At 43.4% G+C, this 144,179-nt stretch overlaps 1 protein-coding gene across 1 annotated transcript; it reads right to left on the bottom strand.

Annotated features, from left to right (window-relative positions):
• Window positions 1-28,806: 28,806 nt before the first annotated feature.
• BLM (BLM RecQ like helicase) lies at window positions 28,807-116,086 on the bottom strand. The gene is made up of 22 exons (XM_043922061.1): window positions 115,964-116,086; window positions 91,542-91,643; window positions 89,607-90,307; window positions 87,680-87,842; window positions 84,924-85,045; window positions 81,509-81,641; window positions 79,881-80,584; window positions 77,747-77,938; window positions 76,196-76,314; window positions 75,114-75,227; window positions 71,793-71,891; window positions 71,428-71,576; window positions 62,279-62,385; window positions 60,607-60,767; window positions 52,798-52,993; window positions 49,468-49,658; window positions 44,977-45,124; window positions 38,841-39,040; window positions 38,194-38,386; window positions 35,214-35,336; window positions 32,987-33,188; window positions 28,807-29,127 (listed from the first exon to the last, which is right to left on the bottom strand). The coding sequence occupies exons 2-22, from the start codon at window positions 91,637-91,639 to the stop codon at window positions 28,950-28,952; spliced, it is 4,293 nt and encodes a 1,430-aa protein (XP_043777996.1). The 5' UTR covers window positions 91,640-91,643; window positions 115,964-116,086; the 3' UTR covers window positions 28,807-28,949.
• Between the last annotated feature and the right edge of the window lie 28,093 nt (window positions 116,087-144,179).

Below are 144,179 nucleotides of genomic sequence, written 5' to 3' on the forward strand. Positions count from 1 at the left end.
TTTCAAACTTTTCCACAGCAGCAAGATTTGGATTTGCTTTTATCATCATCAGAATAGCGACAACAAAGTCCACTATCTTTAAACAAAGGTACACAAAGCCTAAGGGTTTGGGCTCCAGCTGTGCACATTGGGCCGACTTCCTTGACCCGCGCCCCAGGGTGGTGACCCCCAGGCTGGGGTGGGGCCAGGTCCAGTCCCCAGGAATGGTAAGATCTGGCCCTCGGGATGCGGGGGCGGGGGTGGGGTGGGGGGAGGCCGGAGGGGACACAGCCTCCTCCCCAGACCTCTCCATTCCCCCACCCCCCCACCCCCGTCCCGTCCTGAAGGCAGCGTGTGTCCTGCCAATCCTGGCCCACTGGCAGCAGGGCTGTGGCTTTGGCACACGCCCACCAGGGGCCTGCTGACTCCCTGCCTGCCGGGAACTAGGCCAGCGGACGGACGTGGTGACAGGCAGCAGTGACGTTTCCCCCCACTTCCTTTTACCTGCCCTGCTGCGTCTGCTGCTGAGTCAGGGTCCCTTTGGGGACCGATGGTGGGATGTGGCGTGACACAGTAGGATGTGGTGGGAGGCTCTGGGTGGGCCCCCGAGGGCCAGGCGGGCTTCAGAGAAAAGCCAGGAGCTCCGAGGGAAATCAGAGAGCTTGAGCCAAGCAGCTCTGTGTCCCCACCTGTGTGCGCCTCCTGGTCCTGTGGTGGGTTCTCTGCAGAGTCTCTTGGCCCCTGCCGCTCTGGTCTCACAGGGCTTTATCTGCAGTCTCTCAGCCCTCAGGGGACCCCAACATCTGTGCCTTGACCTGAGCACTTACCTATGTGCCTCTTGGCAGCCTACAAGGTGGAAGTGAGTGGTGGCCAGTGCCCCGCGCTGGGTGACCCGCCTGCATTCCCCAGCCGCCCTTCTTCCTTGACTTTGCAATAGAGACCAGAGGAGCTTCTGAGTTTTTCAAAGGGGAATGTTTCTGGCACAGGATGGGGAACAATTCTTCATGTAAAATGCTCCATGCAATGCAGATGTGCAATCACCGTGGACACCCGAAATGTCCCCCCATGTCTCCAAACGTCCCTTCAGGCTGAAAACCACTGAGCTGATGCTCCATCCATCACCCTCACTCAGGTAGGGAGGGGCTTACGTGGCTCCATTCTGGACAACGAGATCAAGGGCAGGTCTTCAGGGCAAAGGGATTTTTAAAAAATTGAGGTATAGTTGATTTACAGGGCTTCTCATGTGATGCTAGTGATAAAGAATCTGCCTGCCAGTGCATGAGATGCAAGACTCTCAGGTTTGATCCCTGGGTCAGGAAGATCCCCTGGAGGAGGAAATGGCAACCCTCTCCAGTATTCTTGCCTGGAGAATTCCATGGGGAGAGGAGCCCGGTAGGCTACAGTCTATGGGGTTAGAAAGAGTTGGACACGACTGAGCACACCTCACATTCCACAGAGTTGATTTACAATATTGTGTTAGCTTCAGGTGTATGCAAAGTGATTCAATTATATATACATATTTTTTTCAGATTCTTTCTTTATGGCCATGCTGTGCTACGTGTGGGATCTTAGCTCCTTGACTAGGGACTTAGTTCCTTGACTAGTTCCTTGACTGTGCCCCCTGCATTGGAGTGTAGAGTCTTAATCACTAATGTGCATGCATGCCCAGTCGTATCCAACTGTTGGTGACCCTATGGACAGTAGCCCACCAGGCTCTTCTTTCCATGGGATTCTCCAGGCAAGAATACTGGAGGGGGTTGCCATTTCCTCTTCCAGGGGATCTTCCTGACCCAGGAATCGAACCCAAGTCTCCAGTGTCTCCTGTTTTGGCAGGCGGATTCTTTACCACTGTGCCACCCAGGAAGCCCCTTAACCACCGGACCACCAGGAAATCCCTCAAAGTCTTTTCTATTGTAGGTTATTACAAGATAGTGAATATAGTTCCCCGTGCTATACAGTACATCCTTGCTGTTTATTTATTTTATATATAGTGGTGTGTATCTGGTAATCCCATGTCCTAATTTATCCCTCCTCCCCCCTGAGACTTTCTAAGGGACAGAAACCTTCTGTCTGAGCTCCCCAAACAACAACCACCACCACACATCTAGGTTTTCCCAGATGAGAGAAACGGAGCCCCCATTTTGCCAAAAGCACTGAACATTGGGGTCCTCAGTTATTTACTGTCAAACGCATTTCCAACTGCTGCAGACGGAGAAGCAGAGGCAGAGTTCGGGTCACTCACCCACGTTCTCTCCCCTGGTGAGGAGTGGAGGCAGGATTTACATCCACACATTCTGGGTCCAGCAGCCCCACCTTATCCACCGAGCTGGCTGACTCTGAGCCCCGCAGACATGCCGCTCAGTTTCACAGACCGGTGCCTGAGTGTTTTTCTTTCCCTGAGGAGAGAATCCATTCCATTCATCAGATTCTCAAAGGGTCCATGATGTGAATAAGAGATCTCTTCCTTGTGTTTGCTTATTTTACAGGTTATAAAGGTAAACTCCATAAAGGGGAATGGCTTGCCATGTTGGCAATCAAGCTGAGAAGGTAACTGCGTTTCATGACTTAAAAAAAAATGTACAACATGAGAGGTGTGAGTTAAGTTTTATTTGGGGCAAAATGAGGACTGTAGCCCAGGATTTAGCACCTCAGAGAGCTCTGAGAGACTACTGTGAAGAGGCAGGAGGGAAAGGTCAGTACAGATGTGATTTTGGTGAAGGGAGACCATATACAATCAAGCACATATTTTCCCACTAGGTTTCTGCTAGTCTTGAGAAACCTTCACTAGTCACGAGGAACAGTCATCACCGTTAAGGATTTCAGTGATCTTCTAGATATGAGCAGATACAAGAACTGGGCTCATAAAATTGACTCCTGAAAATGTCTATCTGAAGACCTGTTCGGCTAGTCCCCCACCCCCACCCCTGCTGACCTCAGAGTGCCTCGTTTCTGCTCTCCATCCTGAACTCCTTTCAGGCAGTGTTGAAGGTCAGCAGCTGCAGCAGCATGTGGTTTAATCCTTGTAGAAGTAGAAAGTGCCTGGGGCAAGTGCCGCCTTGTAGCTGACAGCTTTACCTGCAATTCTGTGCCTTTTCTGTTGCCCCTCTCCCCACCCTCCTCCCAACCTTTACGCCCCGCCTCACAGAGGCCAGGAGGCCAGGACCTGTGCAGTAGCCTCCACGTTGGCCTCCCTGCCTCTTGTCTCCACTCTGCTCATGGCCTAAGGGGGTCCCATTCAAGATCTGCTGTGACTCTCAGCTCTAAATGCTCATAATTTCCTCTACCTACTATCAAAAATGGCCACAGAAATATTTCTGGTCCCACATGGTCTTCTAAAACCTTGCTGCTCCCTCCCAGGAGGTGGAGTCCATTTCTCCTCTCCTTGAGCTACAGACCTTTGTAGATACTTTGATGAAGAAAACAGCAGAAGCAATGTGATGTGGCCTCCAAGGTGAGGTCATAAAAAGTGGTAAATCTTCTGCCTCTCTCTCTCTTTTTATTTCAGTGTTTATTCATTCATTTGTTTGGCTGTGCCAGGTCTTGGCGGCAGCACTCAAGATCCTTGATCTTCATTGTGGCATGTAGGATCTTTTTTTAGTTATGGCACAGGAACCCTGGTGGCTCAGTGGTGCAGAATCTGCCTGCCAATGCAGGAGATGAGGGTTCCATCCCTGAGTCAGGAAGATCCCCTGGAGGAGGAAATGGCAACCCACTCCAGTATTCTTGCCTGGAGAATTCCATGGACAGAGGAGCCTGGAGGGCTGCAGTCCTCGGGGTTACATACAGTTGAACATGACTGAAGCGATTTAGCATGCACATCCTTGTAGAATGAGTGAGACAAATTTGTGTGCAAATTCTCCCCAGTGGGTGAGGCCCAGCCTGTGTCTCACTTCTCCTTCAGGGTCAATTCCTTCAGGTAGCCTCTCTCTATCTCTCCTCCCAAAGGCTTTGGTTTTGGTCCCACTTCTGATGTCTCACCTTGCACACGTCCTGTTTGCTGTGTCTAACTGATCATTCGCTTCTATTTTACTTCTTTTATTTTAATTGCCAGGCCAGGGAATTCCTGGCAATCCAGAAATTAGGACTCTGCACTCTCACTATGGAGGACCTGGTTTCAGTCTTTGGTCCGGGAACTAAGATTTCACAAACTGCATGGTGTGGCAAAATGAATTAATAAATAAATAAAAGTAAAAATAAAAATTATTAAAAAAAAATTATTGCCCGGGGCCATTTCTACTGTATGACTGTCTCCTCCTTTGATGATGTTCCCAGTTTCCCTCCCGGGACACTCAGATGAGAGCTTACTGTAGAGTCTGTACTCTGGGGAGGAAGGGCTAGGTCATGGATATGCTTGCCCTCAATCTGGCGAGATGCCACATCATGCAAGTGTCAAGTGGCCTTATCTGTTCTACCAGCCATGGGGTCTGCTTTGGGTAGCACCAGCTTTTTTTTTATTTTAATTTTTGCCAGTTTGAAGGCAATATCTCATTGTTGTTTTAATCCACATTTCTCTGATACTGGCAAGGTAGCACCTCTTTTCTTATATGATTATTGTGCTTCTCTGGTTGCTCAGATGGTAAAGAATCTGCCTGCAGTGCAGATTGACCTGGATTCCCTCCCTGGGTCAGGAAGATTCCCTGGAGGAGGGAATGGCACCCACTTCAGTATTCTTGCCTGGAGAATTCCATGGACAGAGGAGCCTGGCTGACTATGGTCTGTGGGGTCACAAAGAGTCAGACACAACTGAATGACTAACACTTATTGGCCATACAGGTTTCTTTTCCTAGGAGGTATTTGTTGACAACTTCTGCTGAATTTTCTGTTAGGTTGGTTGTCTTCTTGATTTGCAGAAGTCCTTTATATATTCGGGAAACAAATCTGCTGGTCGTGTAGGTTGCAAATATCTCCTCCCAGATTGTGGCATATCTTTTAATCTTGTTTATGATATTTTTTGTTGAACTGAAGATTTGAATGTTAATGTCATCAGACTCATTATATTTTCCTTCACAGCTGATGGATGCTTTTTTGCACCTAAGATGTTCTTCCCTGTCAAGAAGCACAGGGAGGCTTTTTCTGAGTTGCTGGTTGTGTCTTATTTCTTGGCGTGGGTGTGGGGTACAAAGCCAGGTTCACTATGTGAAATTTTATGGAGCGGCACAATTATAATGTGCACTTTCAAAATGCATATTGTAATTAACAAAAGGTTTGTTTAAAAAAGAAATCTTTCCTTACCCTTAGGTCATAAAAATATTCTCCTAGATTTTCTCCTAAATGTGTTAAACATTTTGTTTTTCACATGTAAGCCTGGAATCCACCTGGAGTTGTGTGTGTGGTGTTAGTTGGGGATCTAATTTTACTTTTTCCATATGGATCACCACTTGTCCCAACACCATTTATAAAAGAGTCTGTCTTTTCCCCTCTGGCTGGTGATGTCTCCTTGTCATATAGCAAGTTCTCATTTATGCACAATACAGCCTCTGGGCCCTTCTTCTGTTCATTTCATCTCTTTATAGCCCGATGCCAAAGCTGGTGTCCTTAATTTACTTTAAAAGGTTATGCAGTAGGACCCCTCAGAAGGTTTGAGGACAGAAAATGGTGGAGTCAGAACGATGCTGTGTTGAGGTCACTCTGAGGAGTGGAGAATGGATTTTAGGCCAAGGCCAAGGGGTCAGGAGTCCAGTTGGTGGCTGCTGCAGTGTCCAAGCCAGAGGAGAGCAGTATGGCTAAGGAATGGACTGATATTGGATCTGTGATGGACATAAAGAGGACGGGATTTGCCGACAGGTAAGAAGAATTGGGGATCCAAGACGACTCCTTGTTTTTTGGCCACAGTGGCTGGTGATGTCATTGGCCGAGATGGGGAGGTCTGAGGTGCAGCTGAGAGGTGGGTCCTTAGAAAGTCCTTGATAATTGACTGAATGAATGAATGAGTGGGGGCAGGTAGGAGGTGTGAGCTGGCAGGGCCACCCCACCTGCTACAGCCTTCCCATCGGATTCCTTGGGGAGGATGAAGCACCACCCTCTTTGTTTTTCACATGCTTTGGCTACCAAGACCCTGAGGCTGGGAAAATATTGAGGGCAGGAGAAGAAGGGGAGGTCACAGGATGAGATGGCTGGATGGCATCACGGCCTCAATGGACTTGAGTCTGAGCAAACTTCAGGAGACAGTGAAGGACAGGGAAGCCTGGCATGCTGTAGTCCATGGTATTGCAACGATTTGGACACGACTGAGTGACTGAACAAGTGTTTTAAGTACGTGCGTCATTCCCCGCAAGCAGGACTCTCATTGCTGGGGTGAGGGGCGGGGGGAGGTCATCTTCCTCCCCACCCCCATCCTGGCTCAGCGCAGGCCTCTTCGATTCTTGGTCCCAGGATACTGGCTTCCAGACTCATTGGAGAACAGAGGCACCCGGTGAAGGACCGAGCTGCTTCTGAGGCTGGAGGACCAACTTTGTTACTCACCTCCCTCCTCAGTTAAGGAAGTGGCCTGGATGAGTCTTCATGTAATTTTGGGGGGTGTGGGGGTGGGGAGTTTGTGCTATTATTTGCCAGAATGGAGGAGAAGCTTACAGCCTGGGAGGCCCTTGTGTGGGTGGGGCCTCAGACCAGGGCCATTTTTTTTTGCTCTATTTACAGCCTGCTATTGATTCATCAACACTGGCTGTTGTGAAAATACCTTTAGTCCATAAAACGTGGAAAATTGCATCTGAGCACTCATGCTGAGTCATTTCTCTGAGCATGTATTCAGCCAGGACAGCTTTCTTGAGGCCAGGCCCAGGGTGGGGCCTCTGTGTGGGTCTGTGTTTATAATTTTTTCTTTAAATTTTTTTAATTTATTTCTTAAAAAATTACTTATTTATTTGGCTGGGCCAGGTCTTAGTTGCGGCTTGCGGGATCTTTTATGTTTTGACATGTGGATATAGTTCCCAGACCAGGGATCGAACCCAGGCCCCCTGCATTGGGCACATGGAGTCTTAGCCTGTGGACCACCAGGAAAGTCCCTGGGTCTATATTTAGCCTGTGGGCAGCCTCCGGTGGTCCCGTCAGCCAGCTCAAGCTGCAGCACACAGGCTTCACTCATTCATTGAGTCGAGAATGATTTTAAACCCTTTGTGTGTATTGAGAGTGAAGCTGTGTCACCAAGATGGGGAAGAGCATGGAGGGACCCCTGGGGGTTCTCAAGTCTCCAGATAACTTCAGGGGTGTGTCAAGGGGTGCGGGCAGGATGAGGAAGAGAAAGTGAAGGGAGCATCTCAGTTGGGGGTGGGGAGGAAGCCTAGGCTTAGCCTGGGTCCTGTGGAGCCCTTGGCCTGAGCACTGTCCACTCCACCACAACCCTGGCCAGGGGTGACCTAGACACTGGGGCCTGGTATGACTCTTGGCTGGTACGGAAGGAGGAAGGAAGGCAGGAGAGGAGAAACCAGTCTTTCTTAAGCAACTGCTTCATGCCAAGTCCTTGTCTAAGCTTGTTCTTAAGGTCTCGTGCCTGGTCCAGGAGCGCTGGTGGCTTGCGGGCTGCAAGGTCCTGGGCCAGGGACTTCACCCCTCAAGTCTTTTACCTCATCTGCCTCATCTTTCTCATCTGACCTCAGGCTTGTTGCGAGGCTCAAGTGAGGCGATGCAAAGGCATAATCAATAAATGGCCCTTTGTGGTTTTATAAATAATAATGACACAGTTCACATTTATTGGGTACACCCTGTCCAGGATCCATGCTAAGTATTTTCCTTGCAGTAAAATCATTTAACTCACCCCGCTGATGCAACTTTAAGGTGAGTTTAGTCCCATTGTACAGATGAAAACATCAAAGTATAGAGACATTAACTTGTCCAAGGTCACAGGAACACTAATGGTGGAGCCAGAATTCTAACCCAGGTGATAATGACTTATATCTTACTCAATACATTAAGCCAGTTGAATTAAATTGGTGTTTCTCAGTGTGAATTCTCCAGAACCCTCACCTTTGCCCCATCTAAAAAATTTGCTTCACTATCTGATAAGCATGAAAAATGCTGGAACATTGCATTCTCCGGCACTCTGATATATCAAAGGCGCTCAGACATGTGACAAAAAAGGAAAAAGCAAAGAATGTGTTTACGTGCAATCCAGCATTTCGAAGCTTGTTCGCTCTTGGAGTCTTACTTCTGAGATGCCCTTACTAAGATCAAGCTGGAGACTTACACATTTTCATGAGGCACTGCTGACTTTCACCTGCTGCATCAGGAGTCTTTTACTTTCTTAAAGGGGTGGGGGGCATCCTGTGGACCACCTGGTTTTTGTTGTTGTTTAGTTGCTCAGTTGTGTCTGACTCTTTTGCCACCCTCATGGACTGTGGCCTGCCAGATTCCTCCATCCATGGGATTTCCCAGGCAAGAATACTGACGTGGGTTGCCATTTCCTCCTCCAGGGGATCTTCCTGACTCAGGGATCAAACCCGGGTCTCCCACATTGGCAAGTGGATTCTTTACCACTGAGCCAGCCACCAGGGAAGCCCACCCTGATTTTAGGACCCTGTCTTTTTGCTTTGTTCTCTCATTCATTTTACTTATTCATTCAACAAATGTATCTCGAATTCTCATAGGCACATTGAGAGGAGGAGAAGATGTACCTTCTCTCTTGAGAGTCTCATGGTCTGACGGAGGAGATGTGTGACCAGAAGTCTCAGGGATGGGGCTTCCCTGGTGGCTCAGTAGTAGAGTCCTCCTGCCAATGCAAGAGATACGGGGTCCCATCCCTGGTCCAGGAAGATCCCGCATGCCTTGGAGCAACTAAGCCTGTGGGCCACAACTAGTGAGCCTGTGTTCAGGGCCCGGGAACCACAGCTACTGAGCCCACGTGCCCTAGAGCCCATACTCTGCAACAAGAGATTCTACTGCAGAAGTCCCCACCACCACCCTGGGTCTCCTGCATTGCAGGCAGATTCTGTACCGTCTGACCCACCAGGGAAGCCATGGGGGCAGCTGCTGCTGCTGCTGCTAAGTCACTTCAGTCGTGTCCGACTCTGTGTGACCCCATTGACGGCAGCCCACCAGGCTGCTCAGTCCCTGGGATTCTCCAGGCAAGAACACTGGAGTGGGTTGCCATTTCCTTCTCCAGTGAATGCATGCATGCTAAGTCGCTTCAGTCGTGACCGACTCTGTGGGGCAGCTAGAATAAAACAAAAACATTGTTGTTATTTTGTCACTAAGTTGTGTCCAACTCTTTTGTGACCCCATGGACTGTAGCCTGCCAGGCTCCTCTGTCCATGGAATTCTCCAGGCAAGAACACTGGAATGGATTGCCATTTCCTTCTCCGGCAAATCTTCCCAACCCAGGGATTGAATCCAGTCTCCTGCATTGCAGTGGATTCTTTACCACTGAGCCACCAGGGAAGCCCAGAACAAAAAACATGCTAATGATCAATTGACAGGCATCGATGTGCATAGAAACTGAATATTGCTTGGCTCCATGTCACCTCCCGATTGGCGCGTCTACAGAGGAGCTGAATATATGACTGTTCTCTGGTGAGATCCATAGCACCTGAACGCTGCCATTCCTCAACGACAGTCAGGGAGCAGACAATAGGCACAGCTAATTTGTTTAATGAGCTCGCCCTGCACACAGACACAGGCACAACTCACCAAGAACAGAGGTGAGCGGGGACACCTGAAGCCTGTGTCTGAAACGAGGCTTGTTAGAATCGCTAATCCTAGGCACCAGAGCCCTTAAGATAATTAGCTAAAAAACAATTCCTGAAATGAGCCAAAGAAGATGAGAGAAACTGGACTTTCTATCTAGGAATGTCATGTAATGTATGCACCATTTGAAGGAAGCTGGCCTGGGCTCTTTCAGCCTCGCCCCACACGGCCTCGGGCTCCAGGAAAGGATTTCTTCATTTCTCTTCCTCCTCCCTCTTGTTCATTTGTTGATAGTAGCTCTGGCCTGAGAGCTGATGGAGCCCCGTTTCTTGTCCTCCCTGGGGCTGGGCCATACTTGGGTGCCCTCGGCCAGACACGACTTTGCCCCACTCCCCGTCAGCGTGGGACTGGGAGGGTTTCCCGTGGGCCAGAGCACTGGGCCTATATGGTGTACCCAGGCTCTGTGCTGGGTGCCCATGACCTAGACCCATTCACTATGCAGAAGGGTCAGGGCTCTGGGCACAGGCTCGCCTCCATCAAATATTCCTGCAACACCCAGGGACACTGTGTAGGCGTCTGAGGAGCCAGAATTGGCAAAGGGCAAGGAAACGGCAGCACAGCCTCAGTACCTGCCCAGACTGGCATCTGAGCTCTCTGGAGGGACTCCAGGAACGCAGGAGCTGGGGCGACGGCGGGACCCTCTTCCCTGGGACCAGGTGCTCACTGTGCCTTCCTTGGGCCCCTCAGGACTCCTGCAGGGGCGGGGTCCCTAAGGTCCCCTTCCTCCCTGGCAGGCAACCCAGCAGGAACATGCCCCTGATCCCCAAGCTTGGCTTCCTCATCTGATTTGCATAACAATCTGCCCAGACCAGCTCTGTCCATTGTGCACCCAGGGCCAGAGCCCAGCACTGCCCTTTGGCCAAGAAACCCCAACCAGCCAAACATACAAATCTCTGGTGTAAGGACAGGCTATCGGTGGTTCCTGGGCAGTCTTTCTGGGGAGCTGCCTCCTGGGGACTGGCTGGCTCTGGAGTAAGCTTGGGTCAGTCCCAAGTGAGGGGCCCTCCTGGAAACTGCGTCCTCCTGGCGAGAGGCCCACCATCCCATCTGTGGGGCCGGAGGGAGCCCTGGGAGAATCTGTCACACACACACACACACACACACACACACACACAGGCAGACACACACAGAGGCACGGAGAAGGATGTCATCACAGCACTGCCTGTCTTAGCAAGACTAGAAATAACCTCCTCCGTGTCCAAGAGTGGGGGAGGGGATCAGGGATTCTGGGCTTTCCTGGCGACTCAGTGGTAAAGAATCCCCTGGCCAACGCAGGAGATGTAAGTTCGACTCCTGTCAGGAAGATGCCCTGGAGAAGGAAATGGCAACCCACTCCAGTATTTTTGCAGGAAAATTCCATAGACAGAGGAGCCTGGTGGGCTACAAACAGTCCATGGGTTCGCAAAGAGTGGAACATGATGGAGCTCGCAAGCACACGTTTCTGTGGAGTACTGCAAGCCCAGAAAAGGAATGAGGGTCTCCAGAGTGTGCTCACAAGGGGAGAGGGTAGCTTCTCTGTGCCCATCGCCTCAGTGCCCTCAGCCGCTCAGTCCTGCCCAACCCTTTGTGATCCATGGACTATAGCCCGCTAGGCTCCTCTGTCCATGAGATTCTCCAGGCAAGAATACTGGAGTGTGTTGCCATTTCCTCCTCCAGGGGATCTTCCCGACTCAGGGATAGAACCTGCATCTCTTGCATCTCCTGCATTGGCAGGTGGATTCTTTACCACTGAACCACCTGGGGAACCCCCCATTTCCTCAGAGGCTGCCATAAACCCTGTAGCTGGGCTCCCATGTCCCTCAGAGATCCCCCCTCCCCCTGCAGCCTCACTCAGGGTTCCCTGTGTCACATGACCCTGTCTCAGCCCAGCACTGGGACTGGGGCAGAAGAGTGAGACAGAAGAGCTCAGAGCCGGGTAGGCCTGCCAAGCTCAGCTGAGTGACCTAGGGCAACCCAGACCCTGCTCTTTGCCTCAGTCTCCCTACCTGTAGAATGGGGGCAATTTCCCCAGCTCACAGGTGAGATGAGCACTTGGTTCACAGAGGAGGCGTCCAATAGGGGTGAATGTGACTTAAGTTTTGCTCACTGGGAACTATGGGGGTGGAGACCAGAGCCTGGGTGGGATCGGGAAGGTTGGGGAGCTGTGGGCGGGGGTGGGGCAGGGGCTCAGACGGTGGCTTTGCCTGTCACATGCTCTGCGTGCGTGTCAGGGGTGCTGAGCCCAGCTCCTTGGGCCGCCCCCACAGCAGACAAGGGAAAGAGTTCACGCCACTGTTTCCTGATGGAGGGGGGAGGAGGCACATCAGGCGACACAGGCTGACAGCCCCAGCTCTCCTCCCTACCCCCCACCTGCTCCAAGATTCACCCAGCACTGCTGGAGCAGGGAGACCTCAATTCACCCACGGGCGCTGGGGGCTTGTCCCAGAGCCACGTTTGCTCAACGAGCTCGCTACATGAATAGAGACAACGGTTTTAGGGAACTTCTGGGGGAGCTGGTGGACATAGTGTGGGGTGATCATTCCCAGGGCACTGAGCGGGGCTGAGCTGGAAAAGATGGGGGTCTGAGAATGAAGTTCCCACCGGGCCTGCAGGCGGGAGCGTCCAGCCCTGCCCGTGATCTTCCGTGAGCCTGACGGCGTCCAACCCCTGGACCTGCAGACTGTCAGTGGGCTTTGAAGGGATTCTCTGTCCCCTCGAGAAAGTTAGACTTTTTTTCCCAATTAAACCTTTCCGACTTGATGATTTATTTCCCCCTTTCACTTTCCCCTCCTCCTTTAAGTGCGTATCTCATTGCTATTCTTGCAACAGACCTTAACATAAAACAATACGAATTATCTTCTTTATTCCCTTCAAGGGCCCCATGAGGAAGCCTTGACAGTGTCCTTGTTTTTCAGGTGAGGAAACAGTCATTGAGGACAAGGGACCTCGCTGAGGTCACCCCGGTGGTAACAGGCCAAGGCCCAGTCTCACCCACATGCCTTCCTGCCTCCCGGACACCAGGCCCAGCTGGCACTGGGCTGTCCCAGGGGGCGCTCAGCCCACAGCCAGAGGTCAGGGGCCTGACCTGAGGGGTTGGGAGGTATGTCAGGGAGGCTTCCAGAGGAAAGGGTCTGCGGATCTAGGGGCAAGGGAAGGAGGCAGGAAGAGGGTTCTGGTGGCGGAAAATACTGTGTGCAAAGGCAGGGTGGTGTGGGGAGGGTGGACTTAGGTTGGGGTGGCTAGCATGAGTGGAAGAACGGAGAAGGGTGGGGTCAGGGCTCTGCTCAAGAGGTGGAAATGGGGAACTTCCTTGGTGGTCCAGTGACTAAGAATCCACCTTCCAGGCTTCCCTGGTGGCTCAGTGGTAGAGAGTCTGCCTGCCAGTGAAGAGGACACAGGTTCGATCCCTGGTCCAGGAAGATCCCACATGCCTCGGAGCAACTAAGCCCCTTCACTACAGCTACTGAGCCTGTGTTCTAGAGCCCAGGAGCCGCAACTACTGAAGCCACCCTAGAGCCTGAGCTCCACAAGAGAAACCACTGCAGTGAGAAATCCATGCACCGCACTGCAAGTAACCCCCACTCCCTGCAACTAGAGAAAAGCCTGTGCAGCAACAAAGACCCAGCACAACCAAAAATAAATAAATAAAATTAAGAGAAAAAAAAGAAGAATCCCCTTTCCAATACAGGGACATGGATTTGATTCCTGGTCGGGGAACTAAGATCCTGCATGCCTCAAAGTGTGGCCAAAAATTAAAAAAAAAAGAGGTGGGATAGGAGGTGAGGGCAGGGGAATCAGATGGGGCTCAGGCGTCCCCAGGGCTGAGGGAGAACCCTGACCGGGCTTCCCAGACACTTGGCAAGACTGGGCTGGGCCCCCAGCTGCCTGGATCAGGTGCCTGCTAGAGTGGGTGTCTGTCTCACAGGCTTAGGATCCCAGGGCGGGGAGGGAACCTCTGGCTGAGGGGCTCAGGAGACAAGCTCAGAGGGTCTTTCAGCTGAGGGGGTCTGAAGACCTCGGGACCACCTCCCCTCTTCAGTTCTTCCCAGGATTCAGGTTCCCCGGGTCAGGATCTGCAGAGACTCTGGGTCCTCAGGCTGACTTTCTAAAAACCTTATTTATACTAAGGTGTTAATGACTCATATTGCCCACAAGGTAGTGGTTCTCAACTCTGACTGTTCAGAAAAGTCATCTGAGGTGTGTGTGAAGGTAATGACTGTTGTTTTTATAAGAATGATACATGCTCGTTCTCAGATAAAACAAGCAAGTTAGAAAAGTACAAAGAAGGAAGCCATAAATCCCCTCGCTAGAACGCCAACTTCCTGAGCGCAGGAGCTTTATCTCTTCTGTTCTGCACTGTGTTCCCAGATCCTAGAACTTTCTGGCACAGAGTAGACGCTTAATACAGCCAATTATCCGCTGCTAACATTTGATGAACGTCAACTGTACACAGAGAGCTTGGGGGAGATAATGAGATACAGGTAGAAAGGTAAATCGGTGGTTGTCATTTAGTGGCTAAGTCGAGTCTGACTCTTTGTGACCCCATAAACTGTAACCCATCAGGGTTCTCTGTCCATGGGATTCTCCAGACAAGAATATTAGAGTGGGTTGCCATTTACTCCTTCAGGGATCGAACCTTATGTTTCTTGCATTGCAGGCAGATTCTTCACCACTGAGCCACCTGGGAAGCCGAAATAATTTTAAAACATGGGATTATATCACACCTGCTCTATTTTAAACAAAAAGTATTTAATTTTTATTGAGTTTAATAGAAAGAAAATGAAAAAATTGCTGAATCTTAAATAAACTTTTATTTTCCACAGAGATATTCGTTCATAATGAATTTATGAAACATTAAGAAAAAAATCATGAAACCCATTAAGAGATTGGAGACTTGGGGAAAAAGAATAAAAGAATAAACCCTTCACTTTGGGCAGGCTCAATATTTCTTGGGATCACTTCCTGTGTACATCCTCCTTTCCCACTCCCCACTGCTCCTGATTTTGATGTTAATATTTTCACTTTGTCAAGGTTTATAACACTTATACTCTGTTCTGCATCTATAATTCTCCTAGTGTTTCAGCTTGCTTCTGTACTTAAATAGATTTCATTCTTTCTTTTGAGCACATCGTGTCCCTGAATTTTGCGTTTGGAGTCATCTCTCGGTTGAATCAGTAAAACCTGTGAAAGACTTTGAATTTGGACCAACAAAAACAACAAAAGCATCGTGGGTGTCCTGTATCTAGAAATGCAAATTGGTTTTGTCCAGTGGAATGCGATTGACTGCTGTCTGTGGCCATTGAACAGTTCTTGCTCGTACATGTAAATTCATTTCAGTATTTATCTGCCTATATGTGTGTGTGTGTTGTTCCAATTTTCCTTTGGACTAGTTGGAAAATATTACTTGTTCCTTCATTACTTAAGGAGTTTAATAAAAATTTTGACATGTGTTCATTTTATATTGTCTGAGAGTCATGATTTTACCTTTTTAAAAAATATATTTATTTATTTGGCCGTGTCTGGTCTTAGTTGTGGCGCATTGACTCTAGTTGTGGTGTGGGGGCTCGGTTGGCACCTGGGATCTCAGTTCCCCGACCAGGGATCAAACCAGCGTGCCCTGCATTGCAAGGCAGATTCTTAACCACTGGACCACAAGGGAAATCCTTGATTTTATCTTTGGAAAAAACGGACACTTTTTCTGGGTGGGGGATATCGCTCTGCATGGCTGATAGGATCTTAGTTCCCGCCAGGGACTTCCCCAAAATGAACACTTCTAACAGTTAGCTGGATTCATGACTATGGTTTGGTTTTGTTTTAAAAAAAAAAAAAGGCTCAGGGATGCTATTTCCATGGTGTCTATGAACCCAAACAACCCCAGCGGGTGTAACATTCTTGGTTTCCCCTCTCCATACCACTGTGAACACTCAGCTCTCTTGTCTTCTGGTCTTGAACGTTGCTGTGGAAGAATCTGAGTTTGTCAACCAAAAAAAAAAAAAACACACGGGAGAGTCTGTGTTCCCTCACTCTGCTGTCTAAAGCCTGAACTCTTCTCCTAGGCAGTCTCTTTAAAAGCAATTTAAAAAAAATATTTATTTTTATTTTATTCTTTACCATCTGAGCCACCAGGGAAACTTCAGATGGAAAAGAATCCGCCTTCAATGCAGGAGACCTGGGTTTGATCCCTGGGTCGGGAAGATCCCCTGGAGAAGGGAATGGCAACCCACTCCAGTACTCTTGCCTGGGAAATCCCAAGGACAGAGGAGCCTGGAGGGCTACAGTCCATGGGGTTGCAAAGTGTTGGACATGACTGAGCGACTAACACCATTATTTTATTTATTTATTTTTCTGGCTGCCTCGGGTCTTAGTTTCATCATGCAGAATCTAGTTCCCTGACCAGGGATGGGTCCCCTGTGTTGGGAGCAAGGAGTCTTAGCCAACGGACCACAAGGGAGATCCCTAGGCAGCCTCTTGAAAATGCAAATCTCCAGGTCCTGCTCACCCAGAGGCCCACAGCCTCAGATTCTGTGAGTCTGGGTGGGACTCTCCCTCTCCACTCCGAGTGAAATGGGTGGACAGGCCAAGGTTGAGGACTGCTGAGTCATCTACCAGGGTCATTTGCGTTTTTGTCAAGTTAAAAGAATGTGGCTCTGATTATGTAAAATCACATATCTACAAACATTTCACAGTTTTGGAATGTCCTAACAGATGGGGCATATTGGATCATTCGTTCCAATGATGAGGCCACTGAGGCCCAGAGAGGGGAAGTGACTTGCCCAAGGTCACCCAGCGTGTCAGCAAGAGGTTTGCAGGACTGAACAGACAGGTTTGAGGACATGGAAGTGCCAGTCCCAGCTGTGGGGCCTCGGGATCAGGGTAGCCCACCTCCGAGGGCAGGAAGGTCTCTGCCTGTAGCAAGAGCAGCTTCTGTCCCACCTCAGGGCCTAGGAGAGAGGATACGGGTGTGGCCCTTCCCTGGGGGCATCGCTGGGGAGGGTGGCCAGGCCAGGAGGCACACCCCCAGTCCAGGAAGAGTGACCCCACTTCCCCTCCTGTCTGCCTCAACCCATCACCCACTGCCCTAAAGCCATGCTCTCCGCCTGAGCCCCAAATCTGGTCAGGACCATGGGCCGGGGGCAGGTTGAGCTGTCCTGGTGAGAAGGCAGCCTCAGAAGAGGTGGGGAACCTGGGATGAGGGCTGGAGAGAGGTTGGTCAGGCCTTTCCGGGAGGGATGCCTGCTTGCCCAGGGAAGGGGCTGCTGGCGCGGTTGGGCCATGACCAGGCAACACAGCTTGACCATCCATCAAGAGGATGGGCCCGGGACCTGCCTGGCAGCCCAGTGGTTAAGACTATGTGCTTCTACTGGAGAGGGCACAGGTTTAATTTCTGGTCAGGGAAGGCTCCTGCCTGCTGAGTGGCTTGGCCAGAAAAAAAAAAAAAAAGGATGGGCCAGGACCCTCAGGCAGTTAGGTCAGCCACGCTGGGTGTCCTGGGTGTTAGCCCCCGGCCTGTCTCCTCCTGGCTAGCTGTAGAGCCAGGAAGCCCATGCACATGCTGATGTGGTCAAGGCTGCTACAGCAGCAGCTGAGTGTGCATCCCGAGTCGGCACCTCCTCCCCGGGCGCCCTGTGTCTGATGGAGTCACGGTGGTCCTGCCACGGGGTTGCTCCCTGGACTTCCCAGAGTGCAGCAAGCACCATGCAAGCCCCGGCCTCCCTTGTGATTCACACGCTCCATGGGACATTCGCATGCTCCCTGGGACTCTGGCCAGCCTGATGACATTGGGCAGCCTGGGGAGAATCTGGACCCAACCCTGCCTGGTTTGAAGGCTCTGCTGCCTGCCTCAGGAACAAGAAGGACCCTCTCCCAGGTGGCGGGGAGGGCAGATTCCTGTAAAGGTGCTGGATGCACGGGCTCAAGGCAACAGAGCTCCTGAGCTCAGAACAGATCCATTCCACAGGGAAACAGGAAATGCTTCACTGGAGTATTTTTTGCAAGGAGTTGAAAAGGAATCTCGCCATTCACCATAATGAAGCTGCAACTGAATTTCTCTCTGTGATGTCTCTGCTGTTTCCTTGCTCAACACGTCTCCCATCCTGTCCTCTCCCACTCCCACCTGACCTGGGGTCCCCTCTACTGTTCAGCCTCAGCCCTCTGTTTGCACAGCTCTTACCACAACTGGCGGGGGGCTGACAGCGGCCCCCACGGGTGCCCCGGGGAGTGTATGAATCACGAGGGTGGCCGGGGCTTGCATGGTGCTCACCACGCTCTGGGAAGTACAGGGAAGTGACCCCGAGGCAGGACCACCGTGACTCCATCAGACACAGGGCGCCCGGGGAGGAGGTGCCGACTCGGGATGCACACTCAGCTGCTGCTGCAGCAGCCTTGACCACATCAGTGTGTGCATGGGCTCCCTGGCTCTACTGCAAGCCCAGGGGGAGACAGGCCAGGTGTCTATCAGCGTCCCCCAAGTCCCATCTTTCAGATGAGGGAGTGAGGCTCAGAGAAGCTGAGGGCTCATGTGGCTGAGACACCCCAGAGACTGTGTGCACCCCGCTCTGCAACTCCTTGGGTGGTTTTAGTCGGACTGCACCACAGACTCCGAGCACCTCTCCACGCCCGACCCTCCCAGCTGTCCCAGCCACCCTGCCTACCATTCGCTGGGTTTGTGACAGGGCAGCTCCACTTCCTCTTCTCCAAGGCTTCCTCTCCTCCTGGACATCACAGGCAGCTGGTCATTATGCCCAGTTGTCATCAGACATCTTTGCCCGGGGTTTACACTTCCTAATTTGCGCTCATTTTTAATTTTTTGGCTGAGCCACAGCACGCTGTGTGCCAGTGGCTAGTGACTAAGCCCCTGAGCCCCAGTGTTCTCCTCTGTAAAATAGGAGTATCCTATATAATAGCAGTATCTTAGGGCTTCGGAGGTGACTCAGTGGTAAAGAATCTGCCTGCCAAGCAGGAGACACAGGTTCAGTCTCTGGGTCAGAAAGATCCCCTGGAGAAGGAAATGGCAATCCACTCCAATATTCTTGCATGAAGAATTCCATGGACAGTGGAGCCTGGCGGGCTGCAGTCCATGGAGTCACAAAGAGTTGGATGTGACTTAGCGACTAAACTACAACAGCGCGTTGGATCTTAGTTCTCCGACCAGGGATCAAACCTACGACCCCTGCATTGGAAGTGCGGAATCTTAAGCACCGAACCACCAGGAAAGTCCCTCTCTCATCATTTTATAGTGGTGAGTCCTCTCCTCACTTTGAAGAAGGCTTGGTTCTCAGGGAAGCAGATGCAGAGCTGAGCTGCTCCCATATTCTTCCTGGGTCTTGGTTTCAGGGACTCCCTATGTGTTCCTTGGAGGGGCTATACTGTCCAGGGAGCATGCTGAGGACTTCTTCAGCCTGAGGCAGGGTCTCTTGACCTTCCAGGTGTGCTGGCCTCTCTGACCATCTGATGAAGGCCTTGGCCCCTCTCCCAGAAATCTGCACAGACATACAGAAATAGTACATACACTTTAGGGGTTTATACACCCCCTGCCATCCATCCCTGGATCTTCCAAGGGCTCCTAGAGTCTGCATGGAGACCTGTTATGTTAGGAGGCACTGTCTACCAATCTCCAGAACCCAGAACCTGGCTGCTTATGATGGTTAGAGGACTGGATGCGTCCACACCTGAAGGAGGCTTCTTTTTTTGAGAGAGCAATTTCAAAAAAAGAACAGGTTGAGGGGGGCATTCCTGGTGGTCTGGTGGGTAAGAATCCACCCGCCAGTGCAGGGGACACGGGCTGGATCTCTGGTCCGGGCAGATCCCACATGCCTCGGAGTGACAAAGCCAGTGCACCCCACTGCTTAGCCTGAGCCCTACGGCCCCAGATCCACAACAAGAGACACCACTTCAATGAGAAGCCTGAACTCTGCAACAAAGACCCAGCACAGCCAAGAAAAAAAAAAGAATCTGGTTGAGAACGGCTGAGCCCACTGCTGCTGCTGCTGCGAAGTCACTTTAGTCGTGTCCGACTCTGTGCGACCCCATAGACGGCAGCCCACCAGGCTCCTCAGTCCCTGGGATTCTCCAGGCAAGAGCACTGGAGTGGGTTGCCATTTCCTTCTCCAATGCATGAAAGTGAAAAGTGAAAGGGAAGTCGCTCAGTTGTGTCTGACTGTTAGCGACCCCATGGACTGCAGCCCACCAGGCTCCTCCATCCATGGGATTTTCCAGGCAAGAGGACTGGAGTGAGTGAGAGCTAAGTCCGGCGTGTTCACCAGTCAACTTCTGCACAGATATGTGCAACAGGAAGTACAAACATCGGTGGGCCCGTGCCCCAGTGACGATAGTTCATGCTCAGTGAGCGCCAGGCACGGCACTACCTGCTGACCACGCGTTATCTCATTAAACACTCATCAGAGTAAATCTCACAGGGGTCATGTTCTTATGATCACTCTGAGGCACAGAGAAGTAAAGGAATTGACTCAAGGTCACACAGTAAATTGTTTCAGTTGGCCTCTGACCTCAAGCACTCTTGACTCCAGAACCGTCTGATGGTCCTCGTGCGTTTATGAAAGTGAAAGTGTTAGACCCTCAGTCGTGTCTGACTCTTTGTGACCCCCATGGGCTGTAGCCCGCCAGGCTCCTCTGTCCACGGGATTTCCCAGGTACAAATACTGGAGTGGGTTGTCAATTCCCTTCTCCAGGGGATCTCTGACCCAGGGGTTGAACCCAGGTCTCCCAGATTGCAGGCAGATTCTTTACTGTCTGAGCCAGACTTCATAGCGGGTGGTGAAACACAGCCAGTGGGGTGGAGGGCTGGGGGCGGGGGGACTGGCCCTATCCTCTCCTGAGACGTGGCTTTGGATGTTGTGGGGTCAAGGCAAGGAGAGCAGGCTCTAAGTGGATGCTGAAATGGTAGTGTTCTGGAAAGCCTCTGTAGCACATTGGCGCCCCCAGCCCTGTATCATGAAGTAGTGTTTGCCTGGCTTGGCAGGGAGAGAGAACTCCACTTCCCCCCACAAATTTGGGTGGTGATGTGACCCCATTTGACCTCACAGGCTGGCAAAGCCTGCGGAACATCAGCCTACACTCCTTTCTACTGCTTTTAAGTTTCCCTTTACCTCCAGTGCTCTCTGCAAAGTGCCTGTGGGAAACCACGTTCCTGTCACTGCCTTCTTGGTGAAGGCAGACTTGGGTGCTGGAGGAGCTTTTTCATGATGCCAGACCACTTCCTGCAAATGGCTTTCCCACCCATGCATTCCTAAACACCCTCCAGAGGCTTCCGGCCCACCCGACAGGCTCAGCTGACATTGTGGGGGAAATCAAGGCTGAAAGAGGTTGCCTTGGGCTTCCCTGGTGGTACTGTGGATAAGAGTCCGCTTGCCAGTGTAGAAGACACAGGTTCGACCCCTGGTCCGGGAAGATGCCACATGGCGCAGAGCGACTAAGCCTACAACTACTGAGCTTGTGCACCTGAAGCCTGTGCTTTGAAACGTGAGAAACCCGTGCACCGCGACCAGAGAGCAGCCCCCTGCCCCCCTGCTCACCACAACTAGAGAAAGCTCAGGGGCAGCAGTGAAGACCCGGCACAGCCTAAATAAATAAATAAGAAAGGGGTTGCCTTGCCCACGGCCCAAAGCTACATTCCCAGGCAGCCGAAGTTTGTATTCACCCTGAGGGCGAACCCCCGGAGCTCTTCCCTCTGCCCGAGGCCAGCGGTTCTCAAAACGTGGGCCCCAGGGAGACTGATGGCCTCAGCATCACCAGGGAGCTTGTTAGAAATGCAGACCCTTTGGCCTCAGCCCAGATCTTCTGAATCAGAAACTGTTTACCCCGCCCTCCAGGGATGCTGAAGCTTTGAGAACCGCTGCCCTGGGCTTCCACCTTCTCCTCTGGGATGAAGCTCTGCACAAGTATCGATGATTGAAGGTTGAATTCCAAGCCCTCCCTGCATCGTGGTCGTCCCCAAAGCCTTCCCCACAAGACAGTGAAAACTCCACATGCAGAGGCTCGAACGGGGAGCTAGAAGCAGACGCGGTGGTTGTACTAATCTTAGCAAGCAGTGCATGGTGCACCTCTGAATCAATAAAAGGGAAATCAGCTAGTTTTCTGAGAACAAGCAAGACACTGAGAGCCAGAAACAACAACGCACGCACACAAAAGGAAGTTAAGTGAAATACCAAGGCAGAGAAAGTTGAGAAAAGTTGAAAGCGTTAGTTGTTCAGTCGTGTCTGACTCTGCGATTCCATGGACCATAGCCTGCCAGGCTCCTCTGTCCGTGGAATTCTCCAGGAAAGGATAGTGGAGTGGGTTACCATGCCCTCCTCCAGGGGATCTTCCCAACCCAGGGATCAAACCCAGATCTCCCGCATTGCAGGTGGATTCTTTACTGTCTGAGCCACCAGAGAAGCCACTGAGGCCAACTGGAAGGCAACTTTCACTTGGTGAAGCCAACGAAAGTGGTGAGGGGGGAGCGTCCCCACAGGCCTGGCGGTGCCAAGTGGGCAGCAGATTCTAAGATCCAGCAGGCCCCGGGCCCTGTCCCCAGACTTCTATCTCATCCCCCCACGGGGAGGGCAGCCTGGGCAGGTGCCTTCGTACTGGCCCTTTCGCCCACTCACCCATGAATATTATCTGGCGCCTGCTGTGTGCCAGGTCTTCTCAGCCGGACCCTGGTCTGGGGCAAAGCACAGCCTTTGGCTAAGGACTATGGGGGGAGTGGCAGGACTTGTAGGGTGGGGGTCCTTTTAGGCCATCCAGGGCCCCCTTGTCCTTGCCCCTGGGCAGCACCCTCTCCTTGAGCCAGAGTCCCACTGTGCTCCCGGTTGTCACCTAGTCAGGAGATCCAGCCCAGGGCACTTGTCTCCCTGAAGCGAGGAGGGTGGCCAGGTGGGGAAGTGTTGCTTTCTGTTCAGGAATGGGCAGGGTGGCCCCACTGGCGATGGCCAGACCCTGGGCTCCCCAGCCTGGAGGCCACAGGGCCACTCCAGCCTCAGCACCCTACCCAAGTTAAAGTTCACTGACATCTGCTGGCTTTGCTTGGTCCTGGCTGGTGCCGGCCCTGGGCAGGGGGGGTGCTCATTCCTGGCCCCATGGCCTGTTGCTAGTCCACCGGAGGTTCCGACCCCACCGCCCCCAGCCCTCCTGAGCAAAACTGAACCCCAGAGTGACTGAACCCCAAAGTGTCCCTTGCTTTCTTCTGATGATAAAAATGACACAGGGCTTCCCTGGTGGCGCTCAGTGGTAAAGAATCCGTCATGCCAAGGCAGGAGACACAATTCAATCTCTGGTGCCAGAAGAACCCGCAGTCTGTGGAGCAACTAAGCGCGTGCACCACGACTTCTGAGCCTGTGCTCTCGAGCCCAGGAGCTGAGCCCATGTGCTGCAGCTAGTAAAGCCCATGCGCCTAGAGCCTGTGCTCTGCAACAGCAGACGACCCAGCTTGAGAAGCCCCCGAAAGCAGAGAGTAGCCCCTGCTCGCTACAACTAGAGAAGAGCCTGTGCAGCAACAAAGACCCAGCCCAGCCATAAATAAATAAATAAGGAAGTCTCAAAATTAAAAAAAAAAAATGATACAGAGCTTTTTTGTAAAAAGTCAGGCAATTCAGAGAAGTAAAAATCATCTCAATCCCACCAACTGTTAATATTTTGGTGAGCAGCCCTTTATCTAAACACACACACAGATAAAGTGACAAAATCTTTACTAGCCATGTTGTTCTATAGCTTGCTTTTAAAAAAAGTAACAAAAACAAAACGAGCTGTCATTTAAGATGTCAACGCCAAGCAGGCTATGCCTTACGACCTGGCCCTTCCTGCAGACCATGAGGGACCCGGGGTCCCGGGCTGGGCAGTGGGGGCAGGGACTTACAGCAAAGCAACAGGACCCTGTTTGGCTCCTCAGACACGTGCTGTGGATGATTTTCTAGGTCAATCAGCAGAGCATTCATTACGTGTTCTTAAATATAAAAAATAAATTAGCACAGAGCTGGCTTTGTTGGTGGGGTGCTCTTTGAGGATCACTCGCCAAGCTCGGAGGAGGCCTCGTGGGCTGCACAGACCACCACCATGTGCACACCCATGCACACCCCATACGTCGCAGGAGATGGTGGACCAGGGGCTCCCAAACTGACCCCTCGGGTAGCAAAGCCTCTTCCTGACTGGGAAGGGCAGCGTCTGTTGGCGTCCCTCTGTGGGAGTGCCATCTCTCTGGGATGTCAGCCCCTTTCCCCACCCCGTGTCCCTTCCTGTCAGTGGCATCTGGCTTCTCCTGCCACCTGTTACCCCGAGAACTGCTGCTTCTCTTCCTGGACAAGCACGAGCCTCCTGCCTCTCTGCTGGCGTCTGGCCTCACCCGCCTCAATCCTTTCCCGGCCCTGTGATCAGAGTCATTTTTCAAACACAAACTGGATCGTGTCTCTCTGGCTTCAGAGCCTCCCCCGGGGACAGGTCCCCACTCCTCGGCCAGGACCATCGCGGCTGGCTCGTCGCCTCCCTCCCTTGGTTGGCTGTCCGTCACCCCAGGGCGGTCCCCTCTCGGGCCAGGCTCCAGCGCACCTCCAGCCTTTACCTCTGCGGCTCCCTGGGGTCTCCTCCTCCTGTTCTGAATTCCTACTCATTCTCCAAGGCTCGAACTTCACTTCCTGAGCCCTCCAGGCTGGACTAGGTCTCCCCTGGGGCTCCCGTAGCACCCCGATCGCCCAGTGCTGCTTCTCCTCTCCTTCCCCAGGGGCGAGTGATCATGGCTTCCCTCTCTGATTGTGAAATTGCTGAAAGCCACGGCCACACCGGGGTCTCTGGTTTCAGACTGGCAAACATTTGCGGGACCTTTGACCAGAGGACACCATCAACACCTCGGACGGCAGGGCCGGCTGTTAACAATTCCCGTGCAGATGAGAAGCTGAGGCTCAGGAAGGCCAGGGGGCTTGCAAAGGGCATTCAGCGCGTGTGAAACGAGCAGGGCCGAGGGGCTGGGAGCCGGGACTGGCGGTGACGAGTGGATGGTGGTCCCCCACCCCCACCCCCCCGCCGTGGTCCCCCGTGGCAGAGCGCCTGCAGCTGCAGATGGCGGGCCCGTGGGGCTGGCAAGGGCGGCCTGCTCTTGACTGTAACTGTCAAACCACGGCCGCCACAGACGTTCACACTTCCGTCTTGAGGTTGACAGGGTTCCCTGTCCCTCGGGTCACAAGATGCTCGGGGCCCTTGCTGGGGAAGGGTGCTGAGTGTGAGCGGGACTCCAGCCACAGGGCTCATTTCGCAGACATGCCTCCTTCCAGGCCAGGGTTCCAGACCTCTCCTGAGAGCAGCGAAGACCACCAGGTTCCAATGCCCAGTCGCCTGCCCAGAGGTGTGTGGCTCATTCCTGCCCCTCAGAGGGGTCCTGCGTGCTCTGCTCCCGCTCGGAGCTGGGCCGGGGACCCCAACCTCTGTGGGGGCTTGAGGGTCCTGCCAGCGGCCGAGTCCCTGGGGCCGGGAGAGGCCGTGTGTGGGGGACCCAGGGGGACAGACGGAGGCCCGCTGCGGGGGCTCCCATATCCGGAGTAGGCTGAGGGCCCACCTGTCACTGGCGGTCACCACAGCCTCTGTGGGATGGGGCACCCACGCAGCTGAGCTGTGATGACACCAAAACCCCATCACCCACACCTCTGAGCAGCAAGGACGAGCCTCAGACCCTCCTCCCTGCTTGGGAAACACCTTCCTCCTCGAGGGTCTGCGGACTCAAGATCCAGCTTCTGTCCAGCCTCTCATCCTGTCCTCTGTCCTCTGCCCAGAACAGAGTCCCCGTGGCCCACTCCAGCCTTGATGGGATTTTGTTCCCTCCGTCCTTTCTCTCTTGCCGACAGGGAACATAGGTCTGGCTGAGGAAAGCTGTTCTGGGGGTGGAGAGGACAGGAGAATAAGTGCTTTTTGAAAAACAGGAGCTTTCTAAAGGCCAAGGGTGCTGGTTCCAGCAGCTCTGGTGATGCCTGGCACAGCTGTAGAAACAGCCCTTGATGACCAGCCAGTGGGGGCTGGGTTCACGGCCTGGGGAACCTAGCAGGGGCCGGTTGAGACTGGGGACCCCGAGAGTGTCCCACCAGCCTGCTTCTCCAAGTCCTGTCTGTGCAGCTAAGCGGGGGACACGACTGCTGTCCTGAGGGAAAAGTGATGCCTCCTGGGGTCTCCGCTGAGGGCTCAGGTTAATGGCCCCCTGCTCAGAGGCCTCCACCAGGGTGGGAGCCCCATAGTTCACTGAGATTCACCCCACCATCAACCCAGATTGCTGCTCAGAGGAGAGCCGGGTTGGGGACCCAGCAAGCCTCTCGGCACAGGGTGGGCCCTAGGGGCTCCGAGCAGCTCCAGGCTGTAGGAAGAGAGGGGAGCAGAGCAAGGGGGCCTGGATCACAGCCTCTGCTTCCTCTTCTGGAGGAAAACCACAGTTCAGCTGTGCTGGCTGATAAGCTCTGCTGCTTCTGTGCCTCGAGCCTGCCCCAAGGTTCTGAAGTTTTGAGTGTTAGGGTGGTCCCTGCGGCTTTGGGAGGGAAAACGGGCTGGGAGAGGAGGCAGGATTGTCCAGGGAAAGAGCACAGACCTGGATTCCTTATAATTTAGCATAGAAACTAGAGCACTTTCAAGAATTGAAAGGGAGTTGTCTTAATTATTACACCAGGGCAGCAGATACCAATTGGGACTCCTCAGGGCAAGCCGAGACGTATGCTACCCTACTTACTAGCATTTCTGAGCTGTGTGCCTTTGGGCAATTACATAACCTCTCTGAATTCCAATTTCTGCATAAAAAAGGCTGATCCTGTGTGCCTGCCTCCCAGGGCTGGTGTAGGGAATGTTGTTGTTCAGTCGCTCAGTCCTGTCCAACTCTTTGCGGCCCCATGAGCTGCAGCACACCAGGCTTCCCTGTCCTTCACCGTCTCCTGGAGTTTGCTCAAACTCATGTCCATTGGGTTGGTGATGCTTCCAACCATCTCGTCCCCTGTTGTCCGCTTTTCCTCTTGCCCTCGCTCTTTCTCAGCATCAGGCTCTTTTCCAAGGAATTGGCCTTTCACCTCAGGTGGCCAAAGTGTCAGAGCCGAGGGATTAAAGGAGACCATTAAATTGTGTGAAAATGCCTGAACAGCCCTCAGCATAGACTGGGCTCTCCACATTTGTTCTCTTTCAGTGAGGAAGAGGGCTCCTGTCCTTGGAGGGAAGCAAGGACCTGTCAGCTCTCTGGAGGGAGTGCTCCTGGGGAGGGGCCAGGGAAGGTATGCACACAGCGGGGCAGTCAGATTCCAGTCTGTCCTGAGCCTTCCCGCAGGGTGATGGTGAGGCCCCAGCACTGGCCCCCACCCTCAGGCCCACCTGTACCTGGGGAGGGTGGGCCGGGGAAGGGTCCGAGGCTGCAACTCCTTTGTGGACTTGTCCGCTCCCCTCCTCCCAGGTGGTGGGAGGACCTCATGGAGGACCCCTCCCAGCACCTGGCCTGAAGCAGCTTTGCTTTCTGCCAGAGGTCCCAGTTTTGGTTCAGAGAAAGCCTGTGTGCTTCTGTTCTGAGGTTGCCCTGTATGAACACAGCTGTTTTCTGGGAGGTCCAGGAAGAATTTAAGGAGGCTGCCTGCATCTCCTGTGGCTGCTCCTGGGGACTGAGAAATTGACCAGAACCTGTGCCAACCCAGCATTTTGAACGAGGTGGCGAGGTGGGTGTGACCTGCCTCTGCCCCTCGACCCCAGGCTAGCCTGAGGTCCCCAGGCCCCAGGTTCCTGCAGGGAGTTCCTCCTCTGAGCATGGTGACAGGTGTGGGTGGTGCTGCCTTGCTCAAAGCCTCTGCACTGACCCTGGCACCCCCAGGCAACCACCTTCCCCTGTTCCCTCCCCCCACTGCCCTGGGAGCCCCTGAAGGCAGAGTGGGCACTGCGGAGGGGACAATTAGCTCAGAGTTCGGACAGAGGTGCCCAGTAGAGGACTGAATGAGTGAGTGAAGTCAGCTGGGAAGCAGCCCAGTGTGTGGCACACTCCGCGTGGAGGCCGCCCCCTCATCCCCTCTCTGTCCCCGAAGCCAGAGCTGCTGCAGGTGGAAGGTGCCACCACTGCCAGATGCCCACGTGCACAGCCAGCTCTCCATGGAGCTGCTTTGTTCTCCGCTTCCTCCTCTCACCCCGAGGAGGCTCTTCTGGCCAACTGAGTCGGGACTTGCCCAAAAAGTGGTTTCTGAAAAAGGTCAGCTCCTGGAGGCATCTGGAGCTAACAGGGCATGGCCCTCAGCAGACTTCTGCCTCCCAGTCTCCTCCATTAACTGAAGGCCCAAGGCCTTAGTGGCAGGGGGTAGGCATGCAGCTCTGAGGGTGACCCCTCAGGTGGGTGCAGGGTTGGCCTCAGCATCGTCTCCAGGCCAAGGCCACAGACTCCCAGCCAACTCCTTCTTCAACAAGTTTGGCCCAGGGAAGGGCTCCCCAGCTATCCTCTTGACAGAGGTCAAGAAGTGAGGTACCCAACAGGTGTCACCAAAGTTACATGATAGCTGAGAAAAGATTTCTCCAAAAATAAGGGGCTGGAACTGAGAAAAGAGGTGTCAAAATCCCACTGTAAGACTTTCTGGCTGATCAGCCAGTTCAGGGAGGGTCCTGACAAGTAAGGCTTCTTTGATGCTAAAGGAAGATACCAGTATTAATACATGTTTTCACAGAGAACTTCTGACCCTTCTCTTGCAGACCCCAGGTTTATCATCTAGGGCTGACAATTTCATAGGCAAACGAAAGGCAACTTATTGTTCTAATTGATATTTTAAACAAGAGTGATTGAGCATTTTTCACATATTTGTGGGCTGTTTGCATTTCCTCTTCCGAGAACAGCTTATTCACATCCTTTCTCATTTTTCTACTAGCTCGTCTTTTTTTTTCTTAATGATTTACAGGTACTCTTTATATATTATGGATATGAACCCTGTGTCATGCATTTTCTTCCCTTTTTTCTCTGTCATTTATATTTTAATGTTGCTTATGTTGTCTTCTACAAAAAGTTTTACAGTTTCATGCTGTCCCGTTTGAATCTTTCCCTCTGGCTTCTGTGTTTCATGTCGTGCTTAAGATTTCTCTCACTGAGATGATTCAGCTGCTGGGACAGACATTCTGAGAAACAATGGCCACAGTATTTGCAGCGGCAGCAAACTGTGCATGTGTTTCAAAAAAAAATAAGAAAATGTTTATTTTAAAAACCAGAACTGTCACCCCGAGCATTTATTTAAATATTAATAGATATGGGTAAAAATTTACAAATGGTATAACGAAACTAACAGCTTTATATTCACAGATGGTCAGATGCTGACAAACAAGAAATGAGATCTATGTACATTGAGATTTGGTTGTTATGAAAATGCATATGAAGGCTTCAGAAACGATCTATTTATAGGCTTTGGTGGAGCCATAATGCCCAATTTCCTACTGACTCCTGATGCTGCTTGAGAACCATGCAAAGTGGAACTGGGTCCGATTACGTTGGAGGGTTTAGTTTTAGAAGGCATCCTTCGGCATGTGCTGGACCCCCTAAAACGTGACAAAGAAAAGAAAATTAAAATGTCAAATAAAACCAAAAGTGAACAGTCATTTTTCTCCTAACCTGCATTATTGTGGTTTAATTGCTCAGTCGTGTCCCAGCTCTTTGCAACCCTATGGACTGTAGCCCACCGGGCTCCTCTGTCCATGGGATTCTCCAGGGAAGAATACTGGAGTGGGATGCTATTTCCTTCTCCAGGGGATCTTCCCGACCCAGGGATCGAACCCGTTTCTCCTGCTTGTCAGGCAGGTTCTTCACCACTGAGCCCTCGGGGAAGCCCTTTAACCTGCATGCACTTTATAATCCAAACTTTTCCTTGGTATGACATGTCTCTGCATTTTTGGCCTATGATGGCCCTGGGGTGAGGTAAGTTTCCTTTACAATTCAAGGAATAAAGGACTGCTGCCCTTTACACAAACCTGTCCTAGACGTATCTTCCTAACATGTCAAGGACTCTCTGACTTGAGCCCAACCCCAGGTGCCTTCTCTCTCCTCTCCCTTCTTTCCACCCATCCCCCCAGACATCTGAGCTGAGACTCACATTCCCCACCTACTCCAACCACACAGAAAAGTGGCAGCACCTCGTCTTAAGGCCCCAGTGCCTGGACAACGGGTGTGGTGGAATCACTGCACTCCCACAGCCCGCCAGTCTTGGGCAGGCTGCAGACACGGTTCCCGGGCGGGAGGAGCTTGGGGCTGCCGTGTCTTCATCGGACCCTGCTGCCAGCGGCTCGCTCGCTTGTCTACACTCCAAGGTCCGTCTGCTCTCAGCTCACACTCGCTGCCTTTAAAACAGATTGGGGAGCCCCTGCCACAGTCTACTACAGAGGCCTTCCAGCTCCTCACTTCCCCCACTGATCTGAAGATAACAGCTTTCCTCTCCCCACCGAATAAACTGTTAAAAAAAAAAAAAAAAATCACAGGGCCAGTGTGTTTACAAGGCTAACAGCAGGCAGCATTTGCCATAGAAGCCTGTCCCTAAACCAGTATTTCCCGTCGCTTTGCAGCCAGGCTGAATTCCTGCCCCGTGTTAATTCCTGGTCATCAGGGCACCCAAGTGGCCTCAGAGGGCCTGGTATCAGGGCCATCAGTGTGCTGATGATATTTCAGTGGGGCTGAGTGAAAAGTGGTTTTTCAACATTTTAAAACTCTTGCTCGAGGGCAGTTTTACTGCAAAACTGGTAAAGATCTGCTAAAACTAGCAGAGAAGCAGCCTTACATCTCCCTATGCTGATTTCCTGCTGAGAAATTAAGCCCCGAGAGAAAACCTGCTGTTGATATTGATTTACAGAATGAATCTGCCAACAGCAGCCTCCATTTTCACCAGAGCCATCCATTTCACTCCCACTCAGGGCCCAGAACACAACCAGTTCATTGTGTGTTGTTCAGAAGATGTGAAACTCTGAGGGCAGGGTGGGGAGGTGAGGGCACTGGCAGGGAGCCACGCTGATCCCGTGGCCGCTCGGGGCCCCAGCCAGGTGAGCGGCCCGGACACGTGGGGAGCCACCACCTTGCAGAGGGGGTCAGTGGAAATGTGGAGAACTGGGCACGGAGACAGCGAGGCTGCTACGGGGTAAAGCAGTATGACACAACTGGCTGCTTTTCGCCAGCAGGGACTAAAAAGAATCCTGCCGTAAACACACAGGCTAATTAAAAACCAGCATCGAAACTGTGCTGGCTTTGGGACAAGTGTGAGTTTCTCTGTGCTGCTGTGTTCAGTCACTAAGGCGTATTTGCGACACCCCACAGGTTGTAGCCCACCAGGCTTCTCTGTCCATGGGATTCTCCAGGCTAGAATACTGAACTGAGCTGCCATTCCCTTCTCCAGGGGATCTTCCCGACCCAGGGATCCAACCTGCGTTTCCTGCACTGGAGGCCGGTTCTTTACTACTGAGCCACCAGGGAAGGCCCTTACTAGCTTAGGTTCCAGGCCACAGGGCAAAGTGCTTCCCTCTGAAAAACAACAGTTGCGGCAACACTAAGGGAGACAGCGGTCTGCTTTGTTCTAAAGGGCAGCAGGAGGAGGTCATGATGGAATCTCCGTGGACCATGTGCAGCAGCCAAAGTGCTCCGGGCAGGCCTGGGTGAGCCAGTGTCCGGCCCCATCGGTGAGATGGGGACCAGGCCAGGGCTGCACACGCCTTCCCCAGGGGAGGCTTCAGGAAGCCCCAGTGTCCTCAGCGTAAGTCCCAGGAAGTGGGACAGAGGCCTTGTAAGGTCTTCTACTCTGTGTGATCGCCTGAGGAAACGAGTCTTTCCTCAAATGGGGAAATAAGTGAAGAAATTAAGAAAACGTCCCCACAGAAGGGCATTGGTGGGTCACTTGCACATCAAAACCCACAGAAATTATTTAGCCATAAAAATGAATGAAATCCTGCTAGTTGCGACAATACGTGTGGACCTCAAGGACGTGAGGCTAAATGAAATAAATCAAATACTCTATGATCTCTCTCATGGATGGAACCTAAATACATATGAATATTTAAACCAAGTTCATAGATGCAGAGAACAGACTGGTGTGGTGGTTTCAAGAGGCATGGATGGGGTGGGGTGTAGGATAAATGGGTGAAGTTTAAAGTTTAAATAGAATTAAAATAGATAAATAAAACCCACAAAGTTAAACTAATATTTACTAATGTCTTTAATTTCTGTCCCCCAACAGAAGGATTAGCACATACAAGATGTTTGTTTGTCGACTTAAGGAGAAAAGGACAGCTTGCTAACACTGCTTTCTTTTCTCTTCCCCACTCAATTTTTGGTCTTTATTAACCCGGAAGGAAAAGAGGTAGAAAAACTGCAAGAGGAAAACACGATAGCCTGCACAAGTTTACTGAGTTCCCTTTTCCGATGTTTCTGTTAACACCGACGGGATGGTCGCCAGCCCACCAGACCTGACCTAGAAGGTGACGGCAGAAGACAGGAAAGAGCAGGGCAATGATGAAGAAATACAAATGCTGTTCAGATCGTCACCCCGGACCTGAAGGCGAGGCTTTGTTCCGCCTTGGTGAGCAGGGAGCACCCCAACGCTGGGGCGTCCCAGCCTGGGGGCCAGGCAGACATGGGGACAGGGAGATGGCAGGGCTGGACTGACCTCTGGGGGGGTTCCAGTCGTCACCTCTTCTCTGCTGCCCTGCTAAGCTCGTGAGGCTGGCCTCCTGGCTGTTACTGAATGACAGGGGTTGTGCGGGGCCTCCAGGTGGACGCCCTGCAGATGCTACAGCAATAAAAGCGGTGTAGCAAGTACTGGCGGGATCATAAGAGTCATGAGGAAACAAAACCCTTTTGTTTATTCAGCTAGTGTGTGACTTATGGGCTTCCCTGGTGGCTCAGTGGTAAAGAATCTGCCTGCCAAGCAGGAGATGTGGGTCAGAAAGATCCCCTGGAAAAGGAAATGGCAACCCACCTCCAGTATTCTTGCCTGGAGAATTCCATGGACAGAGGAGCCTGGTGGGCTACAGCCCATCGTGATGCAAAGAGTCGGACATGACTTAGCAGCTAAACAACGACAATATGGTTTACAGTATTTTAGGTGGAAAAGTTTCTTCAGTGCAAGTGTCAAAAAAAACACCTTTTTTTCCCCCCTTGAAGGTAAGGTCAAAATTGGAGAAGCTTTTTTACAAGCTAGAAAACTTCAGTGATAGTCAACCTAGGAGCAGATATTATAAAAATCTGAAACAAAAAAAAATTTTTGTTTTGAATGAAAGCTTAATCCTGACTCCACGAGTTGGACCAGGCAACACTGAACAATGGCTTATTTTAATGAATACCTCAAGGCAAAGCAGGGAAGCCCTGCTCCCTTCTATCCTTCTCCCTTCCACCTGACACTGCAGACAAGGTGGTAGAACTTACCCTTTCGTCCTGGAACCACTGAAACCACTTCTTCTCCTCTTGGCTCTTTGGGAGGCTGGCATCCTTTTCCTCTTTCTTTCGTTTCTGGTTTTGTTTGCAAAGTAGTGAGAAGATATGGGTGCTTCCTCATCCGACTCCTCAGGGGTGTTTTTTCCAGTGCCTCTGCTGCTGGAAGGGCTTCTCCGTGGGGAGGAGTCCTCAGCTACAAACGGACAATGCAGACATGTATTGGTGATGCCATGCTGATGACAGTCTGCGTGCAGACACACAGTACAGGGCGCAGTGCAGCTGAGGCCCTGTGCTTTCCTGGAGCATCCCGCCACTTGGGTTCAACCATCCCACAAGAACCGTGCTCTTCTTTTATTTCACAAAGCCCCAAAGTCGTCAATGGCAATTCAGTTTTAAAGAATGGGGGTTGGAATTCATTAAGAAAATGTGTGATGCTCTCTAACTTAACTAGAGACATCAGGTTTATTAGCTCACTCTCTGCAGCCTAAGTCCCTGCTATTGTTTGTGCCATTAATCCCGTTAAGCTCTCTGAAAAGTAAAAGTGCTAACTAAAAGACAATTTATTAGTTTACACATGCTGAAAAAGACAAGCCCAATGTAAGGAAAACATGACTATCTTCGCACCTCATCTTTAGAGTGATAATTACTTAGTAGTGAGTGTCAGAAAATTCTAGACTGTATTTTACTTTTCTTTGCATAATAGCTGTGAACAGTTCACATATTATGCAGGAAATGGGCCTGTACAAAGCACAAATTTGCAAAGAAGATGGTAATTTCCATAGGTATTTGCAACCCAAAGAATTCCCAGAGCCTGAAATCTCCCCACCAACAGTGATCGCGATCGGGTCTTCATTTTCTGAAGGTACTTCCTGGCTGGCCTGGTTTACCCTCAGGCTACCCTGCCTCACTGAATGGTAGGAAGGGCATAGTAGGAAGGGTGAAGAGCGTAGTCATTCCAGCTGTGGGACTTCAGGAAAATGAAAAGCCTTGCCCATTTCCACCTCCAAAATGGGCGTGGGGAAGTCCCTGGTGGTCCAGTGGTTACCACTCTGCCCTTTCACTGCCCATGGGTCTGGGTTCAGTCCCTAGTTAGGGAACTAAGATTCCATAAGCTGCATGGCATGGTCAAAAATAAAACAGGTGTATAAGGAAGGATTGAATGACACAAAATGGGCAAAGCTCTTGGCTCAGCATCTCTCCCTCAGTAGGTGGGAGTGGTCATCACTGGTGATTTCTGCAGAGCTGCCCTGTCTGATGTGGGTAAAATACCCTTCCAAACAAGATGCTACACTAACCAAGCGTTAAGTTCCCACCAAGAGTTCAATGTGTCTGGAGTAAGTCTTTTATAGAATAATTACCGTACAGAAGAATCAACGAGAACCTGACTCTTCTGCATCGTGCCAAGGGATAAAAATGACTGTGGAGACAGAACGCGGCTCGCTCATGTCTCACCCCACTACCATTTCCCTCAGCCCTGGGAAGGACCGGAGTCACGGTTCACTTGGCTCGTATGCATCACAATACCCTGGAGGCAGGCACCCGACTCCTGCACCTGACCTATCGCCCACAACACAGTCTTTGTTCTCGATTTTCCCTGCATCCACGCTTCCTATGGCTTGTAGTGAGAAGTTCAAGTGATGAGCTCCGTAATTAGAGGTGCTACACGACAGGCCTCACGCAGCCTCTGGGAACGTCCATTAAGGATGCACTCGCTCGGGCAGCCCTTCTGCGCTAGAGACAGTTGGAGGCTCAGGCGTTCCAGTTACATGTTCATTTTCCAAAACATTTCAACTTAATCTTTAGACATGCTTGTCGGATAACAAGTTCCTTCCTCAGATAAGGAAAGTGAAACATGGAACGGATACTCGTGGCCTACCAAGGATCAGAGGCAGACGCTGACCAACCCGCAACTGGCACCCGGGGTCTCCAGGGTCCTCAGGCGCTTGCTCTAACAGATCAACAAATGCTGGGCCCGCAGGCCTTCCATTGGGTCCTATCACAGGTCTGCTAACTGGACCCCCAGGGACCTAAGCACCGTGCTCTCTATGAAGTGCCTGGCACCCCACTGGGGTCTGCTCGGAGCACTTGGATGTCAGTGTGAGGAGGTGTAGGAAGCACTGACACAACCCAGAAACCACACAACTCTAATCCAGTGAGAGGCATTGCTTAACATTAAAAGAGGCTTTTGGAAAAACACATATTTGGCTGTATACCGAACCTGGCAATGTCCACTCAGAGTATTTCTGTAATATTGGAATCACTTCAGCACCATATTTTTCCAGTTTGTCTTCGGTAACACCATCAATTTGAAGCAAAACCTCAGGATCAGAAGATAAAGATTCTGTACATGGACATAAAATTAGAAATTTAAATTACCACCCAGAGAAAACCCACTGGATTTATACTCATTCACCCATTCAGCGCCTGTGTGTTAAGTGCCAACTGACTGCAGAGCGCTGGGTACACGGGCCAATTTTCTAAAAAGGCAGCTAGTGCCAATGGAGGCAGCAGACAGGCCCAGAGGGCAGGAGCCCACCATCGCATTCCAGCAGCAAAGGTGCTGGTCAGGGCAGAGAACGGGAGGGGGTCTAGGACGTTGAGGGGAGCAGAGTGGAGGCGGGTATCTGGTCTTTGCTCTCACCCACTGTTTGCATTACAAAGATGAGTCTAGTTGCAATTATGGGGATCCTTTGTTTGCAGAGAAGGTCCACATTTGTGCTTCCTTCCACTTCAGACTTCTCCCCTGCACTCCTGACTTGCATCCCCTGCTCAGGAAGGCCTCAAATGAATTTTCACTTCCCCCTCAACCCAAACCTGTCCTTCCTCCAGCCTTTCTGCACATGGGCGAGGCAAGTAGGCTGTTAAGAGTCCTCTGAGCACAGAAGGCACATGAGTCTTACAGCTAGACATGTTTGTCGTTGTAAATACCACTCTGGCTGCTGTATGCAAAATGGATTGTAAGGGAAAGAGGAGAAACTGGAGCCTCAAGGAAGCTGCTGCAGGTGCAAGTGAGAATGCTTCGAACTAGATGGAGAGAAGAAGCAGATTCGGACATGTTTTGGAGGCTAGGTCTGTAGGATTTATTGATGCGCTGGCTATTGGGAGCAAGTGAGTAATCCCCACATATTGGAGTTGAGCAAAGGGTGGATTTCAAATCCGTGATTCTCACATCATTTCTACATTTGGAGGAAAAAGAACAGACCTGTGGGACAGACCAGGGGGTTAGTAGAAGAGAAAGGGAGGCAAGGAGAAATGCCGATCCCTGCAGGTTCCCTGGTGGTTCAGTGGTTAAGACTCTGTGTTTCTACTGCAGAAGGTGAGTGTTTGATCCCTGGTCAGGGAACTAAGGTCCTATATGCCTCGGGGTGTGGCAAAAAAAAAAAAAAAATAAAGAAATGCAAATCCCTGACAGAGTTTCTACTTTATCTGAAGAACTGCTGGAGCTTTAAAGAGTACTTAGAAGATTAAAATGAGTATCATGTTTACATATGGAGTTAAGGAGTCCAGTTAAGAAACTTCACTGAGAACCTAGGAACAAAGTACAGTATTTTATTGATTCAAAGATACTTTTTTTTTTTTTTTTTGCATTTTGGCATTCCTGAGGTCAAGCTGCTTCTTACCAGTGCAGATGGCCAGATGGCAGCTGTCCAGCAGCTGTCACCGCCTACGCACGTGAGAACATAGTCACAGCATCAGTCAACAGCACCACTGCAGTGCTGGTTCCTCACATGTTGAGTTTAACTGCACACGAAATGTCTTCAAAAAGACTAGACTGGGATGAGCACTGAGAAAATAATGTGGGGACTTCCCTGGTGATCCAGGGGTTAAGAATCCGCCTTCCCAGGCAGGGGACACGGGTTTGATCCCCGGTCAGGGAACTAAGATCCCATATGCTGCGGGGTTGAGCCACAACAAAGACCCCGTGCAGCCAAAAAAAAAAAAAAAATTAAAAAAAGAAAACGACTGTGAATGTAAAAAAGCTCAGACATGGAGTAATGGGGAATAAATGTGGCATTAACAAAGCAAATGATTTGTTCTGGAGGAGATGACAATTTTGTAGTTTCTTGTAGGCAACAACCAAATGCTTTACATGACTTGTGTTGCTAAGAGATGTGTGCCCGTCTGTGGACAACTTTCTGGTATAATTAAGAAAATACCACCATCACACTGGAAGGGGTGATGGGGATTTTGATAACATTTGGGGGATATAGTGGAACATGCTAAAAAGGCTGTATCACTAACATCCCTGATGACATGAGGGAAAAACAATGACATGGACAGCTGAGTCAAAAAAAAGATTCAGAAGAGTCAGGCTTTGAATGTGAATTTTTACAAGTACTTAAATCAACCTACTTTGACTTACGCATTTTCCCACAGAGGCACAGTTATGTATGTTAAAAATCTAAATAAAGTAGAATACAACTCTTTCAATAAAAGTACTGTGTCACAGTTTAATTAGCAGAATTTTTTTCTTTCTCAATAGTCCATAAAATAACAACGTGGCATCTTAGAGTTGATGAGATACTATAATGACGTAGGGTGGCCAGAGTGGGAATGGGAGAGAGGGAAGGTGGTGACTATGGGTTTTTATAAAGGATGAGCATGGAAGGAAATGTACACTCATTGTCAGTCAACTACTGGCTAACTTATTTTCCAGGGACTTTACTAAGAGAATTCTGGGTGGAGCTATCTGAAGCCATGGGGATAATTCAGGTCAGCAAGTATTTATCACAAAATACTTAAGATACAGCCATGTGCTAGGTCTGGATTCGGAGAAGCATGAAACAAAATCTCTTTTCATAAGGAACTTATGTTTTAGGAATGTGAAGCTAAGGTCCTTATGAAAACAGAACAAAACTGTGTGCACAATTTGTTAAACATAAGGCAGGCAAGTAATGCACACAAAGTCAGTAAGAGACACCTGGTATCAGCAATTACAATTATCCATATCTTAACATGCAGCATTAAACCAAAGTAGAAGATTAAAATTATATTAATACCATATGTCTGAAGAACAAAGTACTGTGTTTATCTTCAAGAATATATTTTATTTCAAAGAATGAGTTTAAATTGTTTGAGCTTTCCATTCAGACATGGAAAAGACTGAGATATATTTATGCTCTTGATGAGTTCTTTATCAAGATTAACTTTTGGCCCATTCATTTATGCTGTGCAACAGGAGACGCACACATACCAACCTGCAAGCTTCTTGAGAGTGACGGTATTAAAAATATTGAAGTAGTGGACGCCAAAAACTTTCCCCAGAGATTTGCAGACTTCTGTAAGTTCTCCAAGACATTTCTTAACCACCTCTTCCCTCTGAGACACCTTTGCTACTAACGCTTTTTGTTTTTTCACACTGCTGGAATTTTCCGTTTCCATGAAGTCTACCTTCGTGAGAGAAACACAGAGCACAGTGGGTGTGTGCACGCTTGTGGCCGAACAGAGGCTTCACTTAATGCTCAGGTGCATTTCTTGGGGGTGGGTATTTCTGTTACGTCTGGTAGATAGTAAGTCTCTTGGGAACAGGGGCTGTCCATTCTCCATCTTTGCATTTCCAGTGAGAGCACAGAAAAGCTTTTTAATAAATGTTTATTTAATGAATATATGATGATCTAATGATCGGATAGCCCATATGATTCATTTTGACAGGTATGACATTACTTAGGCTCAAGTTTAAGATCTCTTTCTAAACCAAGAAGAACAGAATATGTTCATATAGGGCGGTACATATAAGTTCAATGTCCATCAGCTCATCAGTTTAGGAAAAGACACTTTAACTCACAGTGAAATATTTCTATCTACTCTTTGGGAGATAATAAAACCAACATTTAAAAAATCATACCTTTAAATGCCCATTTAGTATGGTTTGTGCTTTACTTCCGAGCATCACATAGGCAATTGGCTGATCGTTGGCATTGATGTACAAGTCTTCATCCAAAATCCTGTCAAGTATCAGTTTTTTAAAAAGTCTTTCGGCGTTGTGTCTTGAATAAGTAGATCCTTTTCCAAATATTCCTGACTGAATTTTTGCACTCTTACTCCCTGGCAAGAAGGTACAAGAAGTTACATTAGTAAATATAGGTATATCATAACTGAGGGCTTCCCTGGTGGCTCAGATGGAAAAGAATCTGCCTGCAAGGCAGGAGACCCGAGTTCGATCCCTGGGTTGGGAAGATCCCCTACAGAAGGCAACGGCAACCGACTCCAGTATTCTTGCCTGGAAAATTCCATGGACAGAGGAGCCTGGCGGGCTACAGTCCATGGGGTCCCAAAGAGACAGACATGATTGAGCGACATTCCCTTTCACCATAACTGTAACAAAAGAAGCTAAAAAAAGTCATTTATGGGGACTTCCCTGGTGGTCCAGTGGTTAAGAAGCTGCCTTCCAGTGCAGGGGACATGGGTTCAATCCCTGCTTGGGGAACTAAGATCCCACACGGCATGGGGCAACGAAGCCCATGAGCCACAATGAAGAGCCTGCATGCCACAACTAAGACCCAACACAGTCAAATATATATATATATATATATATTTAAAAGTCATTTATGGACAGGTCTGGATAAAGGGATAGATAACTCTTCTTCAGGAAAACCTATGGCACAAACAGACACTCATTTCCATAAAGTAAGAATATTTGAGTAGAATTTTAAAATAATTTCATGTACTTCTCTTTATGTAACAGGCATTGACCAAACACAGCAACAAAATTAAGTTGGTCATTTTAGGATGTTGCATGTACAGCTTATAAAATTATATGACAGCAAACAAATCAAAGACAAAGTTTATGTCAACTTTAATAGCTTCATATCACCATTGCTATATTAGGATAACTATGCATTGTTGATCTAGTTCCAAAAAATTTTTTTGACAATCAACTTATAAGTATTATCTCTGGTCCTGTGATGAAAGTGCTACTCCTTTATAATCAAAGTATTTAAGTCTACACATTCTGTCATCCTTAGAGATGAAACCTATATTAACTCCAAACCAAGAGCATAGCATTCCACGAGGACACGTACTTCCCGCCTCCCCCAGGGGGCTGACTGAGAGCTCTATACCAGGCTGGATACTTGGTTTCACATCCCAGCTGCTATAATGACAAGTGTCTTTTTTTTTTTTTAAATCATAAGCACAGTTATTTTTTCTTTAATAACAATCTACTTAAGAAGCTTGGAGAAGGAAATGGCAACCCACTCCAGTACTCTTGCCTGGAAAATCTATGGACAGAGGAGTCTGATGGGCCACAGTTCCATGGGATCACAAGAGTCAGACACGACTTAGCAACTAAACCACCACCAGTTAAGAAGGCTGGTGACATTGATTATAATTGGAATTAATAGCTATACTTTGTAAGGCTTTAGCTCTATTTTAAGAGCTTCAAATAATTATATTACTGTAAATTTCAGATGGCTTCTGGTCACAAATGTTGAATGATCCAAGTTTTACTTCTTCAAGTGATCTGGACATAAAGGACTACTGCTCTGGTAAAGGACTGGGTGACGTGGACCCAGTACTAGTGCTGAGGGTAACTAAGAAAGCTGGATGAAACATAAACAATTTTCTTAAAAACATACAAGAGCTGATGAGAAACTGAAGCATGTGTCAGAAAAATGTCTGACTTAGCAATCTTTCTAGGAACCTACATGAAAGGTACAAACAGAGATGCAGGTGAAGGTGCATTTAAAAGGCTATTTATCACAGCATTACGTACACTAGAAAAACACTGCGTTGGCCAAAAAATTCACTTGGGGTTTTCTGTAAGATGTTATGGAAAGCCCCTAACAGACTTTTTCACCAACACAATATGTCCTAAAATAAAACTATTTAAATATATTTCATCAATATGATAAAATAAAAACTAAAAGCTACTTCAGGAGAGTAAAAAAATTTAAAAATGCTTATATTGTTAAATAAAAATGATAGAAACTATACATTCAATATGATAAATATCAGTTTTCTACATGTAATAACGTAGAATGATTATGTATCATTCTGATAATAAACTGTTTAATCTACAACCCTTTATGCTCCCAAACTAGAAGGCAAGAATCCAGAAAGGGGGTCCAGCATTAAAAGCTGCTTTGTCCTGAGAAATGTGTGGATCCAGAAGAAACAGCTTAGAAACTGAGCAAACCATCTCCCTTCTCCAGTGGAGGCTATTTATTTTAATTGCTTTATAGATTTTAAATTAAAAGTAATACATGTACATAGGAAAAAATACAGTACAGGAGGGTTTGTAATTAAAAGCAACATTCCTATATTCTACCCTTCCCCTCTCTAGTCTCACTCTTTTCCAAGTCAATCACTTTTTTAAAAATTCAATTTTTAATTTTTTTTGGCCGTGCCATGCAACATGTAGGATCTTAGTTCTCCAATTCCTGGTTGAACCCCTGCCCCCTGCAATGGAAGCATGGAGTCTTAACCACTGGACTCCCAGGGAAATCCCAAGGCAATCACTTTTTATTTATTTTTTTTTGCAATCACTTTTTAAATGGCTTGTTTTCAGCTCTTCTGGTGGTTACCACTCATGGAACCCACACTTATGCTGTCATTCTAAGCCATCCGTACATTCCTCTTTTATTTTTATCTGTTTATTGGTTTTGCTTGGTCTTCACTGCGGTTCGAAGGCGTTCTCCAGTTGCGGCGAGCCGGAGCTCCTCTTTGTTGCAGTGCGTGGCCTTCTCATTGTGGTGACTTCTCTTGTGGAGCACAGGCTCTAGGGTTGAACCTACGCCCTAACAGGCCCGAACAGGCTCTAGCGAACATGGGATCAGTAGTTGCAGCTTGAGGGCTCTAAAGCACAGGTTTAGTTGTGGCGCTTCAGCTTAGCTGCTTCACAGCATTGTGGAATCTACTTGGATCAGGGATCAAACTCATGTCCCCTGCATTGCCATGGCAGGCAGATTCTTACCCACTGTACCACCAGGGAAGTCCTTATTTTTATTTATTGTACTTTCATTCTTACATCACCAGGATTAACAACTATATCCTGTCCTGTTCTCTAACCACTGTTTAAGTCTATACCTTGACTCTGCCACTTATCAGCAGTGTTTAGATTAGGACAAGCTTCCTTTCCCACTTAGAACTCCCGACTCTTGTGCAACTAAGGAGCATGTTCACCGTACCCAGACAGATTATTTTGTACATTTTATCAATTACGCAAAGTGCAGCCACTTCCTTCATTTTCTAGTTGACCTCCACTCTCTTGTATAATCTTTCTCCCGGAGTTTCCAAGTGCCTTTCTTGTTTTGTTGTTGAGAAGTAACATTTGTGGCCTTTTCTATCATCAAAACCAAAAAAAAAAATCATTTCTTGTTCTTTCTCTATATTGCTTGGGGCTTATTTTTCCGACTTTCTGTTAACAATTTGTACAGACTGCTTCAGGATGCTCCCCTGGAGAAGCGCATGGCAACTCACTCCAGTATTCTTGCCTGGAGAATCCCATGGACAGAGGAGCCTGGCGGGCTACAGTCCACAGGGTTACAAAGAGTTGGACACAACTGACTGAGCACGCATGTAAAGACTGCTTACTGTGACTCTGGGATTTCTTCTCCCTGGACCCATGGGTCTGTTCCTGTTTATGGTATACATCACATCATCTTCTTTGCCTGCGAGTCTCCAGGGTTGCTGGCATTAATCTGATGTCCTTTTGGTTTTGGTTGTTTTTTTCTTTCCGAAGCTTTTGGGAGTATCTCTGAAGAGGTTCGGAATATGCCACAATGGCATCAAAACTATTCTGAGCAGATGGCATCTGAGTTCCTGAAATCTATCTGCCAAAAAGCAGACACTCCCCAAAGAACTCAACTGTCTTAAATCCTCCCCCTCCCCTGCCTGCCCCGGAGCAACCAGAGAAGACTGACTCTCATCATCAGAGATGAGAACTTTCCATACAACACCCAGACATTGCTGCAAAAATGACCCCATTCCCCACCTCCCCATCTGTCTCCTAAGGGCCCGTTTACCTCTCCCCATCATGTGTTTCCTCCTAACCCTTCCTGCCTCTCCTTCCCCTATTAAAATGGTAGCTATGTCTGATTCTAACGGCTCCTTTGAGTCACATTTTCCATGAACTCCTATTACATATCTGATTAAATCTGTTCTTTCTCTTGCTAATCTGCCTCCCTAACTATAACAGAACGGAGAAAAGGCTTTTCCTCCCTCACATCTCTTTACTCTTGGTATTCTTAAATCTCATCTTATAAAGCATTTATTTGGCATTAAGCAGGCTTTTCTTTTTTTTTTTTTTTAATTTAAATTTTGGCACACCACACAGCTTGCAGGACCTCAGTTCCCTGACCAGGGATTGAACCCAGACCATGGAAGTGAAAGTGCCGAATCCTAACCACCAGGGAACTCCCCCAGTGGGCATTTTAATTAAGGCTTTTTTCCTTTTCTGAGAAATTTCCTTTTACTGTTGGTTTGATTATTTCCTATTTCAAAATTTTGTCAGATTTTACATTTCCTAAGAATTGATCTGTATTTTCTCTCTCACATTTTCCATATATTTTTGCTGAGGTCTTGAGAAAATTTTCTTGATGTTGTCTTCCAGCCTTTCTACTAAATTTACTTTGTCAATCATTTAAAAATTTTAACAGCTCTTTCTCTCTTTGTTTCTTTTCCATACTCAGTCATGTCCGACTCTGTGACTCCACGGACTGCAAACCACCAGGCTCCTCTGTCCATGGAATTCTCCAGGCAAGAATACGGGGGTGGGTTGCCATGCCCTCCTCCAGGGGATCTTCCCAACCCAGGGATCGAACCCAGGTCTCCCGCATTGCAGGTGGGTTCTTTACCATCCAAGACACCATAATATTCTATTATTATTTGTCTTTGTGAAGATACTAATGAGGAGTTCTCCTTCTTGTCTCCCCAGAAGTACTGCCTATTTTCTAAATTATCTCTATCACCAGGATCAAATATGTTACTTCTTTGGCCTTTCTCTTTTTTCTTTGTGGCATGCAAACTCTTACTTAGGGCATGTGGGCTCTAGTTCCCTGACCAGGGATCGAACCCGGATTCCCTGCACTGGGAGCACGGAGTCTTAGCCACTGGACCACCAAGGAAGTCTCTGGTCTTTACTTGATTATCTATTTATATTTACTCTCCAGGGACCAGATTAAACTTTTTAAGTGGATTTCTTATTATTTTGTATCTACATCTATTTCCCCCCAAATTCCTCCTTTAAAATGGGATGTCCAGTTTGCTTTAGGGTAAATGTGCTGGGTGGCCCCCAACTTGGCTGTCTTTCTGCTCCTCAAGCAGTTTGTTTATCTTTGTTCTAGAATGAGTTGCAGGCTGGTATTCCATGCAGTTCTTCTGTGAGCAGACTTTCTTCCAACTGTCCCCTCCTATTTGGAGTTCCCTTGCTTTCACTTCTACCCCTAGACCTCTAAGACCCCAGGTTTGGGGCCTGGTGACAATGGCATTCCGCCTGGTTGACAGTCCCTTGGCTATAACTTTCTTCTATATTTATTTGCTCTGTGATATATTGAATTTAATTCCATTTATCAATATGCTTCCATTCATTTTGTAAAAGATTTTTAAAACTTCTAATCTGATGATGGTCTCTTTCTGGTTCTCTATGCTGCTATGGATTGAATCCTCCTTCTATTTCCTTGCTACTATTTTAAAAGGGCCTCAAGGAAGAAAAAAGAAGACAGATAGTTAATGCTCAAGCTGCCGTCCCAAACTAGAAGCCCAGTGAAGTTATACTCCACTCACTCAGATGAAACTGCATGAACTTCCTTATTTTCTTTTTCATTTGTGAAAACTCATTTTAGTGACTTATGTAAATTATATAAAAATACTGCTAAAATGCATAAAATGGCTTTTCTTTCACTACTCTAAAAGGTTTTTATTCTAAAGCCCTTAAATTCTTGAAGAAAACAGACAACAGAGGTGTTTCTATGTAGCTGTAATGATTTCTTTAATGTTCACTTTTAATTGATGTAATTCAAACGATAAAACAGCTGACTTACCCAAGAAAATGTCGACCAGCATGTTCATAGTAAACCTCCCAGAAGGACCAATATGCTTTATATTTCTTATTCCCTGAGATGAACTGTGTTCTTGAACAAATCTTACAATATTTTTCACATCATCAGTCACATCTTTTGTCTTAAAATCCTATGAATAAAAAGAGATTACCTTTTAATATTTATTTATTATCTTTTACTGTTATCTTTATAATTAAGATAACAATACCTAGACTGCTAGGGTTTAATACTAACTGAAACAGTCCCACAACATGCAATTTCCATACTAAAACCAAGGCCAAAAACTAAGGACGTTGCGAATGTTCCTTCTTTTCTAAGTTTTTATATTAATCTTGTGTCTAGAACAACGAGCAGTCTACTATATCTATTTCGTTAGTTTCACAGAGAGTTACCAGAGAGCAGTCTGTGGGTAGAAATATTCTTTTTTTCCAAAATCCTTCATACTTTCTCTGTCACTTACTGTATGATGACCTCTGGAACGAAAAACATTGTCTAACCATGCAAATGTATGAGTTCTGATGTCCTTTGGGTCTTTGGTGCCACAGTAAATCCTTTTTGTTATTTCCAGTCAGTTCCCCTTCTCACAGCCCTCAGTTGTCTACAAACTCTGCCAACCATTGTTTCTTCTTTGCTCTTTGAATTTTATTTATTTTTAGTTTCTTTTTTGGCTCTGCTGTGTCTTCTCCAGATGCGCTTGGTGAGGAGGTGGCTCCTCTCCACTGCAGTGTGCTGGCTTCTCACTGCACTGGCTCCTCTTGTCGCAGAGCATGGGCTCTAGGTGCGGGGGCTTCGGCAGTTGCAGCACAAGGGCTCAGTGGTTGTGGAGCATGGGCTTAGCTGATCTGCAGCATGTGGGATCTTCTTGGACCAGGGACTGAACTCGAGTCTCCTGCACTGGCAGGTGAACTCATCCATTGGACCACCAGGGAAGTCCCTCTGCCTTCCTCCTGAAGTCCCCATTACTATGTGATGTTTTACTATCATCACATCACAGCAATGCTGAGCACCCACAGTTCTCAGAAGTGGCATTGTGCTTCTGTGCCTCTGTATATGTAGCCCCTCTACCTGCTAATCCTTGCTCAACCCCCGCAGTCCTGAAGACAGGTGGGTTTTTCATCCTACACTAAGACCTGGTAGTGATTCTGAGGCTCTCTCTGGCACTGTCACGAGAGAGTGCCCCCATCGCTCTCTCCAACCTGACCCCTGCCTTAATTCTTGGTGACTTAGTGCACAGAAATGATTCTCCCTCATCTTGGCCTTGGGCAACGTGATCTCCTGTGCTCTGGTGATCCCATCCTCCACAAATGTCAGCCACTCCAGCCACTCACTCTAATGGTCACATCCACTACCTTAGTCTTACTAATACCAGCAACCCTCTGTTCTCTGACCATCACCTCCTACCTTTCAAACTCAGGCCAGCTAGTATGCTGACTACAACAATCCACTGGGACTGCCTAGCCATTGATCCACACCCTCAGATGTTCTCTAAGGACTAAGGTATTCAGTTGATATCCCAGAGCCAATCTCTCTCCTTTGTTTAATTATAACACCACCTTTCACGCAACACCTTCAACTCCCTTGCCCTTACGTCTCCTAGTTTGACAAAGACATTACATCCCATTCTCCACCTCTTCATGCCTGTATCTTTGTAGCTACACCTGGCTGGAGAAACACACAGACAACTGTGCTGTTTTCACTTTTGATTTCATGGCATCACCGACTCGATGGACATGAGTTTGAGCAAGCTCCGGGAGTTGGTGATGGACAGGGAAGCCAGGTGTGCTGCAGTCCATGGGGTCGCAAAGAGTCGGACACGACTACTGAACTGAACTGACTTACACTTTCAACACAGGGCCACAGACATCAAGTGCTCCCTTTGGTGATCATGACACGTGTGTGGTCTATCCTTCCTCCATTCTCTTAGAATAGAAGTCAGCAAGTTATGGCCTTTGTGCTATACACCTGCTTTTGTAAATCAAATTTTATCAAAAAGGACCATGGGAAATTGATGTATTTATTATGTTTTACATCCCCCTTTGGGCTAAAACGGCAGAGTTGAGTAGTTGGGACAGAGACTGCCCACGAAGCCTGGAACGTTTACTCTCTGGCCCTTTAAGATAAGTCTGTGGACCCGTCTGATTTCACACTCTTTGTTTCCTGCATTCACCTTGTTTCCTACTTTGCTGAGAAAACTGAATCGATGGGAAGAAAGCTTTCACAAACTCCCTCTACTACATCTGTCTCCAGTGCCTCTCCCACATTTTCTCTTCTTCCTTCCTGTTATTACAGGTGAACTATCCAGGCTCCTGTCTGAGCCCATCTTGGTACCCTAGACAAGCTCCCAGCCCCCCTCGCCAACCCAGGGACCCTGCTTCAGCACACCTTCCTGTCCTCACACATCAGTTTCCATCCTCTGTAGGTACGTTCCTTTCAGCACACAACTACAGCACTTCTGTCTTTTCCTGACTCCAGCTCCCCTGGCAGCTACTGTTTCTCTGTTCATCCCTGAAACAAAACTTGAAGGAATTTTCCATAAGCACACTGCCTCCAGCTTTGCCCCTCTCCACTGAAACTGGTCACGTACAGGTCCCGTATTTCTGGGGGCTATGTTCATGGGGACGGCTTGGTCCTTATGATACGGGGCTTGGCAGCAGTGCGTGACCTGGTAGCAGTCCCTTTTCCCTGAAGCTCTTCCACACTTAGTTGCCTTGCTCTTCTTCCTACCTCACTTGCTCTCTTTCCTGGTCTCCTTTCCTAATTCTTCCTCTTCTCCTCAGGCTCCTGAAGTACCAAGGCTCAGTCTTGAATTTTCTTCTCTTCCATGCAAATGGAAACCACTGAAGATTTCATCTGCTTTCATGACTTTCAATTCAACCCCCAGGCCAACCACTCCCAGTTACAGTATCACCAGTTTCTTTTCAGAATTCCTCAATCTAAGATAAGAGTATCTAACTCACTGTGCCCCAGGCCAAACTCCTGATCTTCCCTGCCAGTAGGTCTCCTCTGCTGAGGGTTGCTCCACTTGGCCAATCTCTCTGCCCTCCAGATAATGTTCTGGCTGGTTGTTACCTTTCCCCTGACTAACTCTTAACCCCCGACAGGCCTGTGAGTTCCCTTGCTATCTCTCAAACATACAGGCACATCCCCACCTCAGGGTCTTTCGTCTTGGCTTCTGCCAAGAATACCCATATTTGAGAGCTGCTCAGCTAAACTCCCTTCAAGTTTTTGCTGAGGTCTCATCTGTAATAGAACTTCCTAGGGCCACTGCCTCCTAAATCCCATTTATCATTCCTGACTCTTTACGCTGCTGTACTTTTCACCAAGGCTCTTCCCTCTTCAAAAGACTCTGATGCTGGGAAAGATGGAGGGCAGGAGGAGAAGGGGGCAACAGAGGATGAGATGGTTGGATGGCACCATCAACTCAATGGACATGAGTTTGAGCAAACTGCAGGAGATGAAGGACAGGGAAGCTTGGCATGCTGCAGTTCATGGGGTCTCAAAGAGTCAGACACGACTGAGCAACTGAACAGCAACAATTTCCCTCTTCACATGTACTTATAACGTATATTGTCTTTATTCAGCCTTCCTCTGCTTGAAAGTGAGCTCCCCAAGAGTAGGGATCTTCATATGCTGTTCGGTGACATATCCCAAACTCCTAGAACAGTGTCTATCACAGAGCAGGCACTCAACAAATATTTGTTGAAGGAGTGAACAGATTAGTCACATCTACATAGTGGGTGGAGATGGCCAGGAATCCAGAGAGACAGAGTAAACTGCCCTCTGCTCGGCTAGGGCTGCCTATCTGTAACTGGATTTATAACACGGCATCACAACGATATGAATACAAACATGTCTGTCTCTCCTGTCTGTGAATCCCTAGCACCTTGCACAGACATTTCAAGTAATATATAAAACAAGAAAATGCTCCATAAACTGTGAAGTAGAGAAGACAAGGAATGAATTTAACTACCTCCCCAGGGTATTTTTAGGAGAGATGATAGCAAACTTCATCTCGAAGCAATTGCCATTATTCTTTATAGTTTTTTAAAACCAATTTACACAGTAATCTAATTGACCTGAATTCAAACACATAAGTATACTAGTTATAACCCTTTTGAGAATGGGATGTTTAAATGTAATTACAATCGAATGGAAGTTATTCTAGCTGCCCATATTGGATCTTTTTGGAAATTTATAGATTAATGACATTTCTAAAATATTCTATAATCACTGAAACAGGTACAGTATATACTTTTTAAACAGGCTTCGAATTCTAAGGGTATGTCACAGAATTATTATCAAAATGTTTCTATTTCAATTAACATGGGGAGGAAGCCACTGTTCCCTTGTTAAACTCCTTAGGGCTGACCTTATTGCAACCTAACTTGTATCTAACTTTTCTAAATTAAGAGAAGAAAAAAAAAATCTTGGTAATTTCCTTATTATAAAGAATTTAAAACTTGCTTATTTTACCTTTGTTTTACAGCAGTTATCACATGAAACATCTGGGTATTTCTTACAAAAATGAGAATTAAATTCATTTTCACCAAAGTAAGCCAAAAGCTGTATTCTCCTACATTCTGTTATATTTTCACAGTAATGTACCATGCTATACAAATTATTGAAGTGGGTCTCTCGTGTATGACGATTTCCATCTTTTTCCACTAAAAGAGATGAAGAACATAGTAAAACATACTTATTAAAGTAGAAAAATTGAATATACCACAGACATATTTAAAATAGGTTCCTATAATTCTAAATATTTATATTATAAATAACTGAATGTTTATGTTCATCTCCAAGATTCATCTCAAGAGAAGACTCTTAAACGTTCCTTGGACAGCAAGATCAAACCAGTCAGTCCTAAAGGAAATCAACCCTGAATATTCATTGGAAAGACTGATGCTAAAGCGAAGCTCCAATACTTTGGCCACCGGATGTGAAGAAGTGATTCACTGGAAAACACCCTGATGCTGGGCAAGACTGAAGGCAGGAGAAGGGGACGACAGAGGATGAGATGGCTGGATGGCATCACTGACTCACTGGACATGAATTTGAGCAAACTCTGGGAGATGGTGATGGACAGGGAACCCGGGCATGCTGCAGTCCATGGGGTTGCAAAGAGTCAAACATGCCTGAGGGAATGAACAACCACCACCAAGAATTTAGTTTTACAGGAATAAACACAGGTTGTCAGGAGTAGCTGAAAACATTCTGCAACTCTTCATTATTCCCAACGATAACTATCTGAACTATATCTACTACATTTATCAAGACAGGTATGAACTAAACCTAGCATCCAGAGTGAGCCAAGACTGGGGCCGTGGCATTGGGCCGTGCATCTTCTGGAGTATTTGGGATCAAAGTGGTGAAGCCACTGGTTCTGAAACCGTGTGTGAAGGACCTCCTGGGCCAGGGTGGGTGCTGCAACGAATGCACAGGGCTGCTGGTTGGTACTTTAAATTTAAGGGAAACACAGCAACACCTAACATCTGTTGAACTCCACATACACAACCAGTTTGGGGTAGTTCACAATGAACTTGTTGTTTAGTCACTAAGTCGTGTCCAACTCTTGTGACCCTACAGACTGTAGTGCGTCAGGCTCCTCTGTCCATGGATTTCCCAGGCAAGAATACTGGAGTGGGTTGCCAGTGCCTTCTCCAGAGGATCTTTCCGACCCAGAGATTGAACCTGCCTCTCCTACGTTGGTACGTGGGTTCTTTACCACTAAGCCACCAGGGAAGCTCTCACGATGTGCTACGTTCCTTCTAATGACATTGTTACTGTTTTTTATTTAAATTAAATTTTTTTTGTTTTCCTGGCCATGCCAGGCAGCATGTGGGATCTTCGTTCCCTGACCAGGGATTGAGCTCTCACTTCCTGCATTGGAAGCGTAGAGTCTTAACTACTGGACCACCAAGGAAGTCCCTCTAAATAACACTGTGAAACTGAAGTTCTGGCAGTTGCTATCATGAACACAATTACCTCCAAAAAAATCAACCTGAAACAGGAAATGAGGGTGGTAGCATCCATTCTGATTCTAAGGTTTGAGAACAACATGTACATAGTTTTCATTCATAAGCAACTGTGGTTTGTTAAAAAGGATATAAAAAAATTTTTCTGCTTTATGAGTATTATTTTTTTCAGATGGCCTCTAAGTATTTAGGGTTTAAATACTTACTAAATTATTTGGACCTAACTTAATATAGGTTCTTTTCAAAAACACACTAAAGTTTAAAAGTTTCATTTTTTCACTGAGAATGATCTTGGTATAGTGCAAGGGAGGTGAATCTTGGATTCAGATGAACCTGGATTCCACCACGGCTCTGCCACTTATCTAGCTCTGTATTTCGAGGAAACTCTTCTGTAAAATGAGGAGAGTAAGAGTAGTGTCTTTTAGGGGTCTTGTGAACATTCAGTGATGTACGTAAAGCATTCAAGACAGTGGTATACAGTAAGTAAATGCTAAGGAAACATTATCATCACTATGACTACCCTCCCTACTACCGCTGCTGCTGCTGTTGGAAGCAAGTTACAAAACCTTTCTGAAGTTCACTTTTCTCTTGGGACTAACTCTATCTCTGAAGTCGGTGGTTGGGAATTCCCTGGCAGTCCAATGGTTAGGACCCTGCCCTTGCTACTGGTTATGAGCAAAACAGGTCAACACTATTTGGCACAGAGCTTGGTAAGCATCATTTCACACACTCAGTTTTCTTTGCCAGAGTTCCTTCAAAAGTAGTCTCAAAACAGCCAAGTTTACTTATTTATCTATTAAAAGGGGACTGGTTCAATAAACAAGGCGTATGATTCTATAGTATTCTATATAGTCAAGCTATGTGTACTAGTTGGAGTCATAGTTACACCCTAGTGTTGACTAGAAAAAAATCTGGTCAATATACATATATATTTTAAAAAAGCACATTTATATAATAACTATAAATAGAGTGGGCTTCCCTGGTGGTTCAGAAGGTAAGGCGTCTGCCTGCAATACGGGAAACCCGGGTTCGATTCCTGAGTTGGGAAGATCCCCCGGAGAAGGAAACGGCAACCCACTCCAGTACCCTTGCCTGGAAAATCCCATGGACAGAGGAGCCTGGTAGGCTACAGTCCATAGGGTCACAGAGTCAGAGATGACTGAGCGACTTCACTTTCTTTCACTATAAGTAGAGTATAACCTTTAAATCACTATGTTGTACATCTGAATAACTCAACAATACTTCGGGTGGGGGTGGGGGGGGGGAAACACGCATAATATAATAGCATTTACACTGTGAAATACGTGCATTTGGGAACGTAAATATCAAACATAAGTCACTGCCTAAAACGTAAAGCAATTACACCCCAATTTTAAAAAAATTATTAAAAATAAAAAGATACTGTTTAACTCCAGTGGGGGAGTCAAGAGATGGGATATGAGAGGGCTCTATAGGGGGTTTATTTCCTAACCTGGATGGGGGTACATGATAGCTCATTAGTTTTTCCATTTTACCTTTCTGCATGTCTGAAATAAACGTTATATACAAGGATCCAGACAGAAAATGGGCCCGGAATGATACAAAGGAAATTAGTAACTGGAGTTATTTCTTAGGATTGGACTGTATACAAGGCCTGGTTTGGAAATTTTCATCTTCAACAAGTTGAACAACATCTTTATCATAAAGATGACCTAAAATAAAACTTCCATATCTACGTAAGTGCCTCTATTTTAAGGATCACTGGACCAAAAGCACCATGACTGCAGGGGTGGACGACAGTCATGGGACTGAGTGGGACAGCACAGGTCCCCCAGGGAGCTCAGCTTACTCAGGATAAGCCTCTTCAGCCGGGTCACGTCGTGGTAGGTGTAGAAGAGTATGCAGTGAGAGATCTCCCCGTCTCTTCCGGCTCGGCCAGACTCTTGGTAGTAACCCTCCACAGACTTCGGGAGGGAGGCGTGGATCACAAAGCGCACATCCGGTTTGTCAATGCCCATTCCAAAGGCAATTGTCGCACAGATTACCTGATGTAAAAGCAAAAGCCAGTGAGGCTCTTAATGCATCTGAAGGAACATTTTAATAACAGATGCTTTGAAAAGCTTCATCCTCTATTTTACTTAATTTTTTAAAAAGTAATTTTATTATTCATTTTTGGCTGCCCTGGGTCTTCATGGCTGGGCTTGGGCTTTTTCTAGTTGCCGCTCTTGGGCTCTAGAATGCGGGCTCAGTAGTTGCGCACGGGCTTAGCTGCCCCACAGAATCTTCCCAGACCAGGGATCAAACCCATGTCCCTCAGACTGGCAGGTGGATCCTTAAACACTGGACCACCAGGGAAGTATTCCTCTCTTTTACTTTGAAATGTACTCTATACAAGATTCTAATAACTTGGTTTCATTACTGAGCGTGACTAATTAGAGATTTTCGTGCTGTTAATTTGCAACCCTGTTCAGGCCCAAGAAGGCAGGGAGAAACTTGGTGTGGCAGGCCCTTGCTTGCATGACTAAGTGTTGCCACCACGGGAGCCAAGGTCCTCCCGATGTGTTGCCACTTTTGCACTCATTTTTTTGATGTGGATGTGCAAGGGTGGTGCTCACACGGCCATGATATCCATAATGCCCTGATAACCGTGTTGCTCTGAAGCTCTGGGTGTTCCCAGGGCTGTTGCTGTCGGGGTCACTGCTGCTAGTTTTTCCAATGGCTCAGGAACAGTGGTGTTCTCACCTGCTCCAGGGCTTACTAACCGTTTTTCCAGCTGATCACACACCGGTTCCTTTTATTCATCAGCTGGTTTCAGAATCAAAATTTGTGAATTTTTTTATTGAAACTCAGATGAACAAAAAGCATGAGAGCTGTTTATACTAGAAAAGAAAAAAAGACTAGAGACTGTGGATCTTGGCCTATGCAAGTTACTCAGTGGAAGCAAAGTGGCACTTAAATTTCAGGAGCCTGATAAATCAGTTTTTAGTAAAAAATCATCTTCAAGCCTATCTGTTTCAGTGGCAAATTGAGGACTTATAACCTAGCGGAAGACACTGTACCTCCAGGCAACATTACCTTACACAAATAAAGCTGCAAGTCTTTTTTTAGGACCTAGAAAGATGAATTGCTGCTTCAAGAAGAGTATTTCAAAAAACAACTGGACGATGTGGCAGCCAGGCTGAGGCTAATGACATGATTTCAGTCACTGTTGGTACCAGACCCAGGAACTGCACAGCACGGAGCACATGGATGGCAGATAGAGCGCTCATCCACACTGGGAACACCGATGGCCTGTACTTTAGGTCATCCATCCAATGAAATTTACGGCACTGTGATCAAAGGAGAATCTCCCTGGAAAGGGAAGGTCTACCGCAGCCTCAAGAGGTGGGAGAGCAGGTGGAGAGGCTGTGGAGCGAGCTGTGCCAGCCCACAGGTCTCCAGGAAGCCTGGGTGCACCTCCCAGGGTCTGCTGAGCACAGCCCCTCCAGGGAGCCCGCAGGCTCATGAGGTGGCAATGACACCAACTCCTCCTGAGCCTCTCTACTTCCCCTAACTGGGAACACTGGCTTTGCTGAACTGATAATTCCTTCTTTATATCTGTGTGGCTTTCAAAGTTTCAGGGAACCATCATTTCTTCGTGAAGAAAACCAACCAAGTTTTATTCTATCCCACAAATCTAATAAGATCAAGGCTGCCCAGTTGGTTATTACACCTTGACTGTGAGGATTAGCTGCTCTGAGGCAGAAACAATTAGATTAAAAAAACTGAATTAATTGATCAAAGTGTTTTATACATAAAAATATGTATATTGTAGAATATACTATATATAAATGGGCTTCCCAGGTAGTGCAGTAGTAAAGAATCCACCTGCAATGCTGGAGATGCAGGTTCGATCCCTAGGTTGGGAAGATCCCCTGGAGTAGGAAATGACAAGCCCCTTCAGTATTCTTGGCTAGAAAATTCCATGGACAGAGAAGCCTGGCAGGCTACAGTCCATGGGGTCACAAAGACTTGGAAATGACTGAGCAATTGAGCACGTACATATATATAAAGAATTAAAGAAGTTAGACAAATTGACTTGCTTCTTTTTTCTTATCAGTTTTCTATCCGATTTTTTTATGGTTCAGATTACACACTTGAATCACATTTTTTCCTGCATTCATCTATCGTTAACATTCCAACATTTTCATACCATTAAAAAATTCTTCATAATCCATTTTTAATGGCAGGAATGTACTGTAATATAACCAATCATGGTCTCAGAACATTTATTATTAAAAATAACACTAAAGTAACTTCCACACCTGTTTCAGATTTGAGTACAGTCCATCATACTGTTTTCCAGGAAGGATCTCAGGACTACTATAGGAAACTGCCTCTCACAACACTGTTCCCGCCAGTTAATAAAAGTTTGCAGATACGGAAGGTAAAAATCTCTGTTTTAAATGTTAATTTGATTACTAGTAAAGTTGCACTTAAAATAAATTTGTATTTAGCCCTCTGTAGTTTCTTCCTTTCCAATAGTCTCCTGACAGCCTCAGGTAATTGACTATTTGAGACTCATGCTTCTCTTATCACATTTTTACAAGGTCTTCATTATGTTTTATTTTTGAAGATATAATTCCCAGTTTGCTGTTGCCTTTTGGTTTTGTTTATAGATACAGAACTGTTTAGTTGTTTAGGTTTTCAATCATTAAGAGCAGTTACTTCCTGTAGGGTTTGTTTTTAAGTTTAGGTTCTCTTCCACATTTAAAAATATCAGTACTTGTATTTGCCTGTAATTTTTTTTTTTGCCATGTGGTATGTGGAATCTTTGTTCTTGGACTAGGGATTGAACCCATGCTCCCTGCTTTGGAAGCGTGGAGTCTCAACATGAACAGCAAGGGGTCCCTACCTGTAATTAATTTTGATATGAGGACTCAGAATAATTCTCCCCATCAGGTAACCAGTGCCACAAGTTGAATAAACTTCCCTTCCCAATTGTGCTGTGACCCTAGTCGTGTCTGACTCTTTGTGACCCCATGGATTATAGCCCACCAGGCCTCTGTCCATGGAATTCTCCAGGTGAGAATCCTGGAGTGAGTTGCCATTTCCTTCTCCAGGGGCTTCCCAATTAATTTTAAATTTTAATTAATGTATTTATTGTTGGCTGTCTTTAGCTGTGGAGTGGAGAGCTACTCTCTAGTTGCGGTGCACAGGCTTCTCATTGTGGTGACTTCTCTTGTTGCAAAGCATGGGCTCTAGGGCACGCAGGCTTCAGTAGCTGCAGCACATGAGCTCAGTAGCTGTGATGCACTGGCTAAGTTGCTCTGCGGCATGTGCAGTCTTCCCAGACCACCCATGTCTTCTGCACTGGCAGGCGGATTCTTTACCACTGAGCCAACAGGGAAGCTCCCCAATTAATTTTAAATACCTTCCTTATCATATACGGTTTTTACATATTTCTAGTCTATTTTTGGATTTCTGTTTCATTGATCTATAACGTATTGCAAAGGTAGTGTTCATGCGTTATCATTTTCTTGCCAAATTCTTTTGGTTATTTTCACTTGAATGTTCATCCAGGCAAACTTTCAAAAAAGTTCATCAAAGGAAATAAAAACAGTGCAATTTTGATTAGTTAAATATTAATTTGGAAAGAATGTCATCTATAGTTATGTCAGTGAAGAAAAACCAGTGTTTTCTGAACTTCTAAATATCTGAAAAAGCCGTTTTATTGTTTTCAACATATATAACAATAAGCTGAGCATGAAACCCCTCAGTCCCAGCCTTCTAGACACAGTATGTTTCTGTTTTTTTAATTTACTGACACTGCCTCAGGCAAGTCTGTTTCTCATTCTTTATAGAGTAACCTATTTTTTTTATCTTAACGAATACAATTTCTTCAGTTCAGTTCAGTTGCTCAGTTGTGGCAAACTCTTTGTGACCCCATGAACCACAGCACGCTAGGCCTCCCTGTCCATCACCAATTCCCGGAGTTCACCGAAACTGATGTCCTTTGAGTCGGTGATGCCATCCAACCATCTCATCCTGTCGTCCCCTTTTCCTCCTGCCCTTAATCTTTCCCAGCATCAGGTCTTTTCAAATGAGTCAGCTCTTCGCATCAGGTGGCCAAAGTATTGGAGTTTCCACTTCAACATCAGTTCTTCCAATGAACACCCAGGACTGATCTCCTTTAGGATGGACTGGTTGGATCTCCTTGCAGTCCTAGGGACTCTCAAGAGTCTTCTCCAACACCACAGTTCAAAAGCATCAATTCTTCAGCACTCAGCTTTCTTTATAGTCCAACTCTCACATCCATACTTTTATAATCTGAAAAGCATATATCATTTTCTTCCAGTAATGATGTAAATGGAGAAGGAAATGGCAACCCACTCCAGTACTCTTGCCTAGAGAATCCCATGGACAAAGGAGCCTGGTGGGCTACAGTCCATGGGGTCGCAAAGAGTCGGACACGACTGAGCGACTAACATACACACACACACACACATCCGTACATTACTGGAAAAACCATAGCCTTGACTAGACGGACCTTTGTTGACAAAGTAATGTCTCTGCTTTTTAATATGCTATCTAGGTTGGTCATAACTTTCCTCCAAGGAGTAAGCGTCTTTTAATTTCATGGCGGCAATCACCATCTGCAGCGATTTTGGAGCCTCAGAAAATAAAGTCAGCCACTGTTTCCACTGTTTCCCCATCTATTTGTCATGAAGTGACAGGACCGGATGCCATGATCTTAGTGTTCTGAATGTTGAGCTTTAAGCCAACTTTTTCACTCTCCTCTTTCACTTTCCTCAGGAGGTTCTTTAGTTCTTCACTTTCTGCCATAAGGCTGGTGTCATCTGCATATCTGAAGTTATTTATATTTCTCCCGGCAATCTTGATTCCAGCTTGGGCTTCTTCCAGCCCAGGGTTTCTCATGATGTACTCTGCATATAAGTTAAATAAGCAGGGTGACAATATACAGCCTTGATGTACTCCTTTTCCTATTTGGAACCAGTCTGTTGTTCCATGTCCAGTTCTAACTGCTGCTTCCTGACCTGCATAACAGGTTTCTCAAGAGGCAGATCAGGTGGTCTGGTATTCCCATCTCTTTCAGAATTTTCCACAGTTTACTGTGATCCACACAGTCAAAGGCTTTGGCATAGTCAATAAAGCAGAAGTAGATGTTTTTCTGGAACTCTCTTGCTTTTTCGATGATCCAGTGAACGTTGGCAATTTGATCTCTGGTTCCTCTGCCTTTTCTAAAACCAGCTTGAACATCTGGAAGTTTACGGTTCACGTAATGCTGAAGCCTGGCTTGGAGAATTTTGAGCATTACTTTGCTAGCGTGTGAGATGAGTGCAATTTTGTGGTAGTTTGAGCATTCTTTAGCATTGCCTTTCTTTGGGATCGGAATGAAAACTGACCTTTTCCAGTCCTGTGGCCACTGCTGAGTTTTCCAAATTTGTTGATATATTGAGTGCAAGACTTTAACAGCATCATCTTTTAGGATTTGAAATAGCTCAACTGGAATTCCATCACCTCCACTAGCTTTGTTCGTAGTGATGTTTCCTAAGGCCCACAATTTCTTACAACTTTGTAAATCAAACAAATATTCTGAACTATGTGTACATCTAAGTTTTTCCCCAGTGATTCTGAGATGACTCTTAGTTTCTTATATATTTATTATGTATTTATTTATAATACATTTGACTATTCTATCAATCTCAACTCTCCAATTTCATTCTTGGGTATACTTATTATTTTTAGGCTGAACATTACTCCCTGTTGCTAAACATTTTTCTGTTTGGCAAAAAAACCCCACATTTTTTTGTTTTATATTCCTTCAATTTTCATGTTTTTTTTCCTCTTTACACTCTCAAATTATTCACTACATCATTGATTCAAATGTCTGCACTGAATTGAACCATGTGTGTCTTGACATATCATTCTATTTGTTTTGTTTTTTCTTGCATTTTGTTTGCATATATTGAATTTTAATTTTTCCCTTCATGTGAGCCTTTTCATATCATCTTCTTATGGCAAACTGTTCCTAGTTCATACAAGTCTTCTTAAATCTTCCTAAGGATATTAAGTTGATATCCTCTAAGACTTCTTTTTATTTTCCCTCAGAAAATAATTTCGAAAGTTATTTTCTTTCTGAATCTTCAGGGTAATGATTTCTTTTCTTATGAACTGAAAATTTCATGGGCTCCAAAAAAAAAGTTTAGTCATTCTCAGATTCATCCTTGTGTCTAGAGGGATCTATCCAAGTGACAGTATGGGATGCCTAGAGTGTTCTCAGCTTCTTTCTTGATCCACTTGGGTGACAAATCTGTCAGAAGTAGATGCTCAGCATCACTAGTTATTAGGGGATGCAAATAAAATCACAATGAGATACCACTTTACATCCACCAGGATGGATATAGTAAAAAAAAGGAAAATAATTAGTGTTGGTGAGGTGGAGGCATTGGAACCTCATACATTGCTAGAATGTATAACTTTATAACTGCTTTGGAAGACAGACAGTTTCTTAAAGAGTTAAACAATGAATTTCCATATGAGTAAGCAATTCTACTTCTAGGTATTTATTTATTTATAAATAAATTAATTATTTACTTTCGGCTGTGCTAGGCCTGTTGCTGTGCTCGGGTGTTCTCTAGTTGTGGCGAGCAGGGGCTCGCCTTCGATGCGGTGCTTGGGCTACTCACTGTGGTTGTAGGGCCCAGGTTTAGGCTCGAGGGCTTCAGGAGATGCAGTTTGAGGGCCCTAGAGCACAGGCTCAGTAGTTGTGGTGCCTGGGCTTAGCTGCTCCGAGGCATGTGTACTCTTCCCAGACCAGGGATGGAACCCATGTCCCCTGACTGGCAGGTGGACTGTTATCCATTGTACCATCAGGGAAGTCCCTCCACTCCTAGGTATTTACCCAACAGAACTGAACATATGTTTACACAAAAACTTGCACAGAAGCATTATTCACAAGAGTTACACAGTGGATACAACCCAGATGTCTTCCAACTGATGAATAGATAACAAATGCAGTACCTCATACAATGGAATATTATCTAGACACAAAAAGGAGTCAAGTACTGATACATACTACAATGTGGCTAAATCTCGAAAACATGCTAAGTAAGACAAATCTATCACAGAAGAATGCATACTGTATGATTCCATTTGTATGAAATGTCCCGGATAGGAAACTCTATAGAGACAGATTAATAGTAGTTAATAGATTAGTGAACTGGGGGTTGGGGGTGTGGGGAGTGATGGCTAGTGGATATGCGGTTTCTTTCTGGGATGATGGAATGTTCTGGAATTAGACAGTGGTAATGGTTGCACAACTTTGTGAATATACTAAAAACCACTGACTTGTAAACTTTGGGAGGGAGAATTTTATGGTATGTGAATTACATCCCAGTAAAATTTTTTTTTAATTTAAGAAAGAAAAAGCAACTTTAGATGTCTCAAAGATCTCCTTTTAATTCCGCCTTATTTTGATGCTTACGACCCTTAAGGACGAAGGAACCTGGCAGACTACAGTTCCATGGGGTCGCAAAGAGTCGGACATGACTGAGCAACTTCACTTTCACTTTCACCTTTAAGGTAAAAACAATTTTCCATCCAAGGTGGCTTATATACTGTAAAATATTGTTTCCTTTATGTTAAGAGATGTTACCTGGCAGCCATCCTGATTAATCCACTTGTGCTGTACTTCATCTCTGGCGGAGTCACTGAGGCCGGCGTGATAAGCCAGGGCAGCAAGGCCATCCTTCTGTAATGTTTCAGCCATTGTGTCACATTCTCGCCTGGAGAGGCAGTAAATTATCCCTGAGTCATCTGCCAAGAAACCAAAACAGTCTTGTGAAATGAGGACATGTAACATAAACAACGAGGTAACTTACACGATGTTCTTAGAATTGTCTGAACTGTAAATAGACCTTCAGTTTTCTGACAGCAGAGGAGAATCATACAGGTAGAATAAATCAAGCAAGGAATAACATGTGCTGCAAAAGACAAGATTTGACTTGCAATCCTGTTCCTCCAAATGGACCTGAGGCAGCCTGGCTCTGTTTCTCACTGGCTATACAATAGGAAGGCACTCCTACACAGACTTTGTAGAAAGCATATGGTAATATGTATCAAGAGCCTTAGAAATTCTCCTTCCTTTTGACTCAGTTTCCTTCTGGGAAACAAATCGAAGAAATAAAGTGACCCAAGGACTTATTTAAGAAGTTTTGTTTACAATTTTTGGCGGCATTGTGCAGCAAGCAGGATCTTAGTTCCCCAACCAGGGATTGAACCTGGCCCCCTGCAGGTGGAAGTGCAGACTCTTAACCACTGGACCACCAGGGAAGGCTCTATAGTTTTTAAGATTAAAAAAAAATTTTAAGGGCCAACATAGGACATAATTAAGAAAGAAAGAAAATTACAAGCAACCATTCAGTGTTTTCTAAGTTTTTAAAAAAGACATGAGAACATGTTTAAGATTTAAGAGGTAAAGGGTAGCAAACATTGTATATACAGTAGGCTAATGGAGAGAAAAACACACAAACATTATCGGAAGGAAATAAGCTACAATGGTAAGAGTACCTTAACTTGTCCCATGGTAAGGTTTGTCTTTTGATTCTTTCTTTCCTTCCTTTCTAAATTCTCTTCACTATATTTATTGCCATTTGTATGCACGTTATTTTTAAAAATCAGAAAATAAAAGGCAGTAAAGAAAAAGACACCTCTCTGTGGAAGAGCCAAAGATACAGATACACACACAAGGCTATTTATATTAGCTCCCTGGGTGGTGGGGGGTGGGGGGTGGGATGGAAAAGGAAATTACTTTTTCCTTGACCTATCTCTGTATTATTTGATTTACTGAAACAAATGTGTATACTAATTTTAAAAAATAAAATAGAGATGTTTAACAACAACAACAAAAAATGCTCCATGGAAAAGTAGCTAAGAGGTTACATGGAAAACTACCATGAATTTTGGAATCTCATTTTAGTTAACACGACTCAAAGGCAGACACACTTGGGAGAAGGCACTAGAAGAGAGCTGCATAATCCACACACTGATAGTAGTCAGAAGCAAAGACTGGAACCACGAATAATACAGGTGTGTAGGAGGGGGTATTCAATATGCTTTTTATTAGGGGTTATTGCTAGCAAGCCAAATGAGATTTTCTAATTTTCAGAACTGAGAGAGCTGCAATATTTTGCGCTATAAACAGTAAGTTAGTGCTACCATGATGAGAAAAGAAATGCTTAATATGAGATTTTATATATTCAACTGTGGTACTAAAAAGACATTTATTTATCACTTCTAGACATAGTTCATCACAAGGCTGTACTCACATGGGTGATGCTTTCTGATCCATTCTAAGCAATCAAATGCCACCTTTTTAGGTTTTTTGGGTAACACGTAGTATTTTAGATTGTGTCTGTTGAAGCTCATGCTAAACCTAAAAGAAGTCAGAAACATAAAATTTCACTATTATGAGAAAATATAGGTTTAGACACCTTCAAAAACTGAACGCTGATTGGGCTTCCCTGGTGGCTCAGTGGTAAAGAATCTACCTGCAAATGCAGGAAACACAGGTTTGATCCCTGGTCCAGAAGATTCCACATGCTTCAGAGAGACCAAGCCTGTGCGTCACAGCTACTGAGCCTATGCTCCAGGGCCTGGAAGCCGCAACTACTGATGCTCAAGCGCCCTAGAGCCCATGCTCCACGAGAAGCCACCGAAATGAGAAGCCTGTATACCACAACTAGAGAGTTGCCCCCACTCCCCAAAACTAGAGAAAAGTTCTCACAGCAACAAAGACCCAGCACAGCCAAAATAAGTAAATGAACAAAATTATAAAAAAAATTAAGCACTGGTTTTCTACAATGCAAACCTAATCATCAAGTTGTCTTAAAGTGAATATAACTACTGGCAACTTACATAATAAAACATAGCTGGAAATTAGGTTAAAGATTAAGAATGGTGATAAGGACGGTGTGTCTATGGTTCTCCATGACAATCAGAAGATGGCAAAAGAAAAAAATATGCAGAAAAGACAGGAGCCCAGTTTCCAAAAATAAGGTAGATTAAAAGCAGAGATGGTTAAAACATTATTTAAAAGATGAAGAAATTCATAGAGAAACAAGACATAACTTTAGGCTACCAATATCCCCCAATTCTAACTGCACAGAAGAGTGGGGGCTTCCCAGGTGGTGCTAGTGGCAGAGAACCTGCCTGCCAGTGAAGGGGATGCCAAGGGACGTGGGTTTGAGCCCTGGGTCAGGAAGATCTCCTGGAGGAGGGCATGGCAACCCACTTCAGTATTCCTGCCTGGAGAACCCCATGGACAGAAGAGCCTGGTAGGCTACAGTCCATGGGGTGGCAGAGTCAGACACAACTGAAGCGACTAGGCACATACCAAGAGTGGAGAGCTGGCTGCAAGGCCCCAGGAGGTGACGTCTGCAGACCCTGATCACTGCCCTTGGCTCTGTGCTCAGAGGGGACATGACTGACTCTGAGACGGACATGCCCTTCATCCTCTGGCTTTCGCTCTTGGTCCCCCACATCCCCTATCTGCTTTGTGAGCTCTACCTTTCCATTATCTCCTTTCTTGTGCTTTAGTCTCTTCTGTGAACTCTTCCCTTTTATCTCTGTGTGTGTACCTGGACCTTCCAATCCTGAAAACAACAAAAGCTTCGCTTGACCCTTGGTACGTTCCACTGCAGCTGGCGTCCCACTTTGTTCTCTCCCTCCAAAGGCAGGTTTCTCAGAATCCTCTTGTTCGCCCAACCAACTGGCTTTTGGCATTACCATTCTACCAAAATTGCTTTATCAGAACTTTGAGAAACTGAAGAAGGATGATGGAATTGTTATAGGGTCCTTAGCCCTGGGGAGACCCTGAATCTGCACCAGGTTCCAACATGGCCCCTGGAAGGAGAGAAAAAATGAACTAAGGCATTATGGTTAGAGAATGAACACATCTCAGTGCCTGGGTGGATGGAAGGGAACGAAGATCGTGAACTGCAATAACCTGTGGTAAGGAGGTGGTCTATACACAGTGGGTAGGGATCAGAGGAAGGAAAGATGGGGACTAAAACCACTGCCTTTCTGTCTTTCTAAGTTCAAGCTAGATGGGCCCAGGTTTGGTTGCCATTGACATCAAGATAAACACTTAATTTTAGGACTAAAGAATGCTTCACATGTGAGGCAGGCATGTTCCTGAGGGGACCGCTATGCAGATAAGGTGGCCACGCAGCAGGCGGCAGAAATCAACTGCGTCTGGTACCTGCCCTGGTCTTCTGTCAGATCTCTTTCTCTTACCTTTCCTGGTCACTCTCTGCTGTTTGCTAGCCTTACCAAAACCTCTATCAGCTCTCACACCCATGGGGTTTCTCCCCACTTATAGGAGAATCAGCTCCCAAAACGCTTGGCTCTTTCCTTCTTCCCCTGTATTATCCTTTTCAGGGACTGCACTCTCACTGCTTTAAACAGCATGCAAATATCATACCTGTGAGCTCCAACTCCACTCCCACCTTAGACCTCTTTTCAGAGTTCTAAACCACAGTTCAACTTCTTCCAAATCAGTGGTATAAAATTTGGGGTACATATACCCCTAGGAGTTCACAAAGACTTTTTTTTTTTTTTTAAGTTGAGTAACAAGTGAAAGTGAAGTCGCTCAGTTGTGTCCAACTCTTTGGGCCAACCCCATGAACTGTAGCCTACCAGGCTCCTCTGTCCATGGGATTTTCCAGGCAGTAGTACTGGAGTGGATTGCCATTTCTTTCTCCACACAAAGACTTTCTAAAGGTACATGAGCGAAGATAATCTTACAGGAATCAATTTCCAGATTCTGTTTTCACATGTATGAATTTTCCCCTAAAAGATGGATCTGAGGGACCCCCCTGGTGGTCCAGTGGTTAAGAATTTGCCTTCCAATGCAGGGGACATGGGTTCAATCCCTGGTGGGGGAACTAAGATCCCACATGCTGTGGGGCAACTAAGCCCTTGAGCTACAGCTACTGAGCCCCAGCACACCACAACAAAAGATCCTGCATGATACAACGAAGACCGACACAGTCAAATATATAAACAAATATTAAAGACAAACAAGAAAAGATGGATCTGAGAATGCTGATAATCAGGACTTTCTGCTCATTGTTGTTGAGTTGCTAAGTTGTGTCTGACTCTTTTTGCGAATCCATGGACTGTAGCCCACCAGGCTCCTCTGTCCATGGGATTCTCCAGGCAAGAATACTGGAGTGGGTTACCATTTCCTTGTCCAGGGAACCTTCCCGACCCAGGGATGAACCCAAATCTCCTGCAAGGCAGGCAGAGTCTTTACTGCTGAGCGACTAGGGAAGCCCTTTCTGCTCGATACTCCTGCCCCATTTTTTCCCTTTTACAACTGTCTCTCACTTTTGAAAAACAAACTTTACTTTTCACCCATTCTAAACTTTACCATGTGCATTGTTCCAGATGTAAAAACCTCCAAACAAAATGACTGAAATGTAGTATGGGTGTAGGTGCAACTTTCTCTAATCCAAGTACCAGAGACCCCAGGTAGGGCTTCCTGTCTCTCAGTGCTTTACACATTTCTATTAAGAGTAAAGTACAACATCAGGAAAAAAGTATTCTGGCTTTTATTGGGATGACCTGGTTTCAGATATACTGACAGGAAGGTGGCGGGAGAGAAGTTGATGCTCACTTTATGAAACTGGCTTCTTTCATTCCTATTGTCATGAAATACATTATGCACAACGTCTCGTGAGATGACTGCTTAACAATACTGTGAAACCACCCCTCTTAAGACATCATGTATATGTACAAACACTAAGAGATCTTTTAGTGCTTGAGATGGCAGAAGACTGTGGCAGACTGCAGCAAGACGGTAGATGAGAGACTTGATACACCCATAGACTATTTTGATTGTTCTCAATTCATTATTTATAATCACTGCCACAGCAAAGGAAATGGCAGTCCTGATAAAATTTAGGCATAAAAAGAATCGCCCAGGAATACAAATGATGTAGATAATTTAAAAACTTGATATGATTTGGGCTTAAGCTGGGAATGGTACATGAGTCTCCCTACCAATAGGAATGCTGAAATGATTATACACAAGAATGGCCTTACTGATTTCCCCTACATTTTACACTACACTTTAATTTCAGAACAGTGTTTTATGCATTAAACAAAAAAGTTTTGGGTCAAAAAAGGGGAGACAAAAGCACATTCTGGTGGAATCAGAATCCACTATATCACTGGTGGGAATGAAAAATGGTGCAGCCACTTTGGAAAGCTCTCAAAAGGTTAAAAATAGTTACAATATGACCCAATAATTCCACTCCTGGGGATATACCCAAGAGAAATTAAAACACAGGTACACACAAAAACATGTATAGGAAGATTACTATGCCTATGTTCAAACCCATGTTGCTCAAGGGTCCACTGTATTCACACAATTTGTTATATGAAAAAGTTAAATCTCTTAAAGAGTTTATTACATATAACAAATCTTACTTGGCTTGTTGGAAATGAGATGTTTGGAATTAACAGATATTCTAATTAGAGTTCACATCAATTGCTATAAGTGGATAAATAAATGTGAAATGCCTATTCAACAAAGATTGTTAAGCCATAAAAAGGAATGAAGGGATTTCAGGTGGTTTACTGACTAAAACTCCATGCTCCCAATGCAGAGGGCCTGGGCTTGATCCCTGGTTGGGGAACTAGATCCAGTATACTGCAACTAAGAGCCAGCACAGTTAAATAAATAATTTTTTTTAAAGGAATGAAATTCTGATATATGTTACAACATAGATGAACCCTGAAAACATGTTAAGTGAAAGAAGCAGGGCAGAAACAGGAAGGAGAGAATGGGTAGTGACACTGAGCACTAGGTTTCTTTCTGGGGTGATAAAAATGTTCTAAACTTAGATTTGGGGGATGGGTGCTCAACCTGTGAAAGTACAACCAACCAGAAATTCTAGCCTTAAAATGGGTGAATTTGGTGGTGTGTCAAATGTGTCTCAACGTTTTTTTAAAAAAGCTTTGGATCCCAAAATATCTTCCACCGAGGGAATACTGGTGTTGACACTGAAATGGTAAATATTATTAGGTAAAGGGTGTCAAGCTCTAGTCATTCTAAGTGATGTTAGGAAATGGAATCAATTTGTGCTCAGCTCTTGCTTTTGGAACTGAGGCACCGTCATGGGCATGTGTACTAAGTAGTTTATGTGACTTGAAAAACAAAGTCAGAATTTTTTTTTTTTTAATGTAAGAAAATAAGTTTAATTTGGCCAATTGTTTTGGCAATGAAAACTGGCTTTGCCAATTAGGTTTCATGCTAGTCATGTCTCGTTGCTTGAAAGAGCTAATTGGCAGTCGTAAAGTTCTGACAAAACTATTATTTAAAAGCATATCACAGAATAAAAACATATGTCAAAAATATACTAGAAAAGATGTACTGAAGCTTATAGTATTTTGGTTTCCCCAACTCCTGGATAAATGAATCATTTGAATGAAAAGAGTAACAAGGATATCTAACAGCCATTAGAAAAGTTTGGTAAAGCATATTTTTAAAGGTGTATTTCCCAGAAAAAGTAAAGTGAATAACTAATGATCTGACTTATTTTGCCAGTCAGATGGTTCCGAATTCTTTCCTTTTCACAAAATTTGGAGGACTTAACTGAGATATCAGCTGAGAGATCATTACAAATAATTTTTGATGACATATCATTATATAATTTTGGCATATATATCAGAAGGAATTCAAATAACTGAGCATTAATGCTAGAATAAAATGCTTTCCATTCCTATCTACATGCTTATATGAGCAACATTTCTCAATGCTATAAAATATACCTCTAAAAATAAGAAATATGAACTGACTTGATTGATCCATAGATAAATGTACTGAGAAAAAGTCCTAGCTCATTAAGTTACACATTCCCCATCAAAATTTATCCCTAAGAATTATTTTCAAAAATGTATTTAAAGCTGTTCTGATCAGTCATGTACCACTAATGTTATATATAATTCTTTTGTTCAGTTAGGAAGAAAATTTTAGAGTGGAAAAAAAATTTTTACTATAGGAAATTTAAAAAAACCAATTAATTTATATATGTTTTTCTTTCAGGTAAATATGACAGAGTAAGCAATAAGACTTCATGCATAAAAATACATTACCTTAGGGTAAAATTCTATGGGGAAATTGAAAGAGAAACAGTATTCTTTGTTATACTAACTACATAAATGTCTATCTCTTATTTTTCTTTCTCAGTTCATATTATAAGGCCCTGAAGAAAAGGAATAAAGCCCATCAATTTTATTTCCCTCCTCATATTTCCCAAAGACGAAGAATGTTATCATAGACTGGCAGTAGGAGAGAAGAGCAGCGACCGTGGCTTCAACCCTAGGGGCACCTGTCTTCACCAGGGCCATGGCACCACAGCAGTGGGGAAATTTAATTCAAACAAGGGGTCTATGGGCAGAAAAGAAGATCCGAAAAAAAAAAAGTAACAGAAAGTGTTGGTTAAAATCTTTTACTTTCAACCAGGGATTTAAATTCTCCCAAATATAGAAGCACCAAATATATTAAAAGGAGTCAACAGACCTTCCCAAATTTTCATATTTTACCCACATTTACCAAAATTCTTCCATATGTTTCATTTATTCATTCTTACTGAGTGCCGAGTATACACAGGGCATCACACGCTAGACTCAGGGAATGTGCAATCCATGACTTTTCTAAGAAGATCTCTCCCACACATCCTTGGGAGAACATATTACAGGTGTCTGCCTCTGAGCCTATATATGCAATGCTTACTCAAAAAAGACAGATTCGATACTTCCAAAAAGCTATTCAAAAGGTGAATTGAATTTGCATCACTTCTCTTAATTATGGGCATTTGGCAATTAATATTACTGATTTAAAAGAACAGTAGATTGCATCTGGTATCTATTGATGGAAAAATGCTAAAAACACTGCCTATTTTTTAAAAAGGATTTTCAGATGAATGGATAAGGAAGCTGTGGTACATATACACCATGGAATATTACTCAGCTGTTAAAAAGAATTCATTTGAACCAGTCCTAATGAGATGGATGAAACTGGAGCCCCTTATACAGAGTGAAGTAAGCCAGAAAGATAAAGAACATTACAGCATACTAACACATATATATGGAATTTAGAAAGATGGTAACGATTACCCTATATGCAAAACAGAAAAAGAGACACAGAAATACAGAACAGACTTTTGAACTCTGTGGGAGAAGGTGAGGGTGGGATATTTCAGAAGAACAGCATGTATACTATCTATGGTGAAACAGATCACCAGCCCAGGTGGGATGCATGAGACAAGTGCTCGGGCCTGGTGCACTGGGAAGACCCAGAGGAATCGGGTGGAGAGGGAGGTGGGAGGGGGGATCGGGATGGGGAATACGTGTAAATCTATGGCTGATTCATATCAATGTATGACAAAACCCACTGGGGAAAAAAAAAAAATGTGATGACTAAAAATCAAATTATCATTAAAAAAAAAATAAATAAAATAAAAAGGATTTTATAAACCAGTGGAAGACTCACAGAAGCAAATTTCTAGCATGTGGGTTCTTCACTAGAACCTAAACTTATAAGACATCTTAAATATAAAATGTTGTAATATAAATATAAAATGTTGTAATATAAATATAAAATGTAAAATAATTTCTTCAATTATGGAAGAAATGATCTTTTTTCTCCCAAATTTTATAAACACTCCTCTGCAAGTGAAACTAAAATATTGCACTCCAGTTTTTGTGATTACCTGCACAAAATCCTGAAGACTCTAAAATTCTTGGGCTTATGAATGCCAGTTTAATCTGCAAAAGGTCTCTGAAGCTATCTTAACCTCAAATCCCTTCACACTAGGGCTTTCCTCTTGGCTCAGATGGTGAAGAATCTGCCTGCTATGCAGGAGACCTAGGTTCGATCCTTGGGTTGGGAAGATCCCCTGGAGAAGGGAATGCTACCCACTCCAGTATTCTTGCCTGGAGAATTTCAAGGACAGAGAAGCCTGGCCGGCTACAGTCCATGGAATTGCAAGGAATCGGACACGACTGAGTGACTAATACCACCATCACATCTGTCCCCACATACGGCACTTAAAGAGTTCTTCTCATAATCCACCACAATGCTGCTGTTGTCTTTACTGATCATAATATTTATAGAGCCAGCTTATTTTCTTTATTTCCAAGTGAGCCAAGCTTTAAAAATTCACCCCAATACATTAGCAGCCATTATTCCCTCAGATATTCCTCAATCTCAAAGCACCCACTAATAAATCAGAAGGAAAAAATATTTTAACCTTCGTAGACAACAGTTGTTTAAGTAAATGTTTGCTGAGTAAATTGAACCTGTCAGGGAATGTACTTGTCTTTACAAAGTCATACAGAGGTACAAAACAACTCAGTGCAACCTATACTGGGGATATTTTCTTATAGAAGTTTTTGTTATTGAATAGTTATGGATTTGGTGGCAAGAAGAAGCACTTCGCTGTTGAGATGAAAACAAAGTAAAAACAAAGCTGCTGCATATACTTTCTGGGCTATTTTCAACATCCTGGATAGAGCTGGGACTTCAGAGGCAAATGACAGAGCAGTAGCGTCTGTCCCTTTCATCACATACACTCTACGACAGCAGTCCCCACCCAACTTCTCTGGCACCAGGGACTGGTTTCTTGGAAGACGATTTTTCCACAGGAGCTGGGAGGTGGGGGATGGTTTCAGGATTCAAGTGCATTACATTTATTATGCTGCTGCTGATCTGACAGGGGGTGGAGCCCAGAAGGTAAAGGGAACGATGGGGAGTGGCTGTAAATACAGATGAAGCTTTGCTTGTTTGCCCACGGTTCACCTCCTGCTATGCAGCCTGTTAGTTCCTAACAGGCCACAGCCCAGTAGCAGTCTGCGGTCCCGGGCTGGGGTCCCCTGTTTTAGGATACACAGGAGCCAAAATAGGATAAATAAAAGCTAATTTATTACTGAGACCATCCTAAGGTTTAACAGGTATGGCATGCACTTTATCCCTACTTCCAAAATTGGTACTGGGGTAAGTTTTAATTTCAGTGATTGAATAAAAGCCCCAGGGTCTTGGTTCCCAAAGTCTGATGCACATTGGAATCACCTGGGAATTTAAAAAAATTTTTTAAAATACAACAACAGTACATACTGGCTCCCAGCTCCTCAAATCCTGACGTAATTGACATCGGAGATGGAAATACACCCTGGAGATGGAAACGGCTGCCCACTCCAGTATTCTTGCCTGAGGAGTCCCATGGACAGAGGAGCTTGGCAGGCTACAATCCACAGGGTCGCAAAGAGTTGGAGACGACTAAAGTGACTTACTACGCACGTACCCTGGGCACTGGGATTTTTGAAGGCTCTACAAATGATCCTATTGTGCAACAATTGGGGAACCACGGCCCCCAGGTTTTAAAATGAATAACTTTTGACAACTTACACTTGAGGCCTGAGAATCTTCAGCTGAGTGAGTATGTCCTTCTGTACCCGGGGGTTGGCTGTGGCAGTGAGAGCCATCATTGGAACAGAAGGGAACTTCTGGCGAAGAATATTCATTCTTTTGTAATCTGGACGAAAATCGTGTCCCCACTAGTTGGGAAAAAAAAAAAACACTACTGCTTTTTAGACTACTCGGATCTTCTTTATATAAAGCATACACTTAATACACATATTAAGAATCACATTATTCTTCAGTGAAATAGCAGAATAACTCAATCAATGTTTTTTCCTCTCGGCACTCAAGATCTAGATACTGTCGGTGGTATGTATTTACTGGTATGTCAAGACGCAGAGAACTGTGCTTACCTGACTCACACAGTGCGCTTCATCAATGACGAAACGTGCCAAGAGCCTCCTCTCATATAGATTCTCCAGAGTAGAGATCAGCCTGTTGCTCGCACAGACCTAGACGGGAAGTATGTTAGTCAGACATCTGAAACCATTTAAACACTTCACCGTAAGGATCTGGTTGTCTTTAAGTTCCACTGTGACTTAAGTTGCATTAAAACCACATAAAATGGTTCTGATTTCAATCTACGAACTGAATTAGTAAAAGTAATAGAAAATAGCAGATGAGACACTCTAGAATGTTCACCCACATTTAGCAAACAGTTATGTATTAGGTCAGTGCTTCTAAAACAATTTTTCTGCCTCAGTGTATCTGGGAGCCACACACGTTTACACTGGTGACAGGGTTACAGACATGTGTTACATGTGTGCATGTTGTTTGGGGGAATCATATACACACATATGTACAATATATACACACATGCGTGCATGCTCAGTAGAGTCCAACTTGTGACCCCATGGACTGTAGACCACCAGGCTCCTCTGTCCATGGGATTTTCCAGGCAAGAATACTAGAGTGGGTTGCCATTTCCTCCTCCAGGAGATCTTCGAGACCCAGGGATTGAAACTACGTCTCATGTCTCCTGCACTGGCAGGAGGATTCTTTACCACTGTGCTACCTGGGAAGCCTATATATACATGGCTTGTACATACAAGCCTGTATGTATGTGTATTTCATAGCTCTGTCCATAACTGGGCCTAGAAACAATGACATCCCAGTAGCAGTGACCATATCTGGCACCCACGTCTTGACAGACATGTTGGAAGGACACAGAAGCCAGTGTGATGGAGTTTTTCCACTGGCCAAACCTAGGACAATTAAAACATCAAAACACACAATGGTAACTGATTATAACCCACTGATTAACTTAAGAATTCATAATTTCATATTGCTATAAATAAATATGTGGGTAAAATGGAAAGCTTGTCCTTACAGGAGAATACCAATTAAATTAGAAGAATCATCACTTGGCACCCACTACAATAACAACTGGTGGGGACAGTAAAACTCAAGTCAAAGTTTCATGAGACATAGGATATTTACAGTTTCAGAATATTCCACAATAAGAGATCTACAATTACAAAATAATTACATTTATTCTTGTAATGAATAATTAACAACAAAAAAAGTAATTTTACAGTGGAGAAATCTGGCAGACACCATATTATCCAAGTGATCAAAGTTAACAAAATACCAATAATAGAATGAATTGACAAATGCCTCCTGATAGGCTGCACTGAGAATGTATCACCACTTCTGTGATATTCCCCCAAAATGAACAATGCAAATCTAATCAAGAGGAAATATAAAATCAAATTGTGTGACAGTCCACAAAACAACTGGCTTTCACTCAGCTGTCAAGATAATGAAAGACAGAAATTGTTTAAAGAGACATGAAGAAAATGGATAATCTAGGATTCTCTTTTGCTATAAAGGATATTATTGGGATAACTAGTGAAATTAGAATAAAGTTTCATAAAGTAGCAGTATTGTAGCAATTAATATTTTCCAATATTGTTAATTGTACTGAGAATTCCTTGTTTTTAGGACACGCAATGAAGTATTTAGGGTTGAAAGGATATCATGTCTGCAACTTACTCTGAAATGTTTAAGGGAAAAACTGAGAAAGAATGATAGAGCAGTTACAATAAAATGTTACCATGTGGGTTTCTCAATGAAAGTTAGAGGAATTCTTACACTAAATGCATCAGAAATTATGTCAAAAATTTAAAAACATACGTATTTTAGTGGGCTTTAATGAGATAACAGAAAAAATATACTGGTCCCTGCTCCCAGTTCCTGGAACAGGGTTCCTGAAACCCTTGTAAATTCTTACGTGGTTAGAGCACTGGGGTTCCCCTGATGGTTCAGTGGTAAAGAATCCGTCTACAATTCAGGAGACAAGGGTTCGATTCCTGGGTCAGGAAGATCCCCTGGAGGAAATGACAACCCACTCCAGTACTCTTGCCTGGGAAAATGCCATGGACAGAGGAGCCTGGCAGGCTACAGTCCGCGGGGTCACAGAGAGTTGGACACGACTTAGCGACTAAACAAGAGCACTGGGAGCACCTTTGGTCCAACTCAGGCAACTCTGGTTGGGCTCCTGGGTGGGAACTGGTCACTAGAAAGACTACGCCAGGATAAAAAGCTTAGGATTTTGAGTCCTTCTCCCATCCTTCAGAGAAGGGAGTCAGTGTAGAAATGGAGACTATAATTGATCATGCCTATGTGAGGAAGCCTCCACAAAATTCCAAAAGTATGGGCGTCAGAGAAGTTCTAGGTTGGCAAACACATCCACGTGCTTGGGGGCTGACAGACCGCAACTCCACAGGGACAGAAGCTCCTGTGCTCAGGACCCGCCTCGTATACCTCTTCATCTGGCTGTTTATCTGAAGGTCTTCACCACAGCCTTCACTAAACTGGTGAATGTAGGTAAGTGTCTCCCTGAGTTCTGTGAGCTGCTCTTGCAAGTCACTGAATTCAAGCAGGAGGAGGTCACAGCAACCTGATTTGCAGCCAAGTCAGAAGGAAGTTGTGGGTAACCTGTGGCTTGCCACCTTGAGCAGGGTGGTAATCTCGAGGGACTGAGCCCTTAACCTGTGGGGTCTGACATTATCTCTGGGTAGGTAGTGTCAAATTTGAGTTAAACTGTAGGACCCCTAGCTGGTGTCACAGAGGACCACTTGATGGAAGCAAAGACCTCCATACCTTTGATGACTAGCGTGTAATATTCTATGTGAGAAGTAATGGAGAGAAACACAGGAGGGAAAGACTCAGTATTTCCTTTCTCGGTAAGGAGAACTTGTTTGTTTTTTTAAAATAGCTGTAATATCATATTTTATTTTATTTATTTATTTTTTTGTACATCTGTGTCTCTTTTTCTGTTTTGCATATAGGGTTATCGTTACCATCTTTTTAAATCCCATATATATGTGTTAGTATACTGTATTGGTCTTTATCTTTCTGGCTTACTTCACTCTGTAAAATGGGCTCCAGTTTCATCCATCTCATTAGAACTGATTCAAATGAATTCTTTTTAATGGCTGAGTAATATTCCATTGTGTATATGTACCATAGCTTCCTTATCCATTCATCTGCTGATGGGCATCTAGGTTGCTTCCATGTCCTGGCTATTATAAACAGTGCTGTGATGAACATTGGGGTGCACGTGTCTCTTTCAGATCTAGTTTCCTCGGTGTGTATGCCCAGGAGTGGGATTGCTGGGTCATATGGCAGTTGGTAATATCATATTTTAAAATAATGATAGAAATACAAACCTTCTCTGGAGTAACATACAGAAGTTTTATAATTGGGTCTTTTTTTGATAACTGGAGGTAAATACTTGTAGCTTCTGAGTCCGTCTTATCACCCGTCAGATATGTAGCTGGGATCTAAGCATAAAAGTAGTAAACAATTTAAATTTTACACATTAATCTGACTCAAGCTTACATTTATCTTTAGGTTTTATAAATAGTTAATAGGTCATATCAAACCTGTCAAAGGAAAGAGAATCTCAACATAATAATCAGTACGTATTTTTAAAAAATCCTTGTTAACCATAAGTCAAATGGTCTTCTCACTGTTTATTTCCTTTTCTTTTTCCCTGTTTCTTTACTTTTTTAACTTTTCAGATTTGTAAGGAAGATAAATATGAACTCAGCATCTAGGAGATTCCAATTCTAATGTATGGCCATATTTTTTTTTCAGGTAAATGCATCTTTTGGGTTTTAATGGACAACGACACTGAAAGGACCACAACTCTCATGAATGGCTGAACAATGGCTACCATCTCTGTAGGGAGACATCTTTGGGAAGAAAAATCAAACCAGTGGTCTTGTTGAGGGGTGATGGTTCATAACCAACCCCAAGAAGAGTTCTGTTTGATCACAGTATGTAGGATTTAATAGACTGCACTCATAAACTTTTCTTAACCTCAGCCAGGAGGAAAAAGGACATATGTGTGTGGGCATGCACATGTGTGTGCATTTTAAGATATTAAGGGAGGAAAAAAAAAAAAAGATATTAAGGGAGTGAGAACTAAGCCAATCTGACAGTGGTGTAAAAAAAAAAAATCCTTCCATATTAGAAAAAACAAATTTACATCAGCAATACAGGTTAAAGGTTCTTATTAAAAAGCATTCTTCCAGAGTAAAACCAGATTGAACTCTAGAAAGTCATCTGTACCAGAATTTCCAAAGACTTGTACTTAAATGTAACAACCTAATATAACTGCTGTGCTTTAGTCTTACAGTTCATGAACTATTTAATAAAAAAGGTTACCCAGAGTACTAAAATATAACTGTTTTTAAGTTATGCTATTCTTAGTATTTTTATTATAACTGGTAGTGTTTTAACTTACATCCAAGGAAGTCAGCTTTTGGACTTGATCCACTATAAGTGATCTCAAGGGAGAAATGACAATAGTGACCCCAGGAGAAACACAGGCAGGGAGCTGGTAACACAGGCTTTTACCACCTCCTATAGAGAATGACCAGAAAAAAATCCATCAAGTTCTATGTGGAGAGCATGAAGGCAAGATGTACAATGCAAATGACATATAAAGTTTAAAGTAATGAACTAATAGGACACCAAGTGATACTCTCCATGGTGCCAAAATATGCCATATTTGAATGAGCCAAAGTATGTGGGCAACTTAAATGCATAAAAATTATCTTTAGGACAATCTTACATAGGTACACATGATAGCAAAAGCAAGAATCAGGGCAGGAAACTTAAATGCATCAGAAATACTTTAAAAGTCTACTTGAGAAGGACGCCCTGAAAAATGCCCCCTTGAAACCCTAGAGGGTCTTGGAAAGCCTTGAATGAAAACTGCTGGATGAGGAGGGTGAGAATTCTACCACTGAGTTGCCAATGCCTCAGACTGCTGGACGAGACAAATGCCAGGGCCCTCCCTCTCCAGTTTTAGTTTTGCAGTGCCAAACTGGAGTCAAAACAGAAGACACAGACTGAACAACAAGTTAATAAAGTATGGAAAGCTGCTGACTAAACAAACCAACACCATCTAAAATGTAAGGTCAGTTTGAGAAAATTCAGATGCCCAGTCAATGCTATTTAATGACGATGGCGACAACTGATTGCTGGAGGTCACAACAAAGGCGAGTAAGAGGCAGAGGGAAGACTAGACGTAAGTAATGAAACCCTAACTTCCCACATTGCTGCTTGCTTTCTTTTCTTTAATTGAAGCATAGGTGATTTACAATGTTCCCCTGCTTCTTATCCTAATGGCTGATTTAATATTCTTACTTGTATGACTGTAAATCACTCAACAGCTGTTATACACTTTAACAGCACAATGAAGTCTTGGATCTCTTCAAAACTGAAGACAAGAAAGAACTATGTTCCAGGCTTTTCACTTAATCCTCATGACGCTCTGTGAAGTGGGTGCTTTGGTATTATTCCCACTGCACAAACGAGGAGCCTGGGTTTGGGGGTGAAGTGCCTTGCTCATGGCCACACTGTTAATAAGTGGCAGAGCTGTGCTTTGAGCTCAGGGCATTACTCCAGAGCCAATGATTTCAACCACCAGGCCACACGAGGTTGTGCCAAATAAACTGCCAGAAGTGGCTGTGGTCTCTGACAGTAATTTTTTTGTTCCTGTTCCAGGCTAATTTAGACTAGAAAAAAAGAAAAATTCCCAAAGGAAAATCCTCGATCAATTCAACACAATGAGCTTTGAGGTGAGGATCTTAAAGGGCAATAAATGTTATCATGTCAACAACCAGAACAGAGGATATGAAGTAATATACTTTCCCAACTGTGGTATGGGAAGGTTAGAGACCCCTAAATGATAGAACTATGGTGTAGGTGTTCTTTTTATTTCTATTAAAGGGCTTTCATTTAACATCTGCCAATGGATTCCTGCCAATTCATATCTAAAAATACATACCAGTGGGCATTAAAATAAAACAGTCTTCGCCAAGCAGTGCAGCATTGATCGCCTCTAGCTGATTAGTTCTAAAATTATGCAGGCCAAATTTCTTATGAAAAATCTTCATCATTTCTTTTGTATGAGGAAAATTAAGACTTTGGAAACGCTCGTGTTTCGGATTTCTGGATGCTACGTTCTGCTCCGTCTTGTCTAAGAAAATAATCAATGTTAAGAGAAATCAGGGCGTTATGGTAACCAATAAGCTTTAGCATTTTAACCCATTGCCCTGCAGAGTCACTGGAGTACAGTTTGCTATAGCACACCCTTCTTTACCTGTTTATCAGGGTTTCCTTGCTGCCCAGTGTCAAGGCCACCAGAGACTTCCTAAGGGCCAAGTTCAAATCTTTCCTTGATTTTTTTTTTTACAGCACCTACCCCTCCTATATATTCTCTCCTCCTTCTCTTTTGAATTTCAAGACAATCATGGGGGGACTTCCCTGGTGTTCCAGTGGCTAAGACCCTGTGCGCCCAATGCAGGGGGTCGGGGTTCTATCCCTGATCAGGGAACTAGATCCCACATGCCTCAACTAAGAGTTTGCATGTGGCACTAAGATCCAGAACAGTCAAATACATACATACATATTAAAAAAAAAAAAAAAAAAAGACAGTCCTGGGTTTTCTACTCACTTTAACTTCCTTTTCCTGGCTCCATTTCCTCCACCTGTCCCTGAAATTTGGGAGTCTCTGACACTTGGGACTGGGCTCAGTAGACATTCTTTTTTGGAATTTTCCTAGTCCTTTGACCTTAAACATCGCTGATGTGCACAGAATGCCCAGATCTCTTTCTCAAGCCTAGACTGACGCCCTCCTAAGTCCCAGGGCTGCACGCACCTCCAACTGTCTGCAAGATACTTCCGCCTGAATGACTTCCCAACACTTGAAGCTCAGCAAGCCTTAAAATAGCCCTCCTCAGCTCTGCTCCAAATGTGCCTCTGCCTCCTGACTTTTCTTTCTGTTCACGGTGTCACGGCTTTCTCAGTCACCGGGTCTGAAAGCTCAGAGTAATCCTAGCTCCCCATGAATCTCCCTCCGTCATGTCACTCGCCTCTGCCCCCTCTTCTGCCCCCTCGCGGTCGCAACTCTGGGCGGCTGCCCACAGTGTGAGAGGTGCTCACTCCAGCTCTAGTAGTTCCTCTCACCCCAGCCCTCAACCGTCTCAAAGATAACTGCGAATACCAAGCATGACACAGAAATAAATCCATTAATGGTTATTTTAAAGGTCAACAGCATAGCTGCAAGAACAACCTCTGTGGGATTAAGTCATCAATGGCAAAAATAGGGAGGACTGCACTTTACAAAACCTTACACATATAAACTTAAAAAAAAAACCCACCTTTTGATAACTTTGTAAGGTTAATGTAAGGTTTTAAAATTAATTTTGGCTTCTCTCTGCAACCTTTACAATGGCTAATTTCACTATTCCAAAAAGTTCTCTCACTAAACTGTGAGCTCCAAGCAGGCAGGAACTCTTCATTATCCATCTATCACTAGGACCTGAGCATAACACATGGCACATGGGTGGCCACTCAGGAAATATTTGCTGAGTGAATTAAAATGATCCTAGACCAAAAAAAATAATTTGACTGACTTGAGAAATTTCTGACTTCTTAGGTTTCTTAGGTTGCCGTAAATTTTAGTATTTTGACATAAAACCTGTTCTACTGCTTTATAAACATCATTTCTTATCAATCCAGGATTCTAAAAATACACACAATGACATTTTTAACATATAAATTCAGCTTTGCTTTTTATCCATCCCCCAAATTGTTAAAAACTTGGCCCTCATGAGCTTTATTGTTTTAGGGACTAAAAAATGTTAATTTAAAGGCAAAGCACATTTGTAATGACTTTTAGAGCTTTACTACAATAGGTTATAATTACACATTTTATAAAACTACAGCTGGTACCCAGACAAAAGAGCAACTTGCTCCTGAAATTGTGATTTGTAATTCATATTATCAGCAGAAATTTGCATAGAAACAATGTCATTCTCAGGCAATGATGATTTGCTATGGTTTCTCTTGTACAATTCCTATTTTGGACAGTTTTGTTGTCAGAGAAAATATAAGCATTTCATTTATTGTAAACTTACCAGGGTAATTCAGAATTGACTCTGAGAAGTTTTTATTTTGAGTGGTAGATGCCCCTGGAAGGCAGTCTGTCTTGGCGGAAGAGGGTCTTTCTGACACTGATTTAACTGGTCGACCTTCCTTAATGGGTGGGTAGGCAGCTGTGGAAGATTTGTTGGCTGCTAAATTTTGCATCAGATTTTCCCAGTCATCATCATCATCGTCAAAGTCATCTATGTCAAAATTGTCAATCTCGCAAGCAGCCTGGAGCTCTCTTTCCAAGTCATTTATGGAGGTGGTATATTTATTCTGATCTTTCACAGCCGTGCTTGTGAGAACATTTCCTGGGAAATCAAGGCTTTCATTTCTTTTCTCTGCCCTCGGTGTTTCAGCCCAGTTGCTACTTACAAAGGACTTCTGTAAATGGGAACTGAATAGCGGTCTTTCAAAGGGACTCTTCGTGGTGGCTGAGACTCCCGTCTTTCCTAGGGGAGGAGTCAGTAAACGTTCCCGGGTGGACATGGAATTTGAGGGGAGGTGTGAAAGAGTGAACTCCTTCACAGCATTCCCTGCAGGACAGGAATCACCCTTCGGAAACGCGTAAGGTAAGGAAACAGAGGCAGAGTCCTCCACAGGGCTCTCCAGGGGATCAGGCCTACATCCCCACAAGGAGTGAAGAACACTGGCATCACTGGGATCAAAATCTGCTTCAGCTAGGAGTTTCCTTCTGAAGAGAGAACACAGGATGCCAAATTAACGATGAGTAGTTGGCAATGGTGTGGGCTTTCCTGATAGCTCAGTGATAAAGAATCTGCCTGCCAATGCAGGAGATACAAGTGCGATCCCTGGGTGGGGAAGATCCCCTGGAGGAGGAAATGGTAATCTCCTCCAGTATTCTTGCCTGGAGAATCCCATGGACAGAGGAGCCTGGTGGGCTACAGTCCATAGGGTTGCAAAGATTCAGACATTACTTAGCAACTAAACAACAAGCTGGCAATGGTAGGGTACACACAAGTTTATATTTAGTTTTCATGCCAAACTGGCAAAATATTTCCAACCTTAAAAATCTGAATACAAATGCTAAAGGAATAGTTTGAAAAAGTAAATTAATTTAAGATAGAATGTAGAGCACAGGGAACTCTACTCAATACTCTGTAACAACCTATGTGTGTGCTCAGTTGCTCAGGCATGTCTGACTTTTTGAGAACTCATGGACTGTAGCCCAGTAGGCGCCTCTGTCCATGGGATTTTCCAGGCAAGAGTACTGGGGTGGGCTGCCATTTCTTCCTATAGGGGATCTTCCCTATCCAGGGATTGAACCCATGTCTCTTATATCTCCTGCATTGGCAAGCAGGTTCTTTACCACTAGTGCCACCTGGGAAGCCCTGTAATAACGTATTTGGGAAAAGAATCTGAAAAAGAATAGATATATGTATATGTATAACTAAGTGGTTTTTTTTATATACCTGAAACTAACATAACATTGTAAATCAACTATATTCCAACCATAGAATTAAAAAAAAAAAAAAAAAAGACAGTGATAAGTATGCTACACAGTTTGTGGGGCAGAATGCCTGGATGCCCTGTATGTTTGACACTTACAGTGTCGGTGGAAACGCAATCAGATCCAGAAGGAGAGAAGTCAAGATACCTTATGTCCCGCTGCTGGAGCAGCTCATTCCCACAATCCAAAGTTTTCAGCTCATCATCAGGAACAGCATCAACTAATGTACAGATTCGGTCCATCACACGGACAAGCTGCTGCTGTAAGCTTGTCTGTCTAGCTGAAAAGTCATTATGCTGTGAATATTTTTCACCGACAACAAAAAAAGACTTAAAATTTTGAAAGCCCTGCATGTAACACCTGAAGTAGTTTAAAAACAGGATTCTGAACAATAATATATTCTCCCATTATCTGCCTCTGAAATCATCTGAAATCAGACTGGCTCTAATCTGTATCATGAGAGCTCAAAACTGTTATCGTTTCATTTCCTGCTAATTCTTATTATGAGGTAACCAAGGTTGCTATAAGATAGAAACGTTTTATGATTTTTTTTTTTTTTTTAACTAACTTCACATGTAAATCTCACCATGCCCACACAGAATACGTCATACAGTTTGGACAGGTAAGAACTCCACTTGTTGCTCTCGTCTGCCTGCCAACCAGAGGTTCCTAACAGCACCGCCCTTTTACACTTTCCTTTTGGAGACCACTCCCTCCCTCCACTTCCTCAGTGGGCATGTCGTGAGACAGTTAAATGAGAATTAGATCTTAGAGTTTTTTGACTGACTGGAAAAGAGGATCTCTCTCTGGATCTCTCTCTGCAGCTGGACTGGCTGCAGGTGGCCAACTCTGCCACCCTGAGGGAAAATACAAGCGTGAAAATAAGGCCAACATAAGGGAAAGCAGAAAACAGAGATGGAGGGAAATGGAAGATTGAGATGGGGAGACGTGAGAGGCAGGTGTGAGAGAGAGAAATTCCTGATAACACCTGTATGGACATGTGAATCCAGCCAGCCCGCTCCACACTTTTACATTTCAGCTGTATAACTAAGAAATAGATGTCAGAGGAGGGGTGGCTTTAGATGAAGCAAAGGAAAAAAAATGGGTTAGGGGAGCAATGGAAAGCAAGAAACATACCTACTGACCCTGGGGCCTAAGGTGTTCAGGTGAAGTAAACAGCTTAGGTGGCTAGAGGCAACAGTATTCTCAGAGACAATCAGAGAAGAGGAGGAGGTTGCCAGGAAATTATCGAGAGAGGGCAGCTAGCTGAAGGGTCTAAGGAGAGGAAGAGAGGACAGATGAGCGTGGGGGTGTGGACACAACCCCGACGATGGGACCCACATGTCCATGTGAGAATGACCTGCGAGTGAGGACTTTCACTCGTGACTGATGTAAACAGGGTCGTGATGTGTGAAGTGGTACAAGTGCGCTCGCTGGGCTCCTGTTAGACATCTGTTTTCTCTGGAAGGAGAATGGGCATTGGATTGGAAAGAGGAGGATAAACAACAGTCCAAAGGAAATGAAAACCAAGACAGGCTCAGAGATACAGTTATTGGAAAGGAGCTCAAGTCTCTTTGTCTAGACAGACAGTGTACAAAGGAAACCTGCAAAAGAAAGTCTCACTAATACATGAAGCGACTAGTTAATAGGAGAGTTGAAGGGAGAGTGAAGACAGTCAAACATTGTTCTAATTTTCAAAAAAATTCTAAAGGGATGCCAAAAGCTACAGGCTGGTGTTCTTAAAGTTAATTCAAGGCAAAATTCTAGAACATGTTATCAAATGGCTGCTTTGTGAGCTCTAAGAAAAAGAGGAAACAATTACAGAGTTCGCAAGAGTTCATAAAAATACAACAGCCATCTCAACGTAGTTCTTTTTGAAAGGATCACTAGACTGGCAGATAACAAAAGCCCCATTTATTGAAGGCCTGCAGTGCAAGGGGCACTTTACCTTGAATCCTGACAACTACCAGGCAAGGCAGATACTATTCTTCTCATTTAACAGAAGAACAAAAACTGAGGTCCGAAGAAGCTGAACTACTTTGGCACAGTCACCCGGCCAGGAGTGGGAAGAGGGAGGCTTGCATACCAGGTCAGCATTGCTCTAGAGCCAATGGCCCACCTTTTTCCTCTTGCTGCCTCAGACCTTCAAATTCTGGCGTCAAATGAGTGAGTCTTTTGCATCCCCAGGGACAAGGGAGAGAAACAGTCTGAAGGCAGATTTGTAACAAGATGAACATGAGGTGGTGAAGAAGAGACTGCTGTCAGCTGAGAGGGAGGCTGCTAAGGGCATTGTGTGGGACTCTGTCCTCGCTCGCGTCTTAGCCAACCATTTCATCCGTGAGACTTGATGATGCAGGGACAGTATGGTGCGGCGGCCTCAAGACTGCTGGGTTCAAATCCTAGCTCTGCTGCTGTCTAACTCTATGACCATGAGTAATTATTTAGCTCTCTGGTACCTCGTACCTTGCCTTCCTTATTTGTAAAATGGGACAACAGAAACTATCTTAAAGGATCATTGTGAGGATTAAATTAATTAATATTGTAAGGCACTTAGAAGAGTGCCTACATCAGGTATTTCAGGAGGATCTTTAACAATAAATTCAGAGACGAAAATAAACAAAGATTCAGAGGAAACAGGAACCACACCAAGAGATCACTACACATGTATGTGTGCAAACACACATTCACACACCCTCTAAGTACAGTACCCACAAAATAAGAATAGAAAACATTACAGAAATACTCATAGAGTACAATGCAGCTGTTGGGAATTAATCTGATAAAAATGAAAAATTCCATGCAATAATTAATTTAAAAACTGAGGACATCTCTCAGAAAGCAAAAAAGGCAAGAGATAAAAAAACAGAGAAGTTAATTAACGGAGGTCTAATGGTCCAATAGCTGAAGTTCCAGGGAGAGTGAAAGAGAAAAGAGGAAACAAAAAGAAAACAAAAAGGAATAACACCAGGAAGAATTCAGACTAGAAGGAAACAAATTTCTAGTCTGAAAAAGCCTTTGGGAAACAGAAATCAGGAGTGAGAAGGAGACACAGCAGTTTTTCAAAGACTTTAGGTGCTACTGGATTATTTATACTAGATATTTAGTAGAAAATTTAAAAATGAATTAGAAATAAATCAAGCAAACAAAAAGTATGAAACTTTAAGTGAACACCAAACCCAGAGAACTAGGAAAGGTCTAGAAATCAGTAGCTATAAAAAAGAGGTAAAAGATCTAATATTTAGCTCTAGGCACTTCACATTTATCTCACAAAGATTAAAGCTACAGGAAGGCAAAATTTTGGTTCAGTATGAGAAAAAAATTCCTTCTCTATTCTAAAACGCTACTTGTTAGAGAGTCATCTGGTGAGAAAACAAGTTTCTGAGTTTCGAAGTTATTTGAGCAAATGCTGGTGGTTGGTTATTATGGATGATTCTCTATTAGGTCAAAAGAAACTATAGATTCATCATCTTATACTATACAGTAACAGGCTAAGAATACAACCTTACTTTGTTTTCAAAAGTAAGCAGCTACAACATGTATTATGTTTAAAATACTTCTGTACCTTCACAGCTTGTGCTGGTTTCTCCATGAGGCTGCTGTGTGGCCATTTCCTTGGGTTTTGACAAGTCTTCTGATGTGCTAAGACTATCCTTTTTGTCAGAAGTGTCAAGATCCTTCAACATACTACAAATTAAAAAAACATTAAACTGATCAGAGTACAGACTAGACCAAAGGCATACTTTTCCCTCTAATATTTTCCACAACTGGTTAGACACTATGTAACAGAAAAGAGAAACATGTCTCTGTATCTCTATTATAAAACCTCTTAGGTGGTGGTTTAGTTGCTAAGTCATGTCCAGACTCTTTTGTGACTCCATGGACGGTAGCCCATCAGGTTCCTCTGTCCATGGGATTTCCCAGGCAAAAATACTGGAGCAGGTGGCCATTTCCTTCTCTAAGGGATCTCCTCGGTCCAGGGATCGAACTCTCATCTCCTGCATTGTAGGTGAATCCTTTACCAACTGATCCACCTGGGAAGCCCTAGCTGGCCCTCAAAGTTTGCCATCTTTTGGCCCTGATATTAACACACATAAACATGGTCATTCTGGCTGGATATAAAAAATACTTTAAAAGTAACAAAATAAATTAGTATTAAATAAGTGTTAAAGAGAGGATACTATGGCAATCCAAAGAAAGCTAACGCTTATGAAGGAGAGAGAAGGTCGGTTTACTGTGATTAGGCAACGGGGCTTAGGGTTACCATAAGAACACAACTGGAGATAAACTGTAAAGGTAATTTGGGGTCTGCAGAGAGAGGATTTTGAGGGCCAGCTACAGAGGTTTAGGAATTCAGGAGATAGAAAAACATGTTTTCCTTTTTGTTATATATTTTCTAACCATTACGTCTCTGAAATAAGTTCAGAAGTCACAACCAGCACTTTAAAATGTAATAAAATATAACAGAAAATGTAAGTGCGCACTGCACATAAAGCTTTTGTGAAAATCCTCTTTTAGTTTTATAATATATACAAATATGTATACAAGGTTGCAGTAGAAAATATATAGAGAGACTTTATCTTGGAAACAACCTTCGAAAGAACCATTTTCCAACTGTTGAAGATCTAGGTAAAATATACTAAATTGTGGTATGACAACTCAATAAATTATGTAGCCATTAAGAGGAATAAAAATAATGACTATCCAGCAATATGGAAGATGTTTTAAAAATAATGGCAAAAGAAAAGCAGATTGAAAAATGATAGCAACATGCTGATTATGGCAATGTAAAAAACTCATACACACATACTGAGAAGCAATAAAGCACTGTGGACGGGGAAGAGAGAGAACAAATCAGGAGGACGGGATGCAAACACAAACTGGGCTTCTCTGGTGGCTCATATGCTGAAGAATCTGCCTGCAGTTCAGGAGACCTCGGTTCGATCCCTGGGTTGGGGAGACCCCCTGGAGGAGAGAATGGCTGCCCACTCCAGTATTCTTGCCTGGAAAATTCCATGGACAGAGTCTGGCAAGTTACAGTACATGGGGTCGCAAAGGATTGGACATGACTGAGCAACTAACACTTTCACTTTCATATACAAAATAGACAAGGTACAAGGATTTACTGTATAGCACAGAGCATTATGTTCAATATCTTGTAACAATCTATAACGGAGTATACTCAGAAAAAGAAAAATACAAACCCGAAATCGCTATGCTGTACACTGAAACTAACACAATATTGTAAATCAACTATACGGCAATTTAAAAAAATGTTTGGTTTGTTGGACTATAAGACTATCAGTCAATATCCTGTTAAAGTGGCTACAATGTTATCTGTGCAATACACACTTGAAATAACCCTACACTGGATCTTAGCCCATTTGCCATTAATTACGCCATCTCAAGACAATCCCGTTCCTCTCTAGGCTTCAACTCCTTCACCTGAGAAATAAGAATGCTGTTGAATAATGCTATGTGAACTCTTGCTGAGTTTTTCCCCCACAACTCTGTCTGCATTTTTATGGGGGAGATGAAAGAGGGGAACTTTTGGAGTTTTTCTGTTTCGTTGTCAAATAGCAATCACACTTCACCCTCTCCCACCTCTTTAAACATCTCAACCCACCTGTTAAAACAAAAACCCAGAGAAACAAGCTTATGTAGACAAACACCTCCTTCCTGTTTGCCTTCCTTCCTTCAGGTGATGTACTAGAGGGATTTGTTTCTCATCAAAATACGGTTAGCAGCATAGAATATATCAGACCTCTCAACTGAGTGGATTTAGGCTGGAGTCAGTATGGCAGTAACGACGACTGTTAGTATTTTAAGCTATTAATGAACTATGTGGATTTTCTATTTTCCCATAGCACCATCAATTAATCATAATCATGTCACAAATTTATCAAAATTCAGTGAATGACAAATACCAATGGCCAATTCTATTAATATTTGGATTAAGAAAAATTTTAAAAAGAAGAAGAAAGGACACTTTACTTAGTAAAAGTCACTTCGCAAAGAAGGTATTAGTTTTGGATCATTTCAGGTCTAGGAAATCAGTATCTTTGGGACTACATTCCACATATCAAGCTCAACTACATAAAACCATTTGGAGGTGCCATGTAATTAATGATAATGGGACTATATAGTTTTAGAATACCAACAATTAAATAAAATGTATATAAATAGGAATTTCTTGATGTGTTCATTTGAATACAAAACAAACTGCAGTAGCATGAAATTAGTTTTGAGGTGACATTACACAACTAAAATCATTTCAGCTATCTCAGAAACAATGTTTATTAATTAATAAAACTATTTTACCTGGAGCATTTTAAAGAGGACGAAGAGGTAGAAGTCATTCCTTCTTCTGGAGAAGGTGGGACAAAATCTATGTCATAATCATCTTCGTCAAGCTCAACACATGAAGACTTCTCAACTGAATGTAATTCTGTTTCTTCCGAGTTTTTCTTCTTTTCCCAATTACCTAAAGTAAAAGAGTTGATGGTTATCCGCTTTAAACATAGCAGTGTACATGCCGCCCCAAACTCCCCAACCAACAAGATCCGACTGTCCAGCGCAGGGAGCTCTGCTCAATGTGATGCGGCAGGCTGGACGGAAGGGGAGCTGGTGGGGGGATGGATACACGTATGTGTATCGCTGAGTCCCTTCACTGTTCGTCTAAAACCATCACAACACTGTTAACTGGCTATACCCCAATACAAAATGAAAAGTTTAAAAAATTAGGTAAAATAGTTGATAAGTGTAGGTTGTTTTAATATTAACGAGCCAGAAAGAACAGGGTGTGAGCATTTAAAAGTGAGTGCTTTGGATAAGATAAAAGTGCTAGTAGCACTTTGTACTATATGAGTTCTCTCCTTTCACACATTAATGTTGGCTTGTTTCTTCACGGAAGGTGACTGAATCAACTGGATTAAGTCCAACAAAAGCTGGATTGAGGCTGATGATTTGCTTAAGGATTTTCATAATTGTCTCCAGTTAAATTATGAAACTCACATTTAGTATCAGTCCTTTCATTTCTCTATTTTTCATTCACATTTAAATAAGGGTAAAGTACAGTAAGTAAGCCTGAGGGTTACACAAGTACCATTGTTGATACATATAAACTATGTCTACCTTATCCCAAAGGCATCTTAGTTATTTAAGTCTCCCAGAATAATTGTCTCTCTCTCAACTATGTGGGAAAACAGTGCCAAATCGTTGCTCTCTAGTTTACCTTTGGCCAATTTTCTCTTCATAAATAGTAACACATTTGATTAGACTATAGTTTTTCTTATAATCAGTCACTTTTCAGTCCCCTCTTACCCTGCAGTAACCTTGATGGGATTCAGGTGTTTAAAAATATTAGTCTCATATTTACAATTATTTCATTAAGTGTGTACCTCCACATATGGCTGATCTCAGCTATTAAGTTCTAGACATCTAATAACTGAGACCTAAACAGAAAGCTATTTGAATTTAATTTACAATACTTGAATAGCATGATTATATTGTATTATTCATCAATATTAGGTAGTGCAAATCATAAAAGAATTATAACACAAAGGCTTAGTTTTACATCCCAATTCTACTACCAACTAGTCAGCACACCATCAAGAAGCCATTTGAACTTCTATGGAACCTTCTCTTCTTTTTACGTAAGTTTAGTTGATTTACAATATTGGGTTAGTTTCAGGTGTACAGCCAAGGGAGTTCAGTTTTCTGCAGATTTTATTTCATCACAGGACATTATCAGATAATGGGTATAACCCCCGGTGCTATACAGTAAATCCCTATTGCTTACCTATTTTACGTATAGCAGTTTGTAACTATTAATTCCATATTCCTAATTTGTCCCCCACGTCCCTCTCCCCTTTGGTAACCATGTTTGTTTTCTATGTCCCTGCTTCCGTTTTGTATATTTATTTTTATTATTTTTTAGATTCCACATGTGATATCACAGTAATTTTCTTTCTCTCTGACTTACTCCATTAAGCAGTATATTCTCTACATATTTCTTCATATTTAAAATCACAGAGCTATCCTTGCTAATATAAAAACTGTATTAGCAGAATAAAATCTTCCATTTCCTTAGAATGCTCTGCCTCAAGAACATGGCCAACAGATGGTTCAATAAGCACCTCTATATATCCTAAGGACAAAAGCTAAATCATATTTGTTACTCTTCCCAATGTCTAGCTTTGAATAAACTAATACAATCAACCTACTGAAATGAAATAATAATTTTTACCTCTTTCCGCTCCCAAATGAGTTTTTAACGAGTGATTTTCCTGAGTATCTTCATTTATCAGCTCTTCGGAATTGGGGTCATCATCAATGCAAATCACATCACTACTTAACCACTCTGAGTCACCCTTCTGTTTCTCAGCCAAACGTCCCTGCTTGCTCTCAGAGGAGGAGGGAGCCAAACCAGTCTTTCCTGCATTTGTTTGATTAAGCTGTGCTTTTACTAAGTTCCTCTTAGACTTTTTTGATTTCTGAGCAGTGCTTACTCTTACAAAGCGGTTTTTGCACGGTGTCACAAATGCTTTAGAATTTCCAGAAGTATCGAAGTCATCTATATCATCCCAATCATTGAAGGGAATAAGAGAATCTGATGAGGAACTAAATTCTAATTTCTTGAAAGTAGCATTGCAGGATTGCTTTATAACCGGTGTGTTCTGGGCTGTACATGAAACTTCCTGGGGAACCTGTGACAAACTTGGCAATAGTGGTTTTGAACCAACTCTCTTAGTTTGTGGTCCGGATGGAGCACTTTTAAAGTCATTGATCCCCGTCTGCTGATGAGTGGTGTGGGGTAAAGGTTCACTGAAGGAAAAGGCCTCAGTGATATTAACATCTTTATCACTCAACACAGGTGTTTTTGCCACTGACACACTGGTTACAGAGACATCATTGGCTGAAGGCGCTTTCTTTTTAAAAGTGAAACCTCTGAAAAAGAATCGAAAAACCGAATTAGATGGATTAATTTTAACAAACCCAGAAGGTATACAAAACTCTGATTTTTTTTTTTTTTTTACTAATTTATATAATGACTTAACCTTCATTGTATCCCAAATGAGCAAAGAATCTATATGCCTCTCTGACTTTAAAATATGTAAGGTAACTTACATTATGCTTTGTATGCTCTGAGCCTTCCTATTCAGGAGCTCATTACTCAGCTTTGAGACTATCCAGGCCATTCCCATTACTTTGTCTCTCAGGCTCATAGTCCTTAATTAACCACCTCTCCAGAGGTGGGGAAAGCAGAAGCAAAGAAGAGAAGAGATGCAAATGGGACTACTTGTTGTGACTCTGATAAAAGTTTTATGGGGAAAAGAATTAAAAACTTTCAGCTATGCTGAAATCTGAAAGACAAGTGAAAGGGGCAAGGGCCCTGGACATCTGCTGGATTTACTGACACGAAGGTCAATGGTAACTTTAAAGTCAGGTACAAAGAATGTGCCTAGAACCTGCTAAGGGCACAATGAGGGCTATACATCATTAGGTATTGTTAGAAGGACTTTGGAATACAGCTTGAAGGAAAGAACAGAACTGGAGAGCTATAGTTTTCTTATTACATGGCTTTTGAAAAGGACATAAAATTATATTAAGATATTAAAAATACTGATTTGGGTCTTCCCTGCTGGCTTAGTGGTAAAGAATCCACCTACTAATGCTGGAGACATAGGTTCGATCCCTGGTCTGGGATGATCCCACATGCCAGGGAGGAACTAAGCCTGTCTGTCACAACTACTGGTTCTGTACTCTAGAGCCCAGGAACCACAACAAGAGAAGTCACCACAATGAGAAGCCCGTGCACTGCAACTAGAGAGCAGCCCCCGAGCATTGTAACTAGAGAAAAGCCCACACAGCAATGAAGACCCAGCACTGCCAAAAGTAAAAATTAAAAAATAAAAAACACCAATTTTCTCATATTTACAAGATTCGTTGTTCATTCAATAAATATTTATTGAGCAAATATCATGTGCTAGAAACTGTGCAAAGGTGCTGAAAAATTCATTACCTGGCGTTGCTAAAACACGCTTTATTATTATTTTGTAAAGTGGGAAAACCATTGACCCTCTCAGCTTCATTTTCTCATCTCTACGATGAAAGAGCTGTAAGAGATGCTTCTTTTCACTTGAGTGTTGGTGCCCGTATGAAAGCAAACTAAAGTACTTACGAAGATTTCGGTTTTGAAAGACTCGCTTTATCGTTAAGCTTTCTCGCCGAATGGCGTTCCAGTTGTTCCTGTAGATTATTCTGAGGAACAGCAGCCATGGTCCTAAAAATGAGGGAGAAAAATACCAGTGGAATTCCATGCTTTGCATTAATCACAATATTTACTGTTCCAACTGTGCCCAGAGTAATGAGACTTTTTTTGGTCAAAAAACTGTTTTGACATTTAAAACAGGTGACATTTGAAATACATAATCTTTAACTAACTGAAGGCTCACTTAAATAGCAAAATAACCTGGTTTTCCCCCAATGCTAAAAGAAGCACAAAAGATATTATTAGGGAAGGGCTTATTAGGAAAAGGCTTGCAGAAAAAGGGGACCTGGCCTAGGTCTGAAGAATAGAGGGAAGGCAAATGGGGAAAGAAGTGTGAGAAAATGATCAAAGCACACTGAAAATCCAAAAAACAAAGGAATAACTGAGTTCTCTGCCCGAGGGGAAATCTGGAAAAGAAGGACGAGCACTGTCAATGAGAGCAATGGTTTATCAGCAAGATGCTGTGCTTTGGAATCATCTAGTCTCAACCTGAAAGAATACTTTTACCAAGCATAAAAACTGTGACACCGCTGAGCTAATTCCTGGGATAATATGTAGCTTAGGGGCTTCCCAGGTGGTGCTAGCGGTAAAGAAGCCACCTGTCAATGCAGGAAATTTAGATGCAGGTTCGATCCCTAGGTTGGGAAGATTTACGGGAGGAAGAAATGGCAACCTGCTTCAATATTCTTGTCTGGGAAATCCCATGGACAGAGGAACCTGGCAGGCTACAGTCCACAGGGTCACAAAGAGTTGGACATAACAGAGCACCACCCCCGCAAGCATTAACCATCAATGGGTAGCTTAAGCCATCTTAAAAGACTCCCTGCTCCCAATGTAGGGGGCCTGGGTTCACATACGAAAGACAGGATAAATGTTGGATTTTTTTCCCCTTTATTAGTTTTCAAAATAATGAGTTAATTCTCTGGTAACCTCTATCGGTCAATTTTTTTCTCAGTATCATTATAAATTCATGGATTAAACATTAGGTATGTTTCAATTCAATATAACTATCACCCTTATTGATTCTCAAACTGTTTCAAAACTGGCCAGGGGGAACCTTTCCAGTTTGACTCTCTAGTCCTTTTTGCTTCTTTAGTTTTGATTTTTTGGGGGCTTTAGAGGATGGGCTGGGAAATACCTCCACACATTACGCCCCACGGGCAAGATGTCCATTCTAATTTCCCTGAGATTTTTGTTTTCTTGGAGCCGCTGAGCTTGCTGGCAGTAGCCTCTTCAGATCCACTTATGAGAGGCTCCTCCTTGGAGGACAATTTCCTCTTTTTCTTGGGGACCCTCTTGTTTCCTGACTCTTGGGGTCACTAACTGGTTCCTTTTTTGGGGAAAGATTTCTTTCTCTTGGGAAGCCTTCCAGTGCCACCTCTTTTCAAGATCATTATTGACCAGCTCCTCCCTGGAAAAATATTTTTCTAGGGTTTGAAAAAAGAGACGGGTCTTCCATTCCACTCTTCAGAGGAGCCTCCTGTTAGCGTTAGTCGCTAAGTCGTGTCTGATTCTTTGTGATCCCATGGACTGTAGCCTGCCAGCTCCTCTGTCCATGGAATTCTCCAGGCAAGAATACTGGAGTGGGTAGCCATTCCCTTCTCCAGGGGATCTTCCCAACCCAGGGATCAAACCCGGGTCTCCTGCACTGCAAGCAGATTCTTTAACATCTGAGCTACCAAGGAAGCCTCCTGGGGCTTTTGCTTTTTCCTCTTTTTGGGTCTTTCACTTGTCTCCTCATACTCCTCTGGGGCACGACTATTTTTTGAAGATGCCAGGGCAATCGCAGCCAGCCTTTTCTTTTCCTTCTTCAAGCGTTTCTTCTGTTTCTCTAGCTTCCTAGTAATCTCAGTAGCCGCTTCCTCTGCCTGAACCATTGCCTCCACCATGACACCCAGATTCTTTAGTGGAATCTCTCCAATCTCACAGAAGGACAGACGCTCCTCAACTTGTTTTTGAAGTTTCTCCCCAAATACACCACTCGGTACCTCAAAGAAGCAATCAATTTGTGAGGCAATACTGCATTTGTTTGCCAGGTTATCAGAAGATGCGGCCTTTGCTCTTGGCAGCTGCTCGGCCAATGAAGGTAGAGTGGAAAATGCATCCATATTTTGGGGTGTTACCCCTTGTCTTCAAGGCTCTGGAAATTTGGTCCCTTTGCTGGGCCCAGGGGATCACTCAGACACCAGGACTGTCTCTTCCGTCCTTTTGACATAAACTTAGACTTTGAGAGCTTCTTTACTATCTGGAATAAAAAGATGTCCCAGACTTCTCTTGTGCAGTTTTTTGCCCTGTGTGTGTGTGTGTGTGTGTGTGTGTGTGTATGTGCCATGCTGCACAACATACGGGATCTTCGTTCCCCAACCAGGGACTAAATCCTCGCCCTCCTCAGTGGAAGCAGAGAGTCTTAACCACTGGACCACCAGGGAATTCCCCACCCTGATTTTTTTCTTAGTGGTGAAGGTACATACTTTTTTATTTTTAAAAGATTTTTTTAAAATGTGAACCATTTAAAAAAAGTCTTTATTGAATTTATTACAATATTGCTTCTGCATTTTATGTTTTGAGTTTTTGGCTATAAGGCACGTGAAATCTTAAGGTCCTTGACCAGGGATTGAACCTACGCTCCCTACATTGGAAGGTGAAGTCTTAAGCACTAGGCAACCAAGGAAGTCCCAGTGGAGAATATTTTATGACCATCATTCCCCTCATATCCAAAGGCACCTCCCCATTTTATATCCAGTTTAAAAGCACTGGCCTTTTGCCGAAGTATGTTTTCTCCAAGGCCCGGTCCAATATGGAAGTTTTTCACAGAATAAAAAGACTGAAGTCACACCACCGACCTCCACCAATGACCCGGAAGCAGAGGCACACAGTCCTTCAGCGTTATGACAAAGCAGGACAAAAGGGCCCATGGCATCATTACATAACCTTTCCTCACATTCCTTCTCAGGTTTTACTGTTCCTGTCTCATCCTTCTGCAAATTTTTCATACGTTTTTTATTTTTGGATCAAAACAGGCCACAGGAGTCTATAATAAAGATTTCTAACATTATTCCACGGCATGATTGGATATGTATATTTAACCATCTCAATAGTACACGTTTGACTAAATGTTTTGTAACTGTAGTGATACATTGTGGATTCACAGTTAGCATGTAGTCAATAGTAGTGTTAGTTGCTGGGCTGTGTCTGACTCTTTGCGACCCCATGGACTGCAGCCCTGTCAGGCTTCTCTGTCCATGGGATTCTCCAGGCAAGAATACTGGAGTGGGTTGCCATTTCCTTCTCCAGGGGATCTTCCCAACCCAGTAATCGAACCCAGGTCTCCTGCATTGCAGGCAGATTCTTTACCATCTCAACCTTAATGTGTCCTTCCCTACTTTCAAGCTACACTGCTCTTTGGTTATTCCTCGCAGGGTGGCATCCTCTAATCAGTTATATTCTGAAGCATGGCAGCAAGGACATAATTTTCCTACTCCACAGCCTTCAGCAGTAATGCTTTTAAGAACAGGTATAGAACATTTCTAGCACATTAGTATGCTTTCCCATGCTCTTTCCCAGTTAATACACCCTATATATAACCACTATCTGACTTTATCACCATAGATAAGTTTTGCCTGCTCTTAAATTTCTTGATTCATATATATGGATTCATACAGTATGTATTATCAATGTATATTTGAAATGGTGTCTGTTAAATCATTTCTAATAGGTACACTAAAACATAAAATTAGAAGTACTTAAAATCAAGACCCAACACAATATCTTATATTTTACAATAAAGGTGAATCCATTAAAAATAGGGGCAAAAATGAGACTGTTTTCTTATTTTCAGTCTCATGCTGAACATTCTGGCCAATGCAAAAAGAGAAACATACTAGAAAGGATGAGAATATCATTACATGTAAACAATCTGATTAAATACTAACTCAATCCAAAGAAAATCAGTCATTAACAATAGACAATTAAAACTTCAGGAAAGCGGGTAAATAAAAGATAAATACAAATCCACAAAAGTCAAATGTATTCTCATGTAATAGTAATAACTAACTAGAAAATATAATTTTTAAAAAGTGTTCAATTAACAATAGCATGAAAAATTAAGCTACCAATTAACCTAACAAAAGACACATCTTCATGATATAAAGAAAATGACCAAATATTACTGGGAAGAATAAAGAAAGATTTGGATCAAGAAATATATTTCATATTCTTAAAAGAAAGGTTTAAATATAGCAAAGATATTTCTTCCTATATTAGTGAGTTTAATAAAATTCCAATTAAAATACCACAAGAATATTTCACAAAACTCAACAAAAACACTTCATTTGACAAAAGCATAAGGAAAGAACACAAAATAACAATGGGATGGGAACAAGAATTAGAAATATTATAATCATATTAAGTGTAACTAATTTAAACAGCATGGTACTCAACTTTGAGAAAAAAAAACTAAAATATAATGTTTAGTGTGTAATGAGAGAAACGTAACAAAAGAAGGAAAGTAACCAATATTTAACAAATGTTATTGACATAATGAGCACACAATATATTCTAGGTCAGGAGTTGAAAAAACTATGACTTACAGGCCAAATCTGGCCTGCAGCCTGTGTTTCTTAAATAAAGTTTTATTGAAACACAATGCCTGTTTATTCACATACTGCATGGTTGGGAACTTACAACAGAGAATGTCTAGCCTACAAAGCCTAAAACATTTACTATTTGGCCCCTTACAGAAAAGGCTTATTGACAATTGATCCTACTAGATTAGTGCTGGATAAAATAAGAAATTATTAAATACAGGGTGGGGGGAATAGACTGGAAGTTCGGGATTGACATGGACACACAACTTTATTTAAAACCAATAACCAACAAGGGTCTACTGTATAGCACAGGGAACTCTGCTCAGTACTCTGTAATAACCTAAAAGGGAAAAGAATCTGAAAAAGGATACATGTGTATGTATGCATAACTGAATCACTTTGCTGTACAGATGAAACTAACATAACATTGTTATTCAACTATGCTCCAATATAAAATATAATTTTTTTATAAAGTTAAAAAAAAAAGAAGAAATGATTAAATACAGTAAATTTCTGACAAGATAAAATGATCAAGTCAAAAGTGAGAACCCAGAGAGGTAAGGAGAATACTGACAGCTGTTTTTGTCCTGAGGACAGCTGTCTAATTCTGAGAATTTGAATATCAGTTTTGCTAGCCTTGGAGGGAAAAGATGGACAGAATCAAAGTCAGGGCAAAACCATGGTGGGAACTGTTTCCCCATAAAATCGTCACCCCAAAGCGCTCTATCATTTGGGCAAAGGTAAACTAAAATTAAACCCCACCTCTATCCCCAGGTATCTACAAATAAAGTTACCAATTAGTGAGGTGCTGAGTGGGAGAGACCCTGAAACCACAAGCCTAAGAAAATCTTTTCAACCCAATTTTTATCAATCACATATTTAAAAAAAAAATTCAAGTCATGAATTTAGACTAAAGCAATCCTACCCCCAAAGCACCTGGCAGAAACAAATGCAAAAATGTCTCTGGAGGACAAGCCCTTTATCTTATGCCTTAAATAGTTACCACAGGACAATGTGTAGCGAACAGAAATAGTCAAGCACAAAATGGAAACAAGGCGCCAGGAATGAGAATTAGTTGTAACAGAAATAAACAGTATCAGACATAGCAGTATAAAGCTATTAAACTTATGTTTACAAAAATAAAAGACAAGCTTGAAAATATCTGCAGTAAACACAACTGTTAGATTGACCTTGTCAACAGAACTTTTAGGAATGAAAGATACGATAACCAAAATTCAGAATTCAACAGATAGACTTTGTAGAACAGGAGACTGCTCAGTTGCTCAGTTGTGTGTCCAACTCTGCAACCCCATGGACTACAGTATACAGGCTCCTCTGCCCTCCACTATCTCCTAACTAGAGTTTGCTCAAATTCATGGCCACTGAGCTGGTAATGCTATCTAAACATCTCCTCCTCTGCCACTCCCTAGAGCTTTCTATCCTTCCCAGCATCAGGGTCTTCTGCAATGAGTCAGCTCTTAGCATCAGGTGGCCAAAGTATTGGAGCTTCAGCATCAGTCTTTCCAATGAATATTCAGGGTTGATTTCCTTTAGGATTGACTAGTTTGATCTCCTTGCAGTCCAAGGGACTCTCAAGAATCTTCTCCAACACCACAATTCAAAAGTATAGGTTCTTCAGTGATCAGCCTTCTTCATGGTACAGCTCTCGCATCTGTACATGACTACTGGAAAAACCACAGCTTTGACTATACACTAGGTTTGTCAAAGCTTTCCTTCCAAAGAGCAAGCAGCTTAATTTTGTGGCTACAATTGCTGTCCACAATGATTTTGGAGCCCAAGAAAATAAAATCTGTCACTGCTTCCACTTTCCCCCCTTCTATTTGTCATGAACTGATGGGACCGGATGCCATTATCTTAGTTTTTTGAATGTTGAGTCTCAAGCCAGCTTTTTCACTCTCCTCTTCACCCTCATTAAGAGGCTCTTTAGTTCCTCTTTGCTTTCTGTCATTAGAATGGTATCATCTACACATCTAAAGTTATTGATATTTCTCCCAGCAATCTTGATTCCAGCTATGAGTCATCCAGCCCAGCACTTCACATGATGCACTCTGTATATAAGTTAAATAAGTAGGGTGGCAATATACAGCCTTGATGTACTCCTTTCCTAATTTTGAACCAGTACACTGTTTCAGTAGACGACACAGAGCTGAAGAGGAAGGAAATTAGTAACCTGGGGGGAAAATCAGAAGAAAGTGTCCAGGATCTGTCTCTACGTATTTCTCACACTCCTACATGGTCCAAGCCTTCTGAGCAAAGGACATGTTAAGTAGCAAATGGCCTTGGTGGCTGTATTCCTCTGGAGCAATTTGGGGGTCACACACTCCCCAGAGACATTTCATAGTAGCAAAGATAACGCCCTTTCTTTTCTCTCCCTGGAGACGTTTCCCTACATTCAGGACAATAAAACTCAAGGTCCCTTCCTCTCTCAGCCAGGGGAGATTTCCCTACATCTCACAGTAAAAAGTAATTTCTCTGGAAGATATGCCAGAAAACCTCAAGTGCTCATAGTCTCTGAATTTTGGGGTTCCTTTCCTGGGATGCACTCAACTATATGCACAGGTATCATGTAGCTCTTATCACATCACCTTGTGGGAATTAGGGTGTAGGGAATGAATGCAAGGTATTGCTATAAGAAACCATCTGTATCCCTCACCCAGGTGTCCTGTGTCATCAGTACATGTGTAAGCATCTCTGTATGTGTCTGGCTAACTTGTGAGCTGAAAAATAGGGTAAAATTTAAGATCCTTTATAGTTTCTGACTTAATAGATGCATACACAGAATGATAAAGAAAACAGATGGAAATATGAGAAGTTAAAAGGCATGGAAGATAGAGTAAGAAAGTCTAACATAAATGTAGCTCCAGAAAGAGGAGAAACTGGGGCAGAATATTTGAAAACATAACAGCTGGAACATTTCCAGGGTGAAAGACACAAATCTTCAGATTCAAGAAAGGAAACATATTCTGAGCAAGACATAAAAAGAAATCCATACCAAAATACATCAACTGCAGAATTTGTGGGGTGTTTTTTCCCCCCTTTCCTTTTTTGGCTACACCAAGCAGCTTGTGGGATCTTAGTTCTGCAACCAGGGAATGAACCTGGGCCCTGGCATTGAAAGTGTAGAGTCCCAACCACTGGACTGTCAGGGACTTCCCCTAATCATGCAGTACTTGCACAGACTTTTGGATAGATTTCCCTTCAGTAAAATTGGAAATCATAAGACACTGGAATAGAACACAACATTATAAATCATCTATACTTCCACTAAAAAAAAATGACAATAACAATGGATTAGTATCTTTCAATCTGCTGAAAGTAAGCTAGGACTCTTTTCCCAGCAAAAATATCCTTCAAAAATTGAGATTGAATCATAAATTACATCACAATAAGGCTGTTATTTTTTAAACTGGCTATAATGAAAGAAAGAAATGGAACCCACTCCATTTGGCAACCTACTCCAGTACTCTTGCCTGGAAAATCCCAGGGACAGAGGAGCAAAACTGAGCAACTTCACTTTCACTTTTCATAATGAAAGAAACAGAGTACTGGTGAGGATGTGAAGTGAAACCCTGATCCACTGTCGTGGGAATGTAAAATGGTGCAGCTACTTTAGAAAACAGTCTGGCAGTTCCTCAAAAAGTTAAACACCGAGTTATCACATGATCCAGCAACTCCACTGCTAGATATACACTCAAAAAAGCTGAAAACAGGTATTCAAACAAATACTTGTATCTGAATGCTTATTGGGGCATTATTTATAATAGCCCCAAACTACCCAAACTAGAAACAACCCAAATGTCCATCAACTGATGAATGAATGGATAAAGGAAATGTGGGTAACCATATAATGGAATATTACTTGGTCGTACAAAGGAATGTAGTACTGATAAATGCTACAATAATGATGAACCTTGAAATACTATGCTAAGAGAAAGAAGACAGTCACAAGGAACAACAGATAGTATGATCCCATTTACATGACATGTTGAAAATAAGCAAACCTATAGAGTAATTAGTGATTGCCTGGGGCAGGGGTGCTGGTTAGATCATGGTTTGATGGCTAGGGGTGTGGTGTTTTTCTTTGGGCTGACAAAGATGTTCTAAGATTCAGTGTGACAACTGCTGCACAGGTGAATATACTAAAAGCCTCTGAATTCTATACTTAAAATGGGTGAATTTTATGGTATGTGAGTTATATCTAACAAAGTTATTTAAAAAGTCAAGCCAGGGGACTTCCCTGGTGGTCCTGTGGTTAAAACTTCGCCTTCCAATGTAGGGGGTGCGGGTTTGATTCCCCTCAGGAAGCTGAAATCCCATGTGCCTTGTGGTCAAAAAACTAGAACACAGACAACAGAAACAATATTGTAACAAATTCAATAAAGACTTTTTAAAAAAATGGTCCACATTAAAAAAAAAAATCTTTAAAAAATAATCAAGGCAAAATCAAGATATTTTCAGATAATCAAAAACCAAGAGTTCACCACCAGCAGACTCTCATTAGATGGAATTCTGAAGGATGTACTTTCATGTAGCAGAAAAGTGAGCCTGGATGGATAACAGCTAAACTGAAGGACAAAGAAAGTGGCGAACATTTAGTTAAATCTATGCAAACCTTGACTGTACAAAATAATAACAATGTCCAGTGGGGTTAAAAAAATAGTTAAAACACCCAACAATAGATGACCCATAAATGAGGGAGGCAAAGACAGTGAACGTGTTCCAAGGCCCTTGTATTGTCTATGAGGAGTGTAAGGTGTTGATAAGCTTAAAACTTTGACAGCATAAATATGCATTTGCACTTTCTAGGGTAACTACCAAAGAACAAAAGCAGAGTATGTAACTTAAAATCTAGAAGGGAAAAATGATTAAAAACAAAGAAACAAAAAACTTCACCTGTAAGAAAGCTACATAAAAGAGGAAAAAATAATACAAAGAAAAAAATGGTAGTAGACTTAAATCCAAAAATTTATTATTTATAATAAATGTAAACAGACTGCCTTGATTAAAAGATTACAATCTGAATTCTTCAAACGGTATCTAATATTTGCAGATTATTAGAGTCACATGTAAAAAATTAGGTGTAAAGGTTGAAAGTAAGAAGATGGAAAAAATATACAAAAACTGACCAAAAATAAGCTGATGGCTATATTCATATCAAACAAAATAGATTTTAAGACATAAAGCTTCAGTAGAGATAAAGAATATAATGATAAAGAATTCAATTCACCAGGAAGATTCACTACTTTAAATTGGTATGGCACATAAAATAACTGCAAAAATACATGTGGCAAAACTGATAAAATGACAAGAAGAAACAGAAAAAAGCCTGTAATTATGGTAGATTTAAAATTAGCTCTTTATAAATGACAGAACAAGTAACTAAACAATCAGTAACAATCCAGAAATTTGAATAACACAAACTTGACAACTACACCATGTACACTTTTCAAGAACAGACATTTATAAAAACCAACCCTGTACTGGGTCACAAGACAAGTCTCAACTAATTTCAAAGGACTGACATAATAATGACATGCTTTCAACCAACTGTAATTAAGCCAGAAATCAGCAATAAAAAGATAACTAGGAAAAAAAAACTGTTTTCATATCCATTGATTCATACCTGAAGAAATAATATGATTATATAATGAAGGTTTTTCTAATCCCAGTCATTCTTTAGCAGTTGGCATTACCATTTAGTAGTTGGCATGCTACTATCAAGAACTTCCCTGTCTCCCCTATTTGTTTTCTATCAGTAAAGATTCTTCATTTATTCAGTGGGTTGTAATCTATACCGTCATTATTTATGTTGACACTCAAATTGTTTCATATATGGATTATATATATTATAGATTCTGGACTGGGGGAAAGGGAGCAGGAGTGAGGCATGACATAGGGGCATGCGGAGACTTTTGGGAGAGATGGGTATGTTCACTAACCCGGTTGTGGTGATGATATCTTATATATATCAAAGCTGATCAAATCATAACTCAAATATGTGCAGTTTATTATAGGTCAACAAAACAGCTTCAAAAAAGGCAAACTCAAGGAGCATCCAGAAGACTGAGAAGTGTTTTGGAAATTTTACTTCACTCTAGCTGTTTGATAACAACTAGAGACAGATTACTTGGGACTTCCCTGGTGGCTCAGTGATAAAAGAATCTGCCTGCGATGCAGGAGACGAGGGTTCGATCCCTGGGTTGGGAAGACCTCCTGGAGGAGGAAATGGCAGTACTGTCTTGGGAAATCCCATGGACAGAGAGGCCTGGCGGCCTGCGGTCCATGGGGTTGCAAAGAGTCGGACACAGCTGAGCGTGAGCACGAGAGGCAGATGACTAGATCAGTAACCGTAGTACGAAGTGCCGAACAAGGTTTGTTTGAAGTTTCCCTTCATTGGTCTGAAACAATTTATTAGCATTGTGGTTACCTAGACTTTGGAAGTTTAGTAGAATTTTCCCTATGAAACCATTTGGACCTACTGCTTTTTGTTTTCAATGAAATGGTTCTTTCAAAACTTTGTTTATCCTATGGAAATTGAGCTATTTAACTTGTAATCTTTATGAGGATCCATTTTGTCAACTTGTATTTCTCTACCCATTTCAGATGGTGACTGCAGCTATGAAATTAAAAGACGCTTACTGCTTGGGAAAAAAGTTATGACCAACCTAGACAGCATATTAAAAAGCAGAGACATTACTTTGCCACCAAGGTTCATCTAGTCAAAGCAATGGTTTTCCCAGTAGTCATGTATGGATGTGAGAGCTGGACTATAAAGAAAGCTGAGTGCCGAAGAATTGATGCTTTTGAACCGTGGTGTTGGAGAAGACTCTTGAGAGTCCCCTGGACTGCAAGGAGATGCAACCAGTCCATCCTAGAGGAGATCAGTACTGGGTGTTCATTGGAAGGACTGATGTTGAAGCTGAAACTCCAATACTTTGGCCACCTGATGTGAAGAGCTGACTCATCTGAAAAGACCCTGATGCTGGGAAATACTGAAGGCGGGAGAAGAAGGGGACGACAGAGGATGAGATGGTTGGATGGCACCACCAACTCAATGGACATGAGTTTGAGTAAACTCCGGGAGTTGGTGATGGACAGGGAGACCTGGCATGCTGCAGTCCATGGGGTTGCAAAGAGTCGGACACAACACAGCAGCTGAACTGAACTGAACCCATTTCATATAAATATTCAAATATGTTTAGAGGTATGCAAATTAATCTAATTTTAAAAATTTCTTTTCTATCAGTGGGTTTTTCCCCATTTGTCACTTTGTATTTGCAACTTCCCCCTATTTTCGTTAATTTTTTAATCTTTATTTTGGCTGCCCTGTGTCTTTGTTGCAGCAGATGGGCTTTCTCAGTTGGGGTGAACAGAGGCTATCTTCGTTGCAGTGCGTGGGCCTCTCTCTGGTGGCTTCTCTTGCTGTGGAGCGTGGGCTCTAGGCATGTAGTAGTGGCTCCAGTGCTTGGGCTCAGTAGTCGTGGCACACTGCTTAGTTGCTCTGTGGCATGTAGGATCTTCCCAGACTAGGGATCAAACCCGTGTCTCCTGCATTGGCAGGCAGATTCTTAACCACTGGACCACAAGGGAAGCCCAATCCCCCCACCTATATTCTTAAGTTAGGCAGTAGTTTACTAGTTTGCTAAATTTTTCAAGATACAAGATTTTGATTGATTAATCATGTTTTTCAGTTCTCTTTCTCATTAATTTCTGCCTCTGTCTTTATTATATTTTTGCCTCTTGTGCTTTCATTTGGTTTACTTTGTTGTCCTTTTTCTAACTTTCCAAGCTTGCAATTTAGTTCATCTATTTTCTTTCCTTCATTTATAATGGCTTTAAAGTTATAAATTCCCCCCTTCATCACTTCATTATATGTGTCTTACAGAGTCTGATTTGTTGTTTTCATTTCATTAATTTTCAAGAATCCTTTATTTCCATTTGTATTTCCCTTGTATCCAACAGTACATTAATAGAAAGTTTTTAATTTTCCAGATGAAGGGCCTTTGCCTATAAAAAAAAAAAAATTCTAAATTTCTAGTTTTGTTGTACAACGATAAGAACAGTTCAAAATATTTGTACTTTTGCAGAAATACTAATGTTTTCTTTGTGACCAAACATATTGCAAAAATTTTAAAAAGGAGAAATTTCACTGAAAACAGAGTTGCAAAGTCTTGAAGGGGGTGCTCTCCTCACATGTACCTTCCTTCACAGCTTGCTTTATGTTCCTGGGCAGGAAGCTTTATCACCCAATTTTTCCTTTATTTTTTACTTTATCACCCAATTTTCTCCTTGTTAAGCAACAGCACAGTCAATGAGATCTGCAACTCAGCCACTCTGAACTCTTGCTTTCCTCCAATGGTCTTGGGTTCAGAGCATCCCTTTCCAACTTCTTTTTCCATATAAAGTGAGGTTGTTCTCCTATGTTTTCCAGGCTTACCTGTGGTTTGCCATAGTTTGCATGTCCTAAATTGCAATTCCTCTGCCATTCCTGAATAAGTTCATTTTGCCAGTAAAATAACCATTTTATTTTTAAGGTTGATAACATGAACTATTTTTTTTTTTTAACATGAACTATTTTTATGAGTGTAAAATGCATACTTGAGTAGATATGTTATTATTGGACTAATCTTACAATTTTTCCATAAAAATTAGTTTTTCAAAGTAAAAAAAAGAGAAAGGAGGAAAGAGATCCAGGAAATCCTCATGTTTGGAAATAAAGGAATATACTTCTTAAAAAAGCATGCATCTGAGACAAGTGCTCGGGCCTGGTGCACTGGGAAGACCCAGAGGAATCGGGTGGAGAGGGAGGTGGGAGGGGGGATCGGGATGGGGAATACGTGTAAATCTATGGCTGATTCATATCAATGTATGACAAAACCCACTGAAATGTTGTGAAGTAATTAGCCTCCAACTAATAAAAAAAAAAAGCATGCATCAAATATAATAACAAAGTGGGCATTAGTATATATTTTTTAACTGAACAATAATGAAAGTTTACATATAAAAAACTTGTGCTATGCAACTAAAGATGCAATTACAGGGAAATGCACAGCCTTAACTATTCTATCTCATATGTTTTTCATTTTCACAAGTGAAAAACAAAATAAGTCCAATGAACATAGAAAGAAGAAAATTATAAAGAGCCAAAATAATGAATAAATAATAGAATCAGTAAACAAGGTTTGTTCTGTGAAAAGACTTATCAAAAACAACAGAAAAAGGATGAATAACTCACTATCAGGACTAAAAGAAGAAACTCAATCACATATAATATAGACATTAAAATAAATAATAGGTTGTTAGGAACAACTTTGAGCCAGTGAAATTTAAAATTTAGATGAAAGGGACAAATTTCTTTACAAACACAGTTATCAAAATTCACTCACAAAGACAGAAAGCCTACAGCCTTACAGTTATTTTAAAGAAATATCTGTGGTTAAAAATCTACCCATAAAGATACTATCAACATCCAAGAGCTGGTGAATTCTTCTGAGCATTTATGACAATAAAATATTCTAATTTTTAAATACTTTATTTAAAATCCCAAATTTTATGAATGATTCAAAAGTACAGAAAGATTGAACCTCCCAACTCTATGAAGTTAGCATAATTTTGGTACAGAATTCTGCAAGGGCAGTTAACAAGAAAAATTACAAGTCAATTCTCATGCATGAATGTAGCTTCAAAAAATCCCAAACAATATGTTAGCAAGCCAAATCCAGTCATGTATAAAATATACTATGACCAAGCTGCACTGTTTCAGGAATGCATGGTTGGCAACGTTAATAAATCAAATTATTAAAGCAGAAGAATCTTATGATTTTTCTCAAGAGCTGCAGAATAAGCATATGGTAAAATCAAATAAGTATCCATTCACAATGAGATCCATTCTTTATGAAAACTCTTATCAAAGAAGGAATAAAAGGGAACTTCCCTAACCCTACAGAGGGGATATACAATTAAAAAATAAACAAGTCTCCATCCAGTGGGATGAAATTTAGAAAGCTTTTCCTTTTAGATCAGGAACACTACAGGGATGCCCACTCTCACTACTTCTATATGATGGGCACTGGAAGTTTAAGCCAAAGCAATACAGCAAGAACAGTAAATAAACGGTACAGGAGGACGGGAAAGAAGCAGAATATTAACATTCACAAATGAGACAACTGTGTATACAGAACGACTAGAAGATCTTCAGATTAATGGAGGGGGAAAGCCTCAAGAAGATGTAAAGGGCAAGGAAACAGATTCTTCCCGAGGGATTCCAAAAAGGAACACAGCCTTGCCAACACCTTGATTTTAGCCCAACGAGACCCATTCAACTTTGGGACTACAGACTGTAAGATAATAAATCTGTGTTGTTTCAAGCCACTGAATTTGTGGTTACTTGTTACAGCGGAAAACAAATGCAGTGAGTTTAGGCAGACTGTTGGATATGATGTTAGCATACAAAAATTAATTCTATTTTTATATACTACCAATAAACAGAAAATTTCAGAAAGCTTACCACTTACAATGGCATAAAAATGTTAAAAGTCCAAAAAATAAATCTACCAAACTATGTCTATGATTCTGTTCAGAAAATTATAAATAATTATTAAGAGAAATTAAGGAGTAATCAAAGGACTCTGTGAGACCCCGTGGAATTCTCCAGGCAAGAATACTGGAGTGAGTTGCCATGCCCTTCACCAGGGAATCTTCCTGACCCAGGGGTCGAACCCAGGTCTCCTGCATTGCAGGCAGACTCTTTACCATTTGAGCTACCCAGGAAGCCCACAAGGAATAAACAAATATTTGAATCACAGTCATGACTGGAAGACAACACTGTCAAGATGCCCATTCTCCGCAAACTGATGTATAACTTCATGCAATTCTAATCAAAATTCTTTTTTTTCCCTTGAAGGAATTTAATAGCTGAGAGTATAGTTTATATGGTGATGCAAAATTCCCAGAATAGCCAAGACACTCTTGAAGACCTACAGGGTCAGAAGACTAGCGCCAGCAGACATATGAGGACTTACTAAAAACCTACTTTAAAAACAGTGAGATACTGATGCAAGGATAGGCAAATAGATCAGTCTCTGGTCTAAAGAGACTAAAGAATCCACAAGCAAGACATTTATATACAATATAAGTGTCCACAATATACAGACACTAAATTTATGACAAAAGGGGCACTGCAGAACACTAGGGAAGGAGTCTTTCAGTAAATGGGGCCAGGGCACTGGATATCTACATGAGAAGAAATGAAATTTAAACACTACTTCAATCCACAGACATAAATCATTTTCAAGTGAATTGCAGCTCTAAATGTAAAGGGCAAAACAATAAAGTTTCTGGAAAATAATATGGAATAATTCTATAATCACCAAGAGATTTATCAAACAAGATATAAAAAGCTCTAACAAAAAAGATAAAGATAAGAAAAACTGAACTGTCATTTTAATTAAGAATCTTCTGTGTGCCAATTAGTTTAAAATAACTTGCTTGGTGGCTCAGACAGTAAAGAATCTGCCTGTGATATGTGAGACCTGGGTTTGCTCCCTGGGTTGGGAAGATCTCCTGGAGAAGGGAATGCCAACCCACTTCAGTATTCTGGCCTGGAGAATTCCATGGACAGAGGAGCCTGGCGGGTTAGAGTCCATAGGGTTTCAGAGTCGGACATGACTGAGCGACTTGCACTTTCAAGACCTGACACCTGAATATAAAGAAAAATAAGATCCTAATTGAACTTCCCAGGTGGCAGAGTGGTCAAGAATCCACCTGCGATGCAGGAGACTCAGCTTAGATACCTGGGTTGGGAAGATCCTCTAGAGGAGGAAATGGTAACTCACTCCAGTGTTCTTGCCTGGGAAATCCCATGGACAGAGGAGCCTGGTGGGATACAGTAGAGGGGGTTGCAAAGAGTTGGACACGACTGAACACAAGCACAAGCAAGCAAGCAAGGTCCTGATTAGCACACAAGTTAGGATAACTGTTCTCTTTGGGGATGAGGATGAGAGGAGGCTTTTGAAGGTGCTAGCAATGTTCTAACCTGGGACATGGGTACAGAGGTGTTTGTTTTGATACATGTCATTAAGCTGCTATTGGTGGGATCCCCAGAGACCACGCCCTCATGTTCAGTGATGAAGGACCCCCAGGCATACAGTCCCAACACACAGCTAAGTTTCATTACAGCAAGCGGTAAAGACACACCATCAGATCAGCAAGGGGAAAAGACACGAGAGTCCGTAGGAGTCCATGCTGGCTTTACACACTCTCTCCCTCCCAGACAGCATGCTCTCTCTCAAGGAAAGCGTAGCTACATGTGCGCAATGGCTCTTCCCTAGGGAGCTCACCAGAGATGCAATGGTTAGGGTCTTTATCTAGGGCTGGTCACACAGGAACCCTTTAACCCCAAAATATCAGCTTCTCAGAATGAAAGCAAGTGTTAATGCCCCACGTAGGCAAAAGGACCTTAATAGCTTAGGAAAGATTCCAAAAGCCGAGTTCCTAGACACCAGTCAAGGGCCAATCTTGCATGCAGGTCTTTCTAAGGATAATTCTGAGGCCTACTATGTTAACTCATTTCTACAAAGCTTATGGGCTTCCCTGGTGGCTCAGCAGTAAAGAATATGATCCCTGGGTTGTGAAAATCCCCTAGAGAAGGAAATGGCAACCCACTCCAGTATTTTTGCCTGGGAAATCCCATAGATAGTGCCTGGCGGGCTACAGTCCATGAGGTCACAAAAAAGAGCTGGACGTGACTTAGCGACTAAACAACACAGTTTATTTGGATGTTTTCTGCACTTTTTCCCATGAAATATAATATGTATTATTTTACAGTAGGGTGGAGGAGAGAAACTTAAGAGTTTGGGATTGTACACATTGCTATATTGAAAATGCATAATCATCAAGGACAAACTGTGTAACACAGGGAACTCTGCTCAATGTTATGTAACAACCTAAATGGGTAAAGAATTTGAGAAAGAATAGATACATGTGTATATATAACTGAATCACTTCACTGAACAACTAAAACTATCAACATTGTTAATCAAACTTTCAACATTGTTAATCAAAGTTCAGTTCAGTTCAGTTCAGTCGCTCAGTCATGTCCAACTCTTTGCAATCCCATGAATCACAGCACGCCAGGCCTCCCTGTCCATCACCAACTCCCAGAGTTTACTCAAACTCATGCCCATCGAGTTGGAGATGCCATCCAGCCATCTCATCCTCTGTCGTCCCCCTCTCCTCCTGCCCCCAATCCCTCCCAGCATCAGGGTCTTTTCCAATGAGTCAGCTCTTCACATGAGGTGGCCAAAGTATTGGAGTTTCAGCTTCAGCATCAGTCCGTCCAATGAACACCCAGGACTGATCTCCTTTAGGATGGACTGGTTGGATCTCCTCGCAGTCCAAGGGACTCTCAAGAATCTTCTCCAACACCACAGTTCAAAAGCATCAATTTTTCGGCATTCAGCTTTCTTCACAGTCCAACTCTCACATCCATGTGACCACTGGAAAAACCATAGCCTTGACTAGATGGGCCTTTGTTGGCAAAGTAATGTCTCTGATTTTCAATATACTACCTAGGTTGGTCATAACTTTCCTTCCAAGGAGTGTCTTTTAATTTTATGGCTGCAATCACCATCTGCAGTGATTTTGGAGCCCAAAAAAATAAAGTCTAACACTGCTTCCACTGTTTCCCCATCTATTTCCCATGAAGTGATGGGACCAGATGCCATGATCTTAGTTTTCTGAGCTTTAAGCCAACTTTTTCACTCTCCTCTTTCACTTTCATCAAGAGGCTTTTTAGTTCCTCTTCACTTTCTGCCATAAGGGTGGTGTCATCTGCATATCTGAGGTTATTGATATTTCTCCTGGCAATCTTGATTCCAGCTTGTGCTTCATCCAGCCCAGCGTTTCTCATGATGTACTCTGCATATAAGTTAAATAAACAGGGTGACAATATACAGCCTTGACGTACTCCTTTTCCTATTTGGAACCAGTCTGTTGTTCCATGTCCAGTTCTAACTGTTGCTTCCTGACCTGCATATAGGTTTCTCAAGAGGTGGGTCAGGTGGTCTGGTATTCCCATCTCTTTCAGAATTTTACACAGTTTATTGTGATCCACACAGTCAAAGGCTTTGGCATAGTCAATAAAGCAGAAATAGATGTTTTCCTGGAACTCTCTTGCTTTTTCGATAATCCAGCGGATGTTGGCAATTTGATCTCTGGTTCCTCTGTCTTTTCTAAATCCAGCTTGAACATCTGGAAGTTCACAGTTCACATATTGCTGAAGCCTGGCTTGGAGAATTTTGAGCATTACTTTACTAGCATGTGAGATGAGTGCAACTGTGCAGTAGTTTGAGCATTCTTTGGCATTGCCTTTCTTTGGGATTGGAATGAAAACTGACCTTTTCCAGTCCTGTGGCCACTGCTGAGTTTTCCCAATTTGCTGGCATATTGAGTGCAGCATTTTCACAGCATCATCTTTCAGGATTTGAAATAGCTCAACTGGAATTCCATCACCTCCACTAGTCAACTATACTCCAATATAAAATAAAAAGTCAAAAAATTTTCATAATAAAAATGTTTAAAAATAGTTGACTAAAATTATATTAAATCCACTTTTAAGAGCCACAGATGAGAAGGTATCAGCAATATATAACAAATAAAAACTATCTGGAATGTAAAAATAACTCCTAGAAAACAAGAAAAAGACAACTACACAGAAAAGACAGAATACTTGAAGAGTCACTTTAAAAAAGAGGAAATAGTCCATGAATACAAGGTGTTCAACTTCATTAATAATCCAGGGAACTAAAACCATAAGAAAATACATACACCTACCCGACAAGCAAAAAACAAAATCACAGTATCAAATATTAGAAAGGATGTGGGGCAATGAAAAGTCTAATACACGGGTAGGAGTGCAACCACTTTTGAAGACCATTTGGCTTCGGATCGAAAAGTAAAACCTATACATACCCTTAGACCCAGTACTTCTACTCTTAGTTATACACAAACTAAAGAATGTGTGTAGCAGGGAGTATACACAAGAACATTCAGAGCAACATTAATAGCCAAAATCTGAAACCAGCCCAAACGCCATCAAAAGCAGGGTGGATAAACTGAGGCACAATCACATAGCAGAATATTCTATGGCAACAAAATAAGCTTTTATTACAAATCATTAAATTATTTAAAAAAATTAGAAAACCTATATCTGCGCCTTCCCTGGTGGGCCAATGGTAAAGACTCAATGTTTTCAATGCAGAGGGCACAGGTGCAATCCCAGGTTGGGGAACTAATACCCTCATGCCACACGGCATGGCCAAAAAATTAAAGAAGAAAAGGAAAACCTGTATCTACAATACGGAAGAATCTCACAAACATAATATTGAATCAAAGAAGAAAGACAAAGTAGAAACATAAACCATCAAGCCACTTACTGAGTTCAAAACCAGGCAAAACTGAATTAACTACAAAACTTACAGGTTCATACGTGGATAAGTTAATAAGAAAATTATTATTATAAAAAACAGGAAAATAGTTATCTCCAGTGTAGGGAGGATGTTATGATGAGGGATGCACACTTCTGGGGGTACTGATAATGTTACATTTCTTCATCTGGGTGACAGTTACATGTAATTACAGTTTTATAATTACTCTTTACATTTACATAATTTTAATATAAAGTTAAACTCTAAATTCTTTATACATATACATACACACACACAATGTACTTAAAAAAAACAGCAAATTATGAATACACTAAGGTTATTTAGAAATTTTAAAACTTAAATTTCATGAGAAAATAAAAACAGCTGAAGTGAGTGAAAGACAGGATTATGACTGCAAAATTTTTCTTGATATTGAGAACATGGTTCATTAAGATATAAGACTTTTTAGATAAAGTAAACCCAACAGTTCCTTGCTATTCTTTAAGAACAAAGTCCCTATGTCATAATGCCAAGACCTTTCACTAGCTGATTTCAACCTGTATTTTCACTCTGTGCCAGGGATTGTAGGCAGCACTAGAGGACAGAGTTAGGCAAAGACATAATTATTACCCTCAATGAGCTTCTAGACGAGTAGGAAATAGACATGCCAATAAATAATTATAATGGAATGGGGTAAGTCCTACAATAAAATCTTTTCTTAAAAGTCTTATGACTTCCCAGATGAAGGTAAAATTCAGGAAAATCATAGAGCAGCTTTCCAAAGAATACTGAATTGGATCCTGAAGGACAACTGGAACCTTTCAGATAGGGTGGAAGTTGTGAGGAGTAGTCAATGCACTATTTGTGCAAAGACTGGTGTGTACTAACAAGGATTAGAGGAGACCATTGAAAGGCCTCATGTATCAAGCTACAAGCAACGGAGACCCACAATGGCTTTTGGCATTTTGCTCCCCAAAATACTCTGCAGTTACCCATGGATCTCTTTTTCTATCCTTTCTTCCCTTAAACGAAATAAATACAAAATATAACCCAAGTAATATACAGCTGCAATGCAATCCCATGAAATTTTTCACAGAATTAGAACAAATAATTCTAAAATTCATACAGAATCATAAAAGACCTCAAACTGCCAAAGCAATTGTGAGAAAAAAGAACAAAGCTGGAAGTATTGCTCGCCCAGACTTCTGACTACACTGCAAAGCCACAGAAATCAAAACAGCACAGTACTGGCATAAGAACAGACACATAGATCCATGCACCAGGATAGAGGGCCCAGAAATAAACCCACACACCTGTGATCAATTAATTTATAATAAAGAAGGCAACAATATACAATGGAGAAGAGTCTCCTCAACAAGTGGTGCTAAGTAAACAAAAAACCCAATCAAAAAAATGGGCAGGAGACTTTAACAGACATTTTTCAAAGGCATACAGATGGCTAACAAGTACATGAAAAGATGCTCAATACTGCTAATTATGAGAGAAAATGCAAGTCAAAACAATGAGATAACACCTCATAATATCAGTGATATCTGACTCAAGGTATCAGTCAGAATGGCTGTCATCAAAAAGCCTACAGATGATAAATGTAGGAGAGAAAGTGGAGAAAAGAGAACCCTTGTATACTATCAATGGGAATGGTGCAGCCATCAAGCAAAGCAATATGGAGGTTCCTCAAAAACTGAACTACCATATGATCCAGCAATTCCACTTCTGGGCATATATCTAGAAAAAATGAAAATACTAATTCAAAAAGACACATGCATCCCAATGTTCATAAAAGCACTATTTACAACAGCCAAAACATCAAAGTAATGCATCAGCAGATGAATGAATAAAAAAGATGTGGTGTATATACACACACACACACAGACATAAATAATACTCAGTCATAAAAAAAGAGAAATTCCGCCATTTGCAGCAATATGGGTGGCCTTAGACCATTATCCTGCAATAACATTTAATGGAGTATAATCTGCAAAAATACTGAATTGCTATGCTGTATACCTGAAACAAATACAATACTGTAAATCAACTATACTTCAAAGAAAAATATTACATATTAAAATATATAATTAACTAGTACTACTATATTTAATACAGTGTTTATATTTAATTTTATATTATATATTTCCTTTAAAATTTTTTATTTTAAATATTTCAAACATACAGAAAGGTACAGAAAATAGAACAGTTCCCATGTACCCACCAACCAAATTTAAGAATTTAAATTCTGTCCTGTTGTTATTTAGAACCCATGGACTGTAGCCCACCAAGCTCCTCTGTCCATGAGATTTCCCAGGCAATACTGGAGTGGGTATCTCCAGGGGAATATTCCAGAACCAGGGATCAAACCTGCATTTCTGTATTGGCAGGAGAATTCTTTACCACAGAGCCATCAGGAAAGTCCAAACTCTATCCTATCTCTCTTTTAAAGGCATAAAACATTTCAGATATATTTAAAATTCTATTCACTTCCCCTATCTTCCTCTTCAGAGACTGTGACTATCCAAAGTGGATGTGTATAATTTCCCTGCACACTGTTCTTTTACTGCTCATCTAACATCTTTTTCCAATTTTTAAATCCTGGGTTTCCTCATCAGTAAAATGAAGGCAATAGCTCCCAGTTGCTGGGAGGATGAGAAATACTATGCATAAGGTGGCTATCATGGAGACTGACACTGAAAATGATTCAAGATCCAGAAATTTCCTTTCCTCCTACTAGACTATAAGTTACTTTTTGACAGTTAGCAGCCTGGCTAACTAAATGTTGTTTCAATTTAATTCTATTTATTATTTCACAGAATATTTAATTCTATTTATTATTTCACAGAATATTTAATTCTATTTATTATTTCACAGAATACTCTGCCTCTCCCTTCTCTAATTTCGGCTCTCTCACCTAGCCTCTCTCACTATTTCCCTTAACCTTTTTTTTTTAATTGAAGTCTAATTGCTTTACAATGTTGAGTTAGTTTCTGCTGTAGATAAAGTGAATCAGTTACATAAATTGCTCCTTAGTCTTCTTGACAGGAGCACAGGAGTGCTATTTATCCACGCTGGTGGCACCAGGAGCTGTCAGGCTGTTGTTTTTCTCCATAACTTGTGGCCGACTCTTTTGCGAACCCAGGGACTGCAGCCCGCCAAACTTAAGCCCCTCCGTCTATGGCATTTCCCAAGCAAGAATACTGAAATGGGTTGCCATTTCCTTCTCCAGGGTATCTTCCTAACCTCGGGATCAAATCCATGTCTCCTGCATTGGCAGGAAGATTCTTCACCACCAGGGAAGCCCAAGCGGTCAGGTACCTGCTCCATTTCAGGCTATTAGACGCCCAAAGTCCCAGGAAACCTAAGGGCAAGTAAGGGGTACAGGAGGAATCCCCCTGTTATACAAGGTGTTTTGGGGTCTGTCAGTTCTTAATTTAAATCCTATCTCTAGCATTTAATCACCAAACGCCCTTTCACAAAGACACTTGTTTGTGCTCTAGTCTCAATGGCTAAAGCGAGAACAAATCCTATCTAGTTCTCTGGGTGGTGATAAAAGAACCCTTACTAAGTAGTTAAGTATTCTATGAAGCATTTACCGGCATATACAGCATTAAGTCGGTTCAATACTAACAACTCCAAGATGTAAAATAGGTCATCTTCTTCATATGAGAAGGAAACTGAGGCACTTTAAGTAAGAGTGGGAGAGTCACAGACCTAGTATGTGCAGAGGCCGGCATCTGAACTCAGGAAATCTGATACAGTCTGTGCCCTTAACCATTTCCCTTTGCTGGGGGTAAGCTACAGTTTTAAGATAACGGGGTGTCGGGCACGTGGTACACAGCAGACACTCAAAACACCACTCCCTGGCTCATGATTGTGGAAGGCCACTTAGAAAAGTACAATGTTTTGGTTTTCCCTCGGTAGAGAAACCGGGTAGTGCCAGAAACCTAAACAGTGACTGTTCTGGGCCAGGCATCAGGGCAGGCACTGGTGCACACGAACAAGAATATAGTGGGTGCTAGGCCGGCTCTGCCCCCGACGCCCTGGGACAGCCTGGTACAGTTAGCCCCGGCCCCCGGGCCTCTGTTTCCGCATCTGAGGATCCCTATGCGTCTCTTCTTTCCTCTCATGCCGCTCGCGGGGCTGGAGGACTCAGGACTCTGGCCTAGCCGAACCAAGGGAGACAACGGGAGGAACCGGAGAGGCCTCCTTCTCCATCCCTGGGCCGGATGGCCAGGAACGGAGCTGGGCCAGGCGGACAACAGGTAAGTCGGCGTGCGCGGGAACTCACCTCTCCTACAGTCGAAGCGGGCGGAACCAGGATCTAAACTACCCGCGTTGCTGCCACAGCCCCGGCGCCGCGCGCCAGCTCATTTCGCGCCGGAAGCCGACAGATTCCGATTGGCTGCGTCCTGAAGAAGCCGACCAATACTGTCCCTCGGTGGCACCTGTCCCCCGCCCCGTGGGCTGCTGGGGCGGGATCCGCGTACAGGGCCGAGAGGGGCACGTATTCGCAAAACCCAATCAAAGCCCGGAATTCGAGGTCAGGTGACTACGGTTAATCCCCCGGGCTTCCGGCCTTGGCAGAGTCCTTTGTTTTTAGTGAGTTACCGAGTGTGTTGCAAAAGACTGTCAATGAGAAAGGCCCCTGGAACTCGACTGTGGCTGAATTGAAAACCCCCGCGTTTAAGGGGAGCCTGAGATTTTTTAGTTCCCATAGGCCCCGTCAAGGCTCTGAGCCCCGGTCTTTCTGGTTCTGTCTCTGAGACTTTGACTCCTGTTCTCTCCACCTGCTTGGTAATGCAGGCTTCTGCCCCACACAGTGTCTTCTAAGTGAGCAACTGGAAATTGTCACTGATGGAGAAAAGGGTGTCGAACTCAGATGCATGCAGGGACATGTGCAGTAGGTGCTGAGGTTCCAAGTGATTTTTTCCATCAGGGTACTGTCGGCCCTCTGATGCCAGATTTTCTTTACTTCCTAAAGAAATGAATTTATTTCTCCTTAAAAAAACCTGAAAAATCTGTTTCAGTGTGAAGCAGCTGTATGTATACATATATCCCCTCTCTCTTGAATCTCCCTCCTTCATCACCACCCCCATGGCACCCCTCTAGGTCATCACAGAGAACAGAGTGGAGCTCACTATGCTCTACAGCAGCTTCCCATTAGCTATCTAAATCTGTTTTTTAAATGTTCGGAAACAAAGCCGAATGGGACAATCAGAACACATCCCTGTTGAATTACTCTAGGAAAAAAGCAACAGCAGAGTCAGCTAAGCAGGCTTTTAATGGCAAAATGATCAGACAGGAAGCAGGATAGGGATAAAGAACAAAGAGTGACAAATTTACCAAAAGAATAAAGCGGTAACTTTTAAATTCAAAGGGTACCACAAGTAGGACCCTCTCTCAGAATTCAATAAAGTTTGACGCTCAGCTGAGATCGCCTAAACCACACACTGCCTGAATTCTTTTGCTTTTTTCTTCACTGCCTTTCAACTTTGTGCTCTTGTCCAGCGCCAGGCATTGTGCCAGGCCCTGGAGAGTGTCCTTACGTTCTTTTAGACATCTTTTGAGGAGGCAGACACTTGTACACTTTATGACGACAACACAAGCGGTAACAATGCTGACCTATGTTACAGAGGTACCTAGGAGAGCAGATTTGTCAGGTTAGGTGAGGATTTCAAAAGGTGTGCTGATAGCTGAGAGATAAATAGCATGTATGATCTGTAGGCAAAGGCCGGGAGACGAAAAACTATGTAAGGTAGCTTTAAGAAACTACCCGAAAGGGGGAAATAGAAATTACACATTAGAGGAAACAGATGACACACGTCAGTTTGGACTTCACTCTGAAGACAAATAGCAACTGTTGGTTTTGGGGGACAAGTGAGATAGGGAGATGTTTGTGTACTACCCTTAAGTAAAATCAGTGATTTTTATATATATACATAAACAAAATATGTTTATGTATACATATATACATAAATACATACATACATAAAAATGTATCTCCACCACTCAAGTTATATACCATTTCCAGCACCCAATAAGATTCCCTTGTGGAACTTCCATTGTGGAGTTAATTTCTGCCCTTTTCCTTTCTGAACATAGTATCTTCAAGCTTCATCTGTCTGTGTACCAGTAGTTCATTCTCTTTTATTACTGTGTAATGTAGAGGAAAACTGAAAAATTTTGAAATGGTCTAAAAACATGAGCTCTGAAATGGTTTAAAAATTGAGTATCCAGTGAAACCGTGGTGCTGCTTGCACACCCATCTGGGATATCTGACTTGATGAGTGTTCCATACCTTTCATTGTCATGGAAATAACTTAGTTTTTTTAAAGATCTATTATTGTGTATAGAAATGCAAATTGTGTTCAGTGCAATGTATTTTATTACTGCACTGTGGGTTTCATCAGTTCTGCCAGGTTTTGCATCTATTTGTAAAGCATTTCATTATTCCTCATTTATTATGTGCCTGCCTGCAGTACTTTGAACTTTTCTTTGAACTTTGTATTAATATCTTCCTGAGTCCCAATAATTAATGTCTTAAATATTAATAAAACCTTTTATACATTCATTTTATATCTATGTGAGAGCCTTGATTAAACTAGATTTTTAAAAATTATTCTTTAACAATAGTCTGCAGTTGTATGAACACTGTACAGTTTATTTATCCATTCATCCGCTGATGGGCATTTTAATTTTTTCCCTTTGCCTATTATAAAGCTGTTATGGATGCCTTTGTATAAATCTTTTTGTGAATAAGTGCATTAATTTTTCTTGGTAAGTATCTAGGAATGGAATTTCTGAGTCATGGAGTAACTTTGGTGAAAACGGACTTGTTTTCAAAGTGATTGTACCATTTTACACTGCCACCAACACCATATGAGTTTCTTACTTTCTGCATCCTTGCCAACACTGGGAATTGTCAATCTTTTCCATTTTAGCTATCTGTAGTTACTCTATGGTATCTCATTGTGGTTTAATTCACCATTACCATAGAAGGTTTTTATGAGGGAAGGGACTGAATAAATTTACATTTTAGAAAATTCTTTCTGGCTCTTATGTAGAGAATGATACTTGTACACCAAAGCTCATAGCAGCATTATTCACAATAGCCAAAATGTGGAAAGAATTCAAGTGTCCATTGGCAGATGAATGGATAAACAAATGTGGTCTATACATGCAAAGGAATATTATTCGATCTTAAGAAGGAATGAAATTCTGATATATGCCACAACATGAATGAACTTTTCATACTGTTCATGGGGTTCTCAAGGCAAGAATACTGAAGTGGTTTGCCATTCCCTCCTCCAGTGGACCACGTTTTGTCAGAACTCTCCACAATGACCCGTCTGTCTTGGGTGGCCCTACATAGCATGGCTTATAATTTCATTGAGTTAGATAAGGCTGTGGTCCATATGATCAGATTGGTTAGTTTTCTGTGATTGTGGTTTTCATTCTGTCTGACCTCTGATGGATAAGGATAAGAGGCTTATGGAAGCTTCCTGATGGGAGAGACTGACTGAGGGGGAAACTAGGTCTTGTTCTGATGGGCAGGGTCATGCTCAGTAAATCTTCAGTCCAATTTTCTGTTGATGGGTGGATCTGTGTTCCCTCCCTGTTGTTCAACCTGAGGCCAAACTATGATGGAGGTAATGAAGATAATGGCAACCTCCTTCAAAAGGTCCATGCAATGCCACACTCAGTACCCTTGACCCCACAGCAGGCCACTGCCAACCCACGCCTCCACTAGAGACTCCTGAACACTCACAGGCAAGTCCGGGTCAGTCTCTTGTGGGGAAACTGCTCCCTTTTCTTGGGTCCTGGTGCACACAAGGTTCTCTTTGTGCCCTCCACGAGTCTGTTTCCCCAGTCCTGTGTAAGTTCTGGCAGCTCTATGGTGGGGTTAACAGCAACCTCCTCCAAGAGGGCTTATGCCATACCCACTACTGCACCCAGAGCCCCTGCCTCTGCAGCAGTCCACTGCTGACCTGTACCTCCACAGGAGACACTCAAACACAGTTCTGGCTCAGTCTGTGTCCTGGTGCTCACCAGGTTTGTTAGAGCCCTCCAATCATCTCTGGTGGGTATGGGGTTTGATTCTAAATGCAATTTTGCCCCTTGTACTGTCTTACTGGGGCTTCTCCTCTGCCCTTGGACATGGGGTATCTTTTTTGGTGTGATCCAACATTCTCCTTTCTATGGATGTTCAGCAGCAAGTTGTAATTTTGGAGTTCTCCCAGGAGATGAGCACACGTCCTTCTACTCTGCCACCGCAAAAGGCAAGATGGGTGAGGATGTTTGCTATGACCAGTGCATTCTCTTGGCAAACTCTGTTAGCCTTTGACCTGCTTCATTTTGTACTCCAAGGCCAAATTTGCCTGTTACTCCAGGTATCTCTTGACTTCCACCGGAATGGGTGAATTTAACTCAGATGACCGTTATATCTACTACTGTGGGCAAGAATCCCTTAGAAGAAATGGAGTAGCCATCATAGTCAACAGAAGAGTCCAAAATGTAGTACTTGGATGCAATCTCGAAAACGACAGAATGATCTCTGTTCGTTTCCTAGGCAAACCATTCAATATCACAATAATCCAAGCCTATGTCTTGACTAGTAATGCTGAAGAAGCTGAAGTTGAATGGTTCTATGGAGAACAATAAAACCTTCTAGAACTAACACCCCAAAAAGATGTCCTTTTCATTATAGGGGACTTGAATGCAAAAGTAGGAAGTCAAGAGATACCTGGAGTAAAACGCAAATTTGGCCCCAGAGTGCAAAACAAAGCAGGTCAAAGGCTAACAGAGTTTGTCAAGAGAACACACTGGTCATAGCAAACACTCTCTTCCAACTACACAAGAGAAGATTCTACACATGGACATCACCAGATGGTCAATACCAAAATAAGATTGATTATATTCTTTGCAGCCAAAGATGGAGAAGCTCTATACAGTAAGCAAAAACAAGACCAGGAGCTGACTGTGGCTCAGATCATGAACTCCTGTTGCCAAATTCAGACTTAAATTGAAACAAGTATGGAAAAACACTAGAACATTCAAGTGTGACCTAAATCAAATCTCTTATGATTATACAGTGGAAGTGAGAAATAGATTTAAGGGATTCAATCTGATAGAGTACCTGAAGAACTGTAGATGGTGGTTCATGACATTGTACAGGAGACAGGGATCAAGACCATCCCCAAGAAAAAGAAATGCAAAAAGGGGAAATGGTTGTCTGAGGAGGCCTTACAAACAGCTGAGAAAATAAAAGATGCAAAAGGCAAAGGATAAAAGGAAAGATACACCCATTCGAATGCAGAGTTCCAAAGAATAGCAACGAGAGATAAGAAAGCCTTCTTCAGTGATCAATGCAAAGAAACAGAGGAAAACAAAAGAATGGGAAAGACTAGAGATCTCTTCAAGAAAATTAGAGATACCAAGGGAACATTTCATGCAAAGATGGACACAATAAAGGACAGAAATGGTATGGACCTAACAGAAGCAGAAGCTATTCAGAAGAGGTGGCAAGAATACACAGAAGAACTATACAAAAAAGATCTTCGTGACCCAGATAACCAGGAGGGTGTGATCACTCACCCAGAGCCAGACATCCTGGAATGCAAAATCAAGTGGGCCTTAGGAAGCATCACTATGAACAAAGCTAGTGGAGGTGATGGAATTCCAGTTGAGCTATTTCAAAGCCTGAAAGATGATGCCATGAAAGTGCTGCACTCAATATGCCAGCAAATTTGGAAAACTCAGCAGTGGCCACAAGACTGGAAAAGATCTGTTTTCATTCCAATCCCAAAGAAAGGCAATGCTAAAGAATGCTCAAACTACCGCACAATTGCACTCATCTCACACGTTAGCAAAGTAATGCTCAAAATCTCCAAGCCAGGCTTCAACAGTATGTGAACTGTGAACTTCCAGATGTTCAAACTGGATTTAGAAAAGGCAGAGGAACTAGAGATCAAATTGCCAATATCTGTTGGATCATTGAAAAAGCAAGAGAGTTCCAGAAAAACATCTACTTCTGCTTTATTGACTACACAAAAGCCTTTGAATGTGTGGATCACAACAAACTGTGGAAAATTCTTCAAGAGATGGAAACACCAGACCACCTGACCTGCCTCCTGAGAAATCTGTATGCAGGCCAAGAAGCAACAGTTAGAACTGGACATGGAACAACAGACTGGTTCCAAATCGGGAAAGGAGTACGTCAAGGCTGTATATTGTCACCCTGCTTATTTAACTTATATGCAGAGTACATCTTGAGAAATGCTGGGCTGGATGAAACACAAGCTGGAATCAAGATTGCAGGGAGAAATATCAATAACTTCAGATATGCAGATGACACCAACCTTATGGCAGAAAGTGAAGAAGAACTAAAGAGCTTCTTGATGAAAGTGAAAGAGGACAGTGAAAAACGTTGGCTTAAAACTCAGCATTCAGAAAACTGAGATCATGGCATCCAGTCCCATCAGTTCAGTTCAGTTCAGTTCAGTCACTCAGTCATGTTCGACTCTTGCGACCCCATGAATCACAGCATGCCAGGCCTCCCTGTCCATCACAAACTCCCGGAGTTTACTCAAACTCATGCCCATCGAGTCGGTGATGCCATCCAGCCATCTCATCCTCTGTCGTCCCCTTCTCCTCCTGCCCCCAACCCCTCCCAGCATCAGGGTCTTTTCCAATGAGTCAGCTCTTCACATGAGGTGGCCAAAGTATTGGAGTTTCAGCTTCAGCATCAGTCCTTCCAATGAACACCCAGGATTTATCTTCTTCAGGATGGACTTGTTGGATCTCCTTGCAGTCCAAGGGACTCTCAAGAGTCTTCTCCAACACCACAGTTCAAAAGCCTTCTCCAACACCACAGTTCAAAAGCATCAATTTTTTGGTTTTCAGCTTTCTTCACAGTCCAACTCTCACATCCATACATGACCACTGGAAAAACCATAGCCTTGACCAGACGGACCTTTGTTGGCAAAGTAATGTCTCTGCTTTTTAATATGATATCTAGGTTGGTCATAACTTTCTTTCCAAGGAGTAAGCGTCTTTTAATTTCATGGCTGCAGTCACCATCTGCAGTGATTCTGGAGCCCAAAAAAATAAAGTCTGACACTGTTTCCACTGTCTTCCCATCTATTTCCCATGAAGTGATGGGACCAGCTGCCATGATCTTAGTTTTCTGAATGTTGAGCTTTAAGCCAACTTTTTTACTCTCCTCTTTCACTTTCATCAAGAGGCTTTTTAGTTCTTTTTCACTTTCTGCCATAAGGGTGGTGCCATCTGCATATCTGAGGCTATTGATATTTCTCCCGGCTATCACTTCATGGCAAATAGAAGAGGAAACAATGGAAACAGTGACAGACTTTATTTTTTTGGGTTCCAAAATCACTGCAGATGGTGATTGCAGCCATGAAATTTAAATATGCTTGTTCCTTGGAAGAAAAGTTATGAGCAACCTAGACAGCATATTAAAAAGCAGAGACATTACTTTGTCAATAAAGGTCCATCTAGTCAAAGCTATGGTTTTTCCAGTAGTCATGTATGGATGTGAGAGTTGGACTATAAAGAAAACTGAGTGCCAAAAAATTGATACTTTTGAATTGTGGCATTGGAGAAGACTCTTGAGAGTCCCTTGGACTGCAAGGAGATCAAACCAGTCAATCCTAAAGGAAATCAGTCTTGAATATTCATTGGAAGTACCGATGCTGAAGCTGAATTTCCAATACTTTGGCCACCTGATGTGAAGAAGTGACTGATTGGAAAAGACCCTGATGCTGGGAAAGATTGAATGCAGGAAGAGAAGGGGATGATAGAGGATGAGATGGTTGGATGACATCACCGACTTGATGGACATAAGTTTAAATAAGCTCCGGGAGTTGGTGATGGACAGGGAATCCTGGCATGCTGCAATCCATGGAGTCACAAAGAGTCGGACATGACTGAACAACTGAACTGAACTCATGAATGAACTTCAAAAACATTATGCTAAATGAAATATCAGTCACAAAAGGACAAATATTTTATGATTTCCTCTTACATGTGGTACTTAGAATTCAGAGAGAGAAAGTAGAATAATGGTTCCTAGGATTTGGGGTGAGGAGATGTCATGAGGAGTTACTGTTTAATAGGCAGAGTTTCTTTTTGGGGTGGTGATAAGTTTTTCAGTTGGACAGTAGTGGTGGGTGCACAAAAATGCAAATGTAGTTAATGCCGTGGAACTGTATGTTTAGAAATGGTCAGTATAGTAAATTTTATATCACATATGCTTTAACACACACACAGACACACATACATGCATAAGGCTGGGGTCCAGCAGTGGCAGTTCTTGTCTCAACTAGAACTGCAGAATTTTAATTTTTGGAAGTGACTGAGTGATGGCATGGAAAGAAGTCATGCCATTCGAAGAAGAATTTATTACTTATGTTTCCCAAGAAACACCACATGGGGCCACGTGGGGAAGCACCAGGTTTGGTCAGGAGTCAGAAAGGAACAAGGGGAATGCCTCAGTCAAAGCCTTTCCCAGGGTTTCTCCAGGAAAGGGCAGGTATATCAGGGAAAGTATTGGGTTAGCCAAGAAGTTCTAAGAAACTTCCAACCCAATAGTTTAGGATCAGCTAGTTTAAAGAATTCTTTTGAACTTTAGGATTTTGGAGCTGTCCCTAAATGTCTGATATCTGGCCTTGATTTAGATCCCAGAGGAGAGCTAGACAAATTTGGCTGTTAGTTTGGCCTCGTGATTAGTAGACATTCAATAGACAAGTGCAGAATCTAAGAAAACAGAGCAACCCCTCTCCACCTAGGGGCGTTTTCCAAGCAGCCAGTGCTAGGGGCCATGTGTGGCCTCAGCTACACATGTTAGGCATAAAATAGCAGCTTCCATAGCTTCACTTTCTATCCTTTCATATCTTTTTATGCTTGTACATTTGGGATTGCTACCTTTTAATAGTATTAATTTCATAATTTAAAATAAAAAGTTAGAGGTTGCAGTGGTATTGTATAAGCCTTAATAAGAACAAATCCTATTATACCAAATACATTAAATTTTCAAAGTATGTAAGATAAGTATATTTACACTTCTAGCCACTTGGGAGCAAAGTAAACATAACACAGTCAAGAGACCAAGTAGATGGGGAAAGATCTTAATTAAATTTAAAGTTATGCATAGTCTGTCTTTTGTTCTGTTTGCTAAGAAGATGCAAGAAGCTTTCTGAGATATCCAGTGGTAACTGCAAAGTTCTTCCCAGAGGCGGCTGCCGTGCCCGCTGGCCTTGCACCCGGGCGCCACGGCGTCCTCTCTGTGGAAAACAACAGGCGGGCGGGAGATGTCCTTCAACACTAGGTCACCGTTGTTCAGGCCTGAAACTGAAGGAGCATCAGAGGGCAGTGGTGAGGCCAAGGGGCCCGGTCTTTGAGAGCTTCACCCTAGCCTAGACCACTGTGGGATGGCTCATGGAAGGAGGGTGTGTGTACACACACAAGTCCACCCCACTGTGTCCAGCAGCTTCTGGAACAGGCTCAGAGGAGGAGTCTCCCACAGTTGGTGCTGCTGAGGACCTAGGGAAGCCCCAGCGGGACCCAGCGTCCCCATCTTCCCCTCTTACAAGGCCCCCTCACCTTGACTGATGGAGCTGTGGAAGGACTCCTGGTAGGAGAGCTCAGAGTGGAAGCTGTGTTGAGAATGGTAGGACCCGGCACGGTAGGGGTACAGGATCTCCTGGCCATCCCCGTTGATCCGTACAGCAGACAGCAGCACTAGGACACAGGCAGGCCAGACGGGGGGATATGAGTGCGATTTCTGGTCGAGGAACTGAGATCCTACACCCCGTGAGGCAGCTGAGCCCACACACCACAACTATTGAGCCAACACACTCTCGAGTCTATGCGCCACAACTCGAAAAAGCCCGTGTTCTGCAGTGAAGACCCAGCACAGTCAAAAGTAACAAAATAAAATTTTAAAATAAAAAAAAAAAAAAGTTCTTCCCAGAATATCCAATGTTATCCATAAAGAACTTCTGCTTCTGTGTAGGATGTAGTCAGTATCAGTAGGTCTTCATTTGTGCGGCAACTTGCAAAAAAAAAGGATAAATTACAAAACTCACAATTTAAAAGACATCAGAGGGTTTCTCTGGTGACTCAGCGGTAAAGAATCCACCTGCTAGTGCAGGAGACACAGGTTTGATCCCTGGGCCGGGACGATCCCATGCCTCAGAGTAACTAAGCCTGTGAACCACAACTATCGACCCTGTGCTCTAGAGCCCAAGAGCAGAAACTATTGAGCCCACGTGTAGCAACTACTGAAGCCCACATGCCCTAGAGCCCATGCTCCACACCAAGAGAAACCACTGCAATAAGAAGTCCGTGCACTGCAACTAGCAAGTGGCCACAGCTCCTCGCAACTAGAGAAAAGCCCAAGCAGCAATGAAGCCCAGCACAGCCAAAATACATAAAATAAAATTTAAAAAAGACTTCAGAGAGCAGTAGGAGCTGCTCTAGATCTCATTCTAGATGAGCTGAGATTGTTGGTCATTTTTTCCCCTCAGTCACTGCCATGCTGAAGATTGGGTTTGGTTTACACTGAACTGTTGAGGCCACTCAGGCTCCTATCATAGACCAGAATCTAGATGCAAGGCTCTTTTTCCTATGGGATATTTGCTGAGCAATAGGGTAGACTAGGGGGTGATGATGGTGGGGCTGGGTTAGGACCTGGCTGGGGCCTGGGCTGGAAAGTAGCATAAGGTCTACAGTCGTTTGGTAATTGGAGGGTGGAGTCTGGGGAGAAAAGCCTGCAAAAACGCAAGATAGATCTCACAGTCAAGATAACTAAAATCAGAGGTGGACTGAATCCAACTAAAGCTGCAGCTCACCCCAACTCAGCTCAGTTCCTGATTTCATTCAGACATCCATCCCTTTAAGATATATTGTCTAACAGAGGATAAGTCAACCCTCGAGGGGGAAATGGGCTCCCCAGTTGGCCCAGTTGGTAAAGAATCTGCCTGCCAATGCAGGAGATGCAAGAGACATGGGTTTGACCCCTGGGTTGAAAAGATCTCCTGGAGTAGGAAATGGCAACCCACTCCAGTGTTCTTGCCTGGAAAACCCCATGGACAGAGGAGCCTGGCGGGCTACAGTCCATGGGGTTGCAAAGGGTCGGACACAACTGAGCACACACATGCACACTAGTGGAGAATATGGTTAACTTCAGTGTCTGTGATTCTTTCATATACAACATTTGGCATATGATAAAAAAAAATTGCAAGTCATAGAAAAAGTTAGTATGGTAGACTGAGCAATGTCCTCCTAAAGATGTGTCTGTCCTAATTCTTAGAACCTGTAGGGACTCTGCTGATGGGATTCAGGATCTTGAGATGGAGAGAGTATCATGGCTTATCCAGGTGGGCCCAATAAAATCACAAGGTCAGAGTCAGTAGTAGGTGGAAGGATGGAAATGAGAGTTTGGAGTTATGTGAACAAGGGGTCACAAGCCTAAGGATGCAGGTGGCTATCAGAGTTGAGAAAGACAAGGAAAAGGATTCTTCCCTACAGTTTCCAGAAGGGACCCACTCTGCTGACACCTCGACTCTAGCCCAGTGAGACTGATTTTAGATTTCTGACCCCCAGAACTGTAAGATAATAAATCACTGTTGTCTTAGACTTCTAAATTTGTAGTAATTTATTAACTAGTAGTGGGAAACTAATATAACTGGACAATGTGACTGATAATCAAGAGGGAAAATGATGCAATAGAAGTAGACCCATATCTGATCTGGATATCAAGGACTTTAAAATAACCATTTAAGGGAACATAAACTGGTGCAGCCATATTTTTACTACAGAAAATATGGAGGCTTCTCCAAAAACTAAAATACAGTTGTCATATGATCCTGCAATCACAGTCTTAGGCACATATTCAGAAAAAAACTATTAATATAATTCAAAAACATATATGTACCCCAATGTTCATTGCAGCACTATGTACAATAGCTAAGACATGGAAGCAACCAAACACACATTGACAGATGAACAGATAAAGATGTGGCATATATACACACATTGGAATACTACTCAGCCATAAAGAAGAATGAAGTGACGCGATTTGCCACAACGTGGATAGACTAGGAAGTTATCATACTGAGTGAAGTAAGTTAGAAAGAAAGGAAAATACCATATGATATCACCTATGTTTAGAACCTCAAATATGACACAAGTAAACTTTTATGAAATAGAAACAGACTCACAGATATAGAGAATAGATGTGTGGTTGTCAAGGGGTAGAGGAGGGTAGGAGAGAGATGAATTGGGAGTTTGGGATTAGTAGATGCAAATTATTATTTATACAATGAATAAACAGCAAGGTCCTACTGCATAGCACAGGGAACTATATTCAATGTCCTGTGATAAACCATGATGGAAGAGAATGTGAAAAAGAATGTATATACATAAAACTGAATCACTGTGCCATATGGCAGAAATTAACACATTGTAAAGCAACTATACTTCAATAAAATAAATTTTAACAATGAAATAACCATTGAAATATGTTAAAGAAAATAGTAGGATCAATGAACAAGTGGTGACAAGCTATGAAATTTCAACAGAGAATATGTAAATGTATAAAAACCAAATGAACGTTCTAGGATTAATAATATCTGAAAGGAAGCATTCAGATGCGCTGGGCAACAGACCAGATGCAGCAGAGGCAAGAGATTAGTAAACTTGAAGACAGGCCAATAGAAAATATCCAAACTAAAGTACAGAAAGATAAAGGAATAGAAAGAACAATGCTAACTACAAAGTTTTTGTTTGATGTCTTCCCAGCATACAATATTTAGCCAAGAAGATTCTTCATTTCATCTTCAAATGCTTGTTGTAGCAGATACAAGGGAATTTGTTTACTTAAATTGTAAGTAAACTCACTTTGTGAATCGTATCACAGACACTCCTATTAGACTCTTGGACCTAGTTTTCTTCCACAGATTGCAAGTAATATAAAGTAAAGCTTCTAGTGGATTTGAATCTAAAAATCACGTTCATTGTCTAGCTCTGAAATCCAGTTTTCACATTTGCAAAATGAAGGTAATAGTATATATCTCACAGCTTTAGCATGAAGATTAAGTGACATAAAGCCCTTAGCATAATAATGCCTGGCATGGAGTAAATGTATACTTTTAATAGCATTTTTTCCTCAAGCAGGTACATCTGTATGTCAGAAGAAGCATCAGAGGGAGTATGAAGTAAAGGACTTTCATTAAATGAAATGAGCTTAAATGAAATCAGGGATGTGAAGCTCTCCATAAAGAGATATAATGGTGCTCTTTACTATTTTTACAAACTTTTTGTTTATTTTTCTTTTTGGCCGCGCTGGGTGTTCATTGCTGCGCTTGGGCTTTCTCTTGGTGAAGCGAGAGGGGGCTACTCTCTGTTGCAGTGCTCAGGCGTCTCTTGTTGCAGAGCTCGGGCTCTGGGGCACAGACTCAATCGTTGTGGCATGTGGGGTTAGTTGCTCTATGGCATGTGGGATCTTCCCGGACCAGGAATTGAACCTGTGTCTCCTGCATTGGCAGGCAGATTCTTTACCACTGAGCTGTCAGGGAAGCCCAGGACTTTGTTTTCTTGAACCCACTTCACCATTGCCATTAGAAATCGATCTCTCATTTCTCTTTCTCCCTGCTTAAGGCTTAAGGGGCTTATATCTGATCTCCTTAGAGAACCCTACCTTCTCAATAGGCTTAGTTTTTTTGAACCATATTTTTGGACTATTGTTTTCTACTTTCATTACCACTTCATCTTTCCTCTGAGCCAATAAACACAGAACTGGCTTAAACTGATGAAGAGGAGGGGAAGGGACGATAACAGAAAGAAATGAAAGTGTATCAGGTAAGGGACGTTTCTGGGTACAGTGACTAAGAACCCATGTTCCCAATGCAGGGGGCTTGGGTTTGCTCCCTGGTTGAGGAACTAGATCCCACATGCCACAACTAAGTGTTCACATGTCACTGGTAAAGTTGCTTGCCACAACTAAGACCCAGTGCAGCCAAATAAATATATTTTTAAAAGTAAATCAGGTCAGGAAGGGTTCCAGTTATGATATAATCTTTGGTACCAGATTAGCCTCCCTCCCATAAACAACCATAAACTGGACAAAAAAATATGGGCAACCATTCTCATTTGCCTTGGACAACAGACAGTACCTGACACTGACCCTTAAGAGAAGGGAAACTCATTAGATGTGCCCCCAAATCATTTTTGTTCTCTGCTGGGGAACAGTTTTCAACCATAGCACAGCAAGCTGAAGTCCTAGCGGAGTAGGAATGCTTTTCCGAGTTGAAGGGACAGAGATCAGAGCTCAGGGTTGTTGAAACAGCTACAATCTACAGGTCATGGCACTCACAAAGATGTTGCTATGAGGTGTGAGAGGCAAAAATCTATGTGTGTGTTGGGGGGGGGGGGGCTCCCCTGTGAATACTTGGCTCAGGTCTGGGATGCACATGTATAGGAGAAGACTACCTGAGCCTTTCCAGAGAGAGACTGCTACTAAGTTGAGGGTAAAACAGATGCTAGAAGTCAAGCAGATAACAGAATCTAGAGCCTCTAAAATGTACCAGCCATGGTGTCCATGAAATTATCTAAAATTTCTACATATGTCAAAAACAAAAACAAGGAAATGTGAACCATGGTAAAACAACAAAAAAGCGTTGATAGAAACTGACTGCAAGATGGCCCAGATGCTGAATTTAGCAAAGACTTTAAGGAAATCATTATAAATATGTTCAAAATCCTAAAACAAAATGTGTTCAAGGAATTAAAAGAAAATATGGTCATAAGGAGTGAAGTAATAGGGAATCCAGGCCAAATGTATGCAGTGTGGTAGGGGGGTCTAGGGATCTTTCAAACTGCTTTTGCCCAATCCTCATTAATTTATACACTTCTTTACTCCCAATTCCAGAGATACCTGGTTCTGTCAGTGGCTGTCTTTTCAGAATTCCATATTAACTGGGTTGGTTTTCACTTTTGCCCACTACTAGTCCAGGACCTGTCTCTTCCTGGATCTGCTAAAAGTCATCATTCCTCTTCTGCTGTCTAACTTCCAAAATTTTGTTACTGCTGTCTTCTCTGTTCTCTCATCTTTGTAGATATATTGTAGTTTAAAAAAATTACTATGATTTTAGCAGGAGTTTTAGAGGGAATGAATCTAGATGTGAATGTTTAATCTGCAGTTTCAGCCTGCAACTCCTGTATTAGTTCTTAAAAGTGTTTTAAATAATGTAGCGTTTCCTGGAAACTGTTCTCATCCAATATGTTAACAGCCTTCTGTTGGCCTCCTCCTCACTAAAAGGCCCAAATGAGATTTCTTATTCTCTTTCTTCTTGTGCTGTCAAGGGCCACAAATACTCTAAAATAAATTACAGTTATGCCTGTCCCAAGCCCATTAGTTGGACATGACAAATCAGTAAAAAAAATAAAAAAAGAGACGTTCATTTTCTTCTAGGGAAGTAGCCATCCTTAAGTGACCTGGGCTCACCACAGTCTCACAAATGCATACCTTCTTGGACATGTCTGGCTTTTGCCGACAGTAAGTATTAAATTATACTTCAAATATAAAACCTCTACTGCATCTAACTCAAGATAACCACATTAAATGATTACCTAGGTCTTAAAATCTAAATGGATTTTCTTCCCTTAAACAAGTGCTGTCAGCCCATGCATTAGGTACCCCTGATTCTATAGTAAACAATTCAGTCTTTTCTGCCATTAAAAAGCAATATTTATGTTTGTTGTACAAAGACTAATGGAGACAATTTCCCATTGCTGTTATAATCCTCTGTTTACAATTGGTAGCACCAGATGTGCCTCTCAACTGTGTTTTGTCTAGAACTACAGACAGTGATTAGGACATCTATCTCATTGGAGTCTCCTTCTGTTTTTGTCTTTGGTGTTGTTCATTGTTCAGTCATTAAGTCATGTCAGACTCTGTGACCCCAGGGACAGTACCCCACCAGCTTCCTCCGTCCTCCGCTATCTCCTGGAGTTTGCTCAAATTCATGTCCACTGAGTTGGGGTTGCTATCTAACCATCTCATTCTTTACCGCCCTCTTCTTTTGCCTTCAAACTTTCTCAGCATCAGGATCTTTTCCAATGAGTCAACTCCTCCCATCAGGCGGCCAAAGTACTGGAGCTTCAGCTTCAGCATCAGTCCTTCCAATGAATATTCTGTGTTGATATCCTTCAGTATTGACTGGTTTGATCTCCTTGCAGTCCAAGGGACTCTGAAGAGTCTTCTCCAACACTGCAGTTTGAAAGCATCAATTCTTCAGCATTCCACCTTCTTTATGAGCCAACTCTCATATCTGTCCATGACTACCTCTAAATGGGGAGAGGTCTGCTCCTCTTCAGGTACAGCACTCCTTCTGAAAACCAAAATACGATTCCTATCTACTGTCCAGGTATATTAGTATTAAATTTCACTCATCTTGGCTGGTCATATTACCCTTACACATTGTCCCAAACTAAATCCAGCAATTTCACTTTCAACTCCAACATATTCAAAACCTCGTATTTGTCTTATTGTTTTTGAAAACACACCTGTTTGTCTTTACACAACCCTTCTCCCCTCTTTTTTGTAACAGAATCTTGATTTCTTGCAGACGTCTCTATACAAAACCCTCTTCCCTTAGAAATTGCCACTATTCCCAGTTCCAGGGCAAATCTTGATTAATTGGGTACCATTCCCCTGAATGGGGATTGGTTCAATATGGATACAGTTCTGCCAGTGAGATATGGGGAGGAATCTCCTGGGGAAACTTCTGAGAAAAGTTTCTTCATTCCCCCTCACAGACCCCCACAGAGTCACTTTCTTTTGGAACTGCAGCCACCTTCTTGTGATGGTGATCTAGGCTGACGAGGGCAGAGGAGAAAGATGGAAGGACGTCTGACTGTCAACGTTTACACAGATGGATCTGTTCATCGGTTTCAGTGCTTGTTCCCCTTCAATGTTCTCCTTAAATGTGTGACATCTGCATAGGTGATGAACTGACTGCTTTCCTCAAAACACACACCCTTCATATAAATCTGCCAATATTTTTATTTGTTCCAGCTGACTTTGGGGTTGCTCATATTTGTGGCCAACTGGAAAGCAACAAAGTGAAAAAAAGTCTCCAAATATCTTTGGATTAATGACTTTCCCTGCCTTCTAACTGTCTTCTAAAGAAGTCTTAGGAGGTGCTCCAAGTCAAAATGCCATGGCTACTGCAACCATTTCCTCTCTTCTCAGGCCATGACTTTATCTTCTTCACCTTTCAACTAGGCTCCTCTGAAACTTTAACTTTCTTGAATGTTGCTCTGCTCTGAAACCAGGCTCCAAGTTTACAGGGAAATCTGTTGAGGCCAAATGGTCTTCAACCAGCTCACCTTCATTCCCTAGATGGCCACTTGATGGCGCCCAAGAATCTTCACTTTACTGGCAAGATCGGTGGGGATGGCTCACGTGAATTAAGTGGTGGGTATGATAAAGGAAGTCTGATAAAAGTTATCAGTGTGTTCCAACATGTTTCGTGAGTGGTAGTACTGTCATGTCAGCCACTTTTAAGGATATAATGGGAGGGGACAATCCACAACGGAATCATTCTGTTTGGTTTCATCCAGATGGATAAATACTGATCACATATTCATGGGATAAACAAAAATATCACCATGTGCAAAATATAATATACTCCCATCATCAAAGAGCTGTGAAAAGTTACCACACTCAGATTTGAAATACTATTATTATTTACTATAATGGAACACACACTTCAGGTCAAACTGGAAGTCTTTCAGAAACAGCAAGAATTTAACTGTCAACTCTCCCTGTAGATTCATCAAGGGGGTAAAATGACAAAATAGTATCTTAAAAACTATGTTGGCCAATATATACGCAGAAACCTGAGTCAGATGGCCTAGATCTTGCCCTTAGTTCTTGGGAGTATAAGATGAGTGGTTATCAAAGAGGCAAGATTTTCTCATCTTGATATATTAATGGGTTGGCCCATGAAACTTCCCACTGTGCTCCCAGAGGCACACACTGAAAAGAAATCATGTATTAACTGACTTTCTGCTGAAGTTGTGCAAAGCATTTTTTTGGGAAATTTTGTCAGGGCTTTTCGTTCATAACTGTCCTATCACAGCAAATGCTATTGATGCTTCACCTACATCCCCTGGGGTCCCTCTGATTCTAATTCTGATGTGTGTTTTCTCCCCTCATATATCAAGCAATTCTTCCACATCAGCTATGTGTCCTACAATTCAACTCAGTTCTGATACTACCTGCCTAAAGATAGATAGCCATACTTTAAGGCTAAATCTTACAAGACTTTCCCCCACCTCAGATGCCAATCATAATTCCAGGTTTTCACCTGGGTTTCCGACCAACCACTCAAGATCGGAGTTTTCACTGACCCCTTCTTGGATTTCATTAATTTGCTAGAGCAGCTTAGAACACAGAGAAATATTTTACTTGGTAGATTACCAGTGTTTTATAAAAGGATATAACTCAGAAACAGTCAAATAGAAGAGATGCACATGGCAAAGTGTGTGGGCAGGGTGCAGAGCTTCCATCTGAGCACCTCTCCCTGAGTTTCCACATGTTCACCAGCCCAGAAACTCTCCAAATCCTGTCCTTTGGGGGTTTTTATGGAACCTTCATTACCTAGACATGATTGATTAGATCATTGACCATTGGTGATTGAACTCAATCTCCACCCCTTTCTCCCCTCTCTGAAGGTCAGGAGGTGGAACTCAAAGTTCCAAACCTCTAATCACATGGTTTGTTCCCCTGGCAACCAGCTCATCCTTAGGTGACCCAACAGCTTCCCAAGTCACTCCATTAACACAACTTGAAAAGACACCTTTATGGTGTCTTTATCACATAGGAAGTCCCAAGGATTTTAGGAGCCCTACGCCAGGAACAGGGTCAAAGCCCAAATATATATTTATTATTATAAATCATAATATCAATTCCTTTGACCCTTTCTATTTTGTCATCCTCCAGCTTCCATGCCTTGGGTTTCTAATGGCTTACAACTGCGACTTCATTCAGAGGATCTCCCTTGGGCTGTGGGGACTACTTTGAACACTATCACACAAATGGAACAGGAATTCCCTGGGAGTTTGTGTTCTCCTCCCTACTGGGTCCATGCTACTGTTTGGTTCAGGAGTATGAAAGTACAGATCTCTTGTTTAAGAAGGATGAACTACATGAGGTATAATTTACCCTTCAGAACTGCCCCCTGGATCAGTCTGAAGTTGGAGCTTGGCCAACATCATCCTTTTCCTGGCTTCTTCCCTTTCTATACCTCTTTTCCCCATTCTTTTCCTTGTTTTCCCTGGAGCACTTCTGTTGCAGTGAAAAGGAAAAAAGAGGAATGAGTTTTTCTCTTTCCCTTTCCTGAGAACAAAGGATATAAGAGAACAGTGAGCATGCCTGAACATTCCTAGTTTTTTTTTTTTACTTTAACTGCTTCTAACTCTGCATGTCTGTAACTAAGTTTGCTTTTCTGCCCCCTAACTCTGCAGGAGCTACACTTCATACCTCTTTTCCCTTGACTCTTTGCTAAATACACCCCCTTTCTGGTGTTTATCCTTACAACACCCTTCCCTGTGTAGTTACATATCAGAAAGAAGGCGGCAGAGCCACTGAGCCACTGAGCCACTACCAGACTCAATTACTGCGTTGCTGTAATTGAGTAAGCTGATAGCCAGTTTATGATTGTTTTTGAAACAATGCAAGAGGAAGAAATCAAGATCCTGTCACCTTTGTTTCTCATCACCAATTCCTGACTGCAGCCCTTGCCTTATATAAGCCCCTAAACCCCCCATGGCTCGGGGCACATGGCTCGGGGCACATGGCTCGGGCCTACCGCGTTCCCCTCTCCGCCGGCTGAGAATAAAAGCCACCTTTCTATTTCCTCTAAACTCTTTCTCTGTATTTTTCATTCAGTTTCGGTGGGCAGAGAAAGCCGATTTTGGACGGCAGCACTTCCTTAATACATCATTTGTACCTCCCTCCTGTTTCAACATGTGCTTTTAGGAACCCAACTTAAGAAAGCAACCACCCCTGATAAACCATGTTGCCACAGAAGCTTGAGATACACATCAAAGTTTACCAGCAAAAAACTTCACTGAAACATTGCTGAAAAGAAGTCTTTGGCTTTGCAGAATGTAGTGAATTAAGAGCATATATTGTAATCCCCTAGAGCTAAACTGATAATATTATACAAAAAGGTAGAGCTAAAAAAGCAAATAGAGGAAATAAAATAAACTACTAAAAATATTTAACTAATTGAAGACAGAAGAACAAAAATCAGGTAGGACAAATATAAAACAAATGGCAAGATGGTAGATTTAAACCAAACTGTGTCAATAATTACATTAGTTGTAAAATGAATTGAATGCTTCCATTAAAAGGCAGAGATTATTAAATTGGATCCAAAGGACCCAAATCTCTGCTGTCCGAAGAGATACACTTTAAATATACAGACCCTGATAAAGCAAAAGTAAAAGGATGGAAAAATACACTATGCATATGTAATACACATAATAAGATGAAATAGAAACAAAAATAAGAACACACAAGAAGATGGGGGACATATGTATACCTATGGCTGATTCATGTTGATATATGGCAGAAACCAACATGCTATTATAAAGCAATTATCCTCCAGTTAAAAAATAAATTAACTTAAAAAAAAAAAAGCTAGTAGAGTCATGTTAATATTAGACATTTAGACTTCAAGATGAGACATACTACTGGATATAAAGAGAAATTTCACATTGATTAAAGATTCAATCCATCAAGAAGATTTAATAATCCTAAATATGTGCACTCAGTAGCTATATAACTTTGCTAACAGGGCCGTAACAAAGTACCTCAGACTGTGTGGCTTACACAACAAGTTTCTTTTCTCATTGTTCTGGAGGCTGGAAGCGTGATATCCAGGTGTTGGCTGTGTTAGTTCCCTCTGGAGCCTGTCTTCCCTGTGTCTTAACATCATCTTCCTTCTGTCCATGTCTGTGTCTAGAACACTATACCCGATAACTGCAGAGTACAGATGTTTCTTTTCAAGGACACATAGAATGTTCCTTGAGATAGACCATACGCTGGATGATAACATAAATAAATATTAAAGCACTGATATTTTATGGAATATGTTCTAAAAGAAATCTAGAAAGTCCCCAAGTATTTGGAAATTAAATAACACACTACTAATCAAAAAATCATAAGAGAAATTTTAAGATATCTTAAACTGGAAGCTAGTACAACATATCAAAATATGTGGGATATAGCTAAAGCTATGCCTAGAGGGAAATTTATAGCTTTAAATGCTTATACTACAGAAGAAGAAAAGTTTTGAGCAATAACTTTCCACTTTAAGTAGCTAGAAAAAGAACAAACTAAATCCAAAGTAACAGGAATAAACTGACATATACACACTGCTGCTACTGCTGCTAAGTCGCTTCAGTCGTGTCCGACTCTGTGTGACCCCATAGACGGCAGCCCACCAGGCTCCCCTGTCCCTGGGATTCTCCAGGCAAGAACACTGGAGTGGGTTGCCATTTCTTTCTCCAATGCATGAAAGTGAAAAGTGAAAGTGAAGTCGCTCAGTCATGTCCGACTCTTCGAGACCCCATGGACTGCAGCCTACCAGGCTCTCCGCCCATGGGATTTTCTGGGCAAGAGTACTGGAGTGGGGTGCCATTGCCTTCTAAATTAATAACTAATGAGGACCTACTATATAGCATAGGGAACTCTACTCAATTCTCTGTAATGGCCTACATGAGTAAAGAATCTAAAAATGAGTGGATATATATGTATGTATAACTGATTCGCTTCGCTGTACATCTGAAACTAACACAACATTGTAAACCAACTATACTCCAATAAAAAATTTTTTTAAGAAAAAAAGTAGCAGGAAGAAAGGAAATTTAATAAAAATGAGCAGAAGTCAGTGAAAGAGAAAGCCAATGGAAAAAAAAAGAAAAACAAAAATTGTTTCCTTGTAAAGATTAATGAAATCGATAAAATCAGCAAGACTTAGCAATAAAGAAAAATAGAGGGAAAGTAAAAGTAAGACCAGGGTAAAGGCTATATCATGGTTCCTTAACACTGTTCTCACAGGTTTTCTGTACGTTTCAAATTGTGCCAAAATAAAAATTTAAACAAAGTGGGTGAAATGTGCAAACTGATAATATTAAAAAATTCAGATTTTGGTCAAGAGAGATTGTCTTTTTCTGTGAAAATGAAGCTAGGTGGGGGGAAGGTGTGGGAAAGAATAAAAGTTATGGTTGAAGAAACGGGAGGGCTGAGTTCTTAGATGCAGCACAATGATGCCCGTAACTGTTAGGCGGTAGAGCTCTGCCATTCCAGCCCTGATGCCCGCAGAGGCTGTGCAGTGTCTTCATCACATGCAGTTTTCTCCGCATCAGGTTTATGCCAGTTTGCATTCTCTCCTTGATGTTTCTTGCACTCAACACTTAAACTCCTCTTGTATCTTTAACCTAAACATCATGGTGAAGCCAATTTTTTTTCTGCAGTGTTATGGGGAAGAGGATTAAGTTTTAGAGGGGGAGAAGACAGGCATCTAAATTTAGATGTGGATGAAAGCAAATTTCATATTGCATGTGAATCAGAAAGGAGGCAGTCACTTCTTTATTCTGAAAGCCAACAGCTGCTCAGAGACAAGCAGATTGAACCACTTCCTCCTGCTCAGAAATTCTCAGAGCGCACACACACACACACACGTTTATATACACATATGGGTAGAAGAACAAAGAAAAGGAGCACAAGGAAAAATAATTCATTGATGATGTCATTTGCAGCTTCAGTGCACAGTCCTATGTCTCCTGCAAAAAGCGTACTCATGAAAGTCCAGGCAATTCTCTCAAACCAGGAGGTGAAGGATTATGTTCAGATAAGTGCTAACCAGCCAGTTAAGACCAGTTTTTGTTTTTGTTTTTTTAAGAGAGAGAGATTATTTCTCTTTCAGATTTTTATTATGAAAAATTTCAAACATACACAGAAAAGCACAATGGTCCCCCTCACATAACCAGCACACAGAATGAGCGATCCAATTACACTGAGTTGGAAGAAATCATAAAGGAAGAAGTCTGCAGTTTGGGATACAGTTAAATTTAGCTTTACTAGGAGCTTGCTCCAACTTGATTAATCAGCTAATCAAAGCTCTTTGTTTCATTTCAGCTTCTTTATCGTGGTAAAGAAAGACTATTCATGACTCACAACTGCACCAAGTTTCTGTAGGTCTGGGTCAAATTCTCAAGCTCTATTCAAGATTGTCTTACTTGATCTCTTATTAATCACGGTTGGGAAAAAAAGGTGACATTACATTATTGTCTATTTGTCTTTCAACAAAAGTGAAGGTTACATTTTAAAACCACAATCTACTGCTTGAAATGGTGGCAGGGTGTCTGCATGGAGTTGACCATTGGGCAAATGAGACTATAAACCTGGATCTTGGGACTTCCCTGGCAGTCTAGTGTTTATAGCTTCTGAGCCTCCACTGCAGAGGGCACAGATTAGATCCCTGGTCAGGGAGCCAAATCATGCTGCCGAGTGATGCAGCCACAAACAAAACAAAAACACCCCCTGAAAACCTGGGAGAGATTTCTGAGATTGGAGATGTGGTGGGAGTGGTAGTCTATAAAACTGGGAGACTGTGTCAAGGAAAAAGTGGGTAGGGATGAGAGTAAGGCCTGTGTGGAACTCTGTGGAACATCCTCTTTCAGGTTATAGGAGAACCAGCAGGAGCCAGGCCATGAACACACAGCCTCGGGAGCTAAAAGGGAGTAAAAGGGGTTAACCATATAGGGTGCCCAGGGGGCCAAAGTCCCTCAGAATGAGGCAGGAGAAGGTCATGGCAGAGACAAAAATCTAATTTCTATCCAGCGTGTCTCACCCCTCTTCCCCCACCCGCTTCCAGTTTCTGGGTTGGGGGAGGGGATTCCCTGGTCTCTGGGGGGAATATTGTTCTTACTCCTTTCCTCCAACACTTTTTTTTTTTCTTTTAACGCTGTTTTGGATGAACCTCACGGCATGTGGGGTCTAGTTCCCTGACACAGGGACCAAACCCGCACCCCTTGCCTCGAAAGTGCAGAGTCTTAGCTGCTAAGTCCCTTTCTCCCAATCCTTTTTAAAAATTAATTGATTAATTATTTTTAAATGGGAAGATAAGTGCTTTACATGTTGTATTGGTCTCTCCCAATGCTTTTAATGTCTTCCTCCTCCTTCTGCCTGGACTAGCTAATTCCTACCCATCAGTCTGATCTCAGCCTCGAAATCTCTTTTCAGGTCTTCCTTCCAGTGAGATCAGAGCCTATCATTCAACACTGTGCACTTTTCCTCTATAAAATGCCCAGTTTGTCATGGTGTATTCTCATGACTCTGACTAATTCCCACTCCTCTAAATAGATGGGTATCTCAGTGAAGGTAGAGACCACACCTGGATCCTTCAAAGTGTAACATAAGTGCCTGCCTCAGGGCCTGACTCAAGCTGGACTCAGTCAAGACCAAATGAATGAAAGAGGGCAAGGAGGTGGGGGCACTTTCCCAGGACTCAAGGCCCAGTGTTCTTTCTGGAACATCTCAGAAGTTCCGTTCTATCATCTGTGGTTCCCCCCGGGTAATGCCAACCATCAACCATCCCCAGCCACTGTTCCTGTGGCCAGTGTCCTGAGTGGGGTTGGGTCGGCCTCCTGCACTCTGGCCTCAGCTCAGCTCTGCAGAAATCGCTGACCACACTGCTGAGAGCTGTTTCAGGGGACTGATGAGGGTGGAAGCCAGACTGGAAAGAGTGGGAGGTGAGGAAAGGGAGACAGTGGGTGTAGACAGCTTTTCCACTAGTTTGGCTTTGAAGGGGAGGAGAATTAGAGTGGTAGCTGCAAGGAGCTTTGTGGTCAAAGCATTTTTTTTTTTTTAATGGCAGTGACTTAAACCTGTTTAAATGTCAGTGGGAAGGTTCCAATCAGGAAGGAGAGGTTGAATAAATCGAAGTGAGAAAGGATCCTGAGAGGAAGAGAGAGGGCACTTCTAAGGAACACATGGATGTTAAATAATAATATTAAACCTATTACAAGCTCTTTCTGCCTCTCTGTTGGCTGAGGTCCCTGCAAGGAAGGCAGCCACTCCACTCACTGTTCCAATGTGGGATGCTAGACCACCTCAGCAGGACTGGAAGGGGAAATGTCTGAGAACTAGCTCTGAGTCACTATATTGACCGCCCACTTCCAGCTTATAAAGAGGATGGATGGAAAGCCCCAGGGAGGACCAGACCCTCCAAAGGAGATTTCTAGAGGAGAGGCTTTTACTGTGGCGAGAAGAGGGGGTGGGTGCACTTCTTGCTTTCTGAAATCAACTAAGGGGCCAACTGGAGAACTTGAAGTGTGGTCCCTAGAACCAGGGGAGGAGGTCTACATCGGGGGCTTGGCTGTCTGTCAGTGGCCTGGCTTCTATAAAGTGCTCTATATGAGAGGTAGGTGAAGGTTGGTTCTATGTGTGCACTTCCTGTGGGGCCGATGGGGGCTACAAATTCGAGACAGAGCAGCCAGAGGTTGTTCTGGGTCGAGTTCTCACCTAGAGATTTCCCTGGGGGTCCATCAATTAAGATTTTGAGCTCCAGATGCAGAGAACCCGTGTTCGATCCCTGGTCAGGGAACTAGATTCCACATGCCACAACAAAGAGTTCACATGCTACAACTAAGACCCAACACGGCCAAATAAAATATATATATATATATTTAAAAGCAAACTAACAAACAAAAAGCATTCTCACCTGGGTGACTTAATACCCCTGGGACTTTGGCAATGTCTGGAGACGTGCCTGATCAACACCTCTAGGGGGCGCTACAAGCAGGGCTCATCTAGTAGAAGGCCAGGTATGCTGCTACATATCCAAAAAAGCACAGGTCAGGGCAAGTTCAAGGGCAGAACCGTGCAGGTTTGGTGTTGGGAAGTTGAAAGAGTCCCCATATGATGGTCTAAACTTTTTCTGTGGAATTAGAAATTCATCTTCTGCTGGGAGTGAGAGGCATGGGAGGGCCATGGAGATATGAAAGAATGAAGAATGGAAATAGTCCTTGTAGGAGTGGGGAGCTAGGCGACACTTGGTCCTAGAGAATGCCTGGGTCCAGAGGCACAATCCAGACAGACCTCTGGGGGGCACATGGGCTCGGGGGTCCTGGGACAGAGCCTGTGTGCCCAGCCCCTCCATGGGACACCTGGAGGGCCCCCAGGGGCTCTCTGCTCTTCTTCTGGTGCCACAGGTCTCAGGTGTCCACTGGTCCACCTCCGAGTCCCTCACCCACCCGCATCAATGATTCAGTTCCTTTTCTTTTTTTAAGTAGAAAAATCTTGATAAATATAATTTTACTAATTTACTTATTTATTCTAATTGAAGTATAGCTGATTTACAATGTTTGTGCCAATCTCTGCTGTATAGCAAAGTGACTCAGTTACACACAAATATACATTCTTTTTCTACATCCTTTTCTGTTATGGTTTATCACATGTTACTGAATACAGTTCCCTGTGAGGACCTTGCTGTTTATCCATACTAAATGTAATGGTTCACATCTGCTAATCCCGAACCTCCTGTCTGTCCCTTTCCTCCTCCCTTCTCCCTCGGCAACCACAGGTCTGTTCTCTACATCTGTGAGTCTGTTTCTGTTTTACACGTAGGCTCATTTATGCCATATTTATACTTCCCCGGTGGCTCAGACAGTAAAGCATCTGCCTACAATGCGGGAGACCCGGGTTCAATCCCTGGGTCGGGAAGATCTCCTGGAGAAGGAAATGGCAACCCACTCTAGTACCCTTGCCTGGAAAATCCCATGGACAGAGGAGTCTGGCAGGCTACAGTTCATGGGGTCGCAAAGAGTCGGACACGACTGAACGACTTCGCTTTCACTTTTCTTTTAGATTCCACATATATGTGATATCATGTGATGATTCACTTCCTTGATCAGTGTTGATACAGTAACTGCAGGGAGCTCTCGGCCTCCATCGCTCTCATTTTGCCTCCACTGAGGGGAGACCTTCTGACTGTAGCTTGGGAACATCGCTGAGCACAGCTCTGCAGCCTGTGTGCTCAGGTTGCCGCGGGAGTCTTCAGGATATGGCGTGGGACACAAGGCCCTCGGTGCCTCTGACAGCAGGGACGTGGTGCTGTGCTGGTTAAGCAACAGACACTGACCTTGTCACAAAGGAAATCCATTGGAAGGGTAGGAGTCCCTCCCATAATACAGGGCTTCCCAGGTGGCTCAGTGGTAAAAAAAAAAAATCCCCTGCCAGTGTACAAGACACGGGTTCAATCCCTGGGTCAGGAGGATCCCCTGGAGAAGGAAATGGCAACCCACTCCAATGTTCTTGCCTGGGAAATCTCAAGGACAGAGGAGCCTGGCAGGCTACTGTCCATGGGGTCACACAAAGTCAGACATGACTTAGCTACTGAACAATGACAACCCATAATAAAGAGGAAACTTGAAGAACCTAGTCTGCAAAGGACAGGAACCAGGGACGTCTTGGGGACAGAAGCAGAACCCAGTTGAGAGTCTCATCCAGCCACTACGGGGGTGTGTCAGCCCCCAACTCTTCTCTGCGTTCAAAGGTCAGAGTCCAGGAGAGAGTGCCTCGGTGGGCTCAGCCCCTCCCATCCCAGGGAGGACAGACACAATCTCTGACTCCTGTAGGTAATCCAACTGCTGTTCCCAGAATCTGGAGAACAGGCAGGACTGAGTAAACAAGTGTTAGGGATCTTGTCGGCTCTGCCAGGAGAAGATTCTAGATGCTCATTTCCTGAAAGACCCTCCACAGTTCCCAAGAGCCCCCTCCATGATAGAGATTCCTAAACTCTGAGTCTCAGACACCCTTGCCACTTGGATGGAGACAGGATTACGTAACAGTTTCTGGGCATCGCCGGACCCCCGTCTAGAGCCCCCGATGTCCAAGTCTCATCCCCTCTCCCCAGCCTCTGTCTGGCTCAGCTGGAGGCCCCATACGCTGCCTTGCTGGAGACACACAGTTTAACCATTTCACACCCACGGACACATGTGTTACACAAGCAGGGCCCAAAGCTTCGTCTTAACCTTGTTCCTTTTTCTTTTTTTTTCCTAAAAGGGCAAAACACTATTTTAGTCACTGTTTTGCAGGGAGAAAAAGTCCTGTTTGTCCTTATGATTCATTTTGGTGGGTTTTGGATGATGTTGTATTGATTCATGACGACTCACTCAGCATCTGGTATGAATTAAATGGGACGTTCTCTCGGTGACAGTAAAATGAAAGGTCTTAAACAAGGCTGACATTAAAAAGAGGCCCGGTGGGAACACAAGAGTTTGAGCAATCTTCGGGACTCGAGGCAGTTCAATCAGAAAGCTGTATGGTCTCAGCAAGGTTTGGCAAAAACCCGACATGCGGCTTCGGGGTGGTGCTGTCTATGACGTAATGTCTGCTCCTCACT

This window comes from Cervus elaphus, chromosome 13, assembly GCF_910594005.1.
Source record: "Cervus elaphus chromosome 13, mCerEla1.1, whole genome shotgun sequence".
Classification (NCBI taxonomy): domain Eukaryota; kingdom Metazoa; phylum Chordata; class Mammalia; order Artiodactyla; family Cervidae; genus Cervus; species Cervus elaphus.

What these genes read in the sequence shown, in the direction of transcription:
- BLM (XM_043922061.1), bottom strand. Translation starts at nt 91,639, where the DNA reads ATGGCTGCTGTTCCTCAGAATAATCTACAGGAACAACTGGAACGCCAT. An exon ending in TCCTCTTTAAAATGCTCCAG is followed by an intron (nt 85,046 to 87,679) that starts GTAAAATAGTTT and finishes TTTAATTTGTAG; the next exon opens with TATGTTGAAGGATCTTGACA. An exon ending in TGTATGTTACTCCAGAGAAG is followed by an intron (nt 71,892 to 75,113) that starts GTTTGTATTTCT and finishes CTTCCCGTCTAG; the next exon opens with GTCTGTGCGAGCAACAGGCT.